Source organism: Vidua macroura, chromosome 11 (genome assembly GCF_024509145.1).
Source record: "Vidua macroura isolate BioBank_ID:100142 chromosome 11, ASM2450914v1, whole genome shotgun sequence".
NCBI lineage: Eukaryota > Metazoa > Chordata > Aves > Passeriformes > Viduidae > Vidua > Vidua macroura.
The window spans coordinates 9623872-9754744 of NC_071581.1; the positions used below are offsets into that span (position 1 = coordinate 9623872).

Here is a 130873-nt window from a genome sequence, read left to right on the forward strand (position 1 = left end):
ACAGATACAGAAAGAAAATACAGCCTATGCCTTTAGTGAAATAGATCCAAGTTCATTTTAAGAAGATACTAAAAGCAAGTTTGATATGTTATAGAAGGGCATTAATTTGAGATAAAATCCATATTCAGTACTAGTGGCACACAGATTAGCTACATGCATAACTATGTTGAACAACAAACATCCTTTTCCTAGTACAGAAAGATGCCCTGTGTTGCCAATGGAATGTTTATCACTTTGAGAAGTATTTTCTTGGGATATACTTGGTTTTTTCTCTATTTACTGAATATAAAGGTCTAACATTTAATATGGTAATATTACCTGTTGCTTACTAAGTCTGACAGATTGATGTGTAAAATTGCTTCAGTAAACTCAGTGAAAGAAATTCTCTGCAAGCATGGAAATTGAAGCTAAATTCTGCTCAAAAGTAGAAAAGATAATTATGCATGTAGTTTTATATGTATGTCTCTGTCTACAGATTAGACAAAAGATTAGTCAAGGAACTCTGGGGATGGTAAGTTTGAGGAGAATGATTCTGTATTGCTGAAATTGTGTGTTTCTGAGAATCAAACTTCTGTATGGTGTGAACCATCCCATTTACAATTTCTGTCTGACAATGAAAGCACCTCTGGTCTGCACAGCCTACCCTGACTATATTGATATCTCCCTGTTTGGAATCCTGCTAGATCAACCTGTCTTAATTAGCCTGATGGATCACTGGGTACCAGAGAATTGCAGTGAATTCTCTACTCCTGTGCATGCTGGGTCTGGTCAAACCTCGAGACAGCTTTTGTGAGGATACATGTTAGCAGCATCTGAACCCTCTAATGATCCCTGACCCTTGGCTCTTTGAAACCTTTCTAAAGGTTGCTTAAAATTCAAAAGCAAAAGTATATGCTATGTTTAAAGATTGGCAAAGTGAGACTGAATTTCATGGTGCTAAATTCTATTGAAGGTCCGTGGTGGAAATCGGTAGCGTTCGTGTTACTGCTCGATTTGTAAATAGAAAAAGCTCAGGATTGTTGCAGCTTGTGTAGCATGGTAACACTGATGGAAAAACTGTGTTTTATCGCTCTGTTGAATGGGGTTATCAGCCTAGAGTATCCACAATCAGCAGAATTTAAAGGCAGCATTGCCTATTTAAATTAGGGCAAAAATGCAATACAGAATGTTCAACTGTATTTGCCTTACTTTGATAGAGTTGTCTTTTTTTCATAAGTGTGAATTACAGTGAGACCTTGCACAGAGGAGTCTGTATGAGACAGCAGTGGAGATCTGCTGGTTTTCATTCTTGTTAGTTCTTTGATAATTCTCAGAAAAAAAACCGAAACAGTAAAATTGCAATATACTAGCAGTATGTGCTGGTAAGATCCCTGGCTGTAAACCACAGCTGATAATTTGTTAATGACATTGTCTCATGCAGGTGATCTGAACTGAAATGTTTCAATGTGTGCACAGTGACAGCTCTCTCCTCATTTGTGCTGTATCATTTTTGCCTGAATGTCCCAAGAATGCAAAACTCTACGTGTTCTTCTGGCCTCTGCTTTGATTTTCCTTATCAGCTGAGTTCTGCTTTCAATTTAGGGAATGTTACTAATACCTTTTTTTGTATTCATAATCTCCTGTCATGTTTCAGTACTCGTAATACACTAATAACAAAATAATGCAAGATCTTTTCCCTTGCAAAACCTCTCTTTGTGTCCTTTCATTAGTGCTTTTTGGGAATATTGAAGTGTGGCAAAACATACAAGAAAAAGAGTGAAAATTCTTTAATAGGTATTGTCAGAAGGGGACACACTTGAAGAATAGCAGCACACCTAATCAAGAATACACTCTTCAAAAGAGGACACCTGTGTTCTCTGGAGTGATGACTGAATGGGAGAAATTATCTTTGAATTTTCTGAATTCTTGCATTGCTGGGGCTCTCACCATGTGCTACAGCAGTGAATTTCCAGCCACTTCAGTCTGCCATTGTAACCCGGCCTATTTCTGGATCTTTGTGGATGGCTGCAGGACTCCAGGCGAACAGGCAGCAGTGCTGGACACCAACCTTTGTAATCACACTCTGCACACATGGAGAGACTTGACTTCATCAGAAAAAATGGTTTAACCAGAGCCCTTTGTACAAAAAGCAGACAATAATTGACAGCTTGCCGTGCTGAATGTGCTTACTATTTAAAATATTTGGTTCTACTGTTCTCAGCTTCTGATAAGTCTTTACAAAAGAACTGAAGATGAAGGCTAAAAATCAAAAGCATGCAGTGTAAATTTCTGTAGGTCAAACAAAAAGGACAGTTCAAACCACTAAAAATACCTTGAAGGAATAGTACATTGACTTACTTAAGCAATATAAAAAAAAACCCAAACTGATATCTATGGTAGCAACTGCAATTAGCAGAAAAAGAAAAACAACAGCTATTTTGACTAGAATAAAGATTTCAAACTGCTGCAAAAAAATCTCAGTGTGAGATGGAAGGCTCACATCCAATTCATGTGTATTATTAGCAGAAATGGTTCATTAGGCTGCCAGTGGGAATTGTATCAGAGAAACTCACTGGACTCTGTAAAATCTGTAGATAATGGGAAAGAACAGAATCAGATTGTAGAGTTTGAAAAATTATAGGAGAAGCAAACAATTTTATTACAGCTTTTTACAATATGAGCATTTAAAAAGCACCTTCTTAAGTAATGCTTTTGAAAGGAAAATAAATTTCTGAAAGTCTGAAAGTCTTCCTGTTAGTTTCATAAGTAAGGAAAAATAAAGAAAAGCATAAGAATCAGGATATCAAGGATTTGATGATTTCACAGCAAAATCTATTACTCCACTTAGGTCTGTCTTGTACACAAATAACAGCAACATCAGTGAAAGCAGATTAGAGAGGCTGTTACAGACTGAACTTACACAGAGTGATGGCTTCACTGAGACACCCTGTTAGAGACTTTTAGACATTTTATGAAGATTAACTGAGTAAGAGCTTTTATAGGTGGTATTTTTTGTATTGTGATAGCAAACCTGATGTAAAAGGCTGTAATTCATATAATGTGCTTCAGGTATCCATAATGTAGATGTCTGCAGTTGCCAGTCCTGTTGCTACATCTCTTCCTTCCTATCCTTTAGTTTCACATGCCCCCTATGCATTTGTCAAGTTCTATAGAATCATGGAGTAGTTTAGGATTGGAAGGGACATTTAAAGCTCATCCAATCCAAGTCTTCTGGAATGAGTAGGGACATCTTCAACTAGATCATGTTACTCAGAGCTCCACCCAACCTGACCTTGAATGTTTCAAGGGATAGGGCATCTACCACCTCTCTGGGCTACCTATGGCAGTGTTTTACAACCCTCACCATAAAAAAATCCCTTCCTTATATTTAGTCTGAATTTACTCTCCTTTAGTTTGATACCATTGCCCCTTGGTCTATTGCTACAGGCAGTGCTAAATGTCTGTCCCCATCTTTCCCATAGGCCCCCTTCAAGTCCTGCAAGACTACAATATGGTCTCCCTGGAGCCTTCTCTTTTCCAGCCCACAATTTTCTCAACTCTTCCCCAGAGAAGTGTTCCACCCCTCTGAGCTGTTTTTTTGACCCTTCTGGACCAGTTCCAACAGGCCCATGACTTCCTTGTGCTGAAGAGCCAGGAGCTGGTTGCAGAGCTCCAGGTGGTTTACAGGAGCTGCAATACAAAATTTTTGTAGAACTAGATGTGGTCATTTTTGTGCTAATGTCAGCCAATATTAAGCATACTTTAGCACAATAACAACATAAAAGTGCCTTAGTGGTAGCTATTTCACAGGAACTTTTTGTCAAATGTACTTATTCATACACAGAGTCCTTGCCTTTGCTAAATGCTGCTGTATGGTAAGTACTCCTTCCATTTTATAGGACTTATTGACTGTCTAACAAATTATAATAAATTATATGTACTTACTTGGAATGATGAGTAGGTCTGCATACAGAACTGCATTGATATTCCATTTTCCCCTTTCTCATCCTTGACAAAACAAAATGTCAATAGGAAGAAATGCAAAAACCAAATTTTGTTTCATGGAAAAGTAGTTATAGATCCATTTCCCCCTCTGCCTCCCCCTTTTCTATTTTTCTGAATTGAACTGGCAGGGCAGAATTTTTATAGATTAAAAAGTGATTTCTCATCTTGAATTGAACCTTCAAGCAATAAAGAAAATTGCTGAGGGATGATGCAAGAGAGATTTAAAAATATGAGAACAAACTAAAAAAGATGGAGAGGAATTAAGATGGTCAGTGATAATTGGGATGTCCAGAACCTTTCTGAGCCAAAGGTGACGGGTTCTTTATAGCATAGGCAGTAAATCTCTAGAATTTACTGTCTGTGCTCTATATAGTTCCAAAGGCAGACTAGACAAGTTCAAAAGGAAGAAATCTATAGATTTCATAGGTTACTAGATAATCAGAAACTACAATTAGTTAAGGAATTGCTTAATATGCCCTTCAAATAGCTAAACTCACTACCATAACCTGTGTCATTGATGGAATGCTAAAATATTTTTGATCTCATAAAGGCTTGAGAGGGTTTTTTTGCCATGGGAGGTGATGAAGTGTAAGTGTGCTTCGGCCTGTTTATTGAAACTATCAGATTCCAGGATTATGTCGAGGCAAAACAGGAATCAGGTCAAGTTAGTGTAGGAGTTCAAAAAAGTGAGTTGTCAGTGAAGACAGACAGCTTAAGCTTTTGTTTAAACTGTTCTGGAATGATCAGTGGGCAGAACATGCAGAGGTCATACAACTGGTAAATATTAACTCTCATTTAGAGTCCTTATTTTGCCTTGGTGATCCAAGACAATTAGTTAGCTTGCAAAAAAAAAAAAAACCCAAACACACACAAAAAAGGAAATGTTCTTTTTATTTAATGATTTACCTTTCAAAACAGTTGGGCACTTGGACATTTGTACATCACCTGTTTTTGTTTTTTTTAGGGACAATTCTTTTACTTTCTGAAAGGCACTTGCTATTTGCAAACAAACAAAGGCCATGAAAAATACTCAAAATCAAAAGAAACAAATGTGAAATCAAAAACCATGTAGATTGGTAGCCTCTTGAGATGAGGCTGACAGAACTCATAAGCTCAGTTCATTTCAACAGGTAATAAACATGAAGTTTATTAAGTAATCAGTTTATTAAGTAATTAATGTTATCTTGTTACTGATCTTCATAGTGGATTTGTCACAAAAATCTGTCTCCCCTTGAAAACTCAAATGCTTTGTATTCACCTGCTACTCCCCCTCTTCTACCTGCACTACAGCAAACTTCACATGTATTGTTTGTTTTCTGTTCTATTTCCAAAGGGAAAGTGATGTCTCTTTGATACTTATTTGATACTTTTTTTAAAGAATTGTTACTATTTTATGAAAATGCATATGCATATTTTATACCACAGCATTCATAAGTGAAAGAAAAAGACTCCTGTTTACCTCCAGTAGTTGAAGCATTGCCAACAGTATTGGTTTTATTTATTTTTATTTAAGAGCAGCTTTTATGCCTTGTTCCAAAATAACCTTTCCAGCATGTGCATTAACTGTTGGTAGGGGATCATCCAACAAATAAATATCTTTTTTGGCATAAACAACAAGCACAAAGATGATTCCTTGTTTCTGATCACCAGACTTCTTTCATCTATCCAAGGGGAAGAGCGAACTACACAAATTAGAGGATAGATACCTAGACAAAACACTATGTTCCAGCATAATTACAACTGATCCATGATTATAAGGCTGTGTTCATCATCAGACAAGGATTTGCTTACCTGAGATAGTTTTACCATTCCATGGAGAATAACCATTAAATCCCACACAAATTTTGTGAAGTTTTATTCTGTGCCTTTGTTTCTTTTTTATTGTTAGTGTTGCAGTTGTTGATTTCCATGTTTCACATCTTCATAAAAGAGCATTGGCACCTGTCTCCTGATCTTTGCTGATTTTGCTAGTATTATAAGAAATTATTCCCTCACAGAGCCAGACATAACCTCATAGACATAATTCCAAAACTTAAGGAAATTTGCAGCAAATTTAGACTTCAATTTTATGTCATTTGCAACTTCAGCTGTTCCATCTTCAGTCCAAGAGTCACTAAAATTACAATTTTTAACAGAAAAAGACATATCAGTGCAGGGAATTCTGAAAAAAAAAAAAAAGAGATTGTGGCTTTTTAAAACTGCTAAAGGGAAGGAAAAAAGAAAAGGTAGCATTCAGTCTTGTGGGCATTAGTAACTTGCATTCAAAATTACTTCAAAGCATTCTACAAAATAGCTATTGCTCAGGCAAAGTGCTGCATATTTACTAAAATTCTGCATATTGTTCTTTATCTGATTCAGATGAATCACATGCAATTTCTTTTAGTTTTCAAAATGGTTAAGCCAATCAGTACTTTTCAGAGATGATCAGCAGGTAGTAAAAGGGGCAGGTGGAAAATGGGTAGAAAGGTCCTTTATGATTTCAGCTGCCCCCCAGATTTTACAATTTTTTTGTGCTACAGCACAGCATTTGATCCCAAATCTTTCTGAAGGCTGTAATTCCACCTCTCCCAAACCTGAAATAAAAGTTGCAGTTATCAACTGTTTAGCCAAAATGTACACTAGAGAAATTAATACATGAGCTTCAGTGTGAGTCCAGAGGGATATAAATATATAAATCTTCTGTTTAAATGTATCCTTCTGGCAGCTACTTCTCCATCCAAGGAAAAGACCTTTCTCAGCATAGGTCAGGCCAGGGAATAACTGATCTATTATAAACTGGCATAGAGAGGTCTCCTCTTGTGCAGTTTGGAAGTGGGTCATCCTCATTCCAACTTTTTTGCAAGAGAAGGATGAAATCTTAAGGGGAACAAAGTAGCTGTGTACCAGGGTGCTCTGATTGTATCACTTTCATGACTGATCACATTAGCATTTGCTGATTATTAGGAGCAACTATATAATTTGAAATGCATGTCTCTGGAGTAGCTGGATTAGTTTAATCAGTCATAGCATAATTTTTCATTTGCATTTTGAATCCCTTAATGCAGATCAGGGATTAGTCACTTTAAAAAAATATGCTTAATTTCAAAACATTTCAGAATGTTTGCTCTTAAATGCATGATCAGAGAAAAAACAGGCAAAATTCTGGATCTAATTCACCATTTGGAAACTGACTGTAACACTCAGTAACAGATGCTTAGCAGCTATAATATAATAGAGTTTCATTCACTTGAGTCTACCCCAGCTGAGACACTGGCCCTTGTTAATGGACTACAAATGACTCTCAGGCAGTCACCACGCTGAAATGGCAGAAGGGAACACAATCATTCTCCTGAGCCTGTTAATGAGAGTTTCTTTATGAAGATGCTCAGTGAACCTCTCTCTATTTCATTGCTTTACCAGCTTGATTGCTAAATCTGACAGGATGTGATGTAACTTTATTAGCAGTAGAAGAAAAATATTAAAAGATGGTAAAACACAGAGCTATTTATAAGTAGTAGTACCTCCAAAAGGACGACATGCTGCACAGTTTGTTTGAGGTTATTAGAGGCAAATCCACCAGTATAAGGAAAATATATCCCAAAGATGATTGTGCTTAGGAGAGCACATGGATACAACCGAGGGTGTGCTGGATCCTTAGGCCTCCAACCATGACAGGATTCTGACAGGCTACAAACTCACATCTGAAACAGACTTGAGTGCAACTGAACACATGCTGCTCTGCAAGTGCGTGAAAGAAATCCTGAGACACAAAGTAGGTGGCTATATTTGAAGACTTTTCTTCTTATTATTCTTTTAGTAATAAATTTGCTACAATAAGATTGCTCCTACAGTACAATTTTTGGTTCTCTTCACTTAAAAAATTTAAGCAATTAAAAATCTAGTCTTTCTTTTTTATTTTTTCTCCCCTTTTCTTAAATGGCAGTATAATTGGATGCATTTTAGTATGAATTGTACTTCTGTTGTAGCTCCATGAGGAAGAATTTCCATACCAAACTCCATGCTGTATATACCACATAACTGTGTCTGAAAGTAAGACTTCAGTATTTCTTATTTTTCACCATCTGAATAAAATTTAGTGCATTTTTAATTGTAGTATGTGTGCTCTGAACCATACAGCTCCATGACTAAAATTCAGTCCTTTTATGTGTTTATCTTGTTTTTATGTGCTCTTTGTAAAATTGCAGCTGTTTCCTACTGTGAGACCTGTGGTATTCTCTTTAGTTCTAAAATTACAGATTGTATGAGAAGAAATAAATTGTTACACTTTCTAGCTTACATTTTGGACAAGCAGCACTCTCTGAAATTTTGAGCACTTACAAACCAACAAGTTAATGACTTGGCAAAAGCTTTTACTTAGTATATACAATGTACAGGATTTTTTTCCTGCAATAGGCCGGTTTGCCCTAACAGTGGGGTTACAGATTTATCAGGTGGATTATTAGCCTTTTCTTCCCATTTTCTCAGACACTGTTACCCTTGCTAGTTATCTTAAGCCAACATGGGCATGGTAGCCAGTTCTATATTTCCCATAAGACTGTGTTTCTCCTTATCCATCTTTCTATCAGCATTTCAAGATTGATCCTTATCAGGGAAATTAGAGTGAGTTTAAAGAACTGCATGAAAAGTCACTTGGAGAATAAGGGAATAATTTATGAGAAAAGATTGAATTAAATATGTGTGATTTAAAGAAACATCTGAGTTTTCATAAAGGTCTACATATCTTTAAGAGCAAAGAAGTTGTGAGTAGAATTGTTAAAGGACTGTCAGTCACTTGACTAGAATAAGGAAAAGAAGGAGGTTCAAGGTTTTTGCAAGTATCTGAAAAACAGAGAGAAAATAATGGTACAAACAATAAAGTCTTTGGCCAGCACATGTGACCTTTAGCATGCACCAAGATCAGTTAGAAAATTCAAAGTCTCTGTAGAACCATGTGATTTTGAGACTCTTTATCATTTCATTGTCTGTCATGGTTGTCAAGACAGAGTCTGGATTTTAAAATGGTTGGAATTATGAATATAATGAGTTTAGGTGCTTGGAACGTTTGAATTGGATGTGAATCAAGTACCAGATAACAGGGAAAAGCATGCACTGAGAAAGCATTAGCAAAACTGAGATCAATGTTTTGGCTTGGTTTTCTTTTTAGGTTTTGTTTGGTTTAATTTTGTTACAAAACTGTAACAGATTTTAAAAAGCCCCCAGTGATTTAGGAAAACTAAATTCAGGGGAACAGGACTGTGAAAAGAAATCTGAATCTCCAGATCTGTTACACAGGCCTTCTGTTCCACTGGGATGGAGCAAAAAAATACTACTCTCTTGAGATGATTTCTGATGTTTTGTTCTCTTTGTCTTTTATTAGGAGAGAGATCTCAAAAGAGGAATATATAAAGATCCTTCCTTATAAAATGTTTCAGAAACTACATTAATTCGTCTTGTTTCTGTGAACTGGTATTGGAAAAAACCCCACAATTACAGCCGTGTTCACTATTTGAATCACAATTTTTTATGCCTTAGGTGGTTGTTTCAAAACCTGTTTCCCAATAGTACACTGTAATCAATTTAATGCATGTTAAAATCTCATTCTTTATTTGGGTACACTTACCAGTTAATGAAATTGCTGCTCATTGAAATTCAGTTGTGAATTTAGCCATCTTCATCTGCAATCAAGCTGTACAAGTCTTGTTAAAATATTTTCTTTATACTAAAATATCTGAGAAAAAATAAACATAAAAAAACATAATTGGACATGAGTGTTACAAAGTAGAAATCTTACTAACCTTGTGCCACACTTTTAAAAGTGATATTTTTGATATCTCCTTTTATGCTTATTTTTCCAAACATATATGCTCCAAATTTGACCACTGAATATTATGTTGTTCCTGTGACTTCTATTACATTTTATTTTTTTTCTTTCAGTACACTGTTGCTCACTAAGAAATAGTCAAGTTCCCTTTTTATAATCATTGCTGTATGCAAGTGAAGGAACGTGTGCCCTTCCCACAAGAAATTTTGGGACAGAGTTGCATCCAGGGAATATACTGGATGTATTACACTGGATGAATGCACTGTAGTATTCATTCTCAGGCTGTATGTTTTTACCTTCCCAAAACTAGATTGTATTTTAGATGCTTAAGAATTTTTCATTTTAAGTATAAGAATATTAATGAAATTGTTCATAAATAGGAAGTAGTGCTATTAAAGCAGCAAATGTAATGCTAACTAAATAGTGTTGAATCTAGGGAATAGAGTAGTATTCATTGTTAGATTATATATTTTACCTTTCCAAAACCAGATTATATTTTAAATGTTTAGGAAATTTTCATTTTATGTATAGAGAATAGAAATATTAGTAAAATTGTTCATAAATAGGATGTAGATCTATTAAAGTAGCAAATGTAATGCTCACTAAATGTGCACAGGGCTGCAGCCAGGGGAATAGAGTAGTATTCATTGTTAGACTGTGTATTTTACCTTTCCAAATCCAGATTGTATTTTAGATATTTAAGAAGTTTTCATTTTAAGTATGGAATATAAGAATATTGTAAAGAATATCTTACTAATATAAGAATATTAGTAAAATTGTTCATAAATGGGATATAGAACTTAGAGCTATTAAAGTAGCAAATGTAATGCTCAGTAAATGTGCTTTGATATCCACTAAATCTTGTTCTTTGTAATGTCCATAGTACTTTACTCAATTAAACCTTTGTTTTGGTTCAATGTTTGCAAGCTGTACTTTTTAAAGATGATAGAATCTGTAAATAAATTTCCCTTGTTTCAGAAGTGACATACTTGATGGAATTTTGTCCAATACCCAAATGGTGTAAGATATTTTTATAGGAAACAAATTAAGAAATAAAATTTATTTCTTGCACTGTCAGCTGGTTTATCGGAAGACATCTTTAGAGGTGACATACAGAGCACATTTTCCCACAGCCACATCTTATGGAAGGAATTGATGCGCTCTTGGAGGCCCCGAGGCTGCGCTCTCCCGCCTCTCCCTCGTGGCGGCAGAGCCGTGGCAGCGTGAGGCACGCGCTTCTCTGGCTCCTCCCGCAGGGGCACGTTTGAAATGGCAGCAGCAGCAAGCCGAGAAGCTGCGTTCCCCAAGCCAAGGAGTTTCAGGGTGAAGTTCACGAGGCCTGTGGGCAGTACGGGGCCAGAGCTGGTTGGGGCACTTTTGGAGCTCGGGGAGACCGTTTTATCCCCCCTCACCCCAACGGCTCAGGAACGGCCGCACGGCAGCGATGGAGTCAGCGCGTGGAGTCAGCTCCTGACCCCACACAGACACCGCCATGGCTCCGGGGGATGCGGGGAGGCTCACAGCGAGGGGCCGCAGCTCCCAGGCAGTGCCAGACATTCCCACCTGCTGCCAGAGCTGCTCCGCAGGCTCCTGCCTTCCCGGTTTTCTGTTCTGGGGAAAGGTTGAGCCCAGTGGGTTTTCTCCGCCACTTTCCCTCTGCCTCCCCACACGCGGGCGCCATCTTGGGAGGGGGTTTGCCGCCATTTTTGTTCCTCCTTGATCCTGGGCAGTCTGGCAGCTTTCAGCAACTTTGTAGCTAATGATTATCAGTTATTTTTTGCCTGTTGCTGTTTCGTTTTCTTTTTCTTTCTTTTTTTTTTTTTTTAATTTAACTGTTATTTTTCACTTATATCTACTCACATTTGTCTCTCCTTATTGATGAAAAAAAGTGGATGAAACTGAAACGGGAGCTAACCTATTTTGGAGTGTCTGGCTCTTAAATTAAACCAAGACAGTAGATGAAATAATTTGTTTTTTTCCCAAGTCCTGAAGTCACAGAGTGTTAATATTGAAATGAATGTCTGCTTCTAGCACCAGAAACAGCTTAGGACTTGTTACTATAAAATTCTGAGCATCTGACCCCAGAGTGCAATGAACATGAATTTAAGGTTATAAATAAATATTACAGTATTCCTAGGTATTCATGCCAGTCATGAGCAGGGCTTTTGGATCAGATTCAGGTTGCACAAAAAACATTTGGAGCTTCTGCTGGATTTTGGTTAGGACCATATGCTGATTTGGCTGGCGAGACATGCAAATTGATGAATTTGGATAAGAATTTTTCATAGCATTTCTTCATTATGGGTAGAGACTAGATCATCTTGTATAATGTTTGGGGAGGATTGAAGCAAACCTTTTTCACTTTTATATCTTTTTCTCTGTTTTTCTGTACAATATAATGCATAGCTTCTTCTTATCCTTTATATGTTGAATGTATTATATACTTCCTAACTATTTTTTATTTTTGGAGAGTAAGTTAAACAATGGAGACAGCACAAAACTCTTGCAGCTAACAGCTATGATTATATCCTTTCATCATTAAGGATGAATGACAATAATATGTAGCAGATGATATTCATCCAATGGATTAACAGCCAGCTCATGGAAAAACAAGATATTAAGTATTCACCAAGTTCCTTTTATGGTAGTCAGACTGACCTTAGAAATGTTAACTGTCAAAATGAATGTGTTCTGAAGCATATAAATGTATTTTGACACTTCCAGACAGGGATTAAGACATTTTTTAGGAGCCTGAAAAACAACTTGAAGACATCACTGATGGTAAATTAAGGTCACATTCAGGGGCTATGAAAGGGGCCCTTCCTTCCACATGGATGCTTCCTTCCAGTGCCTGCTGTTTCTGAGCCAGCAGAAACTCCTCTTTTTGAACAAAACTGGCATTTGCTACATATAACCTGTGTCCTCCTCATCCTGCTACAGGGCATGCACGGAGCATTAGGACATCTGCTCCTGTTACCTTTCAACAAGGCAGAAATGTCATATTCTGTGAGTTTAACTCAGCTCAGGTTGGGGCTAAACATTATCTTGGCAACACACTGACCCACTTAATAAAAACAAGATAAGACACTTTCATAATATTGTAACTAATGACATTTCATCTGTTTGTTTCTGCATTTAATTTTTCAGTTACAGATGCAACTTTGTTTACTACGGTGAGGGTAGGAGTCATAATTTTTAAACTAGGTTCATATTTCTGAAGAGCAGAGCTCTTGTCCATCTGCCTTACATGGTGCTGAATTAGTCATTCTGTTCATATTCCATTTCCAGAGTTTCTTGTCCTTGTTCAGATTATTCTTTGGAGCAAAAACTGAAAAAAACTTTATAAATAGCTTTAAAAACTTTTAAATACCTATTTAAACCTGGTGACAAACTCCCTGGGATTTTTTCCAGTCATGACAAAATGTTATCTTTGGAGATAAATACAGAATAGAATATTCCAATAGAATATATGCATATGTGTGTATATACATTGCATCTTTGCATATATCAGGGGATTAGAGGCCACGGTAAAGGGAATGTTTATAGATAGCCAATAAATAAGGCCAATTTCAAAGCAACAATTTATTACATTGATACCCAGTAATAATAGAATACCATGAGCAGTGGATAGTTCTTAATTGCTGTCAGTCGTTATCAACACATGTCCAACGTTTCCCATAAGTTTCCCATAAAATACCAGTGGAAGAAAGCCCATGGCCTAGTCCCATATCGTCAGCACTGATCGTCCTTGGTGGTCTCACTTGCAGAAATCAGAGGTGAAAGCTCCTCAGCAAGAAAAGCTGGAAATGAAGGAGGATATTTTTTTGCCCCCTGCAGTTGTTCATCTGTCCTTAGCTGCTGTGGTGTGACTGTTGCTTTAAGTTTGTGTTTGCCCACTATTCTCCTCCCTAATCTCCTCCCCTTCTGAGTTACCCATCTCCCCAAGCCCTTCCCTAATTTCCTCCCTCCCAAGCTGTCAATCCTCCCTAACCCTACCCCTTTTTCCAGAGTATTCCTTGTCTGTCTTGTAGTATTTGATACCCCATTCGTTGCTTTGTATTATCCCCCTCCCCTGCTCTCCCTGATAGGTTTACAGAATGTTAGTCCTGCCCTCGATTCCTCCCCTGCCATGCCCTCATTGCTTAGGTGCCCTATACCACTCCCCCTATAAAAACCTCTGCAGACGCCCCTGCGCTTTGTCTTGGGGTCCCAGGTGGTGGAGCTAATAAATCCATCCAGTTTTACCCCAAGCCCTGTGTCGTTGTTATCTGTTCCTGCGCCGGACCAAGCGATATCTGGGAATAGCAGAGCTCACGGGGGGAAGGTCACGCCCCTGCTGTCGCTGCCCAGCGCGATACGACAGCGCACTGCGACACTTAGTGCTTTATTTTTCCCACAGCATCTTGTCATAGTTCTTTTCACTTCATTGTCTTGGAATTCTGGCTATACATATTCCTTACTCTGCAGGATCACTTTGGTTTGATGAGACACTTTCTGCTTTTTTTGCAGGATGAATTTGGTTTTCCTGGACATCTTTCCTGCCTGCTCTACGTGCTTTGTCTTCTCTGCAGATTTTAATGCTTGCAGTTGTTTTCCTCTACACTATTTGTGCAGTTGTACCCTAAATCTCTGTATGCCCATTTTGCAGTATATGTGTTCATACATAGATGTGTATTCACTCCCCGTGGTTAGGTTGTTTTAGTTTTCTGAGGTCTAGGTTGAAGATAAACTAATACTATTTATATTTTAGTCTGATTTTGTTCTAGGGACTCATCAGGCCTCTGCCTGAAGCCTGAAACTTCTGAAAAGTCTGCTTTTTGTTTCTTCCAGTTAATATTTTGTTACTCAATACTTACTGGACAAAAAAAAAAAAAAAAAAGATCTTTTTTGTCTTGCTGCTCAGCTAGAATGTCCTTATTTCCTGTCTCTCTTAACCTTTCAGTGTTTTGCTCCACCCTCACTATGCCTAAAAACATCCATTCAGTGTCTGGATTGTGTAGATTCTAACTGGAATCAGTGAGATTTTTTTCCCATTAATGCATTGGAATTAAGCCCCAGCCTTTTTATTTTGCTTCATTACCTCATTTGTTTAGGCAGACTTCTTTGCTCAAGAATCTTTAAACTGTAATTAGGGTCAACTTGTGCCAAAGCTGTATTTTAACAGTTAAATTGTGCATGCATACAGGTATGTAGGTGTGTGTATATGAACACAAACAGGGAGTTTGTAATGATCTAGATGTACACACACCTATATTTACAAACACTGCAGAAATCCCACTGTTCCATAACTGGTTCCTAGTGCTTCCCTGTCACCATAATTCAGTTGCATCAAGTGCTATAATCTTTTCCTCCACAGTTTTAGATCACCTGCATATTTGAGCAAGGCACAATACAGCTCTTTCCAGTCTTCATAAATATTAATTATGCTAATTAAATATTAAATCAAATAGTAAATCATAATTAAAATTAAAATATTAAATATTTATTGAAGGAGGTCTAGTGTTGGTGACTCTGAGAGCACATATCCAGACATTTCCTTCTAGTTAATGTTGTGCCATTTATAATTGTTATGGTAATGGTCCAGCAGCCAATTATGTATTTCAGACAGCTATATTCATGTTCAAGTCACATCATTCTTTCTCCTTGAAAGAGATTTGTTGAGCTATATTGAAACCACTGATAACATTTCTGCAGCAAATTTTTGGTTTGGAGAACAATGATTATAGCACAAGACCTGAGAATTATTCTGCTCAAAGCTGAGCTTCCTCCGCAGTTCAAAGGCTGCTGGCCCTGGAACTTGGTTTTGGAATAGTTTAGAACATAAGGAATGTTATATTTTAACCTAATCATCACTGGGAAGGGAAAAACCCCCACCTGATTATACTTTCTACTCTTGGAATTTCATCCCACCTGTGGCACTGGAGTTGGTATTTTTATTGCCAAACTGACATTAATTTACATTAGAACATGTAAATTATAGTAGGATGGGGAAAAGTCAGGTTATTAATGCCTGTACTGTTTACTTTTTCTCTATTTATGCTGTTTATTTTGAAGTGTTATAATTTTCACATATTTAACTTCAAATATTCAACAAACCTGTCAGATTATTTTCACTAAATCACCATTCTGAAGAAAAATATAAAGAACTCACATAGTTCCACATTAGAATCATAGTGTTTGACAAGAAATCCTGCCTCTTGTCTTTTTCTTCCAAGTTTTAGGCAATCAAGTGCTCCTGAAACCTAGAAATCCAGCATGTCTGAAAGCATTTCTTTTTCATGGAATAGACCAGACAATAGACATTTGAACAAAGCCCTTGATGCAACGGGTAGAATACTGACTATGCAATAAATAAATGTGAGGGTTTCTTTGGTGAAGCAGGTCTGAGACTTTCTGATACCAAAAGATATTTGACTATTCCACCCTCAGACCTCAATTTCCCAAATAAAATATTTCCTAGAAGAAATAGGATAAGACTGCTATCTTTCTTTCTTTTTTTTTTTTTTCCTCTATTCATGTTTATAGGACCTGATTTTATTAGTTTTTATTTGTGGCCTCGTTTTTGTTCCCATGTGAAGATTCTATTCTACTTGAAATTGTAGAGGCTGAGATTATAATCGTCAGCCTAGTACAGCTACCTATTTGAAACAGCTGATCAAACCAAACACAAGGCAAAAATGAATCAAAACATGTAAGTTTGGTTAATTTTTAAATTATGCATTTGTAATGTATCTCCTGGCACCATGTTTCACTGGATAATTTTGTATAGCCTAATCTTTCCTGAAAAGCTTGCTTGCTGTTTCTTCTGTTCTTCCTACATGTAGCAATTTGGAATTAAAAATAATTATCCCCTTAAATCATGCCAAGCATTTGTGTTTCACCAATTGTGCTGTAAATGTTTTTAAACCCATTGTGGGATTAAATGAGAAAGAAAGATGGTGAAATGCTTACACACATAATACAGGTGAAATGCTTACTGCACATAATACAGGTGCCACCTACTGTTGGACATTTTGATTCATATTACAACTGTATTTATTAATCTAGTAAAGGTATTACTTATAAATATTTATGTTGAAACAGATGAGGCTAAAGAGAATACTTCCTGCATTTGCAGTAAAACAGGCTTTTTATCTGTTTCTATGTGGAAACTACTTTCTAAAAATTCAAATATAAATTCTAAACATTTTGTAAAAAAACCCCAAACCAACAAACAAGAGGTTGGTAGCAAAAAGAGATGTTAATCTGTGTCTAAATTTTAAAAAGCTAACCAGCAGTCCATTATTAGACATTTTTATTTAGCAACAGAGTCTTGGTTATGAGTGGCAGCTGCAGAGCAGGCCGTGCTGGGTGAGAGTTCTCAGTGCTGTGCCTCCTGCATTCCTCTGGAATGTGGATGGCACAGCCATTTCATCTGCTCTGGGCTGGATGGAGAAGAACAAAGCCACTGCTGCCATTAAGATTTCCAGGCCAGAATCGAACCTGCTGGGCTTTCTCCAGTGCCACTGACAGAAAGTGTGCTCCTCCCTTCCTAAACAGCTTATAAATGAACACGAAAAACCCAGCATTTCTATTGCTCCTCTTCTTCAGGGGAAAATTCCTTATGTGGAAAGGAACTTGCTTGACATGTTTTCACTCTATCAATATTAATGCTTTGCAGAGGTGACTAGATAAATCAGCAGAGATTGTTTATCTCTCGGGCAAAAGAGGCCATAAAAGTAAATGACTGTGAGGAGAACGAAGTGGAGTAAAATGTCAAGATTTATGCAGAGGTGTAGGAAAATCAGGGTTGTTTTTTCATCTCTTAATTTGTAGTCCATTTTGACATGCATTCAGGATTGTGTTTTCTTCTTCCTATCCTGAGGAAATGATCCCAAAATAAATGACTGAATTAGAGACAGAAGTCATTTTGGTGACATGTCTTGCTGTCTCAGATGGTACCAGAAAAACTGCTAATTAAATGAAAGACTCTTTACTGAGGCCAGTTCTGAAGTGTGCTTCATGCTTCATCATGAAACTGCAATATCTGTCCAGTTTAAGAAAATTATGCACAGTGACTTAATAAATCTCATATTTGTAAATCACAAAACATTCTCAGCTATTTATTATAGACTTTATAAAGTCTAAGATTCCCGTCTTTCTTTTATCTGTATTTTTATTTACAGCAGTTTTTGGCAAGACTCCCAGGATTTTTGGAACTGGTAAGTATTTTTAGTTTTTATAATATGTACTGAAAATAAGTTTGTACACATGAAAGTTTTACAAAGAGGCAATTGGTAAAAACAAATGTACCTTTATCTGTCATGTTTTGTATTTTCTCTATCATAATATTCTACAAGAGGGTCACCAGGGAAAAAAATGTAGAACTGTGGATGCTGTTGTGCTTAGCTAATACAATAATTTCTATGAAAAATATGATTGGTTTAACTTAATTTATGTACATTAGAGGAATCAGGACAAAGCAGCATTGTTGCCATGTAAACATTGTATGTTTGTGCTGTGGAGATTTCAGAATTTCAGACAATGAGGTCAGTGGCTACCTGACCTGAATTTCCACAACTATATTAAGAGAGGAAATTGGTTCTAGTATATAATTTCCTGGAACATCCTCAGGGAGTACACAGTTATGATTACTCAGTGGCTTTAAATCAATGCAGTGGCTGGAACAATAGTTATAATATTTTTGAAGATGAAATGATGGATATTATTTTGGCTAATGACTCCCTTCAGTTTCTATCGTGGTCAAACTGGCATTGAAGGGTTGGGGACTGTGTAGCACAGCCCCTGCCAAATGGCAGAGTGCAGGTACAGCAGCAAAGAATGAGGATTATTTTGCTAATTCAGAGATAGGTAATTGCTTCCATTAACTTTAATTTTTAAGGGGTTTGCCTCTGAACAATTGAATAATGTTGATAAAATGTGGTTGAATAACTGAAAGCACAGTAGGTCATGGTTCATGTAGAGAATTATTATCCTGCAGATTTCAAAGGGATCAGGTAGGAAAACATTCTCAAATTGATTGACCTACAGTGTGCAGTTAATATCCTCTCAAACTGTTGGAAACACAGAAGAGTAACTAAATTCAGACCAGGCAGTCTATCCTGTTGCTAAGGAGAAAAAGCAAAACTCCTGTTCATTCCCAAACTTTACTGTGCTTATGTCTATGGAACAATTCTGGGCTCCATCCCACAGTCTGTGGGAACTTTCTGTGAGGTCAAACCCTAAAATTACTTCAGAACATTTGCATACATTTTTAGGTGTCAGTCAGCAAATTTCATTTGAACAATGGGAAAGAAAATGGGTATGTCCCTTGGGTAAGAGGGACATAAAAATGTGATTCTGCAGCTCCTTCAAACTGTTGCTTCACTAAAATATTGACTACAAATATGATTGAGTTTGACTTGGAAAAGTATTTACTTCAATAAGCTGTGGCAATAACTACACTATTTTCCACAGTTCTCTTCTTTGGTGGCAAATTTTTTTCTACTTTATGAGGTTAAAAAAAAAGGAGGGTTAGGCTTATGAAACTTTACCAAATATATCTGGGCCTCAAATGTAGCCTTTTCAGCTCTTTCATTCAGTTGCATTGTACTAAGGAAACATATTTTTATCTCTTACTAGCAGTTCTCTAAAAAGGCTGATTTGGCAGTATGCAGATTAAAGAGAAAAAAATAAATATATTCCAGGTAGTATGGTATTGTGTGCAGCAAAACTAAGTGTAAGTGAAATTCCTTTTCAATTCCTTCAGCTGTATCCTCATCAGCACAGCTCTACTGATGGAATTTCTTTAATTTCCCATGGATATTTTCTGTCCTTTAGAAGTTCCTCTGAATCCTTATTTTTTCATGGTGTGGATAGATCTGTGTGAAAATCATGTCTAGTTAGGCAAGGCAGGCGAGAACTCTCTCTGCCCCATGCTATTCTAGCTCAAATTTCAAAATTTAACAGTAATTTTGAATTCCTCTTCCTGTGAACCTCCTCCTGTCCCTTTCTTGGAGTTCACTCATACTTCTGAATAAAAGATTAAGCCTCTAAGTTCAGCTGCTCTGGTGAGGTCTGTTAGCACTAACTCCTAAAACACATTTTACAGTTGCCATAAAGAACCCTACACAGAGCTTCAGAGATGTCTGAAAGGTCTCTCGCTCTGTTAGTCAGGAATGTGCTGCCAGCAGCTCCGGGTGTGTTCTCCATGTGCTGCTCTTACATAACCAACCATAACCAACTGGGAGCTTTTTAATCAATCAGGATCTGAAAAAAACCAAATTCTTTTGTGTGAAGGAGGAATGATTGAGGATACAAATAATAACAAATACTACATTTAAAAAACTGATTTAAAAAATCAGTTTTAAAAATTTCAAATTAAATCAGATTTTATAATTTCCACTTCAACCTTACACTGAGTAGAAAAGTTGGACATTAAAATAAATGCACTTTAAAATACAGCTCAGTTATATTATTATATCCTTTCAATAGCTTTACATAAGCCTCTTTCCTAATTATGGTATTTTAAAGATTTTTTGAGGTATTTGTGATTCAGGCCAAGATAGTAGGAAGCATCTGGATTGGAGAAAATAATATTGAGGAAAATAATCTAATGAACAGACAAGTTATGAAGTCCATCTGTGCACAGACCATGCATCCATATAATCTCTCACCTCAGAAGACACAACATGCATGTTTTATCATAACATGCATTTCAAAATCCTGACAGTTAATTCTTCATATTGTACCAGCTTGTATAGTCTTTATTGAATATCTCATATTAACTGATGCATAGAAACAGACCTTGAGACAATTCAAAGCATCTTTTCACAGCATCTTTAAGAAAAATTGTTTTGCTGGATTTAGAGCCACATTATGTAATTGTTAAGAGAGGCTCTGAAGTTTTCACACAGTAGAGAGGGAATTAGAAAAGAAAATGGGAAAACTTTTTGATTTATAGACATAGCAGTTGAGACTGGAGAGAAATAGTTCCTGAAGAACATCACTGCACCAAACAATCTGTGAGTACAAAATAGAAGCAGTATGAGAAAGGGAAAGTCTGATGACAGACTGAGAATCTTGTTTTATAAAATAGCTGCAGAGGGCTTGAGAGCTTTAAAGAGTGCCAGTTAGGGGGCAGAAGAGTGCACATCATAGGAGAAAAATACTGAGCTTTAATCTCAAACACATTAACCTCAAGTCTTCATTGTAAGGTAACTTGGTCTTGGTTTTTGGAAATACTGAGCTCTCACATTTTTTTGTAAACAGAAGAAATAATGCAGAGGTGGGGGAGAGGAAAATGCATATGAATTTTACAGGCATAAAATACAGATATCTGTGAATTGCAATCCTTTTTAAAGAAATAGGTTAGTATGGTCTCCCAAGGAGCTCAGGAAGAGCATGGCTATTCTGTCAGGCTCTGAAGCACAGGAAACAAATACCACTACTTACATGCTTAACTGGGACCTAAAACAGTGCCCAGCTGTTCTATCAATGGAAATTCTGTGGGGTCCAGCTTTTGTGTCAGTCCAGCTTCAGAAAGAGGAAGCTGGGGACTCTGCAGGACAGAGATTTATGAACTGGGGAGCACAGGTGCACTACACCATCTGGTAGAGTGGTCCCTGTCTTTAAAACCATTGCACTGACACCCATCTCCTTCAGCCAGGCTTGTGCTGCACCCAGACCAAAGCAGGACTACCTGAGCTGTGTGCAGTGGGGCTCTAGCCAAACAACCTTCACACTCGATTTCACAGGAAGGGAATATTGAATGCAAACACAAAGAGACTATTACCATTACCCCCTTTATGTGACATTTGCAAGACGAGTACTGGAGTTAGAGGCTACCCACATTTTAAGGAGGATGAGACTTATTTAAAAAATGAGAAAGAGAAGCTCAAAATTAAGGCCTGACTCACTCATGGAGCACTGGTCACTGAGGAATGATTTTTATTATAGTAGGCAACTCTTCAGTCTGTTGGATACAACAGAAGCCAGTCTCCGGAAGCCAAGAGTACAAGTAAAATTTGCAAGGTGCAAATTTTGACCAGGTAATCAACTACTGAACAGCACAGCCATAGAGGCTGTGCAAGAGGTAGGTGCTCTCTTGCAGTCACTCATAACCAAGGTTGAATGCCTTTGAGATACAGTGGAAGTCAAAAACCATGGACGTGATGCAGAAGTTGCTGGTGAGAGTAAGAGGAGGTCAGACCATGTGGCCATTGTCCCTTTTCATCTTACATTCCCTGAGTCGGAGGCATATCTTAATACTTACTGCTACACTGCTTCTCCAGGCGTCAAGAAATGTTCAGCTGGTCTAGAAAAACATTCTGAAAGGTTGTTGCTCAAATGTGATCTGTTTGTATTTAAGCAAAATACAGTTTGGGGGATCCACTGCTATCTCAACATCATAATCAGGATGTGACCCTGTATATTGCTTAGTACACACAGTAAAACACAGCCCTGGGTATTAAGAGTTGTTCAGGAGAAACTGAAAGGAATTTAAAATGAATTATAATAATTGAGATTTTTTTGTTACAGCTCCAGAATTAATTAAGAAACTATTGTTAATGACCACAGATACCAGTCATCTCTGAAGGAAGTAGAAAATGGTAGTCTGCAGAATAAACATGATGCCATTTGTAGATTCTTTTTAATCAAAATACTCGAACTGAGAAAATTACTCAATAAACATGATGAGCAAATATTTAACCTTTAGGTTTAGTTTGTGTTTTTGTGTTCACATTCCAAACAAATATAGTTAGAGATGCTTAAACATTTGTAAGTGTTGAACATATGTTTACAGAGTAATTATATTTAACATTGGGAAATTCACAAAACACTTTCCACATGTCTTATGTGCCCTTTTATATTAATGTTTTCTAAATGTCATGTTGAATAGTATATTAAATTCCAGGTTCTTTCTAAGGTACCTCAAGTGGTAGCTGTAGAAGATATTTTTCTCAGCTGTAATAACTTCTTGCATTTAAATATATTGTTGGTGTTTCCATAGATCCTATTACCTTGCATTTTCCAGTACACCAACAGATGAAGGTTTTAAAAAAGCCCATGATTAAGCAAGGTTTTTACTGCAGCTATCTTTTTGCATTTCAAATTGTCAGTTTGCTGCTACTGTGATTTCCCCTCTGTACAGGATTACCTTTGTTCAACAGGAATCATGCAAATCGGTGATTAACAAGAGATTGGCTAACATACTTCACTGCATTATGCAATTCTGATATTGCACCTCATTTACCAATGGGGAAAAAAATTTGAAAGGAAAATTTCTAAACCCCACATTTTCATCTGAACTCTCCATAGGGCCTCAGTGCTTGGAGCTCTTTCACCTGGGCTGTTTTGGCTCACTGTCCCAGGCTGGCGCCTGGTGCTGGTGCTCACTGTGGCCTGGCCGGTGCCTCCAGGGCTGCTAACATCACTATGGCAATGGAATTCCCGGGTGTGAGCGAGGCCTCCGCAGGCAGCCAGGCTGGGAATGGGCTGGGAACGAGGAGCACCAGAGGGGCTTTGCTCCTCCCTGCCCTCCCGCAGGGAGATGTCGGGTCCTGCACTCCTGCCTCCGCTTTGGGGCTCCCCGGAGCACGTGGAGGACACCCGCGCTCACCTGCGCCTCCCGCACGGGAGGAACAGCTGCTTCCCGTGGAGGGCGGCAGAGCCCTGGAACAGCTGCCCAGGGAGGGCGGGGGGTGTCCCCCTCTGGAGACATTTCAAACCCACCTGGGCGCGTTCCTGTGTCACCTGCGCCAGGTGACCCTGCCTTGGCGGGCGGTGGGACTGGCTGATCTCCAGAGCTCCTTCCAACCCCAACGATTCTGTGACTCTGAAACAGGATGCTGAGCCCTTCGACTCGGAGCACGGATGCGGGAGAACAGATCTGTGTAAAAACCAATAAAAAAGGGATTTTCACCTCGTAAAGGTCCCATTTCACAGTCGATTTGTCACACGCTGCCTCTCCAATGTCGGAGCCCTTAGCACTCGTTAAGAGCGCACAGCCCACACCCATTGCCAGTGCCAGCCTGACACCTGCCGGCGGCCCGGCGGCCTCGGGGGCACTGAAGGGGAACCGGCTCGGCTCGGTGTTTGCAAGAAGACCGGACCCGAGAGGCCCCGAGAGCGGCAGTAGGAGCGCCTCGGGAGCGGCGGGAGCGCCTCGGGAGCGGCGGGGCCCATTCGAGGCCGGGCCCGGGCCGGGGGCAGCGCGGCCGCCGCCGCCAGGGGGCGCAGCGGGCGGGGTACTTGCGGCCGGTCCCTGCCGGCGCCCGTAGGGGGCGGGGCCGCGGCGCGTGACGGGGCGGGCAGCCATGGCGGCGGGGCCGGCGTGAGGGGCGCGGGGCAGGGTGAGGGTGGCGAGCAGCCATGGCGGCGGGCAGCGCTATCCAGATCCCCACGCGGCTGCCGCTGCTGCTCACGCACGAGAGCGTGCTACTGCCCGGCTCCACCATGCGCACCAGCGTGGACTCGCCGCGCAACATGCAGCTGGTGCGCAGCCGGCTGCTGAAGGGCACCTCGCTGCGGAGCACCATCATCGGCGTCATCCCCAACACCAGCGACCCCACCTCCGACTGCGACGACCTGCCCAACCTGCACAGGTGCGGCGCGGCCCGGCTCTCCCTGCCGCCCTCGCGGCCTGCGGGCTCCCCGGAGCCCGGCCCGGCCTCCCCGGCCGGGGCTCGCCGCGGGGTCACCCCGCGGGGCCACCCGGCTCCGCCGCCCCCGGAGAACGCCCCTGCCCTCCCAGAAGCCTGGTCGCACAAGCGACCCGCCGGGCGAGGTGCCGGGGACGGGCCGGCCGGAGGGGAAGTTTGAAAAGAGGCTGAGGTGAACGAGCAGAATAAGACGAAAGAACGCTGCTCTAAGGCTGTCGCAGCTGTTAACCATAGGCTTTTTCACCTGATAGGTAACACGGATATTGACTTAGTTCACATAAAGTGAAAACAAATCGTATTTCTCTCTGGTGAAAGCAACATGATGTAATCCTTACTCTCCGGACTTTATCGTATCAGTGGACTTAGTAAGATGTTGCAAGAAAATAACTTCTGTTGTAAATCTGCTTCAATAGGGACGGTGATCTGAAACATTGATTCAGTTAAGGGCTGGGAATTTCAGTGAAGAACCATCATTACTCCTATTTCCAAGTGCATATCGCTTAAGCAGAAATGTCAGTGTGCCTGTCCACATCCAGATCCATTATTATGAAGAAATTACATATGTTTCTAAATTGCATGACTGATATTATACTACTTTACTTTGTTTTTCACTTAACGCATTTGTGTTCAGGTTCTAGTGTTTGGTTTTGTAGTCTGTGTTACAAAGGGAATTGGATAATTTGATTTCATTTCACAGTAGGAACTATGACCCATCAGGGTCTTGCTGCCTATAGTTTGGTTGCTTCTGATAAGGAGCACACAGAATGTTCTGTGGAAGGTGACAGATAATACAAGGATTTGATCTGTTTTTAGGATTGGCACTGCTGCCTTGGCAGTTCAGGTGGTTGGTAGCAACTGGCCCAAGCCCCATTACACGTTGCTGGTGACGGGCCTCTGCCGATTCCAGGTCCTGCAGCTGCTGAAGGAGAAGCCCTATCCCGTTGCTGAAGTGCAGCAGTTAGATCGGCTTGAGCAGTTCACCAATGGCCATAAATCTGAGGAGGAGCTTGGAGAGCTGTCAGAACAATTCTACAAGTATGCAGTACAGGTAATTTGTTTTATTCTTGTGTGTCACATAACCTTAGGCTCTACTTGTTTTCTATCTGCTCTTCTGTTTCTCCAGTTCTGTATTTTTCAGGAACTAGTAGAGTTTCAGTATTTCTGCTACAAAATAAATGTTACTGTTATAGCTTGAGATTTCTATGCCAAGTTCCAGGATGTTTGCACAGCTCATTGCAGCTGAATCTTGTGCAACTGCTTGTGTTGGTGCTATGATAAGTTGGTGCTTCATATGTAGGAACACTATAAATATATTCTAGTAAAAGATTTGATTAATTTTTACAGATATATAAGAAAATATATATGATAGAAGCCTAATGAATCGGAATTTAAAGGATGTATTGAAAAAGAGTCATGAGGAAGTTTTTCATCTGGGGGTGTGGGGGGAATAGGAAATGTATTGAAAAAAAGGCTGCAAACAATAGTGATACTTTTGAACTTCTGAAACAAGCAGAAAGCTCAAAGTCTTAGTGCTCTATGCTGAGTTAGTGCCTCATCTGTGAACTTTTGGTGAACTTATTCCAGTAGCTTTTTGACAAACTACCTGGACGTGCTTCACACTGAAAGGCACACTCGTGTTTAGGTCAGAGGGGCACTGAGATCATCCCAAAAGGAGCACAGCGGCCGTTAGCGTTGTTCCTTGTGTGTTGTAGCTGGTTGAGATGCTGGATATGTCGGTGCCTGCAGTCGCAAAGCTCCGGCGCCTCCTGGACAATCTGCCCAGAGAAGCTTTGCCAGATATCCTGACCTCTATCATCCGAACAACCAACCAAGAGAAGCTGCAGGTATCGCCTTCTTCAGCGGTTTTAGTGCTAGTTAGGTGTTGCTATCTTTTAGAGTCAGTCACTTTTAGGTAATTTTGGAATTGTAACTGTACAGAGATAACATTATGCCAGCAGGGATTTGTGTTACAGCTGAGCATGAATGCTTGCAAAATGGTTTGATGGTGTTGTTTAAAGTGTTTATATATGCATATGGCAGAGCTTGCCTAAGGTAAATAGATCTAGTTGGGAAATCTTGGGAATTGTTTGTTTTATTAAACAATAAGTAGAGCATGGACTTCCCATAGTAGAAATGATAAATCTTCCTTCAGATTGTGTTGAAACTTTGCTAACTTATCCCAGCTGAGTAATCATTATACATATCTTAATACTAGTAAGTTCAGAATTAAATTATTTTTAGTATTAGAATTAAATATTTTTTAAAACATCTTGAAGTCTGGCTTTCTTTAAACACTGAGACAGTGGTTAAATTTCTATCATATGTCAAAGTAAATCTGTGCAAAAATGATCTTTATGGCTTGGTGCTTATTTGTCTGATTTCTGTATTTGCTTGCCATGTTTTGGAAGTTGTTCCTTTTCTTCTCTAACTGCTTATGCTGCACCTGGAACTGAAAGTGTGTTAGGTTCTTTCAAAGCACCACAAATAGAAATCAATGCAGTAATTTGAAGGGAAGGTGTGTACTATAGCTGAATGTCCTGCTGGAGGAAGGTACATTAGTTATTAGTGTATCACTTTTTCATTATTGGAATTTCTAAAGAAAAGAGCAGCTAGTAGAAGCTGTGGAAATACAGAGGAGCAGAATTCTACCCATTTCCACACATTAACTTCATTTAATATGAAAATGGAATTGTGTGCAAAATATTAAAAAGACAAAATAAACAAAAAAATCTCTGAATGAAAATCTTAAGGCACAAAGTGATTTTTTTTTCCCTGGGTTACCCAAAGAGATGATGCTGTAACTTTTTTAACAGGGCCATCTCTCTTTCCTGAGGCTCAGTAATTTTAAAATAGAACATTGATAGATGTTTGCAGTACATCCATGCAATTCTCCCCAGAGTGAGGATTCATTCGTGTAAAGTTGGTGTCTGCTTACAGCTTCTTGCTCTTAGATTTTAGATGCTGTTAGGCTGGAAGAACGGTTCAAGATGACCATACCATTGCTTGTTAGACAGATTGAAGGCCTGAAGCTGCTTCAGAAAACAAGAAAGTCCAAACAGGATGATGATAAAAGGGTATGGAGCTTTACATTTGGAATACTTAAACATTCTAAAAAAGTACTGAGATGCACTTTTTAAACAGATTCATGAATGCATGATTTTAATCTGTGCATTTTTAATGTGAAGCCATAGGTGGCAACTTTGGCTGTGTAGATACGCAAAAGACAAAATACTTGTTTAAAACTGTCTAGGCTTTATTTTAATGTTTTTTTAATTTAATTTTTATTTTAGTCTGAGCACTTTGTGGCATTAAATGAATGCTCACGTTCTTCTGAAGAGTCAGTTCATGTGCATGGTATGCACTCAGTGAGTTCTGGTGTGTGCAGTGGAAGGTGTTTTGCTTACTGATGGCATTGCAGATGAGTGGCAGCTTTTGAACTACAGATAAAGAATGGGTGTTGTAAAATGGAGCTTGTTCAGTTTTGCTGCATCTTATTGCACTTAAATAGTTTAGTAACTGGGAAGTCATTGAGAAATGAAAAAGATAAGAGAGATTCACCCATTTTTCTACTTAATATGATGGGCTGCAGTGCTTGAAATATCACAAATTGCTCCTTTCAGTTTTGTTCTTGTTTGCGAATTTAGGATATATTATAAACTTACTTAGGAAATATATAAAGAGCTGTAACTTTTTAAAGTAGCACCAATAACACTTTTTGAAGTTAATTTCTGGAGTTAAAACTTTCTGGAGTTCTGAATTTTTCTGTGCACCTTACTTGTTTTTGCCATGATTTTCATTCAAAGCCGAAGTACACAGCTTATTTAAAAACCAAGACCTGGTGCAATTCTGTGGCTCTGTTTCCATTGCACAGGTTGTAGCTATTCGTCCTAATAGAAGAATAAGTCATGGAAGTATTACAGAAGATGAGGAAGAAGAAGAAGATCATGATGATGTTGTCATGCTAGAAAAAAAGATTAGAACATCCAGTATGTCAGAACAAGCTCTTAAAGTTTGTCTTAAAGAAATAAAAAGGTAGGAGGCTTTTAAATGGTGGTTTCTTTTAAAATTTAGAACAAATCTCGCAGACCTTTTCCTGTTTGATGTATGTTCATGTTGGTTGTGTTTTTGAAATGATTTTAAGCATCAGGCAGCAATTGCTGCCTTGTGGTGCAGTAGAGGCTTCCTTTGCATTTAATTTCTGGTTGGCCTTTTGAATTCTGTACTTATGTTTCCAGATTAAAGAAGATGCCTCAGTCAATGCCAGAATATGCTTTGACAAGAAATTACTTGGAACTGATGGTAGAATTGCCATGGAACAAGAGTACAAAAGGTAAACCCTTCTCTTAGTGGTGATTCTCATGCAGAAACATTTTAGGAAAAGTAATTATCATGTAAATACTGTGAATTAGTTCTGTCTTGTAAAAACATTGTTGTTAAGTTACTGTAAGGCAGGTAAACCATTAGACTTCACTGAGAGCTGTACACTGAATAGACTGCGTAGCTCAATTGTGTATCTAAGAATGTGGATTTAAAAATTGTTAAAGAGTAGTTCCATTAAAAATGAAGGTGTTACTAATTACAAATTGTGCCAGTATTTATCAAAGAAATGAGCATCTAATTATTTTTTATATGTCAGACAAAAAGCCCTTTTGGAGATTTCTGTAATACTGGTCTTTCTGAAGAAGATTCTGGTTTATCTCAATCAACTATGGTAAGAAACAAAAGGATAAAAGAGCACAGTTGTAGTTAATTTTATACCCTAGTTTTTGAAGTTGCGAGTAGAGAGTGATACTGTTAATACAGATACAATGTGCAAAAATGGAGAGTGAGGGAAGAGTAGGAAACCAAACAGGACCGACAGACATCTCCTACTGACCAGCACAAGCAGGTGAAGTGGGCAAATTACTTTGCACAAGGTGGACTTGGCACACCTGCATGTCCATCTCTACTCTTCTGGTGCTGTTTGTAGTGATGAATTGTTGCTGGTTTGAAATAGAGCCCTGGATGTTTACAAATCTTGTAAATACTTTCTTTAATCATTACATTGTAAAAAGATCTGCCTACATGTACTTTGCAGTATTACTCCAAGAATACCCAGATGAGTGACATGTTTGTTGACAGTCATGTCCTAACAGAATGTTTTTTTGGTGGGAGTTGCTCTTTGATCTTTTAAAATTATGCTGTGTCATGTGAAGTTTGGTGTTTTTACTTTAAGCAAAGTTTGGGAGTGTGACCCATGTGATTGCTACTTTGAACTCTGTAGCTGCAGTGAATAAAAACACACATGAATACAGAAATGGAAAATCATTGTAATTATTTTAGCCTTGGGTGTCATTATCAGTACTGTGTCATTTTCAGTAGTATAATCTGTCTAGCTAAGGTCAAATTTCTTTATTAAAAAAGGAAATTAAAGAAAACTTTTTATACCTTTGTTCTAGAAAAGCATTGTCTGAAATATATGTGAGTTGGGGGATTGCCCTGATGAAGGTATCTGTTTCTACTGTAGGATCAGTTGTTCACATTTTAAGTTGTTTCATTTTGTGCTGATCTCTGTGCTGTTGTCGATGCCAGATCGCCTGGAAATCCGTGCAGCTCGCATTGTGTTGGACAATGACCATTATGCCATGGAGAAGTTGAAGAAGAGAGTTTTGGAGTACTTGGCTGTGCGACAGCTTAAGAACAACCTCAAGGGACCCATTCTTTGTTTTGTGGGCCCCCCAGGAGTTGGTAAAACCAGTGTTGGAAGATCAATTGCAAAAACTTTGGGTAGAGAATTCCACAGAATTGCTTTAGGAGGCGTCTGTGATCAGTCTGATATTCGAGGCCACAGGTAATTACTTCTTCTTTTCATAATTGCAGTTTTTTCTTTGCAGAATGTATTGATTATTTTCACTGTTCAGCCAATACAGAGAAATTTTACTTCTATGAAACAATGGTATTTATTGATTTTCCTTGGTATTCAGTGCTGCTGCTTCGGAGAGAATTTTAATGGGAATGGATGTTTTGTGTTGTGGTACAGCCTTTATTCTTTCCTTCTGCTGCTGCCCTTTATTTTCATAGGGAGTGGATTTCATCTTCAGTTATTCTAGCACTTTGAAGTAAAATTCTGTAGAAAGTTTAATGCAAAGTCTTGATTTTTCTGCTTTTTATGAGAGGTGTAAAGATTTAATTATCCAGTATAACCTACGGTAGCAATACTTTCCTTCATAACCATGTTTGCTGCTGAAAGACAAGAGGAAACTTGGAGTGATACATGAAAGTTGCTAGAGGACAGCAATGGACTTGTTTGTGCACTGTTTTCCTATTTCGAAAGGAGATTCATGCAAGAACACCTAAGCTGGCAGGTTTTGAAGGAGATTTTTGGATGGCAGTCCCTAGGACTGTTTTTGATGTTGGGCTCTTTATGTATCTATTACTTAGTCTTTTAAATTTGTATTAGTCCATTCCTCAATCCTTGCACCTGGAAGCATAATGAGTGAGCAGTAGAGATAGGTAACTGCCAAGCATCAGTGCAGCATTTTTGTTTCCATTACACATATTTTATGCTTATTGCATACAGTGTAGGAAATCTGGAATAATGAATTTTAGTCAGGTTTTCTTTTTTAAGTCATGTTATTGAATAAAATTTCTCCTTACAGCAGTAGGTGAATACAGTGAATTAAAGCTATCAGTTATTTTTTTGATACCATCTAACAGTTAATTTTGCCCAGTGGCTATGCAGCTACTCTCGGTAGGATATGCCTAAAATAGAATGTCCTAAAAACAACTTAAAATGTGACTCGATACCATGTGCTATTCGAAGTGAAGCCGCTAGAGGCTGTGGAATACTCAGCTTTATGAAAAGTAACTTTTCCAGAGCAGAGCAGGACTCAGTCCCTTGTAACAGGGAAACCACATCTTGAGCTTGACATTATAAACAAAAGTCAAACTTCCTATCTTGTGCTTAGACATCATAAAGAGTAAAGAGAGGGAGAGTCATACGAGAGAGCCTCTAAAAAGCTTTTTAATTCAGCTGTTTGTGGCTGTCACACATTTCTGAGGGCATTATTAAGTTATTAATTCATGTTAGAGGCTAACTGTTACAAATTTCATATTAAAAAGTGTATGAAATTAGCCAATCGGAAATATTTGCTAAGAGATTTTATTTTTCACCAGCAAAGGGAAATGTAATCTAGAATTAGCAAGATTATTGTGTGGTTACTGTTCAACAAGCAAGTGTATATTTTAAAAATGAACTTTAGAGCAGTTGGTACTAGGAGTCCTTTGTAGCCAACTGCTTTTTCCAGTTTTTTATAACTAAAATCAAACCCACCTGTTGCATACTGGATTTTAAATTCTGCTTTGTTTTGTTTTCTTCCTTCTCAGAATAAGATTTAATCCGATTAGAACTACAGCTTTTGTGTAGAGCTCTGTAATGTCCTCCTGTGTGAATAAATCCTTCAAATTGCTCCCAGTCAGGTGAATCCATGTTGGCAGTCTGGTGGCAGTCAGAGGGAGGTGATCTGGAAGTGGAGGAGACACAGACTGTTGTTTTCTGGGTTTCACTGTGGAGCAGGCTGATTTTCTAATATTACACCTTAGAAAACATTGTTTTTCTCCTAAAAGCTCCTTATTAGGCTTTGGGGCTTAAGTTAAGAATTCCATTAACATTGCAGGAGAACAGTACTGTATGTGCTTACTGATGTACTGAACATGTAGAAAAATGTACTAGAACACTGAAAAGGAACTGTTTCAGCTTGACTGGCAAGCAAACAGTGCCTGAAATAGCATTCCCTTGGGCCACTTCGGTGAAAGGTGCAGACCGAGAGATTCAGCAGACAGAGCTCTTGGAGAGCAGCAGGGTGGGCCGTGGTGTCTCAGTAACTGTGCTGTCCCACCTGATGTGTAAACGTGGGCATTGGAACTGCCCAGGTTGGGCCGGTACACTGGGGATCGTGTGCCTGCACCTGGAGCTTGGCAGTCCTTCACTGATTGAGTGAAGAGAAACAAGTATTGTTCTGCCTTCCCAAAACGAAATCAGCCTCTTGGTACAAAACCAGAGCTCCTTGATCAGACATCCTTCAGCTGTTGTCTGCATTTATCACTCATTTATACCATATGTTCAAGTATGTTGGTTTACATTTATTGTTTACTTGTATTAAAAAAAAAATAAAAAAAACACAAACCACTCTGAAGGATGACTTAGAACTTTTTTCCAAGAAGCTCTTTTAAAATCTCCTGGGTATTGATGTTTTGTATCACACAGGAAATGTATGATCTTCTCTGTTGTCTGTTTTTCTATTTCTGAAAAGGAAAGATGTAATTGTGGCATTCATTTATAGTGGTGCTGGTGAGGTAAGTGTGAAGCTCTTCTTTCTCACTTTCATGTGAAGCACTCCTTCCTATACTACCACTGCTTTACAGTTTGAAAAGCTTGGACAGCTCACTTCTGGCTTAGGCCTTTGCTGAAGTCTTGTTTAGGTGCACCTGTTTGAGGAGAGGTGGGATTCCTCAGCAGGACAGCTGTGCTGGCAGAACTTCCCTGCACAGGCCTTGTTGCACCAGAAAAAGCCAGCTTCAAACAGCTTCACCCATGAGAGGAATGAGCTTTGTTCGACAAGTACAAAGCAGAGGTGGATTTGTAAAGCCCTTGAGTGGATGCAATCTCTGGCCTTGCACAACAAAAAACCCCAAAAAAACCAAAAAGGCTGTGACCTTGTGCAAGGACATTCAGAAACAGTGGTGTTAACCTTTCTAGTCCTGCAGTTAAAATTTATTTGAAACTATTTGTCTTGAGATCACTGTGAAGAAAGTGAGTCCTGTTTCTTTCTTTCAATAATACTACCACTACTTTTAGGGTTCTATTTCCTAGGCTTTCCCAGTTTACTTTGGGAGAACCAAGAAGGTTGGATTTCCATGCTGTTTTTCTTGCATTTTTTAGGATACAGAGTGCCTGATGACATACTATACCAGTCTAAGGTTTTGTTTAAAGGTACTTTTTCATTGATCTAAAACTTTATAAAGAGATTTCTAAGTTGCAGACCTGGAGCTCTCAAGGGGTTGGGTTTTTTAAGTGTTGCTACCCAAGTGAGGTGAGTAGGAAACCTGCTCTGTGCTTCCTGTTTTGAGTGGGGAAAGCTGACTGTCCTCTGGGTTTAATGCAGGGAAAGAAACTGCATCAAAAAATGAGCAGAGCAATGTAGGATATTGTTTAACCTCCTTCCAACCCTAACAAAAATAATGAAATCAGCATCACATTCAGTGATAGTGTTCCTAAACTTTAGCATTTAGTTTCACATCTTACAAGGCAAAGGTTAACAGCCAGACAGATAAATGGCCATATCTGCTTGTAATTTTAATATATTCTGGCTGGTTTTATATGTAAATACCTGCAGGGCCCGCCTTACCAAGGATTCTTTTGTTGAGATGTGTTCCCCTAATAACTTTGGACATCTCAAGCATTTGATTATTAGTATAATAAAATAGGTATTGGTCCATCTCTAGTAAATGAAGAGGTACTACAGATTTAGCCAATTGCATCTGTTTGCCTTCATTTAGTTTATAAACCAGCCTCTTCCTTAAAACTCAATGGAACCTGGATAGCTCAAATCTTACTAGGATTCAAAAGGACCAAGTAAAACTGGTCCTAAAACACAAACATGCATTATAAAGTGTAATGTTTTAAAGCATGCACTTGAGTATAATGTAGCAAGCAAGAACAAAGAATGTTTGATGTTTACCTAATTATGTTACCCTACTACTACCATAAGCAAAATACTGAAACAGTTGGGCTCCATTGTCTCTGAAGCATAAAAAATTATTCTCTAGTGCAGTGATCACCTTGTGGTAAAAACAACCCAGAGAAGAACAAAACTACCACCACCAAACAAGACCCAAAACCACAAAAAGAAAAAAATCCAACCCCATAACTGAAAAAATCCAAATCTCCCAGAACCAAAGAAACTGCTACACTGACACATTTATTTACACTGGTAAGTGATTCACTTCTGTGAACTCCAGCTCTGATTCAGTCTCCTCATTTTCTGATTGCACTCTATAGAATGCTTTCCCTGTCTTGGCAGGGCTGTGGGTGTGCAGATGGAGGAGGAGGAGGCAGGCTGGCTGTGTAATAGCTCCCCATGCAGAGCCCTGATCTGTAATGAACGTTCCACAGCACACCCTCCGTGAGAGCAATCCGCTCCCTTGCTGCACATTAAGACAACACAAAAGCACTGAAGTGAGGAACTGTTGCCTGCTGGCTGCTTCAGTCTTTAGCAGCTGCTTCAGGAAGGTGGTAACAGGCAAACTGAATTTCTCTTGCATTGCTGGCTATTTAGAAGATCTTAAAACTTTTTATTTTTTCTCAGATCTAGAATTAAATTAAAATTAAATTTTATTTACTGCAATTTGTTTCATCAGTGGTTAAATGTTACATAGAACTGACATCATTGCTGTGTGGTTTGGGTTCTGTTTTTGTTGGTTTTTTTTGGGGATCTTTATATTTTTAAAGTCATCTCTAGTATTTTTTTAAATTAGTCCCGTAGTTTTTTTGATTTCATCTTTGTAAATGTCATCCTGTTTATTTTGGACAGTAATAAACCAGATCATATGGCAAAGCAGGCGTGTTCTTGTTGTCGGCTTTGTGAGGGTCATGAGCTAGATACTGTAATTCAGCACTTCATGTATCTCTTTCTTCTTAGAATTTCATGCTTTTAATTACAGTATTTTGAGTAGTTATGGCACAAGCAGAAACAAGTGTGATAATTGCAGCAAACAAGTGTTATATGCATCTGTAAAATGTAGTTGTGCTCTGTGTGTGATGTGGAAAAAATACTTTACTGATTTGCTAAATAAATTCAAACTTGTATTTTTTTCATTGCAGTGTTCATCTTTTCATTTTATATTGAAATGACAGTAAATACAGTTCTTTTTGGTGGGTGTTTATTAAACCGTGCTGTCAAGGGGACATTGGCAGTTCAGCATAATTGGAATTTTGCTCTCTTTTGTAACATGCTGTGTGAACTCTGTTGTGATGACAAAATCCCAGCATTGGAATTATGAAAATGTTTTATCAATGAGGTTCCCAAATCTGCTTCTTCTTGTTCTTACTGTATGAGGATGGTACTGGAACATGTTAAGATGTCCACAAGTTGTAAAGTTTGGATACACTTTAATGCAAATTACTATCTTTGCAGACCAGCTAGTTTACCATGGAACTCAAATTTTCATCTGCTGCTACAATTGCTTGTATTAGCTCCATGTATATTCCATATTTTTATCAAGTATTTCACAGATTTTTGCAAAAAACAAGAATTGTTGCAGTGCTCCTTGTTCTTCTATTTTGCATGGAGTTTTATTTATGATATTTTTGATGTCACTCCTCCTGCTCCCCGTGTCACCACACTCTTTCCCCATCTCCTTTCCTTTCCAGGCGCACCTATGTGGGCAGCATGCCTGGCAGGATCATCAATGGGCTGAAGACTGTGGGGGTGAACAATCCTGTTTTCCTCTTGGATGAGGTGGATAAGCTGGCAAAGAGCTTGCAGGGGGATCCTGCAGCAGCCTTGCTTGAGGTAAGAGGTGTTAAACTGCAAGCATTGTTTAATTTGAATTTTGAAAGAATTAAACTGAACTTGGAAGATTCACTGGACAAAAGAAGGCCTGGGAGTGCCAGCTCTGTTATTCAGAGATCAGCTGCTGAGTTCTGACATGGGTGGGTTTCTGTCAGTTCCTTGGGCACAATGCAGATGCTGTTGCATAAGCATAAGCTAAGTAACATAGAAATCTCAGTGAGCTGTACTTGAACACAAGGATAGATTTTGGGGTGTTTTCTGTATTTAAATAGTGTTCAAGCCCTAAACGTCACTTATTTGGGGCACTTCACGATACTGATTTTTAATGATCAAATGTTGTTAGCTAAGAAAGAACTGTAGAGGATCTAGACAGTAAATAGACTTCTTCAAGTTTCCCTTTCTTTCTTGGAATAACTTTAATGTATTTTTGAAGCTCCTGATGGTACCAGCTTGTACTGTGGAGCTAAGCAGTTTACCCAGTGCATAATATGGACTAGCTTCATGTTCTTTTAGGAGCATTTCTTTAATTAGTGTTGTAATTAAGTTTCTGAACTTAGATTTTTCATGTAAGTCACAGATTCCCACTCCTTGACTGATTATGGTGTGATGAGTGTTTGGCTGATTATTGTGTGATGAGTGTTAGCTTTCCATGAGAGTCAGGTTTTCCATGAGTGCAATTTTTCTGAACTTCTGGGACTCAGATATGAATTAATCTAATTTTGAAGCACGTATTACAGTTATTTTATCACAAAAGTTTTAGAGTTGTTAAAGTTGATTTGCTTAAAGACACAAATAACATTCTGGACATACAATTGATGACTTTGGTGAATGAGATACTGTTGGAATATTTTGTAAATCACATCAAGTGTTGAGATGTTATTAATTAGGTTAGTTGGGCTTTCAGGAAGCCAGAACTGGAGTGATCATGAGGAAGATGAATTGAGACCTGTGCCTTGCAAGCTTCATGTATCATGTAGCAGACAGCAGTAAGGAGCTGTCAGAACATCCCAGTACCCATTTTCTGCAGTGTGACATGATATCCCATTACAATTCCTTTTTCCACTGGTTTGTACATATTCAGTGCTTTTATTCTAGCAGTTTGCTGGAGAGAGGAAGGAGCATGTCCTCAGGTGTGGGGAAGAGACAAGGCGTTGCCTTTCCCTGGGCAGAAAGAAGGCTGAGTCCATTGTCCTGTACCAGCATGGATGGCAAAGGGGAGAATGAGAGAGGTGCTGGCCCAGCAGGGCTGGGCCAGGCTGAATTGTTGAGGCTGCAGATGCAGCACTAATGCACGTGATGGTTTTAGTATTGTGCATGCTTAGAGATTCCTTGTACTGCTGTAGTTCTACACTCTGCCTTCTTTTTTGTGTTGTCTCTGGCCCTAGGGACTGCCATGTTCCCACTGTTGCAGCTGCACTGCTTCTGGCATGGTTCTGTACCTGTTTCAGTCAAAAGGAGAAGCATTAGTAAAAAATACCCACAGTTTTTGAGCTAGCCTGACTCGCATTCACAGAAGTGACTTAGGGCATAATCCTAGAAGCGTCTCAGTTGTCAGACCTGAGGTGTGGTAGCTTTAGCAGGTGGGGGTGAAAGTGGTTCTGAGAGTATTTGCCTACAGAGTCAGTCTAATGACTCTCTTGACTGACAGTGCTTAATGCAGTGATTTAAATATGAAAAATGCTACTTAAATTAAGGTGTCATGAGCTCATCTGGATGCTGTATGACATTCTGCAAATGAAGTGTCAATTGACTTCCTAAAAACGTCATTATTTTCTTCCTGCTAGATAGTGGAAAATTACTGTTTTGACAAGGCCAACGAGTTCTTTGAAAATGGGTGTATGAACAGGCTGTGGTTTGAGAGCTCTGTTTTGATCTTTGCCTGTTAACACGAACTAGTAATAATTTAAATGTGCTAGAAAATAGCATGGCTTCACTTCTTTAGCTTTCAAAAATGACAGTTACAGGTCCTTTACCTGTGCATTTCTCAAGTGTGTAGTACACTTTTTCAGGGTTCATGAAGGGCCTCAAAGTACAAAGAAAACAAGCAGGGAAGTGTAATAAATACATTATTCCTTGTAGTATTCCTCTGGGGGATTTTATTTACACTTTGCTGAAAGTGTAATGCTCTCTGTTTCTGAGTTTGCTGATACCTCTCCTGTCATTTGTCTTTTAAATACTTGAACTAAGCTGTCTTAATTCTAGTCAATGGATGGATAAACATACCTGAAAATAAAATTTTTCTGTTTAGCTGGCTGTTGTTTGCTATGCAGACACAATGATTTGGGATTTCTTGGAAAGAGTGTTCCAATCATTAATCTAGATCTGTATATTAATATTGGCAATTTTAATCAACCTTTGCTGGGTTTTATAATTTTTTTTTCATTCCCTGCCCTTCAGTTGAGAGCAATTGTGGTTTTCTATTGTGCTGTTTGTGAAGACAAACAAATTTAATTAATACTTGTTTAATTGGTCGTGTTTGAATTCTGGGTACTTCGTTGCTGCTTTGAGATGTGTCTGTTTTTCCATCTTTTAAAACCACATTCTCAGGGATGCTCTGCTCCTGTCATGGATTTTTGCAGCTGAGCCTCATAAGGTTCACTTCCCACTGCCTGCCTGGGCTGCAGGGTTTATGTAAGCCCTGCTAATTGCCCATTAGTTGCATCTGGAGAAATAATTGCTCTATTAACCATGGCTGGGCTGCTCCCCTGCGAGATCTTTATATCTATCTACTGCTGGCTAAACATCCTGAAGCAGGTGCTTTGCCTCTTCTAATGGACAGCTCATGGCTGGACATAATTGCTACATTTTCATCTGCTTCTCGTGGTTTATGTGGTTGGAAAGTCCATCTGGAGCGAGCAAAGGTGGCTGTTATGCTGGAGAGCAGACAATAGTCAGTGGTCACCTAACTGCTGCATTTGCTGTTCACACTGCTGCCTGTCTGGTAGTGCCATCATTAAGTATGAAAAGCACATCCTTTATTCCTTAATGTGTAGGTGTGTTAAATTCTTGCTGTCCACAACGGGGCATATTCAGGAAGAAAATTGCCATCCCTGTGAGCTTGGGAGCAAAGCTTGGTGCTTTCTAATTGCTGGATATGTGTTTAGTTCTAATGCTTCTGCAGAGCTGTTGCTTCAGCAAGACAGAATGTCTTCCTATTTCCAGTTACTGTTCATTAACAAAGGAATACTTTAGTCTAAATTTAGATGACCTCTGTTAAAAAGAGAAGAAAACAGAAGTGGATCCAAGTGCCTGATAGTGACTATTTGTATGCAGGGAAATTAGACCAGGAGCGTAGCCAGGCAATTAAATGTTCATGGAACTTATTCTGGATTTTGTGGTAATAAAAAGCTGTTACAGAGAAGCCTTTGTATGCATGTCAGCTATCTGTCATAAATTAGCCAAGATATTTTGTGCACTGAATGTTCCTTTTGTACTTCATATTTCTGTATTAGTTGAATATCTTGGAAAACTTTTGAACTTGAACTTCAGCAGAGATACCTAACTGAAGAACAGTTCTATTTGCTTTGGACAGTCTGTTTGAAATACATAGGCAAGACATTGGTTTGTATCTTATTCTAAAAAACAGTTACCATGACAAAGAATTATGAGTCCAGAGGCTCTCCAGCCCTTGTAAAAAAATCTCAGATAATTCACATTTTTAGATATAATCCAAGTTGGTTTGGATTACAGTTTCCTTTATCTTTATTGAATAGTATTTTTTGCATTTGAGTACAGCAGCAATATTTTGTATATCTTTGTAAATAACACTTTAATCACCAGCTTGGCACTTAGCAGGGTTCATAAGGATTTCTAGTTGCAGACTAGAAGGAGAAAGAAACATGCATGTAAATAAATGTGTCAAAATGCCAGTTTGGTCTGTCAGAATACATTGTTTTTCAGCAGCTTTGGAATTACTTGCAAACACTTCAGCTGATAGACTAGAATTCTGTGGAAATATCAGTATATAAAAAAATGAGTAAGTTGAATTAGGATTAGCTGTTTAAAACAGTTCAGAAAAAATTGCAAGGGTAGACTTTGAGTGGGAAACTAATATTTGGTAAAGACCTGCTTGTTTTGAAGTCAGTTTGTAGCTGCTGTGCATTCCCTGCCTGCTGTTGTGTCTCCCTGTAGTTTAGGGCTGGATCGGGGCTGGCTGAGGTAAGGCACATCTCTGAATTATGCATCAGTGGACTTGGCTTGTCAGGATACTTTGCCTTTTTTTGTAAAGAAGGGAGTAAATGACAGCAGCTTTTTGCTGAAGAGGGTGAGAAAAGCTTTTGAATAGCTTAGAGCCAGTGCACAATGGTATTCATTGAGTTCCAGCCCTAGGTTCAGAATTGAAGCATATGCTTCAGTGTGTTTTAAGATTTCACTATTAAGGGGAATGTGTAACTGCTCTTAAATCTGTGTAGCACTTCAAAATCCAAATTTATTCTGTTTTTTTGGGAAAGTCAACTGTGATTCTGGCATTCTGTAGTAGAATAATTTTTAAAGTTTGTTCTGATCATAATTTTTTTCAAAATATTTTTTTTCACTTTTCAAAGCCTGTGGAGAATTTAAGAGTAATGAAAATTCAGAATTGTTTCTTTTATAACTATCGAAGAAATCTTGAAATTCAGTTGTTGATTTTTAATTATCAGCACTGTTCTTGGCTATAATTCAGGTTGTGTGCATTCATTTGGGTGTAGGCAAATAAGTTATTTTGACAGTGGAGTGCTGTTTCTCAGGAGATGCATGGGTCCCATTATTTGTGACATGAGAATTATTCGTGTGGGTGTGTAGCACTGATCATTCATCATTTGGGAAGGAAGAGTGTGGCTGTGCTTCAAGGGGATGTGAAGCAAAGGTGCTTCACAGGTGATATAGAAGCCAGGAGTACATTGCTGTGTACAATGAACTTCCCATTTGTGGCACTATTAAAAAAATCTACAAGGCAGCATCTCAGGACCCTCATGTTCCACATATGTATTGAATATTTGTCACCTAATCTTAAATCTAGGCAAGTGTTGCATTTGCCCACATAAGTTGTACTAAAAGCAATAGGAAGACAACACAGTTCTTGAAGCCCTAGTTCTACTTGTTCAGTAAATTTTTGAGGTTGGTCAGACTGTGTGTTTTTGTTCTGCAGTGCTTGTTCAGTTTGTCTCCTTTTTGAAACAAAAAGAAAAATGATTGTGTTGGGAAGGCCAGGGCTCGCCAAGGGTCAGAGCTTGCCTGGGATGTCATGGACAATAAGAATTTGTATTCCTCCTTTAGTAATAAAGGCTGGACAAAGCAGAAAGAGTGGGGCAGGTGATTTTGTGACAGCAGGTAAGGCTGGGATTGTGTTCTTCCCCTTGGTCTCACAAAAGAGATCTCACAGGCTGGTGTTGAGAGTAAGAAGTAAGCTTCAAGTAAGACAAGCTGCCAGCAGCAGGGGAGGATTGGAGTCAGGGATTACTTGGGAGAATTCTCCTTGTTCCGTGGGACCACATGGGCTGTTTTTCCAAGGTTGCTGTGAGTCCTTGAAGGGCCACTCTACCATGTGTGAACGGTCATGGAGATGCAGCTTAGGGAAAGTATTTAATGGCTGGAGAAATGCTGCAGCACCTCTAGAAAAGGGTAAGGAACAACTCATGGGAAAGTGACTTTTTGAACTGTACATGTGATGTGACATGTAGTCAGAGTACTCCCAGCAAGGCCAGCATTTAGTGATACCCATAATGTATTTTATTACTGTAAAGTCAGATTTGATAGATCCAAATGAAATATAATAAAAATATGCTTATTTTGTTTACTTCTGATTGAACAATTGTGTGACTTTTGTGTTCATTCTTGTTGAGGTCTTGGATCCAGAACAAAATCACAGTTTCACCGATCACTACCTAAACGTAGCCTTTGACCTGTCCCAAGTGCTTTTCATAGCTACAGCCAATACTACAGCTACAATCCCACCCGCCCTGCTGGACAGAATGGAGGTTATCCAGGTGCCAGGTAACCCTGCAGTGCCTTCATTACATGGCTATTGCAGATCCTTAAACAAGTTTGGGGTGTTCTTGCTGAAATGAAAGGTAAAAAGGAAAGCCTGCCAGGAGTCTGGAGTGCATGGCTGGGGTCATTAAATGGACAAGGCAGGATGCCTCTGCTGTGGCCTCTGTCACAAGAACAGTATTTAGAATTGCACTCAGGTAAATTCAGTTCCAGGTCTGTGGTGATACATGGATACATTCTGTAATGATATTTTCCTTCACTGATTTGTCTGTATTCTAATGGTCAGTTGGCTGATGCATCTTTTTAAAATTCCAGTGGAGAAAGTGGTCTTTGAAACATTAAAATTCTCTTCTTGTTTGCATGAAGTTATGAATAGCCACAAAGGATCATACCAACAACCTTGTAAATTATGGCTGGGGGAGATTTTTTCTTACATTCAGTCAGGTAGAATTGTAAAAGATAAGGGATTTGATTATATTGTAGTGTCTAAGCAAAAAGATAATTAATAAATATGTGCCTTTTTTTTTTTTTTTTTGAAGGATACACACAAGAAGAAAAAATTGAAATTGCACATAGACACTTGATTCCTAAACAGCTTGAACTACATGGTCTGACTCCACAGCAAATACAGATTCCCCAAGTAACCACTTTGGGCATAATTACCAGGTAAATCTGTTCACTGCTTTCAATTTAAATACCTTCTTTTATAAATCAGTTTATGAAGTGGTAATACTTAATATGTATTGTCCTTAATAGCTTCAGCAGTTCAACAGTTGGTAGCTTATGGAATTGCTCTTTCCCTAGCTCTTATCTTCTCTGGGGAACATCCTTTCTGTAGAGAATTCCTTGCTCTTGGTCTCCAGGTGTGGCTCACAGTCAGTTGTGCTGACACAATTGCCAAGGCCCTGTGAATAAACAGGAGCACCTGAGGCTGGTGTGGCTGCACTGTGTGAAGCCATGGCCTTGGCAGCAGACAACATGCAGTTTAAAGAACCAAGTTATATTCCTGTCATTTTCATACAAAAAATGGAAATTACACTTCCTCTTTTTTCCTTGTGACTTGAAGGGTACATTTGTTTAGATTCTGAATTAGGTTTAAAAATTAAAATACAGGGTTTTAAAATAGCTTCTATTCGTTAGAAGTGGGGTTTTTGTTAGACATGACAGCAAATGTCTTGATCAAAGCATCTTTTGAACTTGAAACTAGCTCATTTCCAATGGAAAAAGTGGGATTCAATGAAGTAAGTATTTTATGACCAGTATTTTGGCTGTTTTGTGTAGTGTTACTGCCTGGTGCTTCTTTTTAGTTCATAGACTAAAACAAAATATTATTTTACAGGCAGTTCCTCAGCTTCCAGTGAACTATATCTTTTTAAGTTTTAAAATAGTTCTTCCTTCTAATTTTTGTGCATCCAAGAAGAGCTCAGTGCTGTTGGACATTGCTTAGCATTTCATGAAGGTTTGGCACCAGCTGTTAGTCATGTCTTCCCACTCAGTAATTTATCTACAATTTTATCAGCAACCACAATTATTTTGATAAAACCAATTTTTTTTCCCTATGTACTAGAGTAGTCCAAGGTTTTGGTACATTTCCCATGTGATTTTCTGTGGCTGTGTGTTTAGTAAGGAGTGTGTTTCCATTGAAATAACTCTGTCTTGCAAAGCCCAGCACAGCTGTTGTTTCTCACAGGTACACGAGGGAGGCAGGAGTGCGAGCCCTGGATCGGAAGCTGGGAGCCATTTGCAGAGCAGTGGCTGTGAAAGTGGCAGAAGGGCAGCACAAAGAAGCAAAGCCAGATCGGGCTGAGGTGGTGGAAGGAGAAGGTGTGTATCTTTGGCATGTTTTGTTAAAAAGGGAACTTCTAATCTAGTCACTAGGAAGCTAATGTAGCAACTTTTTCTCCTGTTTAATTCTTCTTTAAGGACTCTTGTTTTCAAAAGCTTGGCAGATAGTGTGACATTATTATTAGGTACAGTTTTAGTGCTGAATTATGACTTAGGACATAACTTGAATTGTTTCAGCCTTCTGAGTTGGTAATTGACAAGTTCAGTGCATCTGTTTTATGTCTTAAGGATGCAGTTATGATTCGTGTGTGTCTTCCTAGGTTTTTTTATGCAAATCTTTCACTTCTTCTCTAAGCATGGCTGTAGTTCCTACTAGCCCAGAACTCAATCTGGTTACTTTGTTGTACACTAAAAAAATTGTCTGCTTGGAGGGCTCTGAAATTAGAATTGTTTTATGTGCCTTTTAAGACCATGCTTATTCAAAGTCTCTTGGAGCTTTGGTAACACCACAGCCTCGGTTAGTCTGCTCTTGTTTCCCATGTGTACAGACAGTGTTTTATCATTTCCAGTCATCAAACAGACTGAAAGAAAGCTAAACACAAAACTCTCAAACAGCAAAAATACCCAGGTAACTGCTTCACCAGTAAAGGCAGGTCTATTTCTAGTCTGGAAATAGGAGAGGGAAGGATGAAGTCAGGCTCGTGATCCAGTTCATGTGCAGTGCACAACAGGCAATTGCTCCCTTTTTCATCCCCCCATGAGTGTTCTCTAACAAAAATGAACATCCACACTGTGTTTGGTGAAAGATACAATGGAGGGTGTAGATGCTTTTGTTCCAGCCAGGTACTGATGGAGAGTGTTGCTGTACTCAGCTATTTCCTGTTGGAGCTCCACAGTGCTCATTGCAGCACTGGATGTCTGCAGGAGCCCTCGGTGTCTGATTAGAAATGTGAAAGGACAAACTCCAAACCTCAGGTTGAACTTCTAAAATGTGGATAGCCCTTAATCTAATAAAATCTATCCAGCAGGGTGTTGTGTGTTCCATTAGTTTGTTTGTTGAAGACTGCAATGAGTTCAGGTGACAAGCAATTCTGCCAGTCTGTCAGAGAACACCTGGGTGTCAGAGGATCCTGGAAACTGAAAACTGCAGTGTGGCTGCTTGCTTTTGCTCCAGGATACTTACAGACTTAAAATACAAAACAGGGCCCTGTAGGTTTGATGTTCTGAAAGATTCCACAATGTAGTTGATGTGGAAAAAACCTAACATTTGTACGGCTGGAATAGGTCTGGTCTGGACTGGAGGAGGACAAATGAGGAGACTCATTACCTGTTCCTTTAAAACCAGGCAGCAAACAAGTCTTAACAGTGCCCACCCCTTTCAGAGAGTAAATCCTAGGGAAGGAAATATAAGGGATATTTTTACAAGCAGTGGTAATAATTGGAAGGGTGTTTGAAGAAGGGTTTTACCCACAGTAAAAAGTTACATAATTTATTTCTGAGAATCTGTTTCTTGACAGTCTTTTAGCTTTACCTTGCCTTTTTTCCCTAGCTCAGTATTTCCCTTCTGAAAATTAAATACTATTTCACCTTGTTGAGGATCACTGTAATATAAGAATATTGAATTTGGCAGCGTTTGCTTAAGCAGGTTCAGCTTGGTTTTCTCTGAACGTTTGGCTTAAAGGCAGTGAGCTCTCACAGTAGCAGTGACTGAATCCATGAACGATCCTGCAATTTAAATCATCCCATCTACATTAAAAGGCAGAGGTTTTAACACATTTACCAGTGCTTTCCTTTTCTTATTATGTGTGTGTTCTCCACCTTCTGAGTTCTGATGGACTTTGTGAAGTCAAACACTGACTTGTTGATACTTCTGTGCTCTCTTCGTGGTTGGACTGCTGAGCCTTTGGGCTATGCTGGCCCAGCTCACCAGCAGCAGGCAGTATCAGGTGTCCTGGCTACTGCACCTTCTGGATGGTAATTTTGACAAGTCATATTTTTGAAGTAGGTAGCTGTGTCTAAAACGTGTTTCAGAGGTCTGATGCAGCTGCTGAATAAAAAGAGATGTTCTGCTCTTCAAGCATTCTGGTAGAATAGACAAGAGGTAGGTTCAGAGCACAACTCATGGTACTGTAAGAAGAAACACTTTATTATTAAGGCAAGTAACAAAAAGGAACTGTATTGGACATCTCAATCCAGTGAGAGAGTTATTTACCATGTTAAAATTAGCACTGTGCTTGCAACTGAGGTATTTACACTGTTAAAATTATACACTGTTAAAATTAGTTCTGGACTTGCAACTTACCAAAGCTAAGTGAAAATAGCAGCCCAAATGCCTCAAAAGGGAGCAAAATGCTGGCATTTTTGGTTGACCCAGTTTGGAGTTAAGAAAGAAATGAGCTGTGAAGAGTTGCCTCTGTACTTCTGAAGTGAAAACTGTCCATAAGAAAAAGCTGTATTAATAAAGGAGTCTGAGGGACAGGTGTCTCTACAGTGAAACTTTGCTGTTATAAAGACTTGTGCAGAATGGTGCAGACTGCAAAGTGGGTTTGATTTTGTACTAATACTGTGCTTACAGCCTGCTGTGTTTTTACAGGGTGTCATTTGCTGGGAGTGTATAAGAGTAGGACTCTTTTAAAAAAGACTTATTTTCATTCTGTTTGTTGGAAACAACTAAGTGTTCAAAACAAAGCTTGTAGATATCTCCAAATACTTGCAAGTTGATGCAAATAATGGGACTTGTAGTCTAAAGTGATTTCTTTGGCATTTTTTCTCCTGTTGATTAGTGGACTGTTGTGCATCATGATGATGAATTTTTATTTCATATCATGAATGACTCCGGAAGATTAGTTAATCAAGTTCTCATCCCTTAATAGTTTCATTTAGAATTATTTATTGAATTTTTTTTCCTTATCTCTATAAAAATATCTAGAAGTCATTTTTGCTTCCTGCATTTGTGTGTTGCTGATGTGAGACTGGTACTCTGCATTTAGTGCATTGGTATGCCTTGAGTTGTGACTAGGAGAGGGCAGACTGCAGGCTTGCCTTGCTTGCTAAAACATAATTTATACCTGATCCAGGGCATAGCCAAATCCTGCCATGGTGCCTGTTGTGTTTATTCAGCTGAGTGCCTCTGGCTGGTGGGTTGTAGTAAGAGTTAAGGACACTAGGTGGTAGAATCACAGGCTTTCCACCATCACATTGATTAAATCAGATTATCACCTTCAGGGAGAGCACCTGTTTTCAGGGCTTTGTAAAGATGAGGCTTTTACCACTGTTTTGGCAGTAGGCTCTGGGAAGGGAGGGCACTTCCCTAGCAGAGCTGGAGACTCTCTCAGCCTGGGTTCAGCACTTCCCAGAAATGCTCCACTGAAATGCATGGGCAGCTTGTAGTGCCTTCCTTGCTCTCTGTTTCCTGAGCTTTCTGGAGAAGTTGGTGAGTGCAGGAATGTTGGTTTGTGTCAGTTGTTGAGTTTGCAGAGGGAACTTCAGCATTTTTCAGAGCTCCCTGGAGAGTAGTCCCTGTGTACAGCAATGCTATCTGATATTTCACTGAAACACTATCTATGAGACACTCCTCGAGTCTTCTGACACTACTAGAAATTCTAGGAGTCACAAAAATATGTGAAACTCTCCTTCCTGTTCTAGTACAACTGCCTTGAGAATACAATGCAGCAACTGAGCACTAAGGCATCATATCATGATACAGCAGTTGGAACCCAGAGCAAAAAACAATCTAATTCAGACCTGAAGGGAGATTTAGGACAGGTAATATTTCATAACTGAAAGTGATGAAATGAGGATTGTATTTATGTTGAAACCAAGGCTTTGAACATACTTAAATATTTCCATAACCCAGCAATACAGATCAGCTTGTTACGCTCCTTGTGGATGAAACACTTGGTTTTAAATTAAATGCAAGTTTGACCAAAGTGGTCAATGTGAACTGACACATGAAATCTGCTGAGCATCAGCCCCAGGGTGGTGTGACTGCAGGTACTCAGGTCTGAGCTCTGCTGATGTTAGAGAGGTTCCCAGCTCTGCAGGCTGCAGTGTGGGCCTTTTTCTGAAATTTCTGAAAATTACTTGCAATGACTTCTCTGTAGGAGGTCAAAAAGGCATAAATGTTCTGAGAAGTTTGGCTCGAATACAAATTAATTTTTAAAGCGTTATTTTTTCCATGTTAATTTATCTAAATATTCCTGCATGTACACCTCACATTCAAGTGCTTCAAGTACACATTGTTGTTGTAGGTCACAAATGATGGAATGTAATTATTTTGTGGAAAGAGAACTTTTCTGATGCTGTGGGGAGAAATGCGCATAGCATTAAATTTAAACATGTAAGTGCATCCAAACAGGATTAGGGTCCCAGGAAATTGTTCCCTTCCTAAAGAAACACTTCCTAAAAGTTTGGTGCATAAGATTTGACAGTGGAATGTTGCTTTTAGGGTGCAGTTTCATGTTATGGCTGGCTTTGAATGTGAACTGTTGTCAGCAAAAGCAATCCCATCCTTCTCTACCTAAATGCAGTTTTGGGGGGGTTTTAGTTTGGAGGGGCTAAAAGAATTCTGAGTCTGTCTGTTGTGTGCTGAAGCATCTGCTGCTCAGTCAGATGAGAAGGAAAGAATGTTATTATCCCTTTAATTGCCTATAGACTTGAAACCTTGTCCATCATGCTGATGCTCTTTTTTGTATGTCTTTGTAGGAATTCAGTAAATCAGTATGTGTCATGTTAAAAACTACTTTAAAATGTTAGGCTTCTATTTTTCTATCTTGGTCGGTAAGTATGGCTGGAAATCTTTGGGTTTAAGACTTGTGTTGCTAGTGCTTAATTTAAATCTGTTCTATGAGGAGATGAGAAATTGCTACATGTTGAGGAAGTTTTAGATTTTTGTATTCTCTCATTTTCATTACATTTGTAGAAGGTAGCAGTCTTATTTTTTTAAATCTTTGTGCCATGAAATGTCTATAAGATTAAACCTTTAATTACATTTAATAGTTCGTTGTCAGTATGTTTTCTCAGGCATCCATTTACTTACAAATCCATTATTTACATGTGAGACTTTGCTTTATTTTGGAAACTTGCAAAGACAGATTCCTGAAGAACATTGTGATCTTTGAGTAGCTGCAGATTCTGCTTGGAAAATTTTACAAACAATCTTTTTTTGGTTGGTTGTTTTTCGAACTTATTTTTGGTTACTTGGGGAGGGCTATGTGTTGTTTATTTTTAGTATTTCAGTTTTTAAGCGTTAAAACAACTGAATACCATGCTGCTTTTGTGTAAGCAGACATGTAATAGCACAGCAGCAGGTGGTTCCTCTAGTGCAGTTTGGAGCTCTGCTGAGGGCACTTTTTGACCTTTTAGTTTATTTTGCCAACTTGTCTCAAACTGTAAGATGATTAAGCTGCTGTCCTAATGAGACGTTCTGTATCTGGAAACCTGAATTTAAGTGTCTTGTTTTAGATAAATATGCCATTTAGCTTGTACTGTGGTTTATGGCTGTTAGTCTGGGGTAGGTAGGGAACATGCATTTGTCATTGTTAGTGGAAATCTTAATTACTTGTGTCTGTATAGATTCCTCATAGTCAGCACCCGTTTAAAGATGATAAATGAAGATGTTTTTTTCTTTCAAAGAAAAAGTTAGAGTTTGTAATTACATTTTAGGACATCACTGTATGCTTTTACAGAAAATGAGATAATGCCAGAATTTAGTTTAACATTTTTAGAAAAAGTCTGGAGGTTGTTATTGTTATGGATCCTAAAATGGGATTTACTCATTAGATCAGATAAACTCAAAGAAAAGAGTTTCTGATTCTTTTAATGGGGCAGGTGGCATCAAATTCCCTGATTTGTTTGAGGAGTTTGTCTTTTCTGCTGTATACAGAGCTAGGTGAAATAAATACATTTGTGTTTGTTAGGCAGTGAAATCTTGGTATAGAACAAAAGCAGCTGGTTTTAAATTCAATTTTGTTTTGAAATATGGATTGCATCTCAGATTATCAAATAGTGTTGAAATTGCAGTCTGAATTGCAAGAATAGCATGCAGGGTCATGTTTCCTAGACTTGCCAGTATTTATGTCTTTGAATTTTGTACAAAAATAGTAATTGAACAAAAGCAGAGAGACATGCTGGAACAAAAGGAGGCATCTGACTAAGACAGTGTTTGCAGTAAAGGAATGGGATTTAGCCATGGAGCAGTGAGTTGTACAATGGAAAGATTAGTGGCTGTTGGATAGGAACTATTAGATTGGAGTCCTGAATGAAAGCTGAGTTGCTGCTGTCATGTTAATAGTGATGTGGAATGTTTTCCTTGATGCTCTGTCAAGGCATTAGTAAGAATTGCACAGTCACAAAATTATCTGTAAAAAGGTCTTTATGTATCAGGATTAATAACAGGATAGTTTGTATCTTGTGAAAGGAGACATCCTCAATCACCCATTCTGAGAATTGCTTTTGCACCACTGACCACCTCTTCACATTATGGTAAATAGATCAGTGATTTGTGTTTTTCTGTACTCGTTTGAACTCTTGGATCTTCAGCTACTGTGCATGCATTGATGTGCAGAGGAAGAACCAGAAAGCTCCTGTTCAAACTAAAATTAGAAAGAATTCAAAGTAAACAACCCATATTTGGATCCAAAAGATGGTGCAGTCCTGAAGCTCAGTGTACATTGCTGTGTAATGCAGACCTCAGATGTGTGTTAGGCTGGGGTTTGGGGTGGGAAGAAAAGTCTTCACTCTGTGTGCGCAGGAGGACAGCCCCAGGGCAGGGAGGCACTGCCCTGAGAGAGCCACAGAGCCTGAGGAACAGCTGGATTGTCAAAGCATTCTTCATTTCTCTGATAGATGTTTCACTAAAACACTGCTTTGGGCTCTTGAGAAATGCTGATGAGCCTCTTGCACCTGGATCAGATTCTGTGGGGAAATGATTCCCTGCTTGCATTGTCCCTGGGTACCCGTGCAGTGTCAGTCCCTGCCAGGGACTGCCAGTTCTTGAGCTCAGTCATGCAAACAGCTCCTCTGCCGGCTGGGTGTGAGACTTTGACATTGGCATGGTTCCCATTACAGTTCACTTCTGTATAAAAAGAGAAAACAGAAATTTGAAGGCAATTCTGCTAAGGAAGCCACTGTACAGGTAAGAAATCCACTCATGCTGTGAGTGAAGGAAGGGAAGAGCCCCCTTCTGAACCCATAACTGTTGCTTTAATTGTGTGGTCCCTCCTAGGTGACACTTGAGTATATTGCATTCAAAAGTGTCAGGCTGCTGGGGGTTTATAGCCCCTCCTGAACAGTATATCATGCCTGTAGGTGTTTCTGAAAATGTCTGGTAATTGGACCTTGGTGGAATTTTTTGCTGCTACTAGTTACTGAGCATGGCGCCTTAGCAATATCTCCTTCAACAAAGAAAGGAACAGAGCCCTTTTTGTGTGTAGTATTTCAAGACAAAAGCCACAGGTTGTTACACTGAAATTGAGATTTTTCCACTGAACAAGGCCTGTAGGTGTTGTGTTCTGAGCTGCCTGTTGAACAGACAGGAGATGCCAGTTTTGTGAGTTAAGCAGCCTGAGTAGGTGGAATGTGTTCCTGTGTGTGCTGGGGAGTTGGGCTGGTGATCTTTGAGGGTCCCTTCCAACCCAAGCCCTTCTATGATTGAGCAAAGCCATAAAAGTCATAGAAGACAAAGATCAACATAAGAAGTGTCACATCAGAGCCTGTGCTGCAAGAGCTGCCCTGGAGGTGCTCTGTGCTGGGGCATAGTTGTAAACACTCAGGAAAAGAACAGGAGTTCCTGCACTGTCAGGATTGCCCTGTTCAGCTGCACATTCTCTATTACACCACACTGCCCATGATTCCTCCTGCAGGAATAAATCCTTCCCTGGGAGGGTGGGCAGGCCCTGGCACAGGCTCCCAGAGAAGCTGTGGCTGCCCCATCCCTTGAAAGTGTCCAAGGCCAGGTTGGATGTGACCTGGAGCAACCTGGGATGGTGGAAGGTGTCCCTGTAAGACCTTAAAGCAAGATCAGCTTTAAGGTCCTTTATAGCCCAAACTATTCTGATTCTGTGAAATACTGTTTTTTTGCACAAATCTGGTGAAAAAATGTGAAGTCTTAAATGAGCCTAATGTGTTTTGCTACTTGAATTCATTTGAAATGCACTTAAGCTGATGAGTTACATCTCTGTCAGTGCTCTAGATTTAATTTTATCTTTGATGAACAGTTAGAACATATTGAGGCTTAATAATTACATTTACATTTCATGCCATATTATCTTTAATTTGACAAGATTTTTGTGAGATGGTTTGAGCAGATTTTCCTGAACTTACTGAGCATTTTGTTGCATGTTTTATTTTTCTCTGTCATGATGTTTAAAAAATTCCCCTGTCTAGGAAAGACCATTACAAATCCTAAATTAGATTTTCTTCCCTTTGATTGCAAAGAACACGTCACAGAAGATGCCAAACCAGAATCCATCAATGACGCAGCTGACCTGGCTCTGCCACCTGAAATGCCAATTTTAATTGATTTCCATGCTCTGAAAGATATCCTGGGACCCCCCATGTATGACATGGAGGTAACATCTCATTTGTTTCTGTTTGATGCTGTTTCTAGCTGATATGATTATTGCTATTGCCTGAGTCTATACAATGTTCACAGCTTCAAAATACATTAATAGCAGCACTGGGTTTCTTTATGTTCCACAATGTGTGTTTTCACCTAAAGAAGTTTTTCTTTTCTTTTAATTCAAGGTACATAAATGACATAATGCCCTGACTTTTCTGTTAGCAAAGGTTCCTGCAGCAGTGCTGAAGAATGTGGTGGTGTTTTTTTCAGTTTGAAACAATTTTGCTTTTGTTTGGGGGATGTTTGGTGGTCTTGGGAAAGAAACCAAAAGTAGAACCCAGGAATCCTGTCTCTGCAGCAGCTGTGCTAAGGACTGTTCCTCATACCTCCTTAAAGCCAGGCAGCATTTTTGGGTATTAAAACCACTTCAGTTTGCACCAGAAGTTCTCAGACATTCTTTAGGTTAATGTGACTCTTAGCTATTAAAATGTTTTATGATCAGTCAGGCCCCTCCAGCTCTGCTCCTTAATAGGCATATTTCAGATTTTTTTGCTTTCCCCCATCTGTATTTTGCTCTGTTCTATGGAAATGCCATCACTTAAAGTAGTTTGTTAGTTTGGGATTGTCATTTCACCCGTGATAGTGCAGTTGTTCTGTTGCTGAGAACTTTCCTCTTACAATTATTTTCTCCTAAATCAGAGGACTACACTTCCAGTGGGACTTGAAGAACAAAAAGAGGGCAGGGTGATTGGGATAGCAGGAGAAAATGAATGATTGTTAAGGAATGAATCAGTTTTTAGACCTGAACTGAGGCTTTTGGATATGAAGATTTTATCATGGAAGAGATTCTTAAGGGAGAGACAGAAGAAATGAGGAAACAAACTGAAAGGACACAGTGCCATTGATTATGACAGAGGATGGTGGTGGGAACAGGGGGAGAATGGGAGGCAAGGAAGATAAATGACCAACAAGCCAGTGCCTGGGGACTCTGGGCTGAGGGCATTCACATGGGTTCTTCGGTGATCTATTTTTTTTACTTTCAGAAATTAGGAGAATTTACTCTTTAGCCAAATGACTGAATTGTCAGCAACTTACATTTGTTCTTTCCAACTCTCAGAAGCCTCTGTACCCAACAGGAAGATCACACAAATGTAAGAATTCAGTGCTAATATGGGACTTTTCTTAGGTGTTCTATCTGGTGTCAGTTTTATTTCTGGAGTTGATTATTCATTTAAATTTGGTAGTGTGGCTGTGTTGGAAAGTAATTTCTGCTATTTTGTCTTTTTTTCTGTAGGATTAAGTAATTAAAGTGTGGTTCTTAATTTGAAGTGTACAAATACAGGAGTGCTAGCTGGGGTTTATCTTTTGTGGGTTTTTTGTTTATTTGTTGAGGGGTCTACAACAGATGCCATAAATTTGCAGATAAGCATTTAATGGATCTGCTGGCCTCTAAACTGAAATAAGACTGATTGACGCTCGTGACTTCGGTTTCAAAAGGTTTTTTTAACATTTCCATATTTAGAAGGCAAATTTAGTGCATAAATAGAAGTAGAGATGAATCCACACAGTTCAGTTCTTCAAGCAGCCCAGGATTTCTTTTCATGTACTATTTGCTGTGTTGATTGAGTGAATATTTTTCAGTACACACTTTGGTTTTTTTCCACGTAAAATGCTCAGATAACAACATAACTCCTATTTTAAGGGATTTTCCCAACTAATCTGTTATTCCTTAGAATTTTCTCAAGTCCCCCCAGGGTTCTTTGGAGGAGCAGAGTTTCTGCTCTGAGCTTGGCTGCTGTGGGTTCTGCTCTATAGTCACAGGCTGGGTCTCCTCTCTGGGTCTGGCTTGAGAGCTTCCCCCTGGGCCTGCATTTTGTCATTTATCAGCAGCTGAAACAAAGGCACGATGGAGGCAGCCACTGTGTCAGTACCTGCATGAGGCAGAGCAAATGGAACTGAAACCTGACATAACTTAATTGATCTGTTGTCCTTCAGGGAATTGCTGACCCAGGGATTCATCTTTTACCTTTCCAGGGTACTGCTTGGTTACTGTCTGCACAGCTCTTCCAGCAGGAAGACGTGACAGAATATTCAGCTCCTACTTGCTGGATTAATTCATTTATCACTAATAAATAATCTTACGTGTCTCCCTACAGAACAAATGTTGGAATAAATGACATAGTGATGCTTTGAAAGAATAATCTCAACAGTTTAAAGTGCAGAAGATTTAATGAAATGTTTCAGCACAGAACACTTTTGGGGGAAGGGGTTTCTAACATATCCAGTGGGTTTGTAACAAACTATTTGTATTTTTGGCTTGGATTTCAGTTGGTGTTTCGGGGATTTTTTAGCTTTTTTTTTCTTTCAACCCCTAATTCTACTTGAGTAACAAAAGTTGTTGGCACCACGGGAAGGGCCATCAGGATTGGTTTATATCCTCATAACTTAAGTGAAGCTGAAGGGACAGAAGCTGCAGGTCAGGGAAATGGCCTGTTCTAGGAAATGAAAGTGCAGATCCCATAAAAGAATAGCTCTGTTTCATGGGACATGCGCAATTCTATTCAGTGAAAAAAATCAGGGTGTCTTTCAGAAGCAAAACCTGTCCAAAGTACAGGTTTATATTGGCATTTTTATCTAAGAACTATCAGTCTTGTGGTGATATTTCTGGGAAATCCTCCTCCCTCAGAGGGAAGCCTCTGTTAATGTGCTTTGCTAGCAGTGATTTGCCAAGGAATGAATCAGAAGAGAAGAAAAAAAGTTGGTACAGTCAGGCTGGGAGAACCTGTAGAAGGAAAACAAATGTGCTAAGGGCCAGCAAGTGACTGAACTGATTCTCATCTTCCCATTGTGAATCAGGGACTTACCAGCTTCTTGTCCATTACACCGACTTGGTGTAGCTCCAAAACTGCAGATGATAACCTGAAGTACTCAAAAATAAATGACTGTGATGAATGTTAAGTCTTAAATTTTGCAGTATCCAGGCAGCTAAAATGCATCTGACAGTATGTTCATTTACTCAGGGTACAGCTAAATCACAGCTGGTTTGGTCCCATCTACAAAAGTTTTCAAACCTCAAGACTCCATTGGTCAGTAGCATCTTTATCATCTGACAGACATCACCTGCCATCAGCTGATTTGAATGGTTATTTTTAATTGAGGTTGTTTAGAAAGTGTTAGAAAGGATTTATTCAAATTTAAATTTATCTGACTTTTGGTGAGAAGAAATTATTCAGAGGTGCCAGGAGCGATTCAGTCTTGTGGGGCTCTCTGTAACACTTTGTGGGTGTCTCATGTAGCCCAGTGTGCTTTCCTCTGAGTGTTGGGGGCTCTGTGGCTCTGGCTGTTTAGGGATTTCCAAGGGGCTTTTCTTCAGATCTCAAAGCTGCCAGGGCATTTGCCACGTGTGCCTGTCAGCAGGCTCAGTGAAGGCTCAGCTGAGGAGGTTGCAGCACATTGGTCCAGTCTCTCTCCAGGACAGCAGGAGAGGTTGCTTGGCTTTGGAGGCACCAGGTAATGACAGGAACAATGGTCCAAAGGTGACCAACACCTACTACACAGCCAGTTTCTCTTACCAAATCTGAACTGACTTGTGAAGGTGGGAGTAGGTACCTGCCTAGTCTGAGGATAGAGGGAGCCTGTGCTGAGTCTGTAGAACCATTTGGGTTTTGATTTGTTGTCCCATTTGCTGTGTTCTGTCCCTGAGCTCTCAGTCTCTAAACTGTTTTCAGTTGATCCAGAGTACAGTCTAAAAAACTGAAAGAAAACCCCCAAATCAATCACAAGCCTTGTTGATGGCTGCTTTGGGCTGGGAGAGGGTGCGGACAGTTAATTTTGTTCATCTTACCTGTAATGTTTGAAACCAGGATGGTTTGCCAAAATAGCATTGTCTCCAGTGCAAAGTTCCAGCATTGTTGGACTTCAGTGTGACCAGGATGAACTGACTTTGTTAACCTGAGCTACTAAGCACTTACTAAAATAATCAGAGTAAATCACTGTAACTAATTACAGGGAACAGATATAGAAACTGATGTTAGCAAGGATGAGGTATTTTGATACCATAAAAATGAAACACACAGTTCTGTACAATTCTCTTAAATACTAGAAAATGAAAGAGCCTTCTTAGCTAAATCATGCTAATGAAAGCAAATGGCAGGATGCTGATGCCAGTACACAGGTAAGGGAGAGCCCCAGGAGAGCCAGGAGGGGCTGTGTGGCTTCCTTGGCTTTGGCTGACAGTGCAGCTGCTGATTGCTTGGCTGCTTGTAACTCCTAAAGGGACTCTGTCAGGTGTCCCCTCTGCTTGGCCTGGGAACACATTCGTGGTTCTGCTGTTCCAAAGTGTTTGTAAATGTCTGCAGGGAACAACATCAAGGGCTTGGCTGGCCACAGCTCAGGCAGTGCCACCACCTTTAAAAAGGCTTTGAGGGAACACTGGGGAGCAAAACTGGCTTTGTCACAGGAGTAACAGTCAGGGCAAACACACTCCAGCAGTTGGGTTAAGTCACATAAAAGTTCAGTCAGGATAGACTGAATACTTGAAGTCCTTTGAGGAGAAAGATTCTTATGGTGTTTTTGGGGGCGGGGAAGGTTTCAGGAATGACACGCCTAGATGTTTGCCATGGCCTTAAGGTAAGCTGCCACATACAGCTCCCGTTGTGTAATTAGTGTTTACACATATCCAGAACTACTGCTGCATTAAATAATAAATTAAAATATAAGAGATCAGACACTTGGCTTAACTTTAGTGTTTTGATGGGTACAGTTGTTTCAAAGCCAACTATTGAATTGTTTTTGCAATTTTTTAATGGCCGTTTCCTAATCCACTTCCTGTGTTTCCCTTCAGGTGTCTGAGCGCCTCAACCAGCCCGGGGTGGCCATAGGCCTGGCCTGGACACCGCTGGGAGGGGAGATCATGTTTGTGGAAGCCAGCAGGATGGACGGGGAGGGCCAGCTCACGCTGACCGGGCAGCTGGGGGACGTCATGAAGGAGTCGGCTCACCTGGCCATCAGCTGGCTGCGCAGCAACGCCAAGAGATACCAGCTCACCAACGGTGGGGCAGCAGGGAATTGCAGCCCTGCAGCCTGCTGGGGCACACTGCTGAGGAACCCTGGCAGTTCCTCACTGTGGACATGTAACAGAGAAAGGGTTTCGGCCATCAGTGCTACCCTGAAGATGTGATCAGCTCCAGAGTGCCTTTGTTTAGTTCTTTCCCAGTTGCTGCCAAGCCAAGGTGGTTGTGGCCTGGCAGAACATGAGTTGTGTCTCCCTGCCCTAGCCTGGAAGGTTGTGGGCAGCCTCAGTGCCAAGGTGCTTCTCCTTGGTTGTGGCAGACACTGCCTCTGACTCATTTTTACACTCAAGCTTTCCAGCAGTATTTTCATGATGGAGACAGATATGGAAGTCTGTAGCTTTTCTCAGACAGGTTCTGTTAAAAGGTTTTTGTAGTTTTAATATTGTGAGAATGTTGGGTTTGTATGGCAGCTGTGGAACTGCAGTGCAATAGGGCTCTGGACAAGAATGTTTTAACTGTTTTCTTGTCTGAACCTCCCAGGACTTGTAGAAATGTGCTTTCTAGATTGATCATCTGCTGTTTAGGCAAATAATTGACCAGTACCTGTCACTATTTGTGGAAGTTTAGATAGGGTAAAAACCAAAATGTAATTAATGTGTGAAATGCTGCAGGCATTACCTGTGTACATGTTTACGTCTGTGGTTTACACTGCATGTACTCCATTACAGGTGAAAGGACATAAATAAGAGTTCCACTTTATTTTAATTGTGAGTTTCTGTGGAGTGTTCTCTAACATTGACGTTAATGGTTTGGGACATAAAAATTCTATGTGGAAATTCCTTGATTTCCACATTAATCCCTACTCTCCATTTCCCAATGCATGCAAACGCCAAGCTTATTGGTTATCATGTTACAGTTTTTTCTAGGAATCTGGATGTAGGAAAGCTCATTGGGATTTCTCTTTGTTGTTTTGTCCTAGGGCCTCTGCAATATTGTGTTGTTTTTTTCAGCCTGTTAGTAAATAGTGCCAAGGCTTTTAGTTCTTGGTGGGCTTTTAGAATAAAGACCAGGAACAAAATGGGTTTAGATTTTTAACATTCAAACCATTCTTTTTTTCCTTAAGCTTCTGGAAGTTTTGATCTCCTTGACAACACTGACATCCATCTGCACTTCCCAGCTGGAGCTGTCACAAAAGATGGACCATCTGCTGGTGTTACCATAGTAACGTGCCTTGCTTCACTCTTCAGTGGGCGGCTGGTGTGCTCAGATGTAGCCATGACAGGAGAAATTACACTAAGAGGCCTTGTTCTTCCAGTAAGCATCACTGGAGAAAAGAGCTAAGTTGTATTAAGTCTGCCTATTTTGGATATAAAATCTGTTTATAGCCACTTAGAAAAGAGTGGATCCAGAGCATTGCTGGATCATTCCTTAGCAGCAATGCAGTCTCTGCTGGTGCAGCTGGAAGAGCCCAGTCTGCTGCAGGACTGCTCCACTCCTCTGCTTTGCCTTTCAAACTAAAGGCAGCTTTGATGTGGCTTTTTGGGAAAATACATTAAAATGTCTACTTAGAAAGGAAACCTCAAAGTCTTAAAATGCAAGATGGCTTTGAGTCTGTACTGCAGTTTCTAAATGTGCTTCCTCAGACTGTTGGTACAGAACTACTTCTGGTGTCTTTGAAAAGTTGTGTCCTAAAGCTCTCACAGTAACTGCATACAGGTTACTCCTGAATCCATGGATCTACTTTTAGGTTTCTCTTAAATGTTGGTCCTTGTATGTAGCTCAGCCAAATGGGGTTTCCATAAAGCTTTGTCAAAGCATGAAGGCAAAGAAGGCCTTCAAATGAACAGAGTTTAGTTTAAAGTGTTGGTGCTGAAGCCAATATGGGAGTTATCATCTCATACCAAATGATGGACAGGAGGAGGATGAAGCTGGAAATCAGGGACAGGATTTTGTTTCCTGCAGGGGAGACAGAACCAGAGGTGCCATGGCAGGCAGTGGCCTGGGAGGCTCTGGGGGGCAGACTGACAGGACAGGCCATTGTCCAGGGTTCTGGAGCACCCTGCAGTGACTGGTGGGAGCCAGCTTAGCCCTGCAGCCAGCCTGTCCTGACTCTGCCTGCTGCTAAATCTGTGTGCACAGATAAGGTACCTGTAAATACTAAACCACATTTTCCTCCTTCCCCCAGGTAGTCTGGAATCTTGCTGTTATCAGTGACTGAATTGCCAGGGCTGTGCCAGGGGCTGCCCTTGCTGCTGAGTGTGCAGCACTGCCCAGACACGTGGGTCATGTGAGGATCACGGTTCGCTCCTGCCCCGTGTCACAGCAGCCCTGGGGTTTGCCCTTTGTACTGTAATACAGGCCCTTCCTCTCCTCTAAAGCATTGTAAAATTACAAGTTTGTGCTCTAAGATGGTCTTTAGGAATAGAAAGGAGTTTGGGGGAAAAAGCTACAGCTGTAAGAAAAGCTAATTTAACCTCCATTTACATCTCATTAGCAACTCAATGAGGAGGCTCAGTGGAGCAGTGCCTCTCCACTCCTGGACCACAGGTTTGCTTTGCTGTGCATATTTTATTGTACAGCTCAAGTTATTTTTCATGGGACACTGCTTCCTTAGGACTCTTTTCCCACAAAATCTAACACTGCCTTTATCTAAAAAATCTTCTGTTCTAATGCAGGTGCAGGATTTCAGCACATGATATAAAAAAACCAGAGCAAAGGCCACTTTGGTTAAATTCCTGAAAAGCAATGACTTTTCCACTATTGATTCTCTTGTACCTGCACTCCTAAATTTATTTTTCTCTTGTTATTTGCTGTTACAGAAAGAATACTCTAGCATATTAACTATTTCCCTCATTAAGCACATTATGAGCTACAACTCTGACTGCACTTTTAATTGCTTTCCTAAATGACTGAGGGAGGCAGAACCTTTCATCAAAATTTAACTCCTGATGTGATGTTACAATGATTATTTTATTAGATTAGTTCAATTTTTTTACACTTGTATTTCTTCTCCTTCTTAGGTTGGGGGAATTAAAGACAAAGTGCTGGCAGCACACCGAGCTGGACTGAAGAGAATTATCATTCCTCAGAGGAATGAGAAGGATCTGGAGGAGATTGCGGCGCACGTGCGGCAGGACCTGACCTTCGTGCTGGCCGCCTGCCTGGACGAGGTGCTGAACGCAGCCTTCGACGGCGGCTTTGCAGTCAAGGCCAGGCTGGAGCACTTGAATAGCAAACTTTAGGCAGACAGGCTGAGGTTACTTCTCTCTCCAGTTCCATAGTTCTTGATCTCTTTCAGCTACATTTAGGTATCAGGTACAACTATGAGCTAAATGGGTTTGAATGGGGTGTCAGTGCCATCAAAAGGAAGATGCTGCTGCAGTTACCAACCTGAAACTGCACTTTAGGGACATTTGCTGCTTTTTATCAGCAAAGAATCTTGAATCTCATTTCCTGATGGATTTGAGTATGAGAATTCCTTAGCCTGTCTGGCACCTAGGTATGTACATGACAGCAGCTGGTCACATCCTTAAAGAGGGAATAAAGTGCACAGGAAAGGCTCATAGGTGGGGTTGTTACAAAAAGCAAACTGATTTAGTGCAAATCTACTTATTTACAAAATATCTGTAATAACAATGAATGATCATATGCTGTGGAGTAGCAGTATCTGGGGAAAATAAGGCTTTTGAAATCTAAAAAAAATACGCTTAAGGCATCTAAGAGAAGCACTATGGCCTAAAAAATGAAGTTAGGAAGTTCTTTCAGCACTTGGTTCTAGTTTGCTCTATTTTTCAAATGCAGGAAGCAATGCCAGAACTGAAATGTAGGAATTGTTGTGTAGGAAGGGAGAGAACACATCAGTTCTCATCTGCACAGCTGTCCCTACAGCAGCGGGGGGGGGGGGAGTGGAGTGTGCATGAAAAAACCCAGTAATATTTTGGAGGGGCAGAGTACATGTCCTTCATTCCTACCCACTACAAACCCACTGGGTTCTGGGATGCTGATGCTTGGAGGTTCATCTATGGAAATTTGAACAATGCCAAGAAACTTCTGAATCTTTATTCAGTGTGAATAATGTAAGGTTCAAGAAGTCTGGCAGCCTCCCTATCCTTTGACAGCTTTGTCTCTTCTCTCCCCTTGAACCTCAGTGAGAACTGCACTTCCGTGTGTCATCTGGGCCCTCGGCATTGTTTACACTCCAGGGTCAGCCCCACAGGCAAATCCTGGGTGTTGTTACATCCTTCTCTTGTTCACTGGTTCTGAAACAAACCCCGAAGTGCTTATGAAAAACAAACTGTACCAGTCACAACAGCCTGTTCTAGAAGCTGCCTAAAAATCAAAAGTAAAGAGTTTGCTTTGCTTTCATTTTTGTAGATAACAGAGCTGATTTACCTGGAATATAACAGCACTTGATTGTAATCAATTCAGTGGGAATTTCAACACCTATTTTACAAAAGATTTTACAACTTGGACAAGACATAATCTAATAAAATGATAAAAATAAAACCTGCTTCTGTGTCATTAAGAGCTGTACTTAGTCATTCACAGCTATGTTCCAAGACTACAGACAACAGCCCCAGTCTCAGAACGTGTTCTGCCTCGTGAGAAATGCGCAGGGAAGAAGTGCAAAGAAACTTCCCCCTGTGTAAAACCCCGGCCTGGTAACTCTGTGCTGCTGCTTTGCTTTTGATCAAACCAGGAGGGAAAAATCCTTTACCCAACAGATGGAGAAACAATCCTGCACTGCTCTGCACTATGAGAGCACTGACATGCTTAGAATTCCAGCACAGTCTGTTTACACATGGACAAAACAAATCTGCATTTTTTTTTAGAAGAGAATTAAGGACTACTAAGAAAAAAATTCCAGCATGGCAAACCAGGGAGCTGCTCCCCAGAAAAGTTAAAGGATGACTTTCTGTCTGACACATCACTCCAATTCCTAAGTCTTGTCCCCATGGACTGCACCTGAAGGTGAGGGGTTTAATGGCACTCTGAAGATAATGCCAGGCATTTAGTGCCAGCTTTTCCTGTCCCTGCTGCCAGAGCTGAGGAGGTTCTGTTACTGAGTTGAGATTTTTTCTGAACAAACATAAGCATTACCCATTAGAGCAGACACTACAGCCACACTTTGGTGCCTTTTGTTTTGCTTCCACTGAGCACAATTATCCCCTGCAGCAGTGAGCCAGGGCAGTGCAGAACTTCTGAAGGGATGGCAACACCCCTGGAGTATCTGCTTAGGAACTGTTCGATGGAGCAGAGATTCAACTTGTGTCCCTTAGAAAAATACCCCAAAATAGCTGAAGCTTATGAAAAGTAAAAGCAGTGGTAATTCATTTCCTCTTATCCACACTATAAACTGCTACAGAGAGTAACTACCCCACTAGAACAATTCCTGCTTTAGTCACAGCAGCTTGGAAAAGATTCTGGATAAAACAACAGGACAGGCAGAAATACAAAACCATTCACCTGCTTTAATTTTAAACCACTACTGCAAACAAGAACTAGCAGGAACTGTCACAACAGAATCAAAATATTTACATCCATGTTTGTCAAACATTTTAAGGCTTTTTTTTTTTAAAGGGCAATGAAAAACCATGGAGGTAGTGCTAGCAGACAAATGCATGATCTACTGCATTTCATCTTTTAGAGACAAATTTCAATACTCCTCCCAATACAGCAAAGTAAAACAGCACTTTCTAAAATAAACAGGTAATGTTAAGACAATGCCAGGCTTTAATACACCATTTATTTTAGATAAGGTAGTAAACTGTACAGACTTCTAGTATGGTTTCTTTTTTCATATTTAACAGTGTAGTTGACTTACCAGATCCTCCCACTCTTTAGGCTTTTAATACTGTTGAGGATCTGGGCCTAAGGGTAATTTCGTAATTCCATCTGATGATGGATATTAAAGGTTTTATACAATTATTTAACACCAAATGGAGCAATACTAATTTACATTACAGTAAGTCAGCATACAGTAGTTATGCTATAGCTCTTGTCCTCTGTGAAACATGAACAAACCTGTCTGAGCACAGCAGGCAGCTTCTAAAGCTCACTGCAAAGGCCATTCCTGAAGGCCCCTTCCAGAGCACAGCCCTGACCTTCAGCCCACTGTACCTCAATGAAATCACTGCAGCTCAGCACACGGGCTCAGGGGTGACAGTGCTCCCGGGGACACAGCCCCAGGTGAACCCTCCCAAACACAGCAGCAGTGACCAGCCCTGCACAGCCCCGGCCTCTCAGGGCAGGGCCAGAGGGGCCACACACGTTCTCCACCACATTCCCTTAGCACAGCCAGAGCTGGAATGGCTCAGCTCAGCCAGGCAGGCACCAGGGAGGCAAGGGAGATGTGGGCTCCTCTAAAAAGAGTATTTAGCCAACTCTCTGTTAAAGACAAACTGGAGGTAAATGCAGACAAGCTTAATTAGGTGAGAATAATTACTGAATTTAGAAAACTGCAAACAGTTAGCTGTATATTCAAAAAGAAAAAATGCTAGATTGCAGGAGTTTTGGAAGCATTTATCTACTGTCACAAGGTACCAGTACATCTTTTAAATTACATCTGTGCACAGTTCAAACAGTCTTAAGTATCAAATTTTCAGAGTGAAACTTTACTACATGAAGCCAACTATTTCTGCAGTATTTTATTAATCCAACCCAGTGGATTTTATGTTCCTTACCTGTAGAACTACTTACCTCATCATGCATCAAAAATAGTAAGAACAAGACTTGTCTTAACAGATCAACTTCTGATAAGAAAGTTAAGACAGTGCACAGTAAATAAACTGTATTTTAATGTGTTACAAAAGTAGTCAACAGCCAGACCAGCTCCCCGACACATCTGCTACCACTCGGTTTGACAAAGATTTCCTTCCTGCTCGAGGTGGAACAGCTTTTCCCTGCTTTTGTCTGTGTCTGTTTTGTAACACAAATCCCATTTACATTCGTGGTTCAGGTTTGCACATACAGGCAGTCTGCATAAAGCCCAGTATCCTTCCAAAGCCTTTAGGGCTGGTCAGTCACACCTGGAAGAGATTGATCTGCATTGTCATGTGGATCATGTCACCAAAATGAGATACAAAAGTCAGCTCCAGACAGTTGCTTTAGTAACAACCAAAAGACATGAAGACAAGAAACTGAGCAAGAGCATCAATGTGTCAAACTTTGAGCTAAAGCAAAAAGCAGAAGTTGGTTGTGTTTTTTTTTTTTCATTTGCCAGGTAATCTTTTAATGACAAATATAAAAAGACTGAAAACATCTCACTCTGACTGCCTTTTTTTTTTTGAGACAAATGGTCTGCTTTTATAATTACAAATATTGTGTAATACAACACTTTCTTTGTACTGCAAACCAACAAATACAAGGATGCAATCAATTTTTCTAAGCATCTCTAAATTTGAAATGTGAATTACTATTTTTTTTAAATTTGGAAAGTTCTTAATAATTGTTTCATTATTGTTAGAAGATAACTCAAAGTACAACAACATCTAGACCTGTTTTTAAAGGAGCTGTCTTTCCTGACACATCTTTGAACATAAGCACTCCTTTCGAGTTCAGTACATTCACAAATAGCTCAATTAAGAACAGTATCACCAATGAATTGACTACTGGAAAGAGACAAAATTTACCAAACATACAGAAATATAAGTTTTACCATAGCAATTATGCATATCAAAAGATGACACCTGTAATTAATCTTAAAAAGATACAAAAAAGAGAAAAACCTGAATTACAGAAAAGAAAGTCATATTTATTTAATGAAAAACTAGAAGTTAATAAAAATTAGCAAATACACAAAAAATATACACAAACAGCAGCAATACTATGTAGTGACTTACAAAGGGGGGGTGGGGAGGAGGAGGGGAAGCAGCGGCCAGAGACCAGACCGCTCAACATGGCTTGTCAGTCAAAGGGGGAGGAAAAAAACACAAACAAAAACACGAAACAGTATCCTTTTCAACAGTACAATCAATCTACAAACAAGTTTTTAGAATTATTTTACAACGTTTCCTGTAGAATCAATTCTTAATACAAAAGATGCCCATTTTGGGTGTATATATATTTTCAGTGGTTTACTGTTGACTTATTTTAAATATATTAGTTACTACATGCAACTGCTTCCTGTAATTTAACAGCCTTTCCTTTTATTTACCTTCATTTATGTCTACCCTCCATCTACCAAATAATTTGTCTGACAGTCAAAGATGGTTACCCTATTTCTGCTAAATTAAATGCAACGGTTTTAAACACTGGCCTGAAGAGGTTTGATTGCCATTTCAACACATGGATATAGTTACGTTGATGCCTAAATTGCCATTTTCTGCAAAGAGCTGTGCAATGCTGGTGTCAAAGACTAGGCAGTCACTATTCATAATGGCTGTTGCAATTCCCTCATGAATGGATCGAGGAGTTGCTTCCCAAGTCAATCGCCGCCTATGCCCGTTTAGCTCGAGTCGATAAGCAAAGTTTTCTGCTTGCTTGCGTGTTCCTATCAGCTGTACAATTGCAAAGAACTGCTGGTGACCATCATACTTTTCCTGTTTCTCCAACACTAGCATGAAATGAAAGCCAAAACAAGACTGCATCATAACCCAGTCAACAGCACCAGGAAGATTAATGTCCGTGGCCAGGAACACTATATCTTCTCCCTGCAGCGTTGTAATTGACTTATGCTGATGCATCAGGTGCGGCATGACAGCATCCAGAGAGCCTTGCCATTTACATGAAGCACCGGGACAGGGACAAGAGTAAGGCCTAAACTCACACAGCTCCTCATGGTCTGCTTTTTCTGTGTGTGGCAAAGTTATCTCGCAGCCGGAAGAGGCGTATTTACACGGGAATAGTACGGAATTGGCAACTTTCTCCATAGCCAGGTTACGGATGGAGCCCAGCGGGCCTCGGCAAGTGGGGCAGCACGTGAGTTTGGGGCGACAGTTGCTACAGACCAGATGGCCACTCTGACACTGCAGGATGGGTGGCAGCACATAGTCAAAGCACACAGGACACTCAAAGAGACTGGCCAAGTCATTGTTGGAAGCTGTGGTGCCCGTCAGCGCGGGCACCCTCTGCGATGGCGTGCACTTGGAGGTACCTGTGGGTAGTGCTGTAGCGGTCTGACGGCTCATTTCTGCAACAGAACAGAGAACAGACAATTCAGATCTAACCACACTTCACTGCCGCTGCATACAGCACTTCTTGACTCACAAAGCTTCAAGAGACAGTAAGATACACACGAAAGCAACAACCCCCCAGTGTAACACAAACAGCATATGTGGTATGCGTAGATTGGTACAGATGCGCCCATGACATGGAAACTGAACAAGTGAAAAAGTTCAGCTCATTGTTCTAAAGAGGCATTTACCTACTGGAAGCTGCAAGGGAGGGGAGTAAAAACAGGCTAAAAATAAAGATGTTTATTATTGTTGGTTTGTTTTTTTAATATTACATTTATGAAATGCTTCACCCAGATCACTTGTGTGTACCAACTCTGTGTATGGAACAATTCTAAGCTGCTGTGTATGATAAACAAGGCATTTTTAATGAAAAGTACTATCTTCTGGATGTGACCTTCTCAGTAATCATGCTTACAGTGTAATTTTTTAAAAAGAAGCTGAAAAACACAGCTCAGACAATTACTACCCTGCTTTTTTCACAGGATAGGACAGTGACTCTTAATTTTCACTACTCTGCTACTGAGGTCCACGGCTTGTAAAGCACGGCTACTGCTTCACATTCTTTAACAAAACTATTTGTGAGCAATTACTTTATTTAATTTCCTAAGACTAAAAATTCAAACTTCACTTGTTAAATCTGAGTATTCATTGTACCATGTAAATACTCAGACATTTTCAGTCCCTCTTGATGAAGTTCTATGTTCAGTGGAGCTGCCACTGAACTTCTGTCCTCTCTAATGTCCCCAGACAAAGGTGACAGATGTCTGACCAAACAGCTTGCTCGAGCATTCCACAGATGTGGAACAAGTACCAACTATATTTCTTAACATATTGTGTTTTCCTGCACTCCTAACTCTCCTCTTTCTTGTAGAAAAGACATTACTAGCACTATCTGAAAAAAATAAACACTACCTTTGTAGGTAAAGGGCAGTTAAATAAAATGCTATCCAAAATTGGCTTCTGTTACACAGTACAATTCTCAGCCACCCTAAGTGCCTCTCTGCGAGTACAACCAGCTCTGGATCTGTCACGTACGTATAAAGCTCTCAAAATAAACCTCATCTTTAATCTCCTTGCTATTTGACATGGGAATATTAGGCAATAGGCAAGCTTCCCATATTTAGCATCATTTCACCCACAAACTTACTCATACTTGGACCAGACAGCTCAGAGCAACATACTGTGCATGCTTTTGCAAGACATGCACTGTTCAGGGCACAAAGCAGAGGAACTAGGAGATTCCTACTTGCAAAATGACTTAGTCCTTGACATTTAAAAAGTAACGAGAGACAGACAAGTTCAAATTCCTCTACAGAAGTACCTCTCCCCAGAGCTAGAAAAGTACGAGTGTCTAAGATACAATTCTCAGACACTGATTTTATGAGTCTCATGAGTCCCACTGACAGTATCTTCCTAATCCATCAAACTCTCTTCCTCCATCTCAGTCTTGGTGGTCTAGAAATACCTTGGGATAAACACCCATGCTGCAGTTTTCAGCGCTGGGCCATAAGTGATCCTGTAGAGCTATGACAAGAATGTTTGTGTCTTTTGGCTGTATCTTCCCACTATGAGGCATTCCAGCTTAGATGAGAAGTTCAGGATGTCTGTGACAAATCAAGCATGTGTCCTGGGGAAGCGATGCTGCACCAGCGAGGGGACTGGAGCAGCAAGGCCTCTGCCAGCTGCACTGCTCTGTGTCGCAGCAGCTGCAGGTGGGGGGCACCCTGCAGTTCTGTGCTCCAGAACAGACCACTGGACACAGGAGAACCAATGCTGATCACACCTGTTCGCCCGGGATTAGCCTAGAAATAACAAGCATGTTCATATGTAAAATTCTGGAAGTGTTTCCCTTCAAATACTGCAAACACAAACATTTCAGAAAAGTCTGTGTGTGCTTCCTCTTGCCTGACCCTGTACGTCCTGATCCAGGGATCCTCCATAACCTGCCGATAACGCTGGTGAAAACCACTGTGTCAGACCAGTTCCCTGGGCAGCCTGACAAGCTGGGTGAGCTCTGCTGTTTTTAATTACACCTCGCTGAGCCCATGCAACAGTTAAATGAAGCAACCTACAAACTTTGCAAAAGAGCTTGGGCACAGATGCACTTCCCACTTGAGCTTTCTAAGGTGCGGAAGAGAACAGAACTGTGTTACCAGTGCTCCTGTGTGAGCAGCCTTCACACACACCTTCCACAACACTCACAGGAGCAGGGAATGGAAAGGAGCAGCGACTGGAAACCAGGAGGAATCTCTGAACCAGACCACTGAGATTAGCATGCAAGAAAGGCACTAGATAAGGCTACAAACTGTAATTTACCAAGCCTAAACCTGCCCAAAGCCTACATTTTCATCACTCTTGTTAACACAAAGATGAATAATACATCTTTTATGGCTATCTCAAAAGTTACAAGTTAATCACAAGCAAAAGTTTTAACAGTGGAATACATTTAACCCACCAAACTATGAAAACCATACAATTACAAACCAAGGAAAAACAACTACAGAACTGGAGTTAAAGTTTAAAGATATTTTTAGTTACAAACTCCATACTACAGGTAAAAACACTTGGGTGCAATATTTGCTATTTCATTATCTTTATTTGCACACATTAGGAACAAGTCTCTAAGCAACAGCGACAAACTAAGGAACACTAAGGTGTCATTTCCAAGAGTATTAGGTCCTTTAACTCCAATTATCAAAAACACTGTACATATTACAAAAAAAAAAAAAAATTACCCAACAGTAAGAGTGAAAAGGGGAGAATGCATCTTAAGATTTCCTAGCTCTAAATCAAGGAAAGCTGCTCTTGATAACATCTAGAACGCACCGACCTGTTGCTAAAAGGATTCTCGACACTGTTCTGGGAAAGGTGACATGCACAGGCTACCGAGACCTCCCGCGGGACACAATTTAACAGCTCCCACAAGCCCAGCTTTAAATACTGCGCATAAGGCAATTTAAACGGCGCTACCTTTCCCCTTGCAGGTTTTACTCCCCGGCAAGCACGCAGACCAGACGCCCTTCCAGGAATACGGCCCGCTGGAGGCAGATCTGCCCGTCATGGGGCGCGGAGGAGCTCATGGCGTGTCCGCGCAGCACAGGCGGGCTCGGGCCGCGGGCCGGGCACTGACCGCGGCGAAAGCCCCCGCGACGCGCGGATGTCACCGCCCCGGGCGGGGCCCACCGCCCCCATGTGCGGCCGCGCTCCGGCCCCGCGCCCCAAAATGGTTCCCCAGCTTCCCCCGGCACTGCCGGCGCGGGACGGCCCCGCCCCGGCCTCCGCCTCCGGGGGAGGACGCGGCTCGGCCCCGCCCTTCCCGCGGAACCGGGAGCCGGCCCCGCCCCACCACGGGACCGGGAGCCGGCCCCTCCCGCCCGGCCCAGCCGCCCCACGCGTCCCCAGGGCCGCCCGCCCGCTCCGCACACGCAGCTCCCCCCGCGCGCCCGCGGCCCGGGCGTGCCTCACACGTGCGCACGGAGAAAGCCCTCTGCTTCCCCCGAAATAACTGCTTTGAAAAAGCTATAGCTTCCATTCAAAACTCTTCTAAGACATGAAAATCACTTCCTCCTATTTCAAGGATATTCCTCAGATGGGCATTTTTCACTGTGGATCTGTAAAGTCCTATTCAACAGGAATTTTCTCAATTTGTATAAATATTGTTCAATTAAGCAAAAGCATAATCTCAAGGAAAAGAGATGACCAACAGAATTAAAACTGTGGCGTATTGGATTATCTACTTGGACTATTAAAAAAATTAGAACAGGTAAAAGGGTAAAGCACTTGGAAGCCAAGTCAATGTGCTTTCGTGATGCACACACTTTGCTCAGAAAAGCTTAGACATTATGGAATGCTGATGTAATGATGGTAAGATCATGGAAGTACAAGTTTCAGTGGAGGCAACAGAACAAACACACTGAGATAAACTGTTGTGGTCACATAAAAAGTAAGGCTATGAAATCTGAGTAAAGATAATTATCTTTAAAAATGCTTTCCTACTATTTGAAATCCAAGTACTTTTCAAGAAGACTTGTATCAGCACTGTAATACCTGAAAATAATGCCCAACTGCTGTAAAAAAACACTAGCCACTCAATACAAGGCTTCCTTCAGTCTCACCCGCAAACCTGCAATATACAGCATCCCACCAGGTAAGAGTCAAGAAAGTTTACAAGCAGAACAGAAAAGCTGAAGAAAAACTGCTTAGAAACCGCTTTTGAGAAACTAATAGCGTGTTGTGAGGTGTGTGAAACACGCCCCCGGCTCCGCCTCGTGTGGCAGTGTCCCCAGAGCACACCCACCGGCCCCTGGCCACGATACAGCTGCTGCTGCCCGCCTGCTTTGCTGGCTGCACAGTGCCCCGGGGACAAAGCCTTTGGGACCCGGACACAGAACCAAAATCCTGTAGGAAAGGGAAGGCACAACCAAAACACTGCTTAAAAAGCTCTGCTGGCGCGCAGACACACAGAAAGGAGTTTGAAGAAGTTGAAAAAGATCGTGTGCCTCATGTGCCAGGGAATTATCAATGGTACATAGGACTACACTGATACTCTTCCAGCTTCTCACCTTACCAAGGTGTTTACTCCAGACACATTCTAAAAATCACATTTTGTGCTTAATGGTTGGAAGGGAAAAAGTCTCATGTAAGAGTAATAAGAGGACAGAAAAAAATTTATTTATCACAATTGCCTGTATGTGATGCAACAATGTATTTTTTTCCATAACATTTCAAAACTGAGTTCAGGAACTTCCATTTAAAATGCATCTTAACTTCCATCTTAATGCATTATAGCCACCAACAAAGTAATAGAAAATCTTTCATCTTTTTCAACAGTATAATCATATTTGAGAATAAGACTTTTTTACACACAGCATTATTAAGAGAGAATAGAATGAAGTTGTGAAAAACACCGACAACTTACTTTTTTCAAGATGTGACACAAGCCAAAGTATTAAGACCCAAAAGCTAAATGAAAGGCTGAAAATACTCATTAAACATAAAACATATCAGAGAAAAGCTTGCCAATATTTTTAAAGAAACTAGTATTTTTAATTTTATTTAATTTCAAAGCTATTTTAGGGCCCAAGGTTTTGCCTTTTGCAGTCTGTCAGTTTCTCCTTCCCAGCTCTCGGGAGATGTTGGATCCCAAGGGCCTGGCGTGGTTAGGATCAAATGCAGGCCTGGACAGACATGTGCACCCCTGCTCAGACACAGCCTCTGGACCTGCTGGCCTACTTCAGAATTTTTAGAAGACAGTTCATGACATAAATTATTAATCAACTATATAATACAATTTAGTCTCTATCCAGTCTGGTTTTGACTAATGAATTAGGATTTTTTTCAACCCTTCCAGACACTCTTTTCTTTGGTGCCCTTAACTATGCTATTTGTTATTTCAAGACAGCTCAGGGCTTCTCTTTTCCTGCATAACAAGCAAAAGCTAGATCAATCCAGCATAACAGAATATTATAAAATGAGACCAAAATAAATACACAAAACTGAGTCAAGACTCTTGATGATTTCCTTTGCCAAAATGCCATCTGTCCAGTTCATCTCTTTTCATACACAATTAGACCATTTCTCACTACCTTGCAGTGACCCAGTCTGCCTGAAACTGCAGGCAGCTTTTTTCTTGCACCTCAAGACATTCCCTACCAAACCCATTTTCCAACCACCAGGAAGGGAAATCCCAACAGATTTATATAACCATGGAATTGTCTTCGTGGCCAGCACTGCAGTGAGCCCCCAGCCCCTGACACCCTCCCAATCCCCAATGGAGCCATGGCAGTGCCCGTGCAGACCTTCTCCAAGGTCAGCACACCCCACGTGGTAGACGCAGACACAAACACGGCCATGGAAACACCAACAGCATTGTTACACCCACCAAATCAGAGAGACCTATTTCTAACTCAACGCAAAAACCTGACTTTGGTCAGCGCTGTTTGACTTCTGTCTCATCACTGTCACTCACTATTTCTCCTGTGGAGATATGCTGGAATATTCAGCATCAGCCCAGGAGAGGTTTTTCCCTAGCTGCTAAAGATTTTCTTTCCAACAACTTTATAAGGTTAAGATTAGGAAGGAACAGTATCCCGTAAAAGACATACAATGACCATATCAAAATCACATTAGTAACCAACTACTATGACTGAAGTGTTCCATTTTAAATGCAACAAAGAACTTCATCAGTTCCAACAAGTGAATCACCTGTTCTCCAGTCAAAGAGAGCTTCAACATCCACCTTTGCACAGAATACTGCAGCCCACACTGCTATGGTACTCCAACCTTGGGAAGGAAGACAAGCTGAAGAACAAAGCTCTGCAAAAAATCTGATAAAGCCCCAAATTTAATTCCGAAGGAAAACTAAAAGTGTCTGATCAATAGCCAAAACCTGAGTTTGGACCACTCTGTACTCTACAGGTGGAGAGCATGCCAGCTTTCACACCTTACATATAGAATTAAATTAAAAAGTATGTTTCCTTGTAAATTCAGACTGCCTACAAATCATAAAGCAAAACAGGATGTTTATCTCTTCTGTTTTTTTGAGCTTGGAAGGAGAGGAAGGAGGACAGAAAGCAAAAGCTACAAGAAATGTCAAAGAAATTCCTGAAAATTTAAGCTATATTAAAACCAACTAATCCAATGCCACCATGAAAAAAGAAAAATGTAGTAATACATTAAATAAATTTGTATAAGCAACAAAATAAAAATTATTGATATTTGGTAATCTAATGTAATAAAAGGGACTTAAGCAACAAACTAGCTAGTGAAACTATATAGAGCTAAACAAAAATACAGGGAAAAACCACTCTTGAAATACAATTCAAAACCAAACACTTGCATTAAAAAGATCATGGACCACTTCCACATTGGACTTGACCATACTCTTCCTTTTTAAAAACAAGCAAATAACTTGCCTTGCTGTGACACTGCTAAATCCCACCTAGCAGAAAAACACTGCTCCAGGCTGTATTCTGCACACTCCTGTACTGCACCTGGTGGTGCTGTCTGACAAGAGCCTTCTGTTCCTTCCTTCCCCAGCTCTGTATCCCCAGTGCCAGGATCAGCAGGCAGCCAATGGCCACAGCCCTCCTTGCCACAGGACACCCAGAGCTGTCCCCACACAGACTCTACAGCACCATAAACCATGGGATGGACCCAACCTGGCCCACCTGTGTCCCAGGAGCCCTCTGAGAATCCCAACGGAGCATGCCTGTTTGCAGCCTGCTGTGCTCTGCGCAGCGGTCTCGAAATTAAGGTGGCAGAAACCATAGAATCTAAGAAAATATCATATGAAAATACACATAACTCTATGCAAACTAAGTAACAGGGGAAAGATTTTTATTTTATTTTTAGTAGTATCTAGTTTCTGTTCACTGTGCACAGAACACACTGAACTGAGCTGTATCAGAATCATCCTTCAACAGTTCAGCCCAGCAATATCTATAAACACAGGGAGACAGCTACCTTTTTAAAAGTCCTGGACATACAATGCTGCAATAAAAAGTAAGTCAGGCACACAGAAGGATCAGCTACAGAGTGAACTAGTAAGAGCAGCAGAAAAGAGGAAAACAAGGTATTTTTCATGCTCTAACATATACTGCCATTCAGAAGTCTCTAAACAGGAAGCACTCAATTGTTTTACAAGGCATCATAGATGGGCTCTGTATACAATTATACTCTATTAAAAATTTTTTAAAAAAGGAAAGAAGATTAAAAAAAAACCAACCCCCTCTATAAACATGAACAGCAAATCCTACCACGTGTGACAATTTGGGGGCTGTTTCTTTCCTCAGTCTGATTTTGCAAACCCTGTACTCTTCAGTGCATGCTGTAATTGCCATGCAATATTGCATCACCATTCCTGTGTCTGTGGCAGACACAAGGAGGAGGGTGTGGCATGGAAGCACCTACCTTAATTCAGTAAGGCTCAGCTAAAAGAAGTACCTGTACTTTGATGTGTCTTCACTTAACAAGTCTTTCTGTGATAACTATTCCAATTCAAATTCAAGACCTATTTTATGCTCAATATTCTTCCTGCATAACTTAACAGTAGTAGGGAGCAGACCATCAAAATAACTAGACCTAATCAAAGAGATCTACAAATAAAGACTGCCCTACAGGAGACTGACCCGTGACACAGAAAGCCCCTCCAGAGGAAGTCAGGACAGGATGACATACATTGACTACTTTTATAAAGATGCCTCCATCTTGTTAATTCCTTAGGTTCGTACATACTTCCATTTCATCACTTCTTCTTGGGATCCTTCACTTGTTCTGTATTCCTGTATGCAGCCCTGATGACAGTGGAGCTTGTGTAAAGTATGGCAATCTAGACTCAGGAAGGCAAATATGTAGGGGAGGGCTTGGATAATCAAGATACTTATTGCACAGTACAGACCTTGGTGCCACAAGGTATGTAAGGTATGGATCCTACATAAATACATCCAGCATCACAGAACACACTCTAGTGGCCTAACTTTTAACACCTCAGAAATTATTAATTTTTTAGAACCTCAGGTACTAAACTACAGAACCTCTAGTTTATCTGAGTGACAGTTTTTACAAATCTGGATTTTTTTAAAACTAATCTGCAAAAGCAAGAACTTTCAGAAAAATGTTCAATAAAGATAATGCATTTATTTTATCACAGACACACACCACAAGGAGAATAAAACACACAACATTTAAAAGTAAAGGATCAAGTCTGTATTTTTAAAACGGACATTTCCAAATTCTGGAACTATAATTTTCCTACTATGCATACTAATTCAAAAGGAAAGCTGTGCCTATCTAAGGTGGGCCACAGGTTTTTGTATTTTGCTGATATACCGCAGGTAGAAAACAGAAAGCACTGAACTTAGACTATGCAAGACCTTTGTAAAAGAAGTACAAAACTACAGTGGGACTTTTGCATTTCTGATGGTTCCACACTTTTCAGTACTCCATTTCTTTAAACTCCTATTTTCTGCAGACCTTGTGTTTCTGGAACATATTCTTTGAAGCCCATGTGCCTCCATTAGAACCAATTCTGTTTTATTTCACTGAGTTAGCTTTTCCCCACTCATCAATTCTGAATCAACTGTTTCTTGCAATATTGTTGCATGAAAAGTCAATTGCCACAATAATTAACATTTTAAAAATAATTATTAAAATGTTAATCAAATTCTCAAACTCTGCTACTGACAGCTCTGCAGCCAAGCCTGGTTACACTGCTGCGGAGAGCAACAGTTCTACAGCTTCTCATCAAACCCTCAGGTTTAAAATGCAACTTTAACTCCCAAGTAAGAGCAGTGTCCCAGAAAGTGTCCAACCTGAGCACAGACCAGAGATGGGTGGGGCTGCTAACGTCACAGCCCACCATGTTGCATGCAAAGACTGAGCATTCCTTGAAACCTTTAAAAAAAAAGCCAACCAAACCCGAGATTAGTGGTGCAGAGCACAAGTCTGTGGCAAGGGAGACCGGGGTTAGTTCCTGTTTTGTCACGAGCTTCTGAGTCACCACAGGCAAGTACTTCCCTGCCTTTTACAGGTTTTAAACTACCACAAGTAGCTGTGAGTCTGACCCATTAATGCAAAAAGGAATGAAATTACTTGGTAAGGACACCAAGTTAACCCTGTTAGACCCTATTCAAATTTACTTCAGGTTAGTAATAACTGAATATCATTACACACTAAAAGACACTGTTAAATTATTTAACATCTCAGTTTTTGTAGCCTGCAATCTTCAGACTTCAATCACTGTTTACTTTCAAACTCCTGCTCACATATGGATAACTGCCCTCTACTCATTCCACTATTTTGTACATCAAAGACGCAAATTATGGAAACATTGGCAACACCCTTCTCACTACCTCTATTGTATCTAATCTGAAGGCCCTCCTGATTTTATGAAAAGTAAAGTAACCTTTCTTTAGAGGGATCCTTGAATTATCAAAAAAAATTTGCCTCAGCCTCTTTTGTGAAGCTCCAAGTACCCAGATTGTCAAGCAAGTTATTTAAATTCAGAAGAAAAAAAAACCTCTTGGGCAAGAGAATTACATGTTCTTTTATTGCCATTAAATTCTGATCAGGTACATCTCAAATGCCAAGTAAAATGTATGCACTATTTCACTTATTTGTATTGCTTGGGAATTGCTTCATGGCATACAAAATTAAAATTCTGTCATAATCACTCTGAAGTCAGGCCTGAGTCTGCACCAGAAGCTAAAACACAAAATATTAAAAATTGTTTGGAAATGACAGGAGTAGACATATTTTTCTACTACTTCGTGTTCTCTTTATCTACACTTTCTAAATTCAAGACCTATCACTGTCTTTCTCTGCAAAAAACTGTCCTTTCTTCTGTTATATATTCAAAATCAAAACTTGAGTCTGTTGCAGTGCTGAATCTCTAACATCAACTCTTAGCCATGAATCGCTGTCTAAAGCACAGCTGTAAAATTCAGTACTTTTTAGCCTTTTTCTTTTACACGAGTATTACAAAAACAGAATAGGTTGGAGGATCAAGCATTCAAAAAATGGGAAATAAAAAATTTAAAGTTTCATAGGCAACCTTACGTCTACTTCCCCATATGCACATTATAGAACAGCTTTCAATGAAATCCTCTTTTTCCCTACACTCAACTCTGTAAGTAGATGAGCACCTTTACATCCATGGAAGAATTATGACTGTACAAGGAACAACAACTTTTGTTTAAGCAGAACACATGATTTTTAAACAAAACTGTTTAGGTTAGCTGCTGGTTTTAATATGTGCAAAAGTGCTTGTGAAATTACTGGTTTACAGGTGCTGTTTTAGAAGAATGTCCATCTTAGCTTCTATTATGGAATGCCTATTTTTTATCTGTAAAATTTCCTTTCTAAATAATTAGACTTGACCCAGCACAAAGCCACACTAAAATTTCATAGTACACCATCAACATCTGCCAGCCAAATGATTCCCTAGTCACACCTGTGCAACCAGTCTCCAAATTACATCCTTAGGGCACTTGTGCAATCACACAGATATCGACCATGGAGAGATGAACCCTGTACAAATTAACTCCCAACTGTGCTGATGCCTTTGTGCACAAAAAGGGGGGAAATTCCTGTGAATGAAAGCAGTTTTGTGACTCTAAAGACTTTTATATAAATACAAGTGCATATATATTTCAAAATAAACAGTCATTTGGAAACCAAAATATTAGTTGAGCAGAGCATTTTTACAACTTTTACAAGAAGACAATTGCACATGCACCTTGTGAGACAAAGGAGCAAGACTTACTGCTCAAATATAGGCAAAAGTGATCAGCTTTAAACATAAGAAGTTTCTCTTTTACACCTTAAAGTGGGATCATACAGGTATCAACACAAAAGTGCAGATCAAACCATGTTTAACCACATGATTTCCAAAACAACATTAGGTAATCTAAGAAGATTAAAATATAAAACTGTAGCAGACCCGTTGGTAAAAAAAAAAAAAAAAAAAAAGATAATGCGTTTTCAAAAGAAAAAAAATACCAAGAGTCCATTTTTTACAGAAGGGAGTTACAATCACTGCCTTTTAAACTAGCAACACGCCATGTTTTAAAGGTTCTTAAATATTTTAATAGCACTTCTAAGAAAACTGCTCAGTTACAGTATTTCTTAAGAGCTTTCAAACAGCACTACAAGAAAATGTTTTATCTATAGCACAAAGAATGACCCACCAGATACAGGCTCCATGACACCAGGCACACACACAGAGGATGCTGGAGTGTAATTCCACCATTTCCACAACAAACAAAAAAAAGCAGGCTGCCACCAAATAGAGTGGTTGTGCTGCCTTCTTTTTACCCACTGCTTCTCTTTCTCTTTCAGGTGATGTATTCAACAAGACCAGTCTTGCACAAGCACCTGAGCACTTCCTGAGCACCTCCCCTGGCACCCCAGGAAGCACCAAACGCAAGTGGCAATGGAGGGCCCAGCCATCCTTTCTTAGCTCTAAGCCTGCCCTGACAGGGACCCGAGCGCACCCGCAGTGACAGAGGGTGGCACCTCCTGAAGCAGGGCTGAATTCATGGTCCCATGATGCCAGCTGCCCTGGGAAGGGCACCAGGGAAGAGTTACCCTCTCCTCACAGGTTCACTTCTCAACAGAACTTGGGACTGCAACTGCTCCGTTTCACATTCCCACGGGAGCAGCAACACTGCAAGTTAATGCTGGCAGCCCCACAGGAACTGTACCCTGCATGTGCCACAGCCTGTGCAGTGCTATATCTTCTGTTATTTCTCCTTCCTAACACTGAGGTGTTAACAACAAATAATCACATTTTTTAGGAATAACGCTGACTTTCGAAAAAATCATAGGATAAAAAACCCTTTTAAACCCACTTCAAACTAATACCTACATCGCACTTCAGCATGAAGCAACTTGTGCCAGGATTTACAAAGCAGATGCCTTGTACTGCAGTTGTCATCCCCTTGTAAAATATATAAGACATATAACTTTCCCTCACGAAAGATCTGTAACACGGAACAAACAGAAACAACAAAGATAAGCCTTTTAACACATGCACATTTCTAAGCTAGACACCAATTCTAGAAATTTTTATGCAATTTATTTTCAAGCTTTCTTTCCTGCAGTTTAACACCAAATTGCTTTAAAATACTCCTATTCCAGTTAAAACCTTTGCAAAATCCATACATTAGCAAAATTTTAAGAATAATTTTCCTTCAACATACTTCATCTGAACATGGATTTGAAAGTAACTCTTACAAGTGTGGCATTTTGAATGCTCCTCCTTGACAGCATTAAAAAAAAAAATAAAACCCTTGAAAAGTGACTGTGGTCTTTCTTCAAAGACTAATTTACTTTTTGCTCTGTTCAGTACTATATGCAAGAATTCTAGAAAAGAACCTTAGAATATTTAAAGACTTCATGCCACTTTGTGCTGATTTTGCTTCGAGTAGAATTCATTTTCTTTGCAGTGGCTGGGACAGGGCTGTGTTTTGGGTTTGTGCTGGAAGCAGTGCTGATAAATACAGATGGTTTTGCTATTGCTGAGCAGAGCTTGCAGACAGTCAAGGCCTTTCCTGCTTCTCACACCACCCCAGCAGTGGGGAGGCTGGGGCTGCACACCACCTTGGGAGGGGACACAGCCAGGACAGGTGACCCCAGCTGACCAGAGGGATGCTCCAGACCATCTGGCATCATGCTCAGAATATAAAGCTGGGGGGAAGAAAAGGAAGGGGGGGATGTCTGGAGCAATGGCATTTGTCTCCCCAAGTAAAAGTAACCACCAAGCATGATGGAGCCCTGCTCTGCTGGGAATGGCTGAACACCTGCCTTGCTCATGGGAGGTGGTGAAAAAATTCCTTGATTTGCTTTGCTTGTGTGTGCAGCTCTTCCTTTACCTATTACACTGTCTTTATTTCAATCCAAGAGGTTTTTTTTTTTTTCTTTTACTCTTGCAATTCTCTCCTTGATCCCGCAGGTGGGGAAGTGAGAGACAGAGGCTGTGTGGTACTGATCTGCCAGCTGGGGTTAAACCACCCCAGCCACACAAACCACACTTCAAAGAACTTCTCTTTCACTTTTAAGGAGTGGATGAGTAATTTTTTAAGCAGCCAAGTTATCACTACACTCTCCTTGTTTTTCTTCATGTCCAGCAAGGTCATCAATTGCTATAAGAAGAGATAAAAATGTGTTTCTGGATAAGGCAGACCAAGAAAGGGAAAAGGTCAGCAACTGTCTATAGAGCAATTTACTGCTCTTCTTATATCAATTGCCCTGGAATAGATCAATGATAATTTTATAATTAATTTTTCCAGGTGCAAGAGGAAAAATACAGATTTTATCATTTAAGTAACGTTTTACTTCCTTTCCAAAAACACAGACCTCACTTTTCATATTCAGCTACTATAAAGAAAAACAAGTTAAATTCAGAAGTGGACCATTTGGTTAGCTGTAATTATCTAGCACTTTATCTGATTAAAGTATTGTGGAATTAGTAACCAAATCTCTCATTATTCCTATGATAACACAAAGAATCATTGTTTTATACACTCACTCGAACAGGCATATATTTATAACAGTTGTCCTGGCCATTACAGAAACATGGTATGCAGTTTGGGTCAGAACTAGAATGTCTGTCTCTAGTGGCACAAAACTTAAAGACTATGAAATGGGGCATTAATGCTGGCTTTTGTCTTCCTTTACTCCATTGTAAAGTTAACAGCTGAACGTACCCTGGCATATCAAACAACCCCAGTTCACTGAATTAGGAAGATTTTTGCTTACATGCGTTCAAGTGCTAACAGCAAAACCTCAGGTAAACCTAAAGTAACAGCTCATGGTAACAACACAGTATTTATGCATATCTCCCAATTTCTAGCCCACAGTGTGATACTGTACACAGAAAACACACATCAAAATTACATTTTTATCATGCCATTGAACATTTAGGAAAGGAACAGTACGTACACTTTCAAAAAGAGTAACCCGCTTACAATAATTTTTTTTACTAATGAAACATTCTTATTAATGAAAACATTTTATTAAGGCAACAGTTTATCTCTGTTGCGTATTTTGTCAAAGTAAAAAAAAAAAAACAAACACAAAAAACCCCAAAAACCTCTTACTATTTTTTTAATTACATCTAGTTTTCACTTTTCTTTAATGCTGGTTTCCCTTCAAAAAGCAAAACAACAGAAAAGCAAAAAATCCAGTAAAAAAATCTGCATCTCCAATGTTCATGACATTTAAGACTGTAAACTCTGGAGCTGAGATCCTGAGCTTCAGGCACCACGTGATGGCTGAGATGAACTAGAGCCTGCCAGCATCCTCACTTCAGTGCGGCTGCTTTCCGCAGCAGGTAGCACCAAGAGCACCGAGCAGGAATCCAGGTAACCACAGCCAGCAGCTGCAAACACAGCGCACGCTCTGGCCTTCTGCAGACTGCCTACATGCACTACAACTGCAGAACCAAGTTCTTTACATGTGTCAAGAATTTCAAATATCACTCATTTACCTTGACTATTCTGCTTCAGTTTAGCTCCTGAAAATAAGACAATCATTAAAGTTTCAAAAAAGACACTAATAATTCATTTGGCAAAACTCAGTCCAGCTTTTAAAGCTGACAGTTACAAGACTAAAAGCACTACTACAGAAGAAAAATTAAGCAAAGTGATTCTAACTCAAAATTAAGAACACTGTATTTCTAACAGCAGTTGCATGCAGTCTTCCAGAATGTTTCATCTGAAGACCATAGTTCATAAAACTGTCCTACTTTATTTCTTTGAATTTTCAGACCAAAGGGTTGCTTCTCACATGAACATGCTCGTGCTCCCCTTTTCCACATTAGAGGCAAATGTCTGACATTTGAGTAGGATTTCTTTTTCAATTCACACTAAGCAAAGAGCAGCAATTCTACTCAAACCCAACTATGACAAGTACTCTTGTTATTTAAAGTATTCACTTTCCTTAGTTCACACCTACTTAGATGGAGCCACTGAATTTCTGAGCTAACTCCTCTACTACAGTCTGATTGGTCTATGGCATTAAAACCTTATCAACAGATATAGCACAGTAACAGATAGGCTTCTTCATCTAGACATGCACTTTCAGGTCAAAAATGCCCGTCATTTCATCAGGTTCAGAATTTTTGGGTCACAACAGATTTGTAAAATTGTATCACTGAGGGACAGGTCTTATTCTTGTGCTTTCCTCTATGATTTTTCACTGCTGTGAAAAGGGCAAGGGCTATTTAAGAACATTAGTTTCCATCCAAATGAACTTCATTTCTAGCACTCGATTTTTACTTCAGGTATATTCCTCAAAGTAATTTTCTGCAACGAATTAATAGTCCAGAGACCCAAGCTTTATCCTAAAAACCTCTATCTTACTGTACCTGTACTCCAATAACTCAAATCTTTTTGCAGACCAGCTTGATTAAATCAGGGTTAAGAAGTGTCCCTTCCATTTTCCCTCCCCCTCTGGAATGCACCGTGCTAGTCTCAGTTTAGAAGGGAGATAAACAGACAACTGAAACTATGTCCCGATCGTGGAATATCCCATGTCCTTCATGACCAAGTCCAATTAGCTATGAGCTTCCTAACAGACACCCATGTGCCACGTTAAACAAATTAAATCACTTTATCTATTTATTTAGACCATGAGTAGACTGCTCATTACAGAGACAAGGCGATATTCACCCAGAGTGGTTGAAAAGGAGGGCGCAAGGAGAATACTGGAGAAATACTCTATTAATGTAAGCATAAAATAAAAGTGCCACCAGCTCACCACGGGAAAAGAAACTCGGTTCTTCTCCTGAAGAAACACTTGAGATGCTTTGCCTTTCACTACAAACGTCGTTGTCTCCCGTCCTTTTAAAACCGTGGGGAAGGGGAATGCACGAAGGTCCCCAGTCTTTTAATCTTTAAGGAGGAAACCGTAGGATGGGCAAAAATCTCCCTCCCTCTTTGCTCTCACCGGATTAAGTAAGAGCTAGCAGCCCTCGCGGTAATGTCAGCGAGGGGCACCCAGCGGCACATTTACCCCGGCAGCCCGTTCCTGCGGCGGCCGGGCCCGCCGGGAGCTCGCAGGGGCCAGGCCGCCTCCCCGGGCCGCGCCGAGCCCGCGGCGCTCCCCGAGCACAAAGCGCGGCTGGGCTGAGGCCGAGCCCACAAAGGGGCAGCCCCGGGCCGGGCGGCGCAGGCCCGACCCGGGCCGCCGCCTCCGCCTGCACACAATGGCCCGGCGGAAGGGCTGGGGGCCGCCGTTCCCCGCAGGCCCCGCCGCGCCCCGCTCCCCCGAGCCGCGGCCGCCACACAACACCGCCCGCCCGGGCCGCGCTTAGGCCGCGCCGGGGCCTCGTCCCGAGGCCGCCCCGCGGCCGCGCCGGGGCCTCTCGCGGGCGGCGGCGGCGGGGCCCGGGCTGGGGACCGAGGGCCGCGCGGGGCCAGCCGCTCCCGCTGCCCCTCGCTCTCCCCACGGCGCTCACCTGTGGGCGCCGGGCAGGGCGGGACCCGCTGAGGCGGCCTTGGCTCCCCCGATGGCGGCTCCGTGCGGGCCGACTGCGCTGCGCCGCTCCGGCCGAGACGCTCCGTGCGCGGCCCGAGCCCACCGCGCGCTCCCTGCCTCCCTCGCTCGCTCGCTCCCTGCGCCGCGGGCACGCGCCGGCTGCGCCCGAGCGATCCTGCCGCCGCCTCCGCGCGCGCGCGCGCTCCACGGGCGCGCTCCCGCCAGCGCCCCCCCACCTCCCGCGCACGCGCACCCGCGGGCCGCGCTCTGCCCCGCGCCCGGCCGGGAACAAAGGCCGCGCTGCCCTCCGCGCCCCCGGCCCCGCTCCCGCGCCCCGGCCCGGCACAGGCGCCTCTCACCTGCGCCGCCGCACGGGCCCCTCTCCGCCCGCACGGGCCCCTCTCAGCCCGCCAGCCCCGGGCGCCGCCGCGGCCCCGCGGTCGTGGCGGCCCCGCGGTGCCCGGGCGGCGGGAGCGCCCCTGCGCTGGCAGCGAGGGTCGGGCACCGCGGCATGCGCAGGCTCCGCGCCGCCGGGGCCACGCGGGCACTGTCACACGGGCTCGGGAGTGTGTTTTAAAAAAGGAAAGAGCCCGCAAAGTGGCCTCTCGCAGAGAGGCCGGGAACGTCCGGCACGGGGGCATTCTGGTGGTTTTAATGCTAAAAAGAAACCCCTCCTCCAGTCTCTGTTCAAAGACTTTGCATAATTCAGGTTAGGTCCCCATCCAGTAATGCCCTAAATACAAATGTAACTTTCAACACGAAAGCTGGATGAAATAAATGTATTTACCATTGTGCTTACATATGCTTTGTTGGATTAGGACCATGCCCATTTACTGAAGCTATTCAGAGGTTTGCCAGAGGAGAGACACTGTTTATTTTATTTTCAGTAAAATATTTTAAAATATGTATTTGCTATCCTATTTCCATTTTCTGAATGACTGAAGCATTTTCTTGGCCAGTTTAACTGATTATCCAGATGGTTCTCAATATCGTCCTCATTCCTTTTGATGACCAGTAAAGCACTTCTTTTTGTATAACATTTCCTATGCTGAATCTGCCAAGTCTGCTCCTATTCAGAGAATTTTGTGATTAATTTTAAGGCAGATTCTCAGAAATACATCACTGTAGTGACGCAGTGCAATATGTACCAAATGCACTCTTTAAGAATCCTCCCAAGTATAGACAATATAAATTATTTATTGTCAAAGGATGGCCAACTACAAGAGTTTAAGTTCTTTGCACATAATTTCTCCCTGCACACCTTGTAGCTATGCAGTGGTTATTAAGCCTTTTGCTTTAAGTATTCATGAGGGGTGATACACATAGCAATGACTGCCAACTCAGAGTTGGGCTGACTTATTGAATACTTAAAGAGATATGATTAAGTAAAATATTATTTTTGTCCTGGACAGAAAGGATACAATCCTGAAGCAACATATTTTCAATATTAAAGATTTTTCCCCACCTTCAATTTTTGTACAGAGTACAGCGAATCATCTGATGTATTTTTAAACATATGGAGGTCTATTCACCAGTGGAAGCTTCAAAAAAAGGTACCATCCTATAGAGAACAAGGAAAAAAGCAGATAGAATAATAGCAGTTCGTATTTTTAGAGATGAGAACCACAATGCTTATCAGTTCCGGTAATCTGTATGGTTTTGTACAAAATATCTCTGTGGTTAACACTTTGATCCTGGAAAGACACACTTTTGCTAAAAAAAGACAAGTCCTGTATCAGATCGATGCATTTCTGGTTGTTCACTATGAAACGACAGCATACAAACACTTGCTTTTCCCTGAGTGAAACTAGTTTCTTGAGCAGTGAAAGCAATTAAACCCCATTTCTAATGGGATTTTCTTCTCTGACCTTGCCACAGGAACATCCCAATTGATTCCCATGTTCCTGCACTGCCTCCAGCTTGCCCACCTGCCTCAACCCCCGTGGCACCAGAGCTCACGCGTGCCTGTGGCTGCAGGTGCTCCAGAGGGAACACCCAAGGCAGCTGCAGTGCTCGTAGCACTGCTCCCTCACCCAGCCCACAGCTTCCAGCCCTCCAGCACACCAGAGTCATCAGCTGCACCACCACTTACCTCAGTTTTCCCCCCACATTTTGCAAGGAAGCTACAGGAGCTTCAGAGTCTTTGAGACTCATTCCTCCCTGGAACCGGGCCGTCATTAGCACAGGGTCAGAGTTAGCAGTGAGGGAAGGCTGGAACAGACCCCATGGCAAGGTGCCACAGCCTTCATCACTGTAGGAAACGAGGGCTAAAAGGGCTCAAAGATGCACCATCTACTCCATGCTCCTGCTGCAAGGTAGGATCAGCCATGCCTTTGTTGTTCCTACCAGGTGTTTGTTTAAGCAGCTCATAAAAGTCCTCCCACAGCAGAAATGTTTAAACCTCTCCTGATGTTTGCCTGCCCTTACCATTACTTGGTTCTCCCTGTGATATATAATCTCAATCTCCCATTATAATTTCAGCTCATTCTTGAAACACTTCTGTGAACACTGAAACTTTTTTTTTCACTTTCCTGTTTTAGAATACGTTCCTCTTCAGTACATTACATCAATTCCTTTACATCTATAGATGACCACTGCAAGGCCTCTGATCACTCTTGGTTTTGCTCTCTGCATACGCTGTAACTACTTCTTTCATTATTTTTGACCATAGTTCTGGCAACTGGGCACAGCACTCCATCTGAGGCCCTTCTAAATGCTGAGTAATAAAGGCTGACTCTATGAGGGAACCATTAAATTAGCAGTATCTGCTAATATAATAATTTCAAACTGAAGTCAGTAGTTTTAACATCAAGTTTTACTAATTTATTGACATTACTTTTGTGTGCATTGTTTACTAGGAATGTACCTACTGTCAGTGTGGAAGTGTATAATACCACTGTCCTTGAAGTTATAGGGATATGTTCCACAGTTGAATGGCCTTACTGTGTTTTCTTATTTGACAATAATGTCTGTAATTCTTCATTTCATTTTATGTAATAAAATACCATTTCTCTCCTTTAAATTTTAGACAGTGACCTCATTCTTAAAAGCCCTATTATTTGACATCCATTTAGTAAAAGGGATAAACTTGTTCACACTACTTATATGAGTTACTGTAGCATTTTCCTAAGTTCACACAGTATTATAGGATACATGAATTTTTATGTGAAAAGTCATTGCTGATTACTTTATGTTTCTGTAAAACCCATTTTTGCTTCATGAATGAAGAAAGTAAGAGCAACACATAGCAGCTTTCTCTTGAGATGAAACATGATTATCAGAGGATAAATTGGCTACTCAAATGTTTGTCTGGATTTGATTTCTTAGGCAGAAACACTGTTTCTGATCAGTTAGAGTAACAGTCCTGGGAGCTAAATGCCTTCACCCTAAGCAAAGCACCCAAACAAAAACTCATTTCTAAGCTTGTCTGTAACAACACTGAAGCAACGAAAAATACACATTCTTAAGTGATTTTCTACTTACAGCTTTTCAAAGTCTCTAAAAGTAATGAATTCATTTTTACCCAGTGTCCTATTCTAACTACTTTTTTATTATATATCAAAATAAGAACATTGAAGCCATTAAGAAAACTGAGTACAGGGTGTCCAGCAAAACACACTTATTTTTGAGGCTTGTCTAATTGAAGTACCCGAAGGTAACAGTACACTAATTAAAAATTAGTGATTACACATATTACAAAAGGACATCTAATATCTCTACTGATCTCTTAATTCTGCAGTGGGATGAGTTTGGAAGTGTTAATTTATATTCTTCACTGCCCTGCCTGCTAAACATCAGTATTCCCAGTTTATTTAGGGACCTTCTGGCAACAAGAAAGTGAAAGAATAGCACGACTACTTAAAGCAGTTAATTAAAAAAGAAACTTATTTTTACAGAGAAACATTGATAGCTGTTTCATATGTGTGCTTGAACTGCACATTTTGCATAGCACTAAAATTCTGAGCTAAGAAGAACTCCACAAAAAAGCAATTTTGAATACCTTGAATACTATCTGGTATAAACTGTTGAACTAAACCTAGTTGGTAAGAAGGTAATGAACATTTCTGAAACACCTGTGATATCCCACTCTTGACCTGCACAGATTGATTTGGGCCTGCACAGGATTGTTGTCACCATTCATTTTATTGATAAATACTCATGTAACAGAAGTCTTGGGGATTTTTTCCTGCAAGGCTACCTCTAATATCTGCAGTATTCAAGCAATTCCCTCAAATTTGGTTTCCCTTAAAGTAAGGGAGCAAACAAAACTTTGAGGAGACCTAAAGTTTCAGAAGGTAAATGGAATCCCAATCTTAGTATTTTAAATAATAAATGTTTCATTTGGAAGCTCATGTTATGTTAGACTTGTTGGATTTGTTGGTCCTGATGTAGCAGCTGAGGTCATCGAGCTCCACAGAAATATTTGTGATCAGCTTATTTCTAGGCAATTATTACCTTCCAGTTTTAGGAGGGAAGTGACTGTGTGCCAGTATGGCTGACATAATTAATCTAAATCATGTTTTAAAAACAAGCTCTGATTTTCAAGGCAGCAGGAGTACACTCTTAGCCACAGAAAGAGCCAGCCCTCCTGAGGATCAGTATGAATCCAAGGAGAGGCTGAGGACCATCAAGTTATTTTGCAAAAATCTATAACTAGTCATTAGAAAAAAAATAAAATTCCGATCAGCCCTGACCTATTTTAGATTCCAGATGACTAAATTTAAAAGCTTTTAAAACCAATTAAATTCTCCTGAATCATCCAGGTCTTACTATGTAAATATGCAGGCTTCATTTAAATTCTTCTAAGTGAAAAATGAGATGTATATCATATAGCACTAAATAGCATTGGAGAAATTCTGTGGTCACATGATACTGTGTAGAAATTGGTTCATAACTACATGTCAATTCATAAAAACAACTATAGGATAAAAAAATATTTTAAAATAGGGAAAAGCATATATCATAACTTTTCTACTTTTGAAATCTCCATGTCTGTAAGACTGAACAAAGGTTTTTTGAGGATTTTCTTTTGGTAAGCTTCTTAGGAGGTTATGGCTGGATGGAAGAAATTAGTCTTGCACCACGACATGAAGAACAACAATACTGGCTAGTCGTATGTAATTAGGAACAATAGAAAGTAAGAAGTCATCCATTAAACAGGTTGTTTTTTTTGGTGGATATTTTTTGTTGTTTTGTTTTAAATCTCAGGCTATTACCAGATGTGAATTACTTCGACAGATGATCTCTATATGCAAATAATCAGGTGCTAGTTAAGCCTAAACATTATTTAAAAAAAAGTCCTCCATCAGACTCAATACATCTTTAGTTTAATACAGAAGCAAACAGCAAACAATGTATGGAAACAGCTGTAGCTGGCACAAATAAGTTAATTTGCTGAGGTATAGTCCCATACCAAGCACATTAAAGGTAGTTTTTCTCTAAATTCATAAAGGTTGTTTCATTATATCGTTGCTCATTCTTCGGGCAAAGAGCCAACATTTTGAGCCTTTCTAAAATGAGAGACCTGTATAGGAATTATGTATGTCTTTGTCATAAGCCCATTTATGAAATATGCATTGAACATATTAGAGAGAAAAAGAAAGTGGCATCACTTTCCTTGCTTGCAAATCCCATTTTTGCTTTTGTGAAATGCCTCTGACAGAGGCTGAAGGCTTCTCTTCAAGTTTTCCGATGAGAAAACACGCACTAATCCCCATTTCTGTTCTTGCAACCAGTCTCCCAAGGCACATGATTAACACCTTGCTCAGATCCTGCCACGTCTACCAGCTCCTACTGGTTCCAGCTCTCTCAGTACACATAAATGTTTCATTGTTCTCCTGTTCAGCCTTTACTTATTGACTGTACTCAGGCCCGTGACTGAGCACAGGCACAAACATTTGCCAGAAAAGGAACATTTTGAGAACACCTCCAAAGAAAATGGTCATGCTTCCACTCTTTTCCCCTCTTTTCTTCCTCTATCCATACAAACAGGGACAAAAAGCCTCCTGGTTTTCATTTTCTGCATGAATCAGTAAGAATGGGAGCACTACCGTAGGGAAGCCTGGACAAAGAAGAAAGGTTTGCTTTCAGCTTTCCTTGATGGGTGACTGGAGAGTTCTGAATTTTCCTGTTGTTAGTAATTTTTCAGCAGAGTTCTCATGGTCACCAAGGTGCAAATGCAGCAAGATCATACAGTACAGTAAGGGTCAACTTTATTCCCATTCCTATTTCTGTTTAAAATAGGTTTAAAAAACATTATCAATGTCAATGAAGACTTATCACCAGAAATACCTCATCAAATCATGCATTGTATAAATATAACACCTTACATTAGGTGTTTTGGGAACAGTGCAAAGTAAGGATATTTATTGCCAGGTATCCTTTGTCATTCAACATTCCTATTAATTTTACTGGGAGATAGTCCAAGCAGACACCACAGAGTGTAATGAGGATTATAAAATCAGAGTGGGCGAAGCACTGAAGAAGCTGTCAGCCTCAAAGAAATCTGATTACATGCATTATCCCTGACACTTCTGATTTACCAGAGAAGGGGGAAAATTACAAGAGATAACATTCTGTTTTTCACACCTGAGTACAGAGGAAGCTCGAGGCATTATTATGTTCTTTGATATAAATGCCTAATTCATACTGCACACATCTTTTTTCCTTCCTACTGTCATATCATTTACCATTGTGGCACCTCTGTTTCCAGCCTCCCTATAGATTGCTGGTGCTGCACATGAAAGATTTTGAGGCACAGGCTTCTTTTTATTCAACAGGGCTGTTTTAACGTTGTTGTAAGAAAAAGGGAAAAAATAAAACAGTCTGGTTTGCAACAGAACAATTAAAAAAATGTCATAATACAAGAAAAGGTTCACCATCCTAATTAGAATGGTGACACTAACTATCAATAATGTCACTGTAGTCTTCCCTACTGAAAATGTTGGGGTTTTACTTCCTGTTACTGCTTGCTGGTTTGGGGTTTGGGGGTGGGTTTTTTTCTCTTAGTTGTATGGAGAGGACAGCTCCCTGGCTAAGGTGAAAAGCTTTTGTAAAATTATTAGACTTGATTCATTAAAGATTAGGCCTTTACACCAAAGTAAGCCTAAAATTGAATGTAAAATCTCTTAGGTAGTTATAAATAAATCCATACATCTTTTGATTATTTTGCACATTTGCTTAAAATGAAAAGCTCTTGGGAAGATCACACATTTGCAGAGCTGCCTCAGAGAAAATTTATAGCTTGTCAGCTGCAGAAAGATATCATCTTCCAAAGTATTTTTGGGTGACATGGTAACAACATTCAATAAGATATTAAACAGAAATCCTTTGCAAGCTGTGCCTGTGTTCACTGTGATACTGCTAAAAAGTTTATTTCTCTCTAAATGGAAGAAAGCAAGTACATCATTTGAACATCTGCACAGTGAAACACACATCCTTTTTCATAATTATGGAGCAAACCCTGTCCTGGCTGGCCCAGTGGGGATAAGGAGAAGCACTGCACAGTGCATTTGTTACCACAGGGATCCTGCAGACAGGATTGGATTGCAGCAGGCCCACCCCAGGGAGGCACTTGAAGACATGATAAAATACCACAGCCCTGTCTGCCTGCTTAGCCTTCTATACAGTACCTGGGAAACCTGCAGAAACACCATCTTCTTATTTTGAATAACATGCCACTGAAGCTGTATCATATTAATCAGAGATCTGCACAGTCTCAATCTTCCTATTTCTTAATTTATTATTGTAACATATGCTTCCTTAAAAATTCTGAAAAGAGTGCTAATGAAAAAATCCTTGGTTTGTTTAGAAGACCTTAAGCTCCAGGACATGGGAGTTTCTTGCTGCAGAGCTGTTCTTACTGTTAGCCATCCTACACATTCAGAAAGTTTGGATGGGTGCTAGGGAAATCTACTGCCATAAAATAAATGGCAATAAAATCAATTCTCTCTGTATGTATTCTAAACTACACTATTCCGGGACAAATCTCAAGCAAAGTGACTCCAATAGTTTCAACAAGCATGTCCCATCAGTCATCACATTACAGACAACAATTTTCACAATCAATAAATTTCATCCATGGGCTTCCAATAAATGGGCCTTAGAAGAGTATTACAATGGGAAAGTCTGGAATGTGACCTATCCTGGTAACTAACCACAGCAGAATCTTCTGCAGCTGCACATCAAAGCAGCTGTAAAAGTGCTTTTAGCAAGGAATTAGAGTTCATTCAGAAAATCCAACTATTTTACCCTATCAAATTTCTTATCATTGTTGACTGTAGAGTTCCTACATGGCTGCATTCAAAGTTTTGGGGTTTTGTTGTGGAGGTTTTTTTTGAGGCAGAGATAAATTTCAGCATATTTCTTGAAAACAGTAATTAAGTTCTCGATTCCAACTACTTAATCTTCCACCTCACCTCCTTTCTAATTTCGTTGTGACAATTTAGTATCTTTTATAATGGCTGCTCTCTTTGCAATTGTTTTATTCCACTATCCAGGTTCAAATTTTTGAATTTGGCATAGTGTTTTTCATAGTTGCAAATCTTCCTTTTTCTTTTTAGTTGTGAAGTCCATTAAGAAACTACTTTAAGCCATGTCCACTTCAACTTTTTCCTCCTTTTTTAACTGGTGTTTACCATAAGCTCAATTTTATTGTCACCTTTCTGATTGCTGTCTACCAATTAGACACTGAAAAGCAAAAGGGTATCTGGAGTTTCCATCAAGGAGAAGGAAAACAACCCCTGGCTGCTGCATCTGCTGAATTCTAATGGAAATGAATTTAATCTAGTTAGAGGATAGACACTGGGGTTTATTAGTGCCAGAGGCCTTCTGAACTGTGTACATGCTTACATAAATCCTCACAAACCATTTTAAATTTCATTTGTCTTTGTAGCTTTCTAGTTCTGTAACCTTGCTATAACATGGTGCTTAATGAAACCACGACAAAACCCTTCTTACTATGCAAAACCTTTTCCAACATGATTTTATACAGTATAAACTAAAAAACCAACACAAATAGGAACAGCGTGGTGGGGAGGTATCTGTTTATGTCAGTAGCACTAAATACTTGGTCCCAGCAGCATAAGCTTGTGTGTGTCAAGCCCATAACCATATTTAAAATACTGTCCCCAAAAGCCACTTACCCCAAAGAGGATGGTGGCAGAACTGCATCCTAGGAAGGAGGTAAATCTCTGCACATTATCAGTACAAATTAAGCATGGAGGTCATCAATTGCATCTCTTGTGTTGATGGAGGGAAAAGCAACCAGTTCTTGGTCTGAGACCCTTTTCTAAGCCATTCCCATTTTTTCATGTTTTTGCCTTGAGTTTTGAACTCTGCCATTGCAGTGACATCAAGATGTAAAGATGTGATCTGGCTTAACACAGTTAAAACACTAAACAACTAATTTCAGCAACTAGGCAAAGAAATGCTGTTTCTCTGCCTTTTAAATTAGTTCCTGTGTGATGGGGTTTTTTTGGTTCACCAGCAGAGACTAGCTTAGACCAAGTGCTGTAATACACATTATTACTCATACAGACAAGTTATGAGGCTAATCTAAAGAAAATATCATTTGCTGTTTTGGAGATCTGACAGATGTTATTTCCTACATCAAAAGGATTATGTCATCTACAACATAAACTATGAGTAATGTATGCATTACACTATTTTAGCAGTCGAAAAACCAAGTTTCATCTAGACAAGCATAACCTGGGAATGCTCTGATACATCTCCTTTTACACATATTTAATAAAACATTACCAATCTTCCATATTCCAGGATAGCCCAAATTCAGACAATTAGCAAGAAAAGCAAAATAGGACATGATATCCTATGTCTCTATTTCCATCAGCAGATTCTGTGTTGGCCTGGGGGATGTTGGAATGGCCACTGCACTTCCCAATTGCAATTTTTGTCTTCATGTGTGCATTAAAAAAAAAAAAAAAAAAAAAAAAGGTATGTTTGATTTTCACTCCTTGCAGTACCTACAAAAGGACTATGAAAAATCCAAGTCCTCATGACCACAATTCATGGAGTAACCCTTTTGAACAACCAGGACATTAGAATGCTGATGGACACACCCTTCTGATGTCACAGAAGTTACTTACAAGCAAACCCCCTGACTGAGATGTACATGCTAAGCCCACATCACCCTGTTTTTGTGATGGAAGACTGAATTTAATTCTTTCTACTATACAGACTGCAACTGGGCACTTCTTCAAATTACAAGACACAAAAATGTATTAGGTAAAAATATGCAATTGGATTTTCTGATGTCTTTAATCATGGATCTCTTTACATAGCCTTAATAGTATCAATTCCAGTTTTGCACCAGCCTAATTATATAGGTTATTTGTTTATTTTTTTTACTTTTTTCTTTTACATGCACCATGCCTATGAATCCTAATCACAAGCCAGGGCTTCAGTGTGCCAGTTGTTCTATGAATATAAAGTTAGGAGGACACTCCTGTCCCACACATACTTTTGTATAAAATGGGAGAGTGAAAAGAGAATACAGACAAAAGAAAGTGGCAGGACCACAAAAGCAAGCAATATAAGAAGTAGCACAGTATGTGACATCCTGATACTCATATTTTGTTTGTAGGTATGACAAAAAAAAATAAGAGGGACAAAATGTTTGCAGGTATTTGGAAAGAAAACAATTGATTTGCAGATTTGCAAAAACTCTCATTTGAAGCATGAGGAGAGGCATAAGAAAAACATGAACATTTGAATTAAGTAACTAAAAGGGCATTGATCCTACTCTGCTGAGGTTATTGGAAAAAGGATTTAACCATTCAGGACCATTGAGAGTTGACAGACATTGACAGAGGGGCTGTGAATGGATCTGAGAAGGAGCATGGTTTGTTTGCTTGGTGCAATATGCAGAGCAGAAGCTGATGATCTCAGAAAGAGATCATGTTCTCCAAGTCACTGTCTAGGGAGAAAATCCCAATTTCAGCAAGACAGGCATCAACAGAGGGAAGTATCAGAATGTTTATATATGAACATTTACTCTGGGCATACATGTTCATTTACTATCAAGCTCAAGATATAGAATCTTAGAAATACAGACTTTTAAAATTTTTTTTTCCTTTTTCTTCCTTTCTGTATTCGTTGAGAAGTCAGTATTAATTACAGTGCTAAGAATGAATCATCAGTGTGGCTTTGGAAAACATTTCACATTTGACAGCTACAAGTTCAAATAGAAGAATCCCCTGGCATCACCACTGGCTTACACACAGATTCACTTACACACTCTCCATTTTTCATGAGGTGCCCACATCAGCCATATAACATCTCTTACAGAGAAACACTACTGGATCTTCTTCACTGTTTCTTACCAAGAGAAGGCTTCTGTTTCCTCTGGGTTCTACCATTTCCTCTTCGTTACTTTCTATCCAGAGGCACAGAAGAATATCTGCTGCCTTTGTTGTATTCCTCTGCTGAAAAGGAGTAATTGTCATGCTTGATGTCTGAAAGACCTTCCTTAAGCAAGGCCTGCTTTATCAGGAAGATCTCTGTCTGGTTTGGGAAAAGATTAGGATATTTCTTCTGATACATCTCTGGCCTCGTGAAGGAACTGTGAGGCCTTGCCCATTCCCTGAGTGTCTTAGGCCCAGTTCCCTCTTCCGAAGAAGCAGACCTTCATATGCCTCATGCTTCTCTATAAACAGAGTTAAATGCATGAAGAATGTATGCAACTTATAAAAGCTTATAAAACTTATTACAGGCCCCAAATCCCTGTGCTATCAGAATTATGTGAATGGCAGGAAAGATTTGTGCCCTGTTTGTGCTGTGGGAGCACAGCCCTTTACTGTCTACACACCAGATGAGCAGAAAGATTTGGGGACTGAGCATGAAGACCTGAGCTATAGCCAGCTGGATCTCCCAGGCTAATTCATACAATGCCTTTAAAATTAATAGTTTTGTCCCTCTCATGGTAGAGCATTGGTAGAGAAAAAATGGCATGGATATTCTGCATCCTATTTACAATTTCATGGAGGGAGTGGAAACTGCTGCCGTAATTCTTTTGTACATATCTGCCAGCATTCTGAGCTATAATTCATGAAAAATCTCCCATAGGTTTCAATTGTTGCTAGAGGAGGGCTGAAAGTGTGAAGCTATTTTACAATTTTCCTCAGTACTTTTGGACACTGACCCTGTTTGTCCTCCATTGCACCTCCACACAGGTGCAATTTGCCAGGCCTCAGATCTTCAAGGAACTCCCCTGGTACTTGTTGACAGTCCTCAGGAAAAATTGAATTGTATTATATTCCTTCAGAAACATGGGTGAGGTGACTGCTTCCAACCTTTTCAATTTTCAGAAGAAATTCTAACAAAGCCTGTGTTAGTGTCTCCCTAGCTTTAGTGATTTGAGCCTAACAGGCAGACTAATTGCTCAAGCCTTCAAATTTCTCAGCTGGAAAGAGATTGCTACCTGTAATTTAATTGATTAACTGTGCACATACTCCTAATTCTCTACAGGAATGAAGTAAAGGATAAGAAAGGGAATAATATAATTTAAAGCTATGCATTTAAGTGGCTATGAATTAACTCACTCAGTTACTGCATAATCCATCATATTTTTCTTCTCTTTCCCTCAGCATTTTACTGAAGAGCCTGACTAAATAAAAGGGAAACAAAGAGAACGTGTGAAGAAATAGAAAGGAGCAATAACACATATATCTGGATATCACAGTAGGAATTGAAATTCATCATCAACATTCAGGTATTCATTTTACCTGACAAACTTTAATATGACAAGTTCCAGTTTGTAGAATTGTGTATGAGAATCTACACAGTCAGAAGGGACTTTCTAAGCTGAAGCAAGACATGATACAGAACAGAATAGAGGGAGTGCCTGGTCTAAGACCTGTGTTCAAGGTGATGCAAATCTGCATTAGGTTCATCTCTTGAGGAACAGAGAGCAGTGAAAGCATCTGCACGTCTTGCCTAGAAGATAACTTAAATGGGAAAGTAATACCCTTAAAAACACAATTGAAGAACTTACAGATGATTAAATAATAAGGTTTTGGACTTCATATAACCTGAATGTGGTCTCCTTTCTAGTGACCACAATCTAATTTCATCCACAGTAAAATCTGAAATAATTTCATTATTAGAGACATAAAATATGCTGCACATCTGCAAATTAATCATAGGGGATGGAGGGAATGTTTTTATATAGCTCACACAGGAAGATGAGATTATGGTAAATGTAATAACTTCCCACTCTAGTGAATAGATTCTCCATTTTAACAGATCCAGAGCTTTCTGATTCCATTGTGGAGCAATGGAACAGCTCACGATACAGATGAGTAACTTCTTGGGTAGCAGCTCAGTGATGTTTAAAAGAACATGTCTGTCATACCAACAAATTCATCCCACACACGATGACCATAACATAAATCTTTAAATATAAGTCAGAGTTTTCCTGTACAGGAACAAAAGGCATCTCACTTAAGCCTTCAAGGAACACGGGGGTAACATCTATCCTGACAAAGACTTTGTGAGCATTGTATTCCTTGCTGTCCTCTTTATTTATCTGACTGTATTGATTTGTTATAATCAACATCCTATATATCCTCTTTATTTATCTGCCTATATTGATTTGTTATAATCAACATCCTTCTCTTTCAGTTGTCAAGTGATATGTGAACATCTCATATTCTGTAATTAATATATTGCTCTGTAGTAGAAAATTATAAGATTGCCAATGCTTACATTACAACCCAGAGTACAAAAAATGCCTACAAGTGAACTTGCTCTGCCCATCTCTCATCAAAATCTCTAGATCACTTCTCATAGTTCTGATTTTCCCCCAGAATACAACTTGTACGTCTCCTGTATTTTTCCAGCCTTTTTTCCTAATGGGGCAGGGGGTGTCAAGGGTTCAGACTGTAAGCCTGGATAGATTCAAGTCTGCCATGCAGGAACACCTAATCTCACAGCATCATACAAAGCAGAAATACTCAGCTGTGTTATGATACAGACAACCTTTCCCATTGTTTCCCACAGAAAGTACAAGGGCTTGTTTAACCCAAATATAACAATATCAAAAGCATATTTCTACATTTTACATGTCAGGATGCAGAATATAGAAATAAAAACAATTAAAATGTTCAAGATAAAAGGTAATTTAATTTTAAGATGTATTCCATGTACTTTGACATGATCTGGGAAACTAACCATAATAAAAGAACTAAACAAGATAAAAGGTAATTTAATTTTAAAATGTATTCCATGTACTTTGACATGATCTGGGAAACTAACCATAATAAAAGAACTAAACAGGTTTATTTACAAAGTGATATGCTGCCAGCAAGTGTTGGATATGAAGGCCAGAAGTCAAGTTCCAATCTTCTGAGTCAAAGTCACAATGGAAAACAATGTCACCACTTCACATTTTCTGGAAACATTGCCTGTCATTTTTGCAACCCATTTGTCAGCACTCCATCAAGCTCCTGCCATGCCATAATGAACTGCTAGCTACCTCAGATTATTGCTATTATTTATATAAGATCTTGCACTATTTGGCTAGGTATTTTTGAAACCTCATTAGCAAAGATTACATCATTAGTGAAGATTTAGCCCTGGCAAGGCTAGGTCCATAAAGAAAGAAAGGCTGAGTTGTAACACCATATAGTAATTTGCAAGTTTTATTAGCTATACTTCTATGCTTAATAAAAGTAAGATTGGATATTTCAGTGGTATGACAAGAAAACATGATTACCAACAAACATGCACTCTATGTGCAGTGAAACCAATCAAGTCCAGCCTCTGAACTGGATTGGAATTTAAGCACTTGTGCCATCTGATCACTTACTGTCACAAATACAATAACATCCTACCCTCACCACTTTGCTAGAAACTGGACAGTGGTGAGAAAGCTGACAATTTGAGTAGCAGGTGAAAGAGGGCAGGATCTCATCAAACCCCTTTAACTGTAAAGAGAAGCAGAATAAATATCAGGTGCTAATGTAAGTCATTATGCCATCAAGATATTGTATTGTGAATCAGGATTTAAGAAGAGCAATATTTATCAATCTGGATATTAAATGCTTTCTAGCAAGTATGAAGACAATATAAGCTAAAAGTTAGTGATGAGATTAAACATGTTAACATAAAATGCTTCATAAATAAATGTATTCAATATATTCTGCTCGTATCACCAACTGCAGGCAGCTGTATAATGTGATACACACAGGATAAAAATGAGAACGATGAGAATGCCTGCTATCTTTAACACACTGTGCTTCTACAGGCCACTGCAGAGGAAGCTTAAAGCCTAGAGTTTACTTAAATTTACTTTTCAGAGATGTTAGGACTTCCAGATGTTGCCAGAGCACCTTTAATTTCTCTTGAAATATATATGCCAACTGTGCTTCAATTTTCCAGCATTCTTCCCCTGCTGGCCTTGCATTCCCCTCAGAGAACCTAAGCTTAGCCTGCTGCAGCCATTAAACTGATCTTGACCCATGCCAGGGGCCAGAAAAGCTGAATACTTTAATTTCTTTATACCCAGCTTGTGCAAAGGTCAGTATGCAGAGTATGGGTGGGTCAAAGCCCACTGACACAGACAGAAATGTAGAGATGCACAGGGATGGAAGTGTGCACAAGGATGGAAGTGTGCACAGGGATGGAAGTGTGCACAGGGATGGAAGTGTGCACAGGAAGTTGCAATTCCAGTTTATGTATCAGGGAAAGGTCACACACAGCAGAAGTCCCTCCCATCAGTTTGGTTGACCCTAAGGAGTGGGCTGCATAATGATGGTGGAACCACACCTGCTTCCCTCCTCCACTTTGCTTTCAGGAGCAACACAGTGTAGGAACAGAGAGAACCTGGGCAACGGGATTACTTGTGTGTCAGCATGGCCACACTCCCAAGCTGCATCCTGCTTTAAGCTAAATTGTCCCAAACCACAACAAAAGCTCTGTCCATCCCACTTACCATCTTGTCTGAGCACATCCTACTCTGTACATTTTACCTTCAGAACTTTAAAATGGTTTATTTCAGCCACATTCCTTCTCCTCAGCATTTGTTCCAGGGAATATCAGTGCAGTTTGCTTCAAAGAAGGGGTATTTACATGGTGCCTAATAAATGGCATATAACATTAGGGTTCTTCTCAATACGTTCTTTCTCAGGAACTGATAGATCTCCCTTTATTTCTCATTTTGCAGAACTGCAGAATATGTCCTCCCCTCTCTCGTATACACATATATTAATATTTCCTTTTGAACTCACATACTCAGGAGGGAGTTTCCCAAAGGAAGGCCTTCCAAATAGAGTTCCACGGCAACTTATGACCCTGAAGCAAACTAGTTGACATGCCAATATCTTCCAAGGGTGACATATCTATTCCCCTGATATATGAGCACCTTGAACTCAATGTCACGTAGTCCAAATTGCAGAGGTAACTAGATCATGATGCAATTCTGCTGATTTACCGGGATTGCATAGAGGGGTATTTGGTTTATTTGGAACTCAGTGATGTGTTCATCTCTATTTTGAAATTCTACTGAAGAAAGACAAACCTCCCAAGACTGCCTGATTAGTTCCCTTTTTCCCCACTGCCAGTACTCAGAGATGTTAGTTTTAAAACCAAAAACCTGCAGCCATGTAGATGAACCCCTTCAAAGGGCTATGTTTCTTGTACTCTCATTTTTAATACTACTGCTATCTCCCAAATACCTGCTTTACTTGGAAATGATGACCCTTTCCTCCTCCTTCTGTTTCTATCCCATACTGACTTCCTAAGTTACATAGATAAGGAAAGAGAATGATTACAGTACAGGTGTTAGAATATAGCCTTATATATATAAAGCACTTATGGATAACACAATACTCAGTCATATCTTCTCCTGAGGAACTCAGTAGCACACTGGCAGTCCCACCAAGGTCAGTGAACACATAGGAAAACAGTATTTGTCCCATAGCAGAAATGTCCCCACTATGCATAATCAATCATTCTTACAAGAGCCACTCAGTTTTCTTCAAATAAACTTTAGTAGGATTTGCTGATTGTCCAGAAGTCTTACAGATACTGTACAAAACTTTGCCTACTGCCAAGTGGTAGAAAAAGTGAAGAAAATTCCTATACCATAGAAGATTTAAAAGGAGTGCTTTATAGGAAGAAAGTAGGAGCCATTAATCTTTCATTTCAGAAAGCAAAAGCTATAATGGTTTAGACTCTTGCAGAATTTTTTCCCCTCTAGCATGAGTTGAAAACATAATGCAGTCAGTGGGGAAGGACCATCGGCATCCCAGCTTTGCTTCTCACAGCAGTAGAGGAAATAACTGATTTTGACTGGTGAGTGGATAAAACTAGGAGCACAGGGATCAGAATGTTGAATTTCATTTCCTTTGTATTCACTTTCATTTTTTGAATTAAGCCTCTGCTGCAGCAACAATTTAAAACATTGTTGAGATTAAATTTAGCAAAATAAGTGTGTATGTGCATATTTATATTTCTGAGCAATTTTTATGGGGTAATACAAAACAGCTGAAAGTAGGAATTTCTGTGTGAGGCACACATTCCTATCATTGGTGGTTAAAAACTCAAACCTCATTGGAGCTTTCCTCTGCTGAATTCAAAACACTGTCACTGATGACCCTACTGTTCCTCACCATGGACCAAAAGTCACACACAAATAGGGTTTTAACATGCTCTGCTGGCCAGGTCAAACCCTTTGCAAAGGCATTATGGTATTAGCCTGTTGGTTGTTCCTGTGTTATTTGTCCAATTTCTGTTAATGCTGCGTGAGTGCAGAGAAGGGAGAGGACAAGAAAGTGTGACCAGAGCTGGTGCATCTAGAGCTCCCCATTTTCACAGCAACTCTAAAAATATTTAAGCTTTTATATAAAAGACATGCTGCCTTATTCTTGTGACAAAACCAGCACCAAATGTTTGCTCAGTCATAGAAAGAAAACAACTTGGGTCCAATCCCCTTTTCAAAGCAGGTGCAATTAGATCTGGAGGAACTGGGCTTTATCCTGTCCAGTTTTCCAAGGACAAAGATCCCATGACTTCTCTGGTCATCTGTTCCAGTGTTTGAGCACCCTCACAATAAGAACATTTCCTGTCTAACTGAAATTTACTGTGATCAAGTTTACATGCTTTGTCTCTCATCCTACAGCTCTGCACCCCTGGGAAGAGTCACCCTCTGCACTTTCCTATTAAACAGAAGACGAGAACAATTAGGTTTCCCCTTCACTTTCTCTCCTTCAGGCTCAAATAACCAAATTTTCTCAGCCTCCCTTTGTGTAAATTCCTTGGTTATCTTAGTAGTCTTTTGCTGCATTAATTCCAATGTGAAAATATCTCTCTGGTGCTCGAGAGCCATTCAGAAGTACCAGACAGTTGCATCTCAGTTAAAAGATTGTGAAGGTTGAAACTCTTTCAAAAGTAGCCATAAAATATTTTACAAGTGGATCATAAACTGTCATACTTTTGCATTTCATCTGCTCCATATTGCACAAAGTTTTTACACACTACAATATACATGATTTAATATATAGCAATACCAGAAGCTGTCAAACTTCTGTTTTCTAAAGTTTTTCTGCTGGAATTAGGAACTGGAAAATAGGACACTTCCTGCATAAGCTTTACCTTCACTCGCAGCACAAAGAAATATTAACAAGGACATTGGGACTTTGAAAAGTGTCACAGCTTCGCTGTCCTAGATTTGAAAAGGAAATAGCAATGAAGTGTCTGCTACATCTAGACTGACTCCTGGGAGCCAGAGGGAAAGCAGATGAAAAGCAACTTCTTTTTTTTTTTCAATGACAGCACAGGGTTCTAAATTTAAACCTCCAAACGGAGAGATCTTGCAAAGATCTTAAAGTGATACCTTAACCCACTTTTAGAAACAATGATTCTTTCAAAGTGCTACTCATTTATAGAAAAATAACAGCATAGGGATTACATCACCTCAAAAATACATAAGAGGATAGAAGATAATCGAGGATTCTGTGCTTCAAAAAGAAAGTTGGTGCAAAGATCAGCCTTCTCTGGGTTAATATTGACAAAAGACAAATGAACCAAACTTTCTCCTGCTCCCGGCAAACCAGGAAAAGCACAGCTCCAAAGAGGCAGGTGCCAACAGAGGGGAGAGGCTGCACCAGCCTCACGTGAGCAAGTGGCTGGAGCAAACACAGCTCCATCCCAAGAAAACACTGCACAGATCCCTCTGTAATCCTGCACCTGCATCTGTCTGAGACAAGCAGAATGCCTGACATTTTCTCCAGTTGATTTCCTACAGCACTCGGAGTATCTCCACAGCTCCAGCAGCCAGCCAGGTCAAACACAATAAATAAATCAGGAGCCTGCTAAAATGTGCACTCAGCCAGAAATAGAGCTTTCAAACAGGTTTTTTTTGCTTTCTTTGTTTTGTTGTTCTTTTTTTTTTAACCAGTGGACACCTGGCAACAAAATGGGGACTGAAGATGTCTCCTGAATCCCGTATCAAATTGATGACTAGATTACTCAGATATATTAGCCTTCTTTGTACAAAAGCCACAAAGACTTTGACCCCATTTAAGCTACTGAAAAAACAGAGACACAAAAATGGCAGTGAAAAACATATTTAAAATTAGACACTGAGCTATTCAGACATCGTGTGCTAAATACTGTTTTATTCACTGTCAGGGAGGGAGTGCTGCAATCAGGAACTTCCATAAGACCTGAAAATGACAGTGGCTTGTGTAGTGAGAAGGAAGTGAGAACTAATCCAGTGAGCTCCTCGGTCTGTCTGCAGGCAACAAAATTCTTTATATTTGATTTTTGCAAGGTTCTGCACAGAGTTAAGCTCACACAAGATTCCCAGCCCCTGGCAGAGCACCAAGGCTATAGGTTTACAGTGACAAGACTCACAGAACTCCTGCAAACTCCTTGTATGAAAAGTTACAGCTTGGTGGAAGCAACTGACCTTTGTTGAAAGTCAAAGCAGTGTAAACAGAAGTGTTGTCTTTCCATAACAATACTTGCATGACTCGGGCAATCCCCTGAACTGAGGAATTCAAGTACCTTTACAAAATACAGGGAAGCAAGACTATAGCTGGAAATGACTTGACTTGCAAAAAATCTCTGAGTGTTTGTTCTTTTTCCATTTGTACTTAAGGAAACATCAGAAAGTCTGTAATTTCCACCATTTTGTGCTGTGGTTCAAGTAGAACCAGCACTCCTGATTTTCTTTGTCACCAATTATGTTGTAGCGTTTTCTGCCATGGTATTGCCAGGCAGCTGTCACATTCAAATCTCACTATTATAGCAGTTGGTGTTGTTTCCTTTAGCTTATATTTAGTGCTTGTTTGCATTCTTATTTTCTACCCTTAACTTTGGGGAATAAAATGTTAGTGGCACATGTAATACTCCAGGCTTTTGCTATGGATGCTGATCAGTATGATTGATGGAGCTTCTATACCATATAATTGGAAAATCAGTGAAAAAATGGTTTCACTACTTTGGAAACTTAGCCCATTATACCTCTGAATAACCTGAAAAAGGCTTAGAAATAAAAATACTGAAATGAATTCATTGGAGGAAATGGGCAGGGAAGAATCTGTTCCTTTTCAATACAACATTTAGGAAGAGACAAAATAAATACAGCACAATCTCACTCATTTAGATGCCAAGAAAAAGGACCAACTATGTTTAAAATAAGTGATTTATTATGGTTTATATAGTCCATGTATGCACCCACATCCCCCCCCAAGGATCTGGATACCAAAGTTTCATGGGCCTTCACCTACTGCAAACTGGGAAGGAGGCCAAGAACAACCTTTCCACTTGCTTTGATGGCTGTGTTTTCTATCAAGCCATGGAAAATTGCAGAGGGACAGTCAAGAAGTGAATGTATTTCTATGCTTCAAAAATCTGGACTGATCATTTTTGTAAACAAAATCTCAAGGAAAACTCCTCGTAAGATCCATGGCAAGGGATATTCAGACAGCTGATGTACGTGGAGTGGGTACTGTATCTATCTTCTGCACATCCATATTGCTATACCATAAAATTTTTAAAGATATTGTAAAAACCCCAATATGGAGCCCTTTGAATTAATACTTACTGCTTGATTTCTGAGTATTTTTATATTTTCTCTTTCTTGCCAGTTAGCAAATATTCTACAATTCCCCCTAATGTTGGGATTTAGCAGTGAAAGTCAGAGAGCACATCTGAGCCAGTATGTCAGAGGCTGGCCTGATCCACCAGCTGGCTCTGAAGGATCCCTCTGGCCCTCTGAGACAGGGTCTTAGGACCACACCTATAGCATTTATTTATTTAGAAAGATTGTGAAACATATACTGCTTCGAATTATTTTAAAAATTTATTTCGATCTAACAGAGAACATATAGAATATCTGTGCCTTATGAATGGGAAGCCAGAGCAGAAGTGAAATATCTTGAATCATCACAATGATAATGGATATTTATGTTCTGACAACTGATGCATGCCAAAAATGCAGTTCCAAAACCCAGGGGAAGTAGGTGAGAGCATGCAGGATTGGTGTCCCAAGCCGAAGCAGCTGCCCAGTAGGCACTGCACACCTTACAAGGATGTAACAGTGCTTAATCAAACCTGAGGTAATGCCTTCCACAAGTGGAAAATTTACTGAGTTAATCTTTATAACCTGTAAGATATTGGCATGTGGTAATTTTACAAATTGAAATGCAATTATTTGATTTCCTTAACACCAAGTACTGCAAAATTGCAAGGAATCAGGATAGAAAATGTATGCTGAAAGCCAGAGAAGGTGAATGCAGGCTGGAGTGCATGTGCTCAGTTCAAGCTCTCCCCACCCAGCTCTTTGCTAGCCCAAAGGCTTTTTTGGACATGGGAACAGCCTCCCAGGGTGTTCTAAATTGCAAAATAAATATGACTTGATCATGAAACTTAAATTCAATCAAGAAGGCCCATCACTTTGAAGTTACAGCTATATCTCAGGAATTAAATTTGTTCACTAACTAATCAACAATATTGATGTCTTTCATGGTTACTGATGCTCATAGCCAAACCATAAATATTATGGTTATCAAGGGATGTTTTTCTTCATGGATTCATGGCAGTGTTGACATTTGGTGTGGTATTTGGTACCTCAAAAGGAGATGCTTGGTACTTCCTTGGCTTGGTCATAAAGGTCCAAATTCATTTACTCTCGAAGAAAATTAATCAGACGTTTGTGAAAGGATAGCAAAGCAGCTTAACATATTTCTGTTATGATATCAAATGACAAAACCCAAAAATCAATTTAGAGTGAAAACTTCCACTTATGCGAATTAGAAATTATTTTACTGCCATATCTGTGCAAAGTGATTCCTAAAAAGGTTTTGTACAGCCCTCTTGCAAATTCTATGATTATTATACTGCAGCAGCATTCTGCACGTGAACTTGAATTTAATTTTCAATTTTTCTTATGATTCTTAGTATTAAGGGGCACTTACTGAATCTCAATTAGTTGGATTGATGGTAATTTTTATCTCATAAGAGTAATGCAAACGAAGTATTCAAACCTCCAGACACCTATTGCAGTGCATTGGAGAGAGGCCAGCTTTCACTCACAATGTCCTTTGACTAAATTGAATCCATATGTTTACATGGAATAAAATATTACAAATGTCTCCCAAGGGCAGCCAATCATTATTGAGTGCTTTAATAAGCTAAACCAAAAATTCTTTAAGGTGACAACTAACCTTTAGCCAGAAAGATACTTTTGTTTATTTTACTTTTTTTTTTTAATAATGCAGGGTGTATTATCCTAATTTAATTCCAACTTGTCATCAACAGAATACTTATCTGGGATAATTCTGAAAAAGCTGTACAACAAACCATTTGTGAAAGCAGTAATAACTTAGTTCAGAACATATGGTTCCAATTTTGTTTTTCCTTTCCCCCCCCATAAATGTAACTCAGTTGTTGTAGTTTTAGTTTTGCAACACATAAATCTGATATCTTTGAGAGATCAAGACATAAAAGAAAAGCTACATTTACATTTTAAAGCTGCTTCAGTTGGCCACCATTTTGTCCCCGTAACAATATAGCCCTATTCAACAGGGTACCAGCTCTTGAAGCTTAAATTCATAGAGAGGCTACTATTTACCAGGAAATTCCTGGAAAGACATTTCATCTTGACATTTCTTGGGAAAATTACTAGATGCTGTCTAAACAGAGTTTACTTGTGTCTGCAGCTTGTACACATCCAAATCCAAATTCTAGATTTCATAGAAATCGGTGTGAAGTTGACCTGTGAGAACTCAGCAGCAGGTCAAGAAACTCTATTAATTTTCAAGAAATTCAAGCATACAGCAAGGTAGTGTGAGATTCCCACCCAGGTTTCAGCTTCCTTCTTGATTTACTTTATTAGGAACTTGCAACATGCACAAAGTAAACTTATTGTCCATTCTAGTACTAGAAAGTATTTTGGTGATTAAAAATGTATATTAAATAGTTATTATTTTTTATTTCCATTTCTTAAATGCACTTACCAACTTGTATCTGCCCTGGTCCAGACACAGGCCTGGTTCCTATCCTTAAAGGATGAGAATGCCCATTCCTCTCCTAGGCAGAAGTCTTATCCTGAAGTGCCACTGGGTGTTTAGTGAGGAAAACTACTTCATTACTAAGATTCCAAGCACAAATTTCTTTCTTCCTCAAAACTTCTCTCTGACAAAACTCATCTCCCTTCTCTGTCTCAGCTGTTGCAACCATTTTGCATGCAATGAATTTCCTGCCTCCTGAATTACCAGGCATATTTACCAAATAAAAGTGGTTAAATCTGGCTTTATCATAGAATAGAATAGAAGCATGTCGCAGAGACTTCAAGAGAAAGTAGTTTTGTAACCAGTAAAACAGTTTATGTTACATATCTGTTAAAATGCAATATATAGATATAAAAGCTGAAATTCTACGTAAGGCACAGATGGTTCTGGAGCATTTTTGTCTATCCATAAATGTTGTGTGGAGTTACTACTAAGTTCAAAGAATGCTCAGCAACATCAGATAGACTGGAGAGTTTTACCATCCTCTTTTAGACTTCCCCAAAACAAGAGATGGAAATATCTGGGATATTGTAAAGGCTTTCAGTGTATTTGCCATGTGAAGAGACAATAGAAGATGCAAAAATGCATCAGCTAAGGCTCCTAAGTTCAATCCACAGAGAAATACTTGTGGGACTAACCCACCAGACATGCAAAGACCAAGCCAACACAAACACAGATGGTGAAGCCCTTTTCAGACCCTATCTGGTGTCAAAGGCAGGAGAAGATATCAAATTAATTTTGCAACCTAAAAGTACGTGAGGAATCCAAATTCCTCGATCTCCTTTGCAACAGCACTTGAGCACACTAAAACAGGCAATGATGAAAGAGGGAGAGTTTCTAGTCTTGCTTTTGGGTTTGCTACCAGGGACTTCCCTCAGAACTCCCCAGGGTAAGAGGCTGACAAACCTGCTGGCCCATAGACACACATATGGCTGCTCCCTTCCCTTCTACTTGAATTTCATATCAGTTACTGAAACGAGATACGGAGCATGTCAGTACAAAAATGTCCAGAGTTGTACTAACATATGGAAATGTCACAGAGAGGATTCTTCCCTGCTCTACACTGATGGATGGTGTAGCTCAAAATATTCCACCTTTATTCCATTTGGAGAACAAGATTTAGGCCCACGTTTGTTGTAGTAAGCACACATGTTTTATTTTGAAGGCAGATTTGTGCCACTCACTGACTGACAGCAAAGCAGTGGCTTCCAGGAGGGTATTATGACACTACAGAGAGAACTGCAGTGACAAATCTATAAAAACTGGATTACAGTTCCCTCCCTCCAGGCCCCTCTCCTCCCTTGAGGACCCTAGCCCATTAGTTTAAGGGGGTTATGCACTCAAGTCCCCAGTGTATTTCCATGGAAGCTTCTAGTGATTTTAGACCTGTTGCAAAACTGTAGTCAGGGACAGATAATACCACTCCTTTAAAATTGCAGCTATTGCTTGCTTCCAAATTATCAAATCTGGTTTCAAATGCCATATCTTTTAAATAAAGTAACAGGATCTGTCCTATCATTTTTTCCCCAATAGCTTCACATTGTAAAGCAATTAAAGAAAGGATGCTCAAAGCACGAGGCAGCCATGCCAAACCTTGGTGTTTAGATAATTTTCATTCATATTTAGTTCCAGAGAATAATTTATAGCATCTTTGAAACGTTTCACTTTGGAAATTAGATAATAGACTGAGAATTGCAAAGAAATAGGGTACTGACTATACTTAAGGTGTGCAAGTGCTACAAAATAAAAGTAACAGGATTGTAGCACACACATTCCTGCATTTTCACACGAAAATTTTTTACAGCTACTCACAACTGAGCTGAAAATATGTAATAAATAGTAAAAAAGGGCAAAACAGACAATTTCTGACTTTGCTGGTAATGGCTCTCATCTATATGACAGACAAAAAGTAATTATAATTAAAGTATTCACCTATGATCTGACATCTGTGCTTTTGCTGAGGCACATCATATAACATTTATATCATCTGTTGATTCTGGATTTGTCTGAATTTATGCAGATGCTTTAGTAGGAAAAAGAGCTTAATCTTTTTAGACCAAAATATCTTATCCTGACCATTAATTCTTGGTACCTTTAATGCTGAGGGAGGCAAGAGAAGAGAGCTTATGTTAGCTTTTCAGTCTAGATAAGAAACTTGCAGCCTGTAAACAAAACAAGAACAGTAAATGACCCAGTAATTTTAAATTAATCTTTAAGGAACAGACATTAAAAAAAAATCCTGACCACTTCAGAGGTTCTTGATTTGTCCAAGTAGGAAAAAAGGAATTCCCAGCCATCCCTTCACTCTGGGCTCAGGCCACAACAATTAACCAGCAAGAATGACCAAGGGCCAGCCCCTGAATCTGTGGCCTGGTTTGCCTTAGTTTGCTTGGACAGACCAAAAACCAGTCTATTTTGTTTCCCCCTGTCGCCTGTATTTTCTTTTACATATTTTAGGACATTTTCAGTCCACTCAGACATCTTCCTCCTGCCATGGAAATTTACTTCACAAAAAAAGCAACAGTTGGTAGCCTCCTACTTAGATTGTACTTGAAAACATGCTTGTAGCTGTAAACTTCTACATTCCTTTTAGCTGGAGCTCTTTTGGGTTATTGTTATGCCTCGTACTTCTTGGAGAGCATATTTTCCAGCTGTCACTAAGGAAAAATATCTGGAGGTTAGACCATCTAGCAGTGTTTTCATTAGCACACAGAAACTAGGGGGGAAGAGCAAAGAATTTATGTTAAAAAAAAAGATGCCAGATCTGGGCACACACTTGCAGGCAAATTAAATATGAAAATGCTGATACCGCCAGAAAATCAGCTTTACCACCAAGATCCTTAGGCTCAGATAAAAATTAAGAAGATCAGATTGATTTGGCTGTAAACCCCAAAGTTCTGATTTCCTGAATGGTTTGCAATCTTTGCTGGGTCAGATCCTGAAACAACCAACCAGCTGTAATTATCTTAGGCCCTCTGAGCATATTTGCTTTGCTTTCATCTACCATGACAATGTCTGAATATTTTCTATGTCAGAATTAGAAAAGTCCAAAGCATATTCCATAAAAATCTTTGCTACATGTCTGTCTTGACAAATCAAGTGTTTGAGACACCTTCACTTCAAAAATGTAATTTTTTTCCCCTTAAAATAGTTATTTGATGCTGTCTGGGTTTCCTTGGGCTGAAGCTGGTATCCAGATGTAATTCCAACAGTAAGAAGAGTTTTTCCATTAAGATAATTTGCAGAAGTTCCCAAAGATGTTCAGTGCCTGGGTTTAATCAGCCCTGGAAGCATGTTTCTAAGCCAGAACCACTTAAATGAAAAAAACTTTATCCAGGACTTTGTGATCTACATTGTCCCATGGGAGGCCAGCTGTTGTCTTAGCATTTCAGAGATTGAAATTCCATCCTCAGTGTAGCTGTGGTTTGATCTATTAACTACTGTGCCTTGTCACCAAATGAATGAAAAAACCTTGGAAGACAAGATGTTATGTAAATTTAATCCATGTAACAGCAACACTATTTAGCCAAGCATTACCAGTGGAGAAAGGCGTATTTCACTAAGCGTGGCTTCCACAATATGTGGAGTTCTGAACTTGGCTCAGAAACAATCTGAAAAGCCCCATCAGTTACATAAAACATGATAAAGAACAATTCAGGCACAGGACTGATGACAGAAGACACATCTAGAAAACATGTTTAATGTGCACAGTCCTCTTGAGAAGGAAATCATGCTGCTGAATAACAACCACACAAGAGGCAAACTTCCTGTTGGTAAAGAGCAGAGCTGCCACCAGGGAGGAAGCAATGTCACAGCCAGTTTGAACTTAAAATAACAAAGAGTGTTAAAAAGAGGAGGAAACAAGTTGAGATGCAAATACCCCTACAGAGTGAGTGCTGAACAAAGAGCACGTCTCTAATCAAACCACTGGAAGGTATCTGCAGAGCTCTCCCAGAGGTCCTTCCTGGCCTGGCAGGCAGTGGCTGCTCAGTGACAGCAGTGATAAGGCTCAGCCACTGTGTGAAGATAACTGGGCAGCAAAGGGAGCATGTCACCCGTTGGGAATCCCCTGGAGGATTTCCCTGAGCCAGTTCCATGTCAGATACTATCAGTGTGCAAAAAGGACCAGCACACCCTCTTGCAGATGTGCTGGGGGATAGGCACAGGGCCTTCCTGGGAGACACAGGAGATGGAACCTGGTGCCCCAAACAAAGGAGAAGCAGGTAGGTACAGAAAAAGCATTATTTTCAGAATGTGCATCCTTATTTTTGGTCTTTTATATAAAGCCTTAAGAACAAAAACAGACTCAATCAGTGTGAGAATAGATCAAGTAAAACATACACTCTACATCCTCTCCTTTCAGAGAGGAAACAAAAAAATCCCCCTAAACTTGGGCCACTAAATAACACCCTAAACTAAGCACTTGAAATGGCTATAACAATTTCTGAGCATCATTTTTTAGTGAGGAAACACTTCAGACTTTCCTCAGAACCTCCTCTTCTGCCTGTTACCACTTCTCACAGCATTAATTTTGAGCTAGGCTCCTTGAAGGCATGGTCTGTCCCTATCACACACTATTTAGCTCCCAGGAGGCTGCTGTGGATAAATGCTGGCACGCTCCTGAAACACCCCAAAAAACTCATCCCCATAGTGATCACATGAGGATTTCCTACTCATGAACAGACTGTTCATAAATATAAACTTTATCCAACCACCTGGTAAGAATTTGAGAGTCAAATTAAAATGAATATTGGCTTTTACAAAATTTCATAGAGACAGAATTATGCAATTTTAAAGTTTCATTCAAATAAGGTAGTGATTACTCAAATGAGGAAGTGATGTAAATGCATATTGAGGGAAAACTAATACCTAACACAAGATTATGTGGTAGAAGAAAAAACTCCAGAACTTTAAGCTATCAAAATCAAAATGTTTAACAATAGCATAATTATCATCTTGTTTTGATACTACCACATCATTTAATATGTTGTATTTTGAATTTCAAAACTGGAGCTAAACTGAAGCTACTTCATCATTAAAACCAAAACTGAGCTTGCCCAAGTGAAAGTTGTAGAATTTAACCCAAGAAGAACAACTTGTTTGGTAGCATAAGGGGAAAAATTCCCAGTAAATTTAATACATCTTGCAAAAAGTTTCTTTCAAAGACTTTCTAATTGAACTTGCTTCAGCTTACAAGTATTTTTTTTAATAGTATGCAAACATTTAAAGCCAATAGGAACAAGGTGTCTCTGCATATTTTACTTCAGAATTGACAACAATACCTATTGAAAAGACAAGTTTTTTTCTGATTTAGAAGTAGGGCCTTTTAAAATAGTACTCTTACAAAAGCTAAACCAAAACACAACTTGATTCTTTGTCCAAACACTTTTAGAAAGCCTGCAGAGCCAACATAGAAAAGGTTCTAAGTCTTAAGAGAAGGTGTTTTTAATCCTTTTAATGAGGCAGCAGTAATTGCCTTTGGGGCTCTCTTCAAATCAGCAATATGCTACCACGCTTGCTGCTCTGCTGGGAAGCTGTGAAGTGCATCCCTGCTTCTCCCAGGGCCTTAATTATTGCTTCCTCTGGTGGCCACAGCCCCTTCTGACTTTTATTAGAGAGCCTTGCAGGGCGGGATCCTGTTCCTCACACAGAGCCACGTGCAGCTGAAGTGCCGCACTGTGTTGGGAGAGGTCTTTGGAGCCTTCACTGGGCACTTGAAACTGTGCAAGTTAGTGACAACTGCTGCCCATGAAAGCTTAAAACCATCACCTGCAAATTCAGCAGCGTTTTTACACACTCAAAGCTAAACAATGACTAACTATTCAGAGAGTACAAATATATTCAGAGCCTGTAAATCCGTGCTAAAAGTGTAATTTCCCTGATGTCTTCTCTGCCCTGGCTCCAAAAGGACAGAATTAGAAAGACAGGAGGTCAGTTTTGAGTGAGTCAACACTGGCTGCAGCTTTTTCTCACTCAAAACTAGGCCATCTACTTGTTCTGGATGAGAGTTTTTAAAATAAGCCCATTCCTCTGCAACTCACTCTAGACACTTTTGTTGAGTCCTAAACATTTCTAAACACTAAGAACTGCATCCTAAATCCTGTTTCAAAATAAAGTAGATCAGTTTGAACCCCTGTACTGACAATGCTGTGTACAGTGCCATCTGAACTTTCCTAGAACAGAGAGATCTTTGAAATCACTTTTGGCATTTGTCTCAGAAATGAGAATATTTGCATGAACAATTGTTTTGGAGCTGCCTCTGCAATGTATTAACTGGAGAAACTACTCTTACCATATCCAACTCTGCAACCCTTCACAGTGACCTTTCCAGCAAAGAAATAATACAGAAAGTATAAAACCAGACTGAGCTGGCCAAGAGTTGCACAGAAGTGTATTCAGAAACACAACTTTTGTCATCTCTGACAACCAAGTACTGTGCAATTTAGCTGAGCAGATTCAAAACCTGATGTACTTGTGCAGTGCAGCCCTCTCAGGGAGTTTTCTCCTTCCTCGGGCTAGGAATGTGACTTTAAACAAAACTACATAGCTGAGTTACGCTCCCACATCACCATTTAAAAATAAACTTATAGCTGACTTTTGGTAAACTAATTTTCAAAACTTTTCTGTTGATTGGTATGTATTAATCTCTCAGATAAGTACTATTCTGAGATTATAGCCATTTACATAATTATTCATAATTAGCAGGGCTATCTGTGTACTACTTGTTATCTAGGACTTTCTGTTGATTACATGTATGCTACAAAGCAGATCTCAAAAATAGAAGCTTCCATTTAATCTCTTCTGCATTACACAGAAATATTTGGCACTTGTTCATAATACATTAGCTTCTAAGTAACATAATAATAGAGCTAGCTGTCTGACTCAGGGCTATTTCTGAAGCTGCTAATTTGATTTTTTTCCAATAAACAGAAAACTTTCCCCATTATGTTGCTTTTCTGCTTGCAATGAATTATCCCAGATTGCTACATAACTAGATAACACGATAAGACAAATTTTGTTTGTTTCCTATAACCTTCATTCAAAGCATCCACTACATACCATGACAAATGTAAAGTGATTTTTTAATAAACATAGTTTATGCTTTTGACTGATTTATACAGCAGTAATACATCTTAGGTAGCAAAGGAGGAGGTGTGTATGCTCAGGGGGCTGCACTAACACAAATCTACAGACAGGGCATGCTGACAGCTGGGCAGTAAACACTCAGGGACATGATGTGAGCAGCTCATTGCATGGCTGTAGCTGTTCTAGATTAATATTACTCTCACAGATATATTTACTGAGTCTACAGAAAGAGTTTTACCCCATAGCTAAGGAAAAAAAAATCCTGTTTTGCAGTCATTAATAGTTGGTGCCCATAAAAGTTGCTAGTATAGCAGATAAATATTGTAATATCAATAACATGTTTCTAGTTTAATTCACAACTGTAAGAGTAATTCATAACTGTAATTCTAGAGCTGCATACATTCTGTTCCTCTCTGGCCTTGCTCCTGAGCTCAGTGGAACAGTTTCAAGGAGACATGAGTGGAATTTTTTTCATTTTGTGCCTAAAGAGCCAGACAAACAGAGCTGAAGGCTTTTAAAGGAATAAAACTGAAAGTTCTCTTGTTCAGTAAGTCTTGTCCATGGAAACTTGCTTGATATTTCACAGTTTCAGATATAGGTTTTGGTGTCATGATTAGCTTTTCCAGACTCTTTCAGAACATGAAAGGCTGAATTTAAAATTGAATTCATGTAACTTTACTTGTTTTTACCGTAAGAACTAAACTAGCAATCATACACATTTTAGTGAATGTGTTGCTATGCAATAGTCTTGACCTCACATTTCTCTCAGGTAAAACCTCTAAAATTAATGTGTATTTTGCCAGTGAGAATGCAACTTTACCTCCCATCCCCACCCCTAAACTGTCAAAGATCAAATAACTCCAGAGTTAGTAGCTCACTAAACAACATAGATTGCATAAACAAAATGTTTGATTGGTTCCAGTTTCTCACAGATGAAACTCTAAGGCTGCTTAGTGGAGAGCAGCCAGATTGTGTGCAAGGACTCATATTTTGCCTTTTAGGTAGCCCCAAATTATAAATGTGCAGTTCCTCATAAAAGATTAAACTGTCATGAATAACCTCTAAACATACTTCCTGATTTATATGCAGCTGATATTACAAATGCATTTCAATAATAAAATCCAAAATAATCTGAGAATTTACTTCAATTTGCCCATGCCACATCTCAGAGGTTTTTTTGCTACAACTAAACTGACTTTTCAAAATATGAATCTGAACAATTCCTGCTGGAGGTTTAGTGTTATTTTTGTCAGCCCCTTAGGGAGCTGAAAGAAATGGACACTGAAAGATAGTTTTCCTGCCATGCACTTCCAAGCTGACCAGGCTTAGTGAATCCAAGAGATGTAAATGAAAATATTCTGGTACTGTGATTGATCCAATAATCATCTCCTTGGGTGTCAGAGAATCCACTAGACAAAACCAGCAGCCCCTCTGATTACCACCTCATTGGGGACAATCCAGATATTGGGAAAGAAATTCATTTGTGTGATGAAACAGCAGAATAATGGTGACAATGGTAGTAGCAGCAGAGGAACAATGGAGAGTTGAGAAACAATTTTCCTGTAGTGAACACTTTTCAGTAAAAACCTTTCCCTGTTAATATTGCTAGCAGAGTCCAGCTCCTGAGGACAGTGGGTTAAAAATGCATAAATATACGACAACTCATATTTGTGCAACAGTTACAAAGAGCTTTCAGTTCTGCTGTCCATACTGCTCCTCTGGTGAATAAGGACTTCAGCAACCAGATTTAGAATCCTTAGTAGTTTCATCCAAAAATTTAAACTAGTAATATTTAAATAAACACCTTTCTTAGTTTCATCTTTCATATCTGCTTTCATGGAAGGAAAGCAACTAATGACTGCTACAGACATCTTAATAACAGATTTCATGGGATGTCACATAAGTCATTCTGATTGCTGTTGTCTGAAATAGCAGTACCACATCTTCATCCCCAAAGTTATTTTCAGAAAGACCAGTCATCTGCAATTACAGCTGACAATGATGTGAGATGCATATGTAACTTCAGCTCTTTCCAAGTCCCCGGTTCATAACTGGAGTACCCTGAGAACTTCCATGTTTGTAACAAGCTGAGAACATTTCTCTTGCTGGGCATGAGGATTCAGTGGGGCAGTTCAGTGACAGGAGGGAAAGAATATTAGATTTCCCACTTCCAATTCCCAAAGACTTCCTTTACACATTTTTTCCTACATTTCTGCTTTTAGTCCTAGAAACTGCAAGACAAAGTAGTAATATAAATATTTAGGTCAGTTTATGCTGCATGGGTCCTCATACTGACATATAAAGTTGCCCAGACAGGCCATGAAGCAGGGAGAACCTAGGCTGCAAAACACAACCACCCATCAGCTGCCCTGGAATTCTCACCAGGCTGACAGGGAGATCCATACATTTCTGTGAGGACAGAAACATGCACACAGCAATCAAGCATCTGGAGATGGGCAGTGTATGTTATGAAGGAAGAAGAAGAATAATAGATGGAAGTTTCTTGTTAGAGGAAGAAGAATGCGTGCCCCTAGGCTGCAATAAAGAACAAGACATCCCAATTCCCATTGTCCTTAAGTAACCACTGCAGCCATCTCCACAGACAGCATCTTTGTGGCATTAATGTCATGCTATGCAGGCCTCCTTCTCCCAGCTATACAGACAAAGCCTTTTAGTTGCAGGTTTGGTCACCTATGATTTCAAATATAGGTCATGTAAGCAACATTAAGCTCTCAGAAACCAGCCTATTTGTGTGAAGGGCTCCAAGAAGTGCTTAGTTGGCATAATTCAATTTCTTCAGTGTTGTATCAACAAGAATTCTGCTAATAAAATACAAAGTAGCCTTCATGGTATGAAAAAAAAAAGAACTTATAAATGATTCATTATTTTTTTAAAAGTGCCTATATACAAAGAGATCAAGACAAAAAATCTCTTGTAGAATGTTTTTTTTTAAGAGTCAGGGTACCATTATTTCAGTAATTGTGTAGAAATGTGGAAGAAGTTTTTTTTGTTGTAGAAAATGTCTTATGAAAAAGATCCTTTCAGGCTGGGAAGGGAGTGCTGGATCGTAAGCCATGTTATGCAAGCCTGCTGCTCCAGCAGCCAAAACCCTGCCCCATCAATTGCATAACCAGCTCCAAGGGAGATCTTTACGGAGGAGCCTCGATGGAAAGTCAGCAAGTTACCAGCCTTCCCCAGGCAATAAACAAGGCATTTACTGTCTCTTGGCATTTACTGGAGCCAATTGTGCACAATTTGATTTTTTTTCCCCCTTCTCATTTCTCAGCGTAAACAAAGGAACAACTTACAAAAAACCTGACACTGGGCAGACTGTCTCCTGTTGACACCATTCTGGTCTGGGAATCATATTGCCCCTTTGAAATGCTGAACAAGCCTGTAGGCTGCTGGTACAATTCTGAAAGGAAGTGGGAGAGGCAAAAGCAAAACAAGATGCTCCACAATGGAATGCACAAAAGAAAACCAAATATTTCAACCAATATTTAAACTCCTCAAATGTGGGACAAAACCTACTGATCTCACTCTTAACAACTGAAGCCACTAGAAAAAAAAATAAAAATAGGGCTGATCTATACAGACATGAAAAAGTGTCATGCTCCCCTAGAGATCAAGAGACACCTTACACATTTATTTACGATGTTTCTGCTGTACTATTGTATTCTCTCTAGATTGTAGCTCAGTCCTGTTACAGGGCATGCCAAACTTTTGCCAGGTCTACACAGAGTAATAGAGCTGAAAAAACAGCACAACTTTCATTTCCCATGTAAACCTGCTTTGCCTTGAGTATTAATATTTTTCTTCCTCATTTGTCAGTGCTGCACTCCCAGAGCCTTCTGCACATGTATTGCTCTCATCTTTACTGGTCTGTGCACTGATTTAACATGCAGGATGCTGCACTGTTGCTTTTCCTTATAGTAAAAGGTAAAAGGAGAAGGAAAGATCCAAAGTCTAAGTCTTGAGAGCCCATTGGGCAAGTCTGGTCAGGGGATTACATTTTACATAGCCAAAACCATGCAAAGGACACATATGAATATCGTAGTTTCTGAGCACTTCCCCCTCTTCCTTATTTCTTTTTCGTTTGTCCTTTCAGTATCATTCAGCTTGGAAAGGATTGGAGGTTTCACTCAGACCTCAGGTTGAGGCTATTCTTAAGAAACACAGTTTTGTCAATAATCTTCCTTCAAATCATTCAGCAGAGCTGAAACAACTCAGAAAAGACCTGAGCTACAATTCTTTTATAAAAAGCCTAAAGCAAAAAATCATACCCATATCTAAAGAAAGCAGCTGCAGTAATCCAAAAGAAAAATTTACTCAGCATTCTCACACAATTACATGTCACATTTGACATGACAAAATCAGCCACCATCCAAAAGACCCTACCCAAGTACTTCTAAGTCTCTGTAACTGTAAAAAGCAAAGCAATGTTGCAGGTTGTAATATAGAACTCAGCAATCAAAGACCTGTGCACTAACAGGAAAAACTAAAAAAAAAGCCTTTATGTTTTTGGTTTCTAGGCTTCCTTAGATGTATAACATTAAAACTGATTAAGTCCACAATTAGCACAAATCCCCCCTTCTCCCTTCAATCAGATTGCACAACAAAAATGATTGCGCAGCCCATCATAGATATCTTAAAGATTCCTTCAATTATCCTGGTCATAGCTCAATATGGTTTTTATTATAAACAACTAGATAACCAAATGCAAATATAAAAATGATGAGATTAATGATGAATTAGAAGAAGCAATATTACATGTTATACACAAGGCACAAGCCAACTGTAGGAACTGTCATTTCTGACTATCTACAATGCAAACCAGCTCTGGGTAAGTAACTTTTTCCCCTTCACAATTAATTTTCCTATTAAATTAATTATCATTAGTCAGAGCATTGTGATCTTACCTTGGGCACACAAAGAATTCCCTTTACTTTGCAATTTTATTAAGTTGACTACTCTAATTTCTTCCCAGTTGCTTAAAATCCAGCTGCTTTGTTCTGAGATGTTAAAATCCCCCTAAAAGAGCGTTTTGACCATATGTGTTCCCATAGTGTTCTAAAAGTCCCATTAAACAATGACAAAATTAAGTAATGCATGATGGAGCTTACCAAAGTAAGGCCTTTTCAGCCATCACCTTGGCCCTCACATTGTTTTCTAATTATTGCCTGTTTGAACTTGTGCCAAACAACACACCCTTTGCTAAGCATCCGTTAAAACAGTAAAAGACTCAGGTTGTGCAATCCCTTTTAACTCTGTCAAGCCAAATAAATATTGCCTGGACATTATGGAGACACTTCAGGAAACCAAACTGAAATGTGCTCATAATATATAACCTGAGCTGTTTTCAATTAATAATAAAAACTTCTGGCAGAAGGGTAGTGCTCCAAAAGCATTTGTTTTCCTTTGACATCAATAAGAAGGAGCCAGTTAGGCACTTCTGAAAATTCCATTAGGTAGGTATCTGAATATTCAGTTACCAGAAATATATTTATAGCCAGAATTTTCAATGAGCTAGAGTGGTCTGGATAAATTGCATATTTACAATCCATTGTGGTAGCTAATGCTGTGGATTATACTTTTGAGAAGAGACACACATCTTCTGAAGCAAAGGATACCCAGATGTATTCTCTGCATGACTTTAAAGAAGCCAATAGAGATTGTCCTAGTGTAACATATAAATTACTCATGTTTTTGATAAAAAGGATTGTATTCCCAGGGAACAAAAGCACATTAGGGCAGGTGCATACAGATACAGTCAGGCTACATCAGACATAAGGAACCTGTGGATCTTATTTTTAATCTGCAGTATGACTTTGAACCTAATTATCTCCACAAGCTCAACTACATAGGCTGAGTTTATTTTCCATTCAGGCACTTCCAGTGAAACAAAAGAAGTTACAAATGCATCTACTTACAGACAGGATTTTCTTAATGGTTACAGTCCAGGTCAACTCCCCAAGGTTTAGTTATTTATTATTAAATAGGGATTAATAAATTATTGCAGATACAGTTTTTTTTTAAGCTTAAGTATGTTTTTAATGAACTCTGTCAGTGATTAAGGAGCAATTTGAATTAGGTAGATTAATCATAGTTATAAACTCCTAAGAGCAGATAGCACGTAGATTTGTGAGAGAACATTGTGTGCTTGTCACCAACTACTACTTATTTTGTTGCCAGTGCTGCTAGTCTTCACACCCTCACAGTGTCAGATTTCTATTCAGTTATAAAGATACACCATGACAAATAAATTTGTGTAATTCATAGGGGACAATACTAGTGGTTAAGGCAACTGTATTTTACCCTGTGTGTAGAAGAGCATTTCATTTATTGTATATACAAATATATATTACATATATATGTGAGATACATGTATATAACATATTCTGTTTGGAATAGGGACAATACTATTAAATACTAATAAAAGGACTAAAAGCAGGCTGACAATAGATTTTAAACATAACTCCCAACACCTGCAGGTTACCAGGTGATCCATTCTTGGATCATGCCTTTTATACTCATGTAGGCAATCTAAAGAGTTGTGCAAAATCCTTACTGCCAATAACTTCATAGGATAGCAAGTTCCAATAATGATGTTAAATACGTGGTTTGGTGGTCATATTGAATATTCATAACACTGACTGCATTACAAGAGATGTAGGAAGGAAGAAGGAAGGACACAAAAATGTAAGGTTAAGACAGAAGCCATCCTGAAAAGCAGCAAGTCACAGGAAGACCTGAGGGTCATTGCCACTAGCACAGCCCAGTTCTTTGTGCAGCTTTGCAATACAAAGGGTCTGCAATAGCCACATTAATAATTGGATTACTTCAGCAGGTCTTTACAATGGATTTCTGCATATTTCTACACAAGAATATCAAGTAGAAACAACACTCAACATCTGAAAATGTTTGGAAAGACAGCTTCTCTTCAGCTATAAAAATATTTTGGAAAGTTTATGGCAGAACAGTGACACAGCAGGACGAAGGTTAACAAACCTCACTTTTGTCAAATAAAATTTTGATAGGTGACAAATTCTAAGCACAGATATCTACACAATAGAAAAAGTGCTTTTCAGTTCTGCTGAAAACCAGAAATGGATGCAAGAAAAGTCAGTATTTCCTACCAGTGAGGTTCCACTGGTTTTGATACACATTTTTTTATCAGCATGGGTGACAGAAGGATCCCTCACCCAGCCACTTACTCATCATTAGATGGGTCATCCTGGCATCCTCTCTCCTAATTCTCTATCTGCAGCATTTAATCTCCCAGGATGCAAAAAGCTGAACCCTAGGACAACCATTCAGATTATTAGGTGAATTACAATTGCCTGTCATCCACATGTCAGGCTATACAATCTTGCTTGGCTATAAATTGTATTGAAGTGCAATATAATTCTATTTATTAACTACACAACAGCATGAGACTAATTATGAACATGGTAGAATGCTCATGGCTTCTGCAGGAGCAGGCACGGGAATTCCTTGAATAGTAAACATTTAGTATTTAAAAATGTACTTCTGATTTACAATTAAGTACATGTAATGAAGAAGCCAGAGTTAAAAATAAGTCAGAAATTTGCTTGGGATTCAATATTAACAATTCAGTTTCTAAGCTGCAAAATTCAAGCCCATTCACGCTTTTAGTGGGATTATTTAAATTTCTTAACATGATCTACATAGAAGGGCTGGTGTGATCAAGATTATTCTGTTAAATTTAATGTTTTGCATAATGAATGCATGGCATACCATTTCCTATAAATTTAAAATGTGGAGAACTATAGATAAAATAGGTTAAAATTTGTTGACATCACCTGCACAATATGGATATTTCCAAGATATATTCACCTTAAATTCTCTTTGTTTTGACAAACAGTAGCACATTCAAGCACAAATTTTAATAAAGCAACTCATTATAGTATTAAACTGCCAGACCAGACTTTCAGCAGATGGAGTTAATTAACAAATGTAGTGCACTTCAACAGGCAAAGAACATCTAAAAAAGTCAGAGTTAAAAGGAAAATGGTAATACACGGAACATTGATCAATTCCATACCATTTGCTAATTGCGTTAGTGCTAAGAGATCTTGTCTTCCCCAGGTTTACCTTGATGACTAAACAAGCATATAATCTGTGAAATTTATACTCACTCTGCTGAGAAACCCCAATGGCTTTCTGCTGGAAACCTTTTCATGGGCTATTTCCTGTTGACTTGCTCTGCTTAGGTATCTCGCTAGTTTTCCTTGGCAGGATTTTCTGTTGCCAAAAGACTGGAATGTTGAGGCTCTTACACTGACATGCAGGTTTTCTATGTGTGTGATCTCCCCATTTTACACATCCTGGCTGTTCTGAAAATGCCAAATGAAATTGAAATGCTGCAGAGGAAGATTATTTCCTTCCCACAAAATATATGAGAGATGTTTTGTGTCTGCAATTCTGTGTACCAACTAATGTACACCCATTAAAGCAACATGCAAAGATGATCCTACCAAAACCCGCTGTGGTTTAATTATTCCTGCCCAGAAACACGTCACACTTCTCAACCCAAGTTTTGCTGCACTAACTTTAACTTCCTTAAAGAGTTTAGAAACATTTCCACAATCATATCCAAACATGCACTTCCATAGACAAAGTCATAACGAGAATGCTCTTCAGTGTTTTCAAATTTATTATAAGCTTAGCTTAAAAAAATTCAGCTTGACTTCCCCCTTGGCAAATTTGCAGCTTGGTTGCTGTGCTTAAACTGAGTGAAACCAGTTAAGAGACTTGGATGCATCCAGAGGAACTTAAGACAGGCTGGTGGCTTGAGTCAGCACAAAGCTTCTGAAATTCAACAACAACAAGTACAGGGTCCTAATTCAACAAGGGCAAGAGCAGGATCCTACATTTGGGATGGAACAACTCTGTGGAAGAACACAAAATGTGGAGTGTCTGGCTGTGAGCAGCTGTGCTGGGAAGGAGCTGGATCCTGATTCCCAACAAGCTGAACAGAAACCCACAGTGTGCTCCAGCAGCCAGGATGGCCCCAGCACCCCGAGCTGTGCAGATCCAGGGAAGGGATTGTCCTCCTGAGCTGTGCAGATCCAGGGAAGGGATTGTCCTCCTGAGGTGTGCAGATCCAGGGAAGGGATTGTCCTCCTGAGGTGTGCAGATCCAGGGAAGGAATTGTCCTCCAGCACCCCGAGCTGTGCAGATCCAGGGAAGGGATTGTCCTCCAGCACCCCCAGCTGTGCTGGCAGGACCAGGCTGCAGATCCAGGGAAGGGATTGTCCTCCCTGGACCTGGCACTTGTTAAAGTCAGAGCAAAGAGCCCTGACAGCTGGGAGCAGCAAGGCTTTTGGGGAGACTGGGCAGCAGTTCCCCAGCACCTACAGGGAGCTGGTCAAGGAGACAGGAGCAGGCTCCTCACAGCAACATGAGGTGCAAGTTGGAGAGATAAAAGACAAATTGAATCAAGAGAGAGGCAGATTGATTTGAGGACAGACATCTTTGGGTCATGAGCACAGCTAGGCAGTGGAACAAGGGGCCTCGTCTCAGTTCTTGGAGATTTTAAAGGCCCAGCAGAGTAAGGCTCTGAGCAAGCTGATCTTGTAGCTGACCCTGCTTTCAGTAAGAGCCTGGACTAGGTAATGTCCTGAGGTCCTTTCTGACTCTAATTGATCTGAGATTATATTGCCTTAGTAAGCAAAACTGGGCCCTATCTTGCACTAGTTGTTAACCAAATGTAACAGCAGGGACAATAAAAGAAATTTAAAATCTTTTATTAAACATGCTTAGAATTCACAAAAGCATTCACTGCAAAGCATATAAGGAACATGAGTACTGAAAAAGCCAAAGAAAATTAAAAAGCCCCATGCTAATATTCATATTCATGGAAGCAAGAATTTCCATATAAAAATTCTCATATCTACACATGAGGAATTCCTTTTCTTCTACACCTCTTATTGAAAGGGTGTTCTGGAAAATTATCTTGGGGTCTGCCACACAAGCTTGGAGCCTTATTTTTGATTCAATAACAGCAGATTTTCACAGTTACTGCGTTTATGAGGAATCTTGAATCCTAATTTGCATATATTCAGCTAAAAAAACTACCAATACAGAAGGATCTCTAAGGCCACACTGCATTTTGCTTACATAGGTACATCACTATTCAGAGACTCTGCATAAGCATTGGAAGTTAAGAGATGTAAGTTACTGTAGATGGGGAGAAAAAAATATCAAAATAATTTGTTTTTATGCTCAGAACTTTACAAGCTCTGAAAAAACATGGATTTTTAGATTGCCTTGATTCTACAAATGAATTTCTATTCTATTTTCCAATTCAAAACCTTATGTTTGCCATTGAGTAGGCAAACAATGGGCCAAACAGAACTAATGTACAGAATCATAGCAAACATCATCAGCCTCTTCAATAATACATTTAGTGGAAAAAGTTCAGCCATGGAGACAATGTGCTCCAAATTTTAGAAAACCAAACAAGCATGTAATCCTGTTAAGGTCAGCTGAATAACATCTGTGGAACTGGAAAGATGGTCTGTGATACTCAAGCATAATTTTAGAGTATTTAATAGACATTGTTAATGAAATTCATGAAGCTATAAGCTTCCTAAGTAGCAATTTCACTGTTATATGGATTATTTCCAAAGATATTCTCTGTGCCAAGATTTTTCTTTAATTCCTGAGCTATTTTTTGAGGGAAAACCGTTCCAGTAAATAGATTTCAATGGGAACTGTGCATCCTGCTCAAATAATGAAATCTGATCCCCAGGTAATGTGCAGTTTTCCCCAGTGAACACTTCAGTTTACCCCATGGAGAAGCCAGCTGGGAAGGTTCTGGGGCACTACAATGAATGACTTCTTCCAGACCATATGCTCCCTGCAAGACCATATGCCCTTTATGACAGTCCCAGATTAACCCAGTTTGGGTGAACTCAAACCCCACACATGCCACTTTTGTAGGCAATAGGAATAACTGAGAGTCCTCTTCTCTCTCAAAGAAACCGTCCACTATGATAACACCCCCCTCCAAAAAAAACCCCAAACCTACCCCCTCCAAAATGCACCTGGCACCAAAAAATAAGATGTGCCCACCCAAAAAGTAAGCTCACACAAAACTTTTTTTTTTTTCTTTTTTTTTTTAAGTATAACATACTTTCATTGCAAAGAGAAAGGAAGAGATTTACATCTTTTTTTGGTCTAGGTGAAGCAAAGTCAAGAGTGGATTTGCTAGAAAGATTTGCTTTATTAAACTAGTTAAGACACAAACCCCTACATTAGGACATTTACAAATGAAATCCAAGCTGTAGACCAGTTATGATACCTCTAGAATTCAGAGAAACATGCCTGCCTACAAGTCTTTTCATCTTCAGATCCACAAGCAATTTCGTTCCATGAATGAAATAAGTGGTATGTTTCAATATTCCATTTGTGAGTGCATTGGCTCTTGCAACTTAATTAAATGCCTCACTAACTTCACACATCCAAGCATTTCTGCATGGCTGCCTCATATTAAACAATTCACAAGAAACAGAAAATATCACAAAACACTTCTGTAATCAGATATGGCATTGTACTATAAATTATTCTCGTGTTATAGAATCTGTGCCAATAAATACAGAGGCAGCTGGTAGAGAAGCCTTTATGGTTAAATGGACCATCATCTCTTTATCACTGGTTAAGCAGAGGGGAATTCCTGAGGAGACAAACACTTGTAAGAAGCTTACCTCCCACTGCCAGGCCAGGCAGATTAGCAGCACTCTCAGTCACACCGAGTCACCATGGCTGTTCCCCTGTGGCCGGGTCTCCGTGATTTTTGCATGCATGAAGCCATTTATTGACACACACAGCTCAGTTTATGTACCTTTTCAGCTGTAGCTAAAAATAGCACAACCATAACATTTATGTAACTAAGTTACATTGCTTAATCAAAGCCTCCTACAGAACCGTGCAGGCATGGAGGGTCCTGCATAGTTTCTGCACGCTAAGCACATCGTACCAAGCACACTGTTAACTTCTGCATGCCTCCTTCAGGGCCCTGCTTTCCTTTGCCAAGGCTTATGGCTACTGTGGCTAACACACCCACTTCTGTCACGAGCTGAGCAGTGCTCTCAGTCCTCCTCTCAAGCTGTATTCCCACATTCCCTCACTTTTATGCAAGCTTTCTGTTGCTTGCTGGTTTTGTATTTTAAACCCACAACAGCTTATTCTAATGGAAGGGGTTCCCATCCATGGCAAGGGGTTGGAAATGGATCATCTTTGTGGCCCTTCCAACCCTAACCATTCTATGACATATTCAAAATAAATAAAAAACAAACAAAACAAAACCAGAAACTCAAAAAATCTCCCCAAAAATATGCTTGTGTACCAATGCTTCAAGTAAGCAACATTTACATTTATTATTATTATTATTACATTTATGCTAAATTTTGTATTGAACAGCACGTGCATGAGTTATGGTGGAGGATGAACTATGAACTAGCAAAAGAAAAACTCTTGAGGAAGAGAGAGATGGAGCTTCTTGACAAGCTCCCTTTCAGGCCAAAAGGATTCTAACTTCACATTAATGTGAGATCAAAGCATCTATATATTAATGTGCCAAAGACATTCAGAATGGCTCTGGCAAACTTCAGATGAAAATGCTCTTTCTGCTTTGGAAAAGTAACATCCTGTGCCAGGTTTTGGACAAAACCAGACACTTTGATGCACACATTTACCTCCCACTGCAAACCTACCTCTGATTTCCTTTCTGGGGGTATCACATTTTAGTGATACTCTATGAAGACAAAATATGGACTTTTCAAAAAAAAAAGTGCTTAAGTGCTAAAGTCACACTTCACCTAAGTGCTGTGGTCCTTCAGAAGTATTTATGTACCTATGCATTTCTGAAAATGCCAGAGTTCTTTTCTGTATCCTTAGGTCCCTAAGTGCCATGAGTTCTGAGTACCTTCTTGAACGAAACCTGCCCTGTTAAAACAAGAAAAACCCCCAGAACATGATTCTCTTTTGCTGTGGATTTGCAGGTCATGTGGCATAGAAGACCCTTAATTCACATGGCTCTGTCAGGTGTTTCCATAATATCAGTTACCCATCATTCCAGTATCTATTCTCTTCATCTGGGAGCTAAATTACCTTGTCTGCAGAGCCTTGCTTTGGGAGTCCAGGGGGAGTGGGCTGTCACAGATGTCTTCAATATGGTGTTTGCTGAGAGCTTCAGGGGGCAACCTGGTTGAAAGGGAACACAGAGAAGGCTGCAGCCACCACAGAGTGTGCCCTATACACACACACATATATATACATTCATATACCTTATTTCTTCCAAGATACACATAACAGAATATGTACACCTGTTTCCAAGAGTGTCAAATCACTAAGTAGAACACAGAAATCTCAGACAGGCTCTTAATTCAGATCAAAAGTTAGAAAGTGTAAAATTTTATGCCTGTTGAACTTTTACTTTACAGTAGGATATGACTCAATACCCAGCCCTTTCCACAACTGCAGTCTGTGCAGAGTGAGACAGTAACACTGCCTGTGGCACTTTAATAAGTTGTTATAAGTCACAAAGAGAGTCTTTTCTGAAATGTAAACACAGTTTTCAAATAGACTGTCAGATTTTTACTCGTGGTATAAAACTTACTCCCTACACCCACCCAGTGTGTTTCAGAGGCTCTGAATGTTTCTGATCATATTCCCCACCCTTCTGCACATTGATATCTGATCAGCCCTCCTGCATTCACTGACCATGAGATAGCCTGAAACAAGATTCTAATGGACAGATTTTGTGCTTGTTTCACCCAGCAAGAAACTGGAAACCAATGTTCATAACTTCAATTTTTCATACTTAGAAAAAGCTCCACTTTCATATCGGGGTGTAGGACTATTGACTTTATTGTGTCACAACAGCAAACAGCCTCTGTTTGTTTGAAACTAAACAAGGCTCCTCCTTGCCCGCTGGCCTGCCTTCTTTAATTTAGCTGAGTTCCTCTTGCCTGTGTTTCTATATGTTTACAGCAGTAGGAGATATGCTAATGAAACTTTTTCTATGTACACCTACCCCTTATTTTATAGGAGAAAGAGAATATATGCATGTAGCACTAGTATTTAATCCATAACCACCACAGCTGAACAGCAGTCCTAAGAAGGTGTCACATATACCTTAGTTGGGGGAAAAAAGAAGCAGACTATTTCTGTCTCTGCCCCTCCAGCACTGACTAAACACTGATCAGATACTTCAATTTAAGGCACAGTCCCATTAAATCCTTTTCACTCACCATTGGTGCATTATGAGACAAATAAAAGACAAGCAAGAGCCCATAAGTGAGGAAAGAAAGAAAGGGTTATGATATTTTTACAGAAACATGACAAACTTATTTAAGCTGCTTTATTATTTGTATATAATTAAATATTATATTAAAAGAAAACATAACCTCCCTTCCCCAATAGCTTCTCATGCAGCAATTACATTCACCTCCTACCAGAAGCATTTAAATAATGTCCCTGAAAGGCCCTGAGACTAAATCCACCAGATGGGATAGATGAGATATCCTGGGCTTTTGCATGAATTATTTCAATCCATCATCATTTGGAAGACTCATAGCTGCTGTAATATTGGAAAGCTTAATTTGATTTCCATTTACAAAGTAGGGCTTTGATGGATGCTGTAAAACAAAGGATAACAATCTAGCTACTATATCTTTATCTTCTCTGCATTTTTGTTGACAGCAGAGAACAGAGGGCTCAGACTCATGACTGACAAGAGTTGAAACCACTGTGCCAGCTGTGACAACAGAGAAGCCAGCCCACAGCATCCAGCAAGGGCAGCTGCAGTCAATCTCCTGCAATCACCCCAACACCAGTTTAGGCCACTACATCTACTGCTTATGAATCAGAGCCCTAAATCATTTTTAGTCAAAATCAATGCATTGAAGGGTTTTATACAAAAAAATAATCATGGGCACACACTGAGTTGATAGAGACTCTGCAAATTAATTTCATGATCACCCTAGCATTGTCTTAAACTGTTTCATTTCTAGTGCTATCTTCTTATTCATTTACTCAAAAGTCTGTTTCTGGCTCAAGTCTGGAAGGGAAACAAATTTGGACATTGGGAAGCTGTTTCACAATATGTTTCACAATAAGTTATATTCAGCCCAGGAAATTTCTCTTTAGATTAGGTGTGAGCAGCTGATAGGCACACACGCCAAAAGAATAAAAATTTGGTTTAAAGTTAAAATATGGCAAGTTCTGTTTTCCTAATATAGAGAATCCGTGGATAGCTACCACTGTGGCAGAAAACATTAATTTATTCCCAATGAATGCCAAATATTACTATTTTAATGTACCCTTCACTTCAGAATGTCAAGAATGCCCTTATCCATAGTCTTGGTGTTCTGCCAGTAGATCTGGCAAAAGACTCTGGTGTGCCTCTTTTAATTCAAGGCCCTCTGCTGTGAAGATCTCCCACACAAAATATTTATAAACCACAATGTCCCTCCTCCTTCTCCTCACACAAAATAATCCCAGACATTCACACTCTGCGTTTTAGATATTCCCAGTTTCCTTGTCTGCCAAAGAGCCCGTTGAGCTGGGTCTGTTTGGGTTCAGGTTGCAGGGATGCTCCTCGCAGACAGGAGTCACGCTGCCAGGGGTTTCAGCGTGGCTCCGTGCTGCGTGCTCCAGGTCACTGCCCCAGTGCAAGGGCGGCTCCTGCCTCTGGATCCTGCTTTGCCCTCACCAAGGGCTCGGCAGCCAGCTCTGCCCTCACCATGCCGTCTCTGATTTTTTAAGTAATACTTCTGAATCTCGAAATTTTTATACATATTTAAATTTAAGAATATAATTTCTCACGCGCCGATATCTTAAACTCCTGGCAATCAGAATTGTTCAAACAGCAGACTTCTGGCCGCACTTCTGAATTCAAGGAACTCGTATCAAAGGTAAACATATTACCACCAATTTCATGTGCCTAACAAGCACGACCTATCAGCAAAGCAGAGCACGGTCCCTGAGCCGAGAGGCAAACGGAGCCTACCCGCAGCAGCAAGGACACCAAGAGCACAGCGGGACCCCAAAATCCGAGCGCGGCGGCGCCCCGGGCAGGGTCCGGCTCTGCCGGCGGGGCCGGGCGAGGCGCGGGCGGCGGCGCCACCTCCTGTGCCCGGCCGGACACCCGGAGCCCGGCACCGAGCGCCGCGGCCGCCTGCCCACTGAGGAGGGCGAGGGTGCGTGTGCTTCTGTATAAAACACATGCAAGCCAGCCTTTTATTTTTGATGAATAGACTTAATATTTTGCTCAGCAAAGCTTTATGTTAAAATTATCAATACTAAGACTCAATAGTTTGAATATCACCACCAGGGAGAAAAATTATACTTGACCTTGAATTTCAATCACAATTATTCCTGTAGTTAGTGAAAAATGATAATAAAATAAAACTCAATTGATATATTTCAGAATTCTGATGTCTTTGGACTGTTATTTATGTTTAATTAAAAATATGTAATATTTTATTTCTCTTAAGTATATATAGGTATTCTCTTAAAATATCATTCCTGAAACAGTTAAAAATACTCAAGTGGAGACTGAAAAGGGGACCCAGTGCATTCAAACTCAGTATGTTCTTAAAAAGTTCTTCCTTCGAATTAGCCATTTAAAATGATATAATGCAATCTGACAGAACTTAGTGAGCCACAAGGCAGACAGCAATAACTTGGGATTGTCATATGCAGCTCAGCAGAGTTTGAACAGTACAATGGAACCACATTCTAAACATAAATGCATACA

The 130873-nt window shown here is 39.8% G+C and overlaps 2 protein-coding genes and 2 long non-coding RNA genes across 8 annotated transcripts; 3 read left to right on the forward strand and 1 right to left on the reverse strand.

Annotated features, from left to right (window-relative positions):
* Positions 1-15926: 15926 nt before the first annotated feature.
* LOC128813059 (uncharacterized) lies at positions 15927-22468 on the forward strand. Its single transcript, XR_008438897.1, has 3 exons — positions 15927-16112; positions 17950-17985; positions 22304-22468. It is a non-coding gene; the product is annotated as an uncharacterized LOC128813059 (long non-coding RNA).
* Positions 22469-24098: 1630 nt separating this feature from the next.
* LONP2 (lon peptidase 2, peroxisomal) lies at positions 24099-61815 on the forward strand. The gene is made up of 15 exons (XM_053987216.1): positions 24099-24369; positions 25240-25474; positions 26139-26270; positions 27378-27500; positions 28298-28458; positions 28662-28756; positions 29998-30256; positions 35837-35978; positions 41801-41951; positions 42488-42614; positions 43639-43772; positions 52170-52303; positions 57137-57344; positions 58429-58619; positions 60326-61815. The coding sequence occupies exons 1-15, from the start codon at positions 24137-24139 to the stop codon at positions 60545-60547; spliced, it is 2547 nt and encodes an 848-aa protein (XP_053843191.1). The 5' UTR covers positions 24099-24136; the 3' UTR covers positions 60548-61815.
* Positions 61816-63032: 1217 nt separating this feature from the next.
* SIAH1 (siah E3 ubiquitin protein ligase 1) lies at positions 63033-95227 on the reverse strand. Of its 5 annotated transcripts, none has more exons than XM_053987390.1 (2): positions 94804-95227; positions 63033-66435 (listed from the first exon to the last, which is right to left on the reverse strand). In XM_053987390.1, exon 2 carries the CDS (start codon positions 66431-66433, stop codon positions 65585-65587), a length of 849 nt encoding a protein of 282 aa, XP_053843365.1. In that variant the 5' UTR covers positions 66434-66435; positions 94804-95227; the 3' UTR covers positions 63033-65584. The 5 variants fall into 5 exon arrangements, with proteins under 5 accessions (XP_053843365.1, XP_053843364.1, XP_053843362.1 ...); XM_053987389.1 differs by lacking the exon at positions 94804-95227 and adding an exon at positions 83821-83901; XM_053987387.1 differs by lacking the exon at positions 94804-95227 and adding an exon at positions 83442-83618.
* Positions 93625-96108, forward strand: LOC128812770 (uncharacterized). The gene is made up of 3 exons (XR_008438834.1): positions 93625-93706; positions 95653-95752; positions 96067-96108. It is a non-coding gene; the product is annotated as an uncharacterized LOC128812770 (long non-coding RNA).
* Positions 96109-130873: the final 34765 nt, after the last annotated feature.

Excerpts from the sequence above, each read along its gene's own strand:
- SIAH1 (XM_053987386.1), bottom strand. The coding sequence starts at position 69,542 with ATGACGGGCAGATCTGCCTCCAGCGGGCCGTATTCCTGGAAGGGCGTC. Across the intron at positions 66,436-69,451 it reads TAAAACCTGCAAGGGGAAAG|AAATGAGCCGTCAGACCGCT; the intron begins GTAGCGCCGTTT and ends GTTCTGTTGCAG.
- LONP2 (XM_053987216.1), top strand. The coding sequence starts at position 24,137 with ATGGCGGCGGGCAGCGCTATCCAGATCCCCACGCGGCTGCCGCTGCTG. Across the intron at positions 43,773-52,169 it reads TGAGGTGGTGGAAGGAGAAG|AACACGTCACAGAAGATGCC; the intron begins GTGTGTATCTTT and ends TTGATTGCAAAG. Across the intron at positions 52,304-57,136 it reads CCCCCATGTATGACATGGAG|GTGTCTGAGCGCCTCAACCA; the intron begins GTAACATCTCAT and ends GTTTCCCTTCAG.